This window comes from Chrysemys picta, chromosome 3 (assembly GCF_011386835.1).
Source record: "Chrysemys picta bellii isolate R12L10 chromosome 3, ASM1138683v2, whole genome shotgun sequence".
Classification (NCBI taxonomy): Eukaryota; Metazoa; Chordata; order Testudines; family Emydidae; genus Chrysemys; species Chrysemys picta.
The window spans coordinates 35,612,367-35,740,329 of NC_088793.1; the positions used below are offsets into that span (position 1 = coordinate 35,612,367).

At 42.9% G+C, this 127,963-nt stretch overlaps 2 protein-coding genes across 4 annotated transcripts; both read right to left on the bottom strand.

The window, feature by feature from the left end:
* Positions 1-4,327: 4,327 nt before the first annotated feature.
* RNF144A (ring finger protein 144A) lies at positions 4,328-107,291 on the bottom strand. Of its 3 annotated transcripts, none has more exons than XM_005287760.5 (8): positions 107,020-107,291; positions 37,619-37,764; positions 19,971-20,075; positions 19,718-19,778; positions 16,511-16,718; positions 13,510-13,657; positions 11,562-11,651; positions 4,328-7,214 (listed from the first exon to the last, which is right to left on the bottom strand). In XM_005287760.5, the coding sequence occupies exons 1-8, from the start codon at positions 107,147-107,149 to the stop codon at positions 7,083-7,085; spliced, it is 1,020 nt and encodes a 339-aa protein (XP_005287817.1). In that variant the 5' UTR covers positions 107,150-107,291; the 3' UTR covers positions 4,328-7,082. The 3 variants fall into 3 exon arrangements, with proteins under 3 accessions (XP_005287817.1, XP_005287818.1, XP_065443791.1); XM_005287761.5 differs by lacking the exon at positions 107,020-107,291 and adding an exon at positions 106,340-106,508; XM_065587719.1 differs by lacking the exon at positions 107,020-107,291 and adding an exon at positions 47,033-47,186.
* A 4,076-nt stretch (positions 107,292-111,367) lies between these two features.
* On the bottom strand, positions 111,368-120,812 carry RSAD2 (radical S-adenosyl methionine domain containing 2). The gene is made up of 6 exons (XM_005287762.5): positions 120,424-120,812; positions 119,118-119,279; positions 118,488-118,717; positions 116,760-116,909; positions 115,765-115,797; positions 111,368-115,107 (listed from the first exon to the last, which is right to left on the bottom strand). The coding sequence occupies exons 1-6, from the start codon at positions 120,752-120,754 to the stop codon at positions 114,943-114,945; spliced, it is 1,071 nt and encodes a 356-aa protein (XP_005287819.2). The 5' UTR covers positions 120,755-120,812; the 3' UTR covers positions 111,368-114,942.
* Positions 120,813-127,963: the final 7,151 nt, after the last annotated feature.

Genomic DNA, 127,963 nt, shown 5'->3' on the forward strand with positions numbered 1-127,963 from the left:
CAAGGAAGACAAGGCCATTGTGGAGAAGTGACATGAATTCTTTGCATTGGTCTTCACTGCAGAGGATGTGAGGGAGATTCCCTGAGCCATTCTTTTTAGATGATGTATCTGAGGAACTGTCCCAGATTGAGGTCTCAGCAGAGGAAGTGAATAATAAATTAAACAGTAATTGAAACTGCAAATTAAAATTAAATAGTTAATTGAACCTATTAACTGTAGTATATAACCTATCACTTAAATAAGCCTTTATATCAGATGACTGGAGGATAGCTAATATGATGCTGATTTTTTAAAAAAAAGGCTCTATAGGCAATTTTGGCAATTACAGGCCAGTAAGCCTAACTTCAGTACCAGGCAAATTGGTTGAAACTACAGTAAAGAACAGAACTATCAGACACAGATGAATATGCTATGTTGGGGAAGAATCAACCCAGCTTTTGTAAAGGGAAATCATGCCTCACCAATCTAATAGATTAGAATTCTTTGAGGGTGCCAACAAGGGTCAAGGGTGATCCAGTGGATATAGTGTACTTGGACTTTCAGAAAGCCTTTCACAAGGTTCCTCACCAAGGAAAGGAGTTACGGGATAAGATGGAAGGTCCTCTCAGGCATCAGTAACAGGTTAAAAGGTAGGAAAGGGTAGGAATAAATGGTTTTCACAGTGGAGAGAGATAAACAGCAGAGTTCCCCAAGGATCTGTACTGAGACCAGTACTGTTCAACATATTCATAATATGATCAGAAAAAGGGGTAAACAGTGAGGTGGCAAAGTTTGCAGATGATACAAAATTACTCAAGATACTGTTAAGTCCAAAACTGACTGCGAAGTTACAAAGGAATCTCACAAAAATGGCAAATTAAATGTAATGTTAATAAATGCAAATAATGCACATTGGAAAACATAATCCCAACTATACATACAAACGATGAGGTCTAAATTAGCGGTTACCACTCAAGAAAGATCTTGGAATCATTGTGGATTGTTCTCTGAAAACATCTGCCCAATGTGCAGCAGCAGTCAAAAAAACTAACAAAATGTTAGGAACTATTAGGAGAGAGAGATAAAAAGACAGAAAATATCATAACGCCACTCTGTAAATCCATTGTATGTCCACACCTTGGATACTTCCAGCAGTTCTGGTCACCCCATCTCAAGAAAGATATATTAGAATTGTAAAAAGTACACAAAAGTGCAACAAAGATGATGAGGGGTCTGGAACAGTTTCCATATTAGGAGAAATTAAAGAGACTGCAACTGTTCAGCTTGGAGGAGAGATGACTAAAGGGGGATATGATAGAGGTCCATGAAATCATGTGTGGTGTGAACAAAGTGAACAAGGATGTGTTGTGTATCCCTTCACATAACACATGATGCAGGGGTCACGGAATGATATGAATAGGCAGCAGGTTTAAAACAAACATAAGGAAGTACTTCACACAATGCACAGTCAACTTATGGAACTCAATGCCTGGGGATGTTTTGAAGGTCAAAAGTGTAACTGGGCCCATAAAATAATTAGATAAGTTCATGGAGGACATCAATGGCTATTAGCCAAGATGGTCAGGGATGCAACCCCATGCTCTGGGTGTCCCTAGACCTCTGACTGCTAGAGGCTGGGACTGGATGACAGGAGATGCAGCACTTGTTAAATTGCCCTGTTCTGTTCACTTCCTCTGAAGAATCTAGCACCAACCACTGTCAGAAGACAGGATATTGGGCTACATGGACCATTAGTCTGACCCAGTATGGCAATTTTTTGTTATTGCGTGAAACACCACAGGCACTGGATAGACAGGAACTCAAACTACCCACCGTGGGAAGGTGATGGGCAGAGCTGACTTTGTTGTGACCTGAACCTGTGGTGCTTTGAATAATAGGTATTCCAAACTGATGGTTGGAGCACCAAATTAACCGATTTAAGGCCTACTCCAATTGACTGAAATGATCACTGGATCGGACCCATAGTAAGTGCTTTCTCTCATCTTTGTTCTGATGGAAGGAGTAGATGATATAAATAACTATTGTAACAATATTTCAATTTTCTTTAATTGTATTAATTGTGTATTAATAATTACAAGCCACTATGAAGAATCACAGGAGACACATTCTTTTAAAATATCTATTGAAATTACAAATTAAACTTTCGGTATGATTCAAAGTACAAAACACAACATTAAAAGGCATTCAACAGCTCTTTTATACATCACAGTGTTAGTGGCACAAAAAGTACTTACATTTCAAATACATAAACAGAACTTATTTTTACACTGGTCAAATACATCATCATTTATACATATGCATGACTCCTTCATGCGTATCTCTATACAAGATTAAAATACATCCATATTTATCAAATAAAATAAGCAAGAAAGGTTCAGTTATGTAGCAGGTTCCTGTACCTAATGTTCCTGGAATTCTTTAAGAGAGATACACAAATCAAAGCAATTATGAAGATCACAGGGCTTTAAACAAAACAGCATGCTTTACTTAGCAAAGAAGCACTGATGCAGGCTTTCCTTGATATCTTTTATGTCACTGTGTGACAACTTCCATGTTCTGTCAATTTTTGTAAGATTTTAGAATATATATATATATATAGGAAACATATGGAGTTTGGTTTCAAAAAGCAAACTGGCATGAAGCTTTATGCATACTGTACATTATCAGGTATCAGAGGGGTAGCCGTGTTAGTCTGAATCTGTAAAAAGCAACAGAGGGTCCTGTGGCACCTTTGAGACTAACAGAAGTACTGGGAGCATAAGCTTTCGTGGGTAAGAACCTCACTTCTTCAGATGCATCTGAAGTACAAAACACAACATTAAAAGGCATTCAGATGCATCTGAAGAAGTGAGGTTCTTACCCACGAAAGCTTATGCTCCCAGTACTTCTGTTAGTCTCAAAGGTGCCACAGGACCCTCTGTTGCTTTGTACATTATCGGGATGAAGAATGCTTTTTATTAAATACATGTATATCCTTAATAGGAAAGGGAGAACCTAGAAATACACAAAACCCCACTTTTTCTTTCCTACTCACAAAATTTTAAAATCACAAAGTGTAATATCCTCTTCTGATCTAGGAATATTGTTCCCCTCGTCCTTCATCAGACAGAATATTTTAGGAATCTTAATTTTAAATATTTTCTGCAGGTCAGGTCATGAATTCTATGCTAAGAACTGGGCCATTCAGTTCTTCTTTGTGATCCATCATGATTTTAAAATAAATATTCTAGGAAAGATTATGATGCCTGAAAAAAAAAATAGAACTTTGCATGATACAATATGAGGATCCATGCTTAAGGTAGTTAGAAACAACTGAAATATTAACATAAAATAACACTGCTAAGTACTTATCTAATGTCCCCTGTCAGAGGATCTCAAAAAACTTTAAAAATAATTAAGCCCCACAACAACCCTGTGAGGTAGGTGAGCATTGTTCCACCTATTTTACAGATGGATAAACTGAGACAAAGGAAGGATAAGTGACTTGTCCAAGAACACTGTGAGGGCCCAATCCTGCACCCACTGAAGTCAAAGAGAATGCTTTGCTACTCTTTTCAGTAGGAACAGGCCTGAGCCCCAAGTCAGTGGTAGAGCTAGAGGGGAAAAATACAACCACCCTGGAGTTCTGACTCCACTCTGTCTTTTGCTCTAACCACTAGAAACTCATCCTTCCCAATAGAACATGCAAACCATATGCTCTGTTAAATTTCATTAAAAACAGCATTTAAGGCAATGCAAATGAAGTAAACAGTAGGATAGATATGAAACACAATAGAAACCATGCAGTTAATCTCAATTTTCAGATGAAGGTTTATAACAGATTGTCTGAAATCTGTTATAAATATTTTCCTTAGAAATGCAACAAAGGCATGAGGATATTTAAACCCACTATTATGGGGCAGTAATGTCAGAGTTTAAAACAATACATTCAGGATAGTAAATGCCATTGCATCAACAGAGCTTGTAAATCAGTGATTCCTGAAGACATCCACTCTTAGGAAACAAAACTGTAGTGGTAAAATTTAAAAATAAGATGTAAGGTTATGATATTCAGCATGCCTGAAAGTGATTACAGCATATTCTTTGTGAATATACACACATTATTACCCAAACATCAAGAAGATGTATCAGCTGACAGCTTGGAAATCTACTATAGTGAACCCAAGCATGCTGAGATCAGACACAGTCCTATATATGTTGGATATGATCAGATAAACCCAGGCATTGGTGTCTGTGTTAATGGTGATCCTCAATTGAAATCTAACCTTTTAAAAATGTTTACATCTATAATGCAGTGTAGGATTTTTTCCTTTAATTTTGAAGTAAATTTAGTGCCCTGCAAAGATGTCAGTGACAACTGTGGGGAGTGAAGTTCTCTATCAAGGGCATCACAGATTCTCAACACTGCCCTGCTTCACCCCTGATCTGAAAAGACTACTTCTAAGAAAGACAAAGTAGAGGTTAATCTTTATGCCACAATACCTCAGATACTATATTGATAGGCCCCTATAAACCAGTTTCTTGGCTGGAACTGCCAATTAGAACCATTTGTGATTTAAAGGAAAACTGTGTGTTGCTTAGTGCTCACATAAGTGGAATGCAGAACTGCTAGTCCAGGAAACCTGGGGTCTGTTTTGCCCACTGAACAATTAGTTCTCTGATGCTGCAACTGGATCAGTCCTGTGCAGATCAGGATTGGAGAATAAGGGCCAGAATTCAAGCCTTCCCACAGTACCTTGACAACATGCCTCAGATCTGGAGAAACTAGTTATTGATCCAGCGGTACATACCTATTAATCAAATACATCAAAACGATGATTCAGGACAATGTGAGTTAAGTACTATCCTGAATCAGGGTGCTTTTCTAATTCGGTCAGTCTTTTGCGATAAGGACATCATCCTCTAGGAGGAGCTGGACTGAGACTGCAACCTCATTAGCCACTGAAACCAGGGCTGACCAGTGGTGACTAGTTAAAGTATGCCTATCCCATTGTTAAGCTCTTGTGAGCCATCCAGCCATCCCATATTATTTCTGAATAGCTAAGCAAAAAAAAAAAAAAAGTCAATATCAGGAATTCACCACTAAAGTTCTGTAATACAAAGCTAATGACGTAACATACAACTAACACTGGCTTGCAATCAGATTGCCATCTTTAAAAGGTTGAACATCTTAAGACAAAAATAATTTCTGGATCTCCTGCAAGCATTTCTCATTTAGCCAGTTTAAAATACTAATATTTTTTAAAATCAAGAATATTGAGGTTGGACAGAGGAGAAAATCTTCAAAAGTACCTAGGTGATTTAGGAATCTATTTCCCATTTTCAAATGTGATTTATGCCCTTAGGAGTCTACGTCTCACTGAAAGTCAATGGGCTTTTAAAAATTTTACCCTGCAACATTTCTATTCAAATATGCAAACTAAAACTAAACATAAAACAAACAGAACAAACAGTTTTTTTGCTATGTCAGACTGCTGTTATGTTTTGTGGCCTTGATCCTGCCATGTCTTAGGTGGTGAGCCCCATTGACTTGCACATATACACATCACTGCATCATTTCCTACTCCATTATATCTTTATGTTCTCAAATACAGTTTAACTTCCACTAGCATGCTCTGCAGAATAGTGGGCTCCGCTTGGATACAGATCTGCCCATGTGTACCACATTCCATGATCAGGGCCATTACATTACATTTTTGTCAAATTCTTTTGCTGTTTTTGAAGCCTGCATTTACAAAGGGGTCTCTTACAGTTTTCCAAAAAATACAGCAGAAGAGTAATTTCTGTGTATTAATAATATGTTGATTTGGACATTTTACTACCCTGGAAAACTTACAACATTGTAAATTAAAAAAGAAAAAGAAAATAAAAATGATGCCACATAAGGTAATGTTGGAACAAAACAAACTAATCCTTAAAGAGAAATTTGTTTTGTTTTCTCACAGTATGATTACTAACAGCACATCTGATATGATATGAACTCTGGAAAATGGAGTATATATTGTAAATGGTAGATAGAACTTTCACAAACACCCCAGGTGCTTTTACTACTAACTATAAGGATGTCTAGTACTTTTCATATATTATAAAGACAGGAATCATTGCTGAGTCGAGAATCTGCTGATAAGCAGAATAAGTCCTGCAATTTTTTTCAATACCTGCCTTTAAGACAGAAGCGAGCTATCTTGAACTTCCAAATATTCAATAGCACAGATATTTACACATTTGGTTTAATCAGGATTTTTTAATATATAAATAAAAGATTGAGATACCTGGATTAGAAGTTATGTAGCCCTGTAAGTGTACCAGACCCCTTAATAACAGCAAAAATTAACCATTCAGAAAAAGACTATACCAACTATACATTTTTAAAAGAATCTTGATTAGGTAGCAGGTTTGTGACACCACTCAATCTTGCAGCTTTCATATATTTATTTTTAAAATGTAGTTTTTAATTGAACAAATAGCATGTAAAACTTCCTAAAATTCCTGGAAGGCAGCAATTCCAGCTGTACCCTTCCCAAAATTCAAGAAAGGCATATGATGGCCAATATGCACCTTATTGATTTCCATTATCCTTGGAAAAATAAGTACTAAAGAGGTTTTTGCCATTGCAATATTAATAAAAACACAGTTGTAATAAACAGATATATTAAAGCCACATTTAAATGATAGGTGACTCAAATAGGAATATGAATAAGACATCTCATTTTGATGCAAATGTATATGTGAAAAAATTAGATTTGATTCATTTTTAGGTTGTTTTGCTGATGTAACATAGCACCGTTCCTAGTCCACCAATATAGCCTTTGTGGGCAACATGAAACCATTACTTTTATCTAGAGTATCTTCATCTCTTAATTTCAGACACTTAGTTTGTTCCACAACATCCTCTAAACACCTGACTTGCCTTCTACTACTTTACCTGACTATTAGTACTTGGTCTATGTAACTGTACTAACAACAGTTCCTGAAATCATGGCACTGTCACAGAAAAGCAGGATGGGGGAAGTAAGGCTACAACAATGTAAGTGCAAGAAGGGGAAAAAATAGGTGTGTGAGGAGTCCCATCTTCTCATGATCTAGGTAGGTAGAGGGTCATCATCTCCTTTATTACATTTGCACTTGCAGCAAAGGACAAATGGGGTAGCAAGTAAAAGGAAAGGCGAGGCCACTAATAGCAGTAGACCAAATCCCGCAAAGATTCCCACCACCTGAAAAAACAATGGAAAAATGACATGTGTCAGTACTGCAATTGGCACTGCAGGGTTCAAATTCTGCTCCAACACAAAGTCAATGCACTAGGGGACAAGTCAATGGCAAGACTCCCACTGATTTCAATAGAGCCAGGATTTCACCATAGTTGTACATCACAGAAGATTTTTGTGTTTAATAAAATGTATATAACTACATTAAGTTAACTACATTATATAACTAAGTTAACAGGTGATTACTAATTTTCAGAATGGGAGAATGGTAGCAGGCTCTAATCTTGAGAAAATAGTTACTAGACTGCAATGGTCTTTTCCCCTGTATCAGTCTGAATTCACATCATGTCACCTACAAATTTCAATAGTGCACACATGCATGCGTTCACACACCCTAGATTAAGCAGATGTTAATTTGCACTGAACAAAAAAACAAGGATGGCTTTTCTATGTCTCCTGCACCTACCCACTCTTATTCAGTGCAAGTGGATAGTTTTACCTTTCTTTCTTGCTAGATAAAATGCGAATTTTGAGCCTCTAGCATCTGGTGTTTGAGGAATTCTGCTGCCGAGGGCAAACATGTTTATATTGGGGAAGTTCCACTGACAGATTCTTACAGGTATTCAAGAAAGGACACTGTTTTCCTTTCAGAGAGCAACTATTTGGACTCAAACAATTTAAAATTCAGCGTGAAGCCATCTTAGATATTTCTATAGTACCTATCAGTACACAAGTAGTTTTATGAAATGTTAACTGACATTTTAATGTAGTCACATGTTGTTTGCAAGCAGTAACCATGCATTTAAAGTTCCCTTGAAAGATTTAAATCTTTATACAGCTGAGGTTGCTAAGCACTACCTGTGCCAAAATATCTAGAGTTTGAGTTCCTTTATCTTTCCTCTGTCACTTAAATAACCCAATATAATCACCCACGCAGCTGATAGAAAAAGGGGAAGGTGTTGGTTTTCCTACCAAGGAGCAGTCTCTGGGACTTTGCTCTGAGGCGCCAAACTTTGCATCAGCTTCTGGCTAGCAGGTACATAATACATTTGATCCCCCATCTTTCCCTTCTGATTGCTGAAAGGGAGGAGTATTTTCTCTCCTCCTTTCTACTCTTTCCTCCAACCCCTGAGCTTCCTGGCTGCTACTAGAATGGTAGGGTGATCTCACCATAGTCTACTTCTCCCTCAGCTTCCTGGCTGCTGCAAGGTTGTGGGTGGTTCTTTTCCTCCCACAGCCTCCTTTTTATGAGCCCTTCTCCATAAACAGCTCTAGTGCCTGCTGTGGCACAGAGCATTCCCAAGCAGCAACAGAGACCGATTTCTCGTGAGTTTCACTGCTGCCTGCAACCTTCCCAACACCAGTAGTGGAAATCGACAGCTTAGGAGCTAGAGGGCTGCTCGAGCCTAATTTTTAAGCCCGACCTGGACGCAATCTCTCTGACCCGAGCCTGAGAAAGTTGAGTTGTTTTACAATCCAACCCCAACACTTCCCTCCCCCAACCCCGGAAATCTGTCACCGATGCGACTGCCTCCAGCTGGTTGGGTCAGTGTGGCCGTTGTGAGCCCCACTTCTGCCAGCCGCTGCTCCCTGATGCACCGGGAGCTCTGTGGAGCGAGAGGCACTGCATCTTACTGGTGCACTCATCCCGCAGCGCGCACACTGCAACAAGTTGGCGGTGGCCAGCAGGAGTGAGGCATGCTACTGCTGCACTGATCCCACGGGCAGGAGAAGGTAATCAGAGGTTACCTGACCCAACCTGAGCCTGAGAGGGTTGGGTTGGGTTGTTTTCTGACCCACCTAACCCCAATCCAACACTTGTAGTTGGATCCCATCAGGTTTGGGTTGGGTTGCTGGGCTCTTCTCTGAGCGGCAAAAACACTGCACACTTAAGTGAGGCAACTCTGCATTGGTTTCCATTCATTTCACATTTGGAAGGTTACAGGTTTTTCTTAAATTGATGCTAATTGCCTGAGAAAGCTTCCTACGTGCCCTAAGCAAATGAGAGAGTAGATTTTGGAAGGCCTGCTTGCAACAACCTGCCTGCAAGTCATTCAACAAACCCACCAACAATTATTCACAGAATAATTGTGAATAATGAATACCTGAGAAAAATCATCATCTGCTCATGAACAATTGCAATTTGAATACCAGGGCTCCCTAGGCACTACGGTAATACAAACTATAACACTACTATCGCATTCATTAGGCATTCTTCTCCCAGCTCTCGTCAGATACTAAACATTCTGATTAATTGGCAAATATTTCATTTGCCATAGTGTAAAAAATATACTCTAAACCTAAATTAACAGGCTTATTGATACCTTCTCTACCAGGGACTATTTTTCTTCCTGAACACTGTGGATTTCTTTTTGCAATTTCCTTTATCCAGCTATTTTTTATTCCAGGGCTGAAAATCAATACTGAATTCAGCAGGTGGCGCTGCTGAACAAAATTAAGTTTGAGGAGTGAAGTGCACACTGCTTTATTATGTAATATTAGACAAGACAAGGATTCTTATTTTAAAATAAAAAGCTTAGCTGCGGCTCTCCAGAGACACCAATCTCAAATTTCTTTGTCCTAATATTTTTATTTTTTGCCAAAGACAATTACTTTAAATTATCACATTATAAGTACCTTTTCCCACATATCCCTGTGTCAGACAGGCAGCTAATCTGATGCATCTGCGCGTAATGTCTTTGGGGCACCTGCTGACACTGAAGGGTGAAAGCAAAGCCTAGATTCTTCCCTGAGCTTCCTTTAAATGCTACTGAGGGGCAGCTGCGGCCCATACTGATCTTTGGCGATAGCACATACCCAAGTAGCCATGTGCAATCTTCTCAGTGTGCACTATGGGGCACCATTAGCTGAGCAGAGCCAAGGTAAAATTGAACAATATAGTAGACTGGCAAACAGTGCTCTTTACAATCAAACAGGAGGCCAGCTTACATTTTCCTCTCAGCTCAGATATGCCAGTCAGTGAATTTATCCAGGATTTTTAAGATCAGGTCAACAGGTTGTCTGGTGAGAATCAGTGATACATTTTCCACTGGGTGGACTCAGCTGCTATTGAACAGTAGGCTATTTCCTAGCATGTGTAATGTCTAGAAGTGATTTTTGCTCTGGGAAGTACACCATTTGCATTACAGCATCATGCCTTTCACTTTGATATTATGTTATGCTCCTCTTGGGTAATACTCCAAGAATGCTTAACATAAGGGCCCACATCCTGCAAACACTGGCAATCGCAGTGCTCACTAACCTGGCTTCAATGGGAATTCTCAGAATATCAAAATATCAAAAGTCCCCCAAATTTGGGATTGAGTGTAACAGCTCTTGTATGTCATCCAATTAACAGGTGCTCGTGCTACATTTCTTGACACCTCGGTTTTTCTAATTAGCAATGCTAGCAACATCAGTCATGTGACCAATTACACCATAGTGCAATGTAGCAATCATTACAATGATAGAAGAAATAGACATGGGCATTCTATTTGTAACAAGAGTTCTTTTCATTCAAAATCCACCTGTTTTAGAGTTCACTAAACTTCAGCAAATGTGGGGCAATTTTACAAATCCTTTTAATGCAATTTTGTCTCAAATATTTTCTATTCTATTTATACAAATAAAAAAGCTACTTTCACTGAAGCATTCCCCTAAGAAGAGAGAGGATAGTGCGCGGACAACAGCTGAGCTGCCTAGTGGATTACCACAGGGCTAGAAACACAGATGTTCCAAGTTCTAGTCCCACTGCTCACACCCAGCACCAGCATGACAACTGTGAAATGGCCTCTAACGGTCAAGGAACTGTCTCCACTTTTCCCCTGCAGGCTTGCCAGGCCCCCAAGTCACATGCTGCATCCTCCACATTTCTTGAAGCTGATGCAAAAAACAGAGGGCACCTCAGCGAGATACGCCTGTTGCCTGCTTCACTGTGAAACAGGGAGAGTCTGAAATCTGAAGCAGGTGAAGAAGTGGGGCAGGGTACAAAAATCCTTTGCTCGTGATTGGTTCTTTACTGCTTGACTGACACCAGAGGAGGGAATCAACCTAGTGTCCATGCAGACTCAGCAAACCAGGGACAACTTTACACTAATAAACTCAACCAGTCCTCAACCAGACATGTCAGTTAGGAGTCAAAATCCAGGATGGAGCCTGACTTCGTGTTATTCCCTTGTTAATGTCTATCCTTGTACCACAATGCCCTTCCCTCAACTACTGAATGGTTAAGACACTGACTCACATGCTTGATTTGATCTCTTTGTAGATACAACTGAGAGAGAAAGAGAGAGAGAGAGAAAGAAACCATTTTACTGTGAACATTTATGAAGTTTTAAAAAGCTCTGCACCTACTTGTGTTCTGTGCCAGATAACAGATGCCCTGGAGTGACCTAACTTGTTTCGACAAGGTCCTTTGTCATAATGTATAAGGAGAAAATCATCCTATGAAACATTAAACAGAAACATTAGCAATTAATAGAGAGTCTCTTTTCCTTCAAGATGGAGCAGACAGTGGTAGCAAAATAACAAAATATTACAGAGGGGAGCAAGTTTGAAGATCCCTGCAAAGCACTGAATATGAAGAGAAAAGTTTCAGAGTGAAAAACCAACTGAAATTGGATTTGTATTCTTGCATGGGTCAGCGCTGAACAGCCCTTCCCAGAGTTGCTCCCCACCGGGTTACTATGGAAGTGATTTCATAAGATGGAACATAATACAAATAAAGCACGTGTTGGTAATAAAGAGAATGAATTGTGCTATGCCTGGAGGAAAAGCCAATGCAGATCAGAGTAAAGCACTGTGGGAACCTTTCAGCAAGACGACAACAGTAATAAACAAAAAATGAAGAACTAATATCTCTATTTTCATGTCTTTTAGATTTCCATGCACATCAAGTTAATATTGTACTCCCCCTTCCTTTTCCCTATTTGATATCAGATCATGTGGATTTCCCTGTCTAGCAGAGCTACTGGGTCTCAAGTGCAGCTAAGAATCCTTTTTCTCAGGAAATAAAAAGTTCTATCTTCTAACCAGGGAATGAACTGAAAAGAAAAGTGAAATCATATGGATAAAAACATTTTCAAACCTGATTATTAAAGTGCTTGACTGTAAGCAAACAGACTGGTTTTCATAGGTGCTGTGCACCCACAATTGGAGTCAATAGAGTAGTTAGTGCTCATCACTTCTGAAAACGAACCTGCTTATTTAAATGCCTAAATAGGAGTTTAGGCAACAGAATTTGAAAATACTGGCCATGCTAGGTATAGAACATGGGAAGAGGAAAGCTACTTCTTGGATCCCAAGCCTCTCAAATGTGGCACTTATTTTACAGCTGGGAAAGCAAACCAAGGCAGATATCTACCCAGTTCTATAGATCTGGATTGGTCACACTTCAGTACAGCAACCAACGCAGGCACAGGGGACCTCTAATTTTAATTAAGTATGGGAGTACCCATGATTTAAAACTTAACCGTAAGGCACTCAAACATAACAATTGCAGGATTCGGAATAGTTAGGGAACATTTTTGGGACATGAAACACTTCCTCTGCCATTGTTAACTACACTTTGCAATAAAACGTTTCCTTGGCTAATATGTGGAAACAGATGTAGCATATTGTATATACTCCAGTGCTTGGGCACAATAAGATATTGGCTTGTTTGTTCTTCATACATCAATTCACTGGCTTTTTCTCTTACTTTGTCCTGAATAACCAAAACAAATTAACATCAAGAAACAACTCTCACTACTGAAGTTCAGCACTAAAATGAATACTGACACTCTACATGGGATTCTGTATTTAGGGCTACCTTACACTATCATGCAGAGCTGAAAGAAATACAAATATATTCATCCTGCAAACACTCTTTAGAATATAAATTCTTTAGGAAGGAGCTGTCTGATTTGTGTGTAAATGGTACAGTATTCAACACAAAGTGAGAAACAAACTACGTAGCTGCCACATGGAGATGGCAAAGGAAGAATAATTTTCATCCAATTTCAAATTACACTAACTTCTTTCCATCTCATTTATGCAAAGGGTGAACAGCAGAACAGCTCTTCAGGTGGGGCAAATAAGATCAAGTGCACAAGTAACATCAAGTAACCAGCTAAGGTCCAGCTCTGCCCTTGCCCATGCATTTTATCAGAGAAATAGGTGCTAACAGTAGTGTTACAAAAGGTTCAGAAGAAACACAGAATGTGAAAGAGCAGCTGGTGAAGATATCCATAGGACAGTCTTAAGTCAGCATAACAAACTTGTAAGCTTACAATGTCCACCGAAGCACGCAGTGTATACTCACATCAAGAGATTCCAGACAGTACCAGCAAAAGGCATGTTTGCAGTTTTTACACATCATTTGGGCACAACCCTCATCTCGCTCGATATAAACTTTGCACTTTGGACAGCGTTTGATGGGAGCATCATCATCTTCCATTTTATACATAGAACTGTGGGAAGACATCAGAAGTTTATAAGGTGTGTACCCGTGCATGTTTGAAACTAAAATAACATCCTAATTGAAAAAAATCTGGGTTTGCATTTTAGTTTTGTTATCCGTTTTTTTGTTTTGTTTTGTTGTTAAGTACCCGGAAAGCAGCTCTAGTACAACAATTAATTTTTATAGTGCCTATCGAACAGCTATGCACTTACCAGACAAAACACGTTTCTCTCATCTACCAATTGTTTTCTGTGACCTGGTGACATCAGTGTGTACAATGCTCTCAGCTGTCAGCAGAGCACGTGGGAACCAATCTGGAGTCAGGTTTTTACATGCCTAGTCCATCTGCCTTTCTCCTCCTCTTTTGTTTCTTATGGGAGAAGGAGAAAGGATCTCAATGTGGAGAACAGGGAGGCTGACAATGCCCAGCTGACCCAGGCTATGGCCCACGGGCCTAGGGATTCCCTGGATGAGAAGGCAAAGGGAGAGACTGAGCGTCTCTTGCTTCCATGAGGCTCCTCTCCTAGGACTCTCCCCTCCAACCCAAAGTCCACTGGGTTTACCTGGATACCCTGTTCCTCCAAGGCTTGCCTCCTCTGTCACAGTTCAGGGCAACTGCATCTGCAGTTCCCTTCTGTGATCCACTGAGAGCACCTACTTAAAAGCTCCCAGTTCCTCAGCTGTCACTCTCTTGGGTAGACTCCATCCTAACCAGGGTTTCTCCAGGCTGCACAGTTCCCTGCCTACACTGTGATTTCCCCAGCAAGCCAGACTGCCTAAACAGGCCAGCATCTGCTTTCTCTCCAAAGGACAGGAAAAGAGGAATTGCCCCCAGCTATAAGTTACCACACAGCTCTTTATAACAAACAAACACCTTTATTCTTACAGTGAAAGCATTATAGAGAAAATATATAAAACCAATAAAAGTTCCTGTATGCATGCTAAAAGCTTACCAGGGGTCACCCCTCAGTTTTGTGGGGCCTCAGTAGGCCAAAGTCCTTCCAAACCCTCCCAGGAAGGATTGGCCCCACCCCATTTCAACAGTAGATCCTGTCCATTTGCTGGATCAGAAAGAAGGTCCTGAGTCAGTTTAAACTCAGGGTATTTATCCCTTTCTTTGTCTCTTGATCTCTGGAGAATCCAGTCTGAACCATCAGATACGAGCCTCTGCAAGTGCTGGCCCCCTTCTGGAGGTGTTACAACCTGAGTGAACTTGCGTCATACCCCCTACTGTTCTTGGTTCCTGGAGGAGATGTGGTCACTCTCCCGCAGGGAATTACATGCAATCCCTGGCTCACAACGATACATAAACTTCATACAGTAAGATCTCCCCAGAGATATTGCAGGAAATTGCCTTATCTCTCATATTCCCTCTCTCCAGTGCTGGCAAGGAGCTGCTGAATCATAGTGCAAACACCTAGTTCACAGTGCTGCTTCTCAATCTCACTCCTGCCTGCAGTACCATCACACAAAAGTGGAGGTTCACACCACATGGAATGGGGGTCCATGTCAAGGAGCAGGAGTGAGAGGGCATCCAAGAAGCATTTTTTCTTCCTTGATTTCCTGGAAGAGTCTTCAAGCTCCACCTGCTCAGTGAAGGCTTTATGACTCTGTAAGGTCTGGAAAAAAGGATGGTGCCTCAGACAAAGGTGTTGACAGCACCTACTCCAATGGGAGGCAGGAGAACAACAGAGGAGGATTCCCAGCCTGTAGGATGATGAGAGGTGGGGAGGGGACTGAACAAAGTCCTGACTCCAGATTGGTTACTACTTCCTGATCGATAGATCAGAGGAGACACACACCCGTGAAAACCACACCATGGGGAAATGTTTTGAACACACAAATTACATTTGTCATTCCCAGCACGTGCTGGCACAAACTGCTGCTGGGACAATGGTCGCCAGCAAGTTGCAAGGACAACCGCCAAATGTTCTAAACCTACAGAAAAGAAACACAAATCAAGCAAAATGCTGAGCAAAACATACAAGTCCTGTATCATGCCATGAAGCTCACCACACTTGCGCCTTGGCCGAGCATGAGTGAGAGCGTGTACCAAATCTAGGGGTGCTGAGAGTCCCATTGCAGGCTCTGTAGGGTTTTACCCAGGAATTGAGAACAAGAGCAACCTAGCCAGTCAGCTGTCACTACAAGATAGCGAGGGAGAGGCAGGCTTGAGAATAGCCAAGTCCCAGACCATTCATGGCTTTAACGATCGTGACCAACATCTTGAATTGGTACAGGAAGTGAACAGGGAACCAGGGATGAAGCCTGAGCACAGGTGTTACGTACACACAGTGACCTGCCCTATTCAGGTGGGCAGCTGCATTCTCTACCTGTGGAAATTGCTAACTGGTCTTCTAATGCTGCCTTAAACAGGGCTCAAGAATCACTCCCTCGCTCCTGGAAGAGCAGCAGTCATGGTGCAACTGACAGAGGCCTCCTAAAATAGCCAACCAGAATCAACCAACCCTCAAGCCCCTGGAACAGCAGCAACAGTGGGGGTCAGGGGGACCTGAGGTGGCTGAATGTGTCATTGGCATCAATGGAACAACAGATGGAACAGATGGATGGGCAAGCAGAGCTGCAGATGATGCCAGGAGCCTGGTTGTCCCTCTGTGCTTGCTCCACCTGCTCCCTCATGGTGGTGGTGGGGCAGCCAAGCCACCAACGGAGCCACCACCATCCATCTCTGTATCAAGCACAGTGTCTTAAAAGAAAAGAATTGGAATGGCTGCTGAGGACAATCGCTTAAAAAAAACAAACAGGAGAAAATGGCCTCTTGACTGGAGATGAGGTTATATTCCTCTTGTTACGCATCAAGTAGCTGTGTGCTGCTGCCACTGGGCAAGTTACAGTACTGTACCTTGTTTCTCCTGGGAGGAAGGTGATTGGCATATTCTCTTGACAGCCTTGTCCTGGATGCCAATTGGATTTACAAGATGAGCAGAACTCTATGTCACAAGCTTTGCATTGGACCAGCTGGGGATTTTGAGGCCCTGATTCTTGTAGTTGGCAAACTGCCTGGCAGGCAGAAGATGGACACCAAGTCCGACATGGATCCAAAAGCACTTCTGCAAAAGAGTATAAAATAACCAGAATCAATGACAGCTACAGAATTGTCTTTTAATTATATACGGCTTAAGAATGCTCACATGCTCAGATTGCTCATCAGACCAGCTGTTTTCAAAAGAGGCCTCCAGTTTTGTTTGCCCAGTCTGGCACACTTATGGCCTGATTTGCAGATGTATTCAGCAGCAGATATCTAAAATTAGAGACCACTTTTGCAAATGTGGGCCTACCTTCCTAACACTGCACTTCTGGAGATTGCCCGAACTAATTGCTTTTACATTGTTCACAGAATCACAGAACCATAGAGAACACAAGGGTCATGTAGTCTAACCTCCGTGCCAAGATGCAGGATTTGTTGGGTCTAAACCATTCAATAAAATGGCTATCCAGCCTTGTGAAAACCTCCAGAGAAGGAGCTTCTACAACCTCCCAAGGCAGTCTGTTCCATTGTCCTACTGTTCTTACAGTTAGGAAGTTTTTCCTGAGATTTAATCTAAATCTGCTATGCTGTAGTTTAAATCCATTGCCTCAAAATAAATCAATTTTTCTCCAATCTTTTTTATGGCAGCCTTTCAAGTATTTGAAGACCGCTATCATGTCTCCACTTAATCTCTTATTTTCCAAACTAAACATACCCCCAGTTCATTCAGACTTTGCTTATATGGCTTGCATTCCATCCCTTTGATCATCTTTGTTGTTTGCCTCTGGATCCTTTCCAGTTTCTCTACATCCTTTCTATACAGTAGTGACCAAAACTGGACACAGTACTCCAGCTGAGGCCTAACCCGCGCTGGGTGGAATGGTGCTATCACCTCCCATGACTTACATGCTATGCCTCTGTTAATGCAACCAAAAATTGGATTTGCCTTTTTTGCCACAGCATCGCACTGACGACTCATGTTGAGGTTGTGATCCACCACAACTCCCAGATCCTTGTCAGAAGTGCGGCTGCCAAGCTAGTTATTTCCCATTCTGTATTTGTGCATTTGTTTTTCTTCTCTAAGTGTAGTACCTTACCTTTGTCTTTGTTGAATTTCATATATAGCCCAGTTCTCCAGTTTCTCAAGATCCCTTTGAATTTTAGCTCTACCCTTCAAAGTGTTTGCAAACGCTTTGTGTCATCTGCAAATTTGATCAGTATGCTCTCTATACCCATCTACAGGTAATTAATAAAGATGTGAAATAAGAGTGGCCCTGTAACCGATCCTTGTGAAACCCCACTTGAGACCTCTTCCAATCTGACATAATTCCATTAATAGTTATTATTTGTTTGCAGTTGTTTAACCAATTATGTATCCACTTAATGGCAGTTCTACCAAGCCTGCATTTCTCCAGCTTACTTATCAGAACGTCAGGTGGGACCATGTCAAAACCCTTGCTAAAGTCCAGGTACATTATATCCATTGCATGCCCCCTATCCACCAAACCAGATACCTTGTAAAAGAAGGAAATCAAGTTGGTTTGGCATGATTTGTTGTTATAAATCCATGCTGGCTGCTAGTGATTACTCCTTCATCCACCAGGTATTTGCAAATTGAATATTCTATACATTGTTCTAATACCTTCCCAGGTACCAAGGTCAGGCTGACTGGTCTATAGGTCCCCAATGCCTCCCTTTCCCCTTTTTTAAAGATGGGCACTACATTAGCCCTTCTCCAGGCTTCTGGAACTCTTCCTGTCATCCATGAGTTTGCAATTATTATTGCCAGTGGCTCGGAGATTTCTTCAGCTAATTCTGTCAGCACTCTGAGGTGAATAGCATCAGGCTCTGCTGATTTGAATTCTGACCAATCTGAATGATGATCTCTGACGTGTTCTTTACTTACCCTGATCTGCATCCCTTCCCGTTTATTGTCTGTAATAACTTTGTTAGTCAAAGTTAGTGTTCACTTTTAACATATGGATTAAAACGCTCTCTGAGAAGGGGAGGGGCTATTTTAAATTTTATTGAACAAAATTATACTTATACAGTTAACAGAGCTTATTTCAGATTTTGTAGGCATGTGAAGTTCTCACCCAGCTCAACAGAAGTGTTTGTACAGCGTCCAGCCCAAGGGGGCCCCATTTAAAGTTGATTGGTAGGCACTGCCATAATAAAGATGACAAATTAATAAAAAAATAAAAATAATACAAAAGAACATTATCTAGTTTTCCTGGAGGCTGGTTTACTGGTAATTCAGGGCCTGATCCAAAGCCCATTGAAGTCAGTGGAAATAGTCCCATTGAATTCAATGGGTTTTGGATCAGTCGCTAAAAGAACCATAACCAAACATAATCCTCATTCTAAGTTCTCTCCCCTAGTGTTAGCGGTTCTCAAGATATTCCACCCAGACTCAAGTTCCCTTTGCCTCCTAGAAAGCCACATAAATCCCTCATATTCAGATTAGAATCAACAAGATGCACCTATCACTATGCCTCACCAATAATTACCCCAGACCTGAAGAAAGTTCTGTGTAGCTTGAAAGCATCTCTCTTCCACCAACCGAATTTGGTCCAAAAAAAGATATTACCTCACCCACCCTGTCTCTCTGCTCCCCTGGGACTCAACACAGCTATAATACTGCAAACACTAATTATCTTGCAGGATTCCAGCATCCAAACTTAGACTGGCTCCATAGAGGACCCCAGCATTTCTATACAGAGTCCTAGGTACTGCCATCCTACCATTAGTGCTATATAAAGCATACAAGTGCATGATGCCCAGAGAATTCCCCCTTTCAGTAACATATTAATACAATATGCAGCAGTTTTCTGTCTGCAATTCAGTTTCCATCACATGGTACATGGCAACATGCACGCACTAGCAGGACCTGATAAAGGAAGAAACAATTTGAGCTTTCTTCCACTCACAAATCATATAAGGCTCCAACACTACTGTATAAACACACACAGGACCACAGTCTCATCTCTGTGACATGGATCAATCTGGGGGTAACACTATTCCCATAGATTTGGAAGCCAGCCATTGGTCTGGAGTAAAGGCTGATATTTCATACTGTACCTCTTTCAAACTGTAGCTTCTTGTACCTTTGCATGATTTCTGATGCAACCATACACTCAATCTGTTAAAATAAAAAAGGAGAAATTACAAATTAGAACAGCAATAATCCAAGGCATTCCAAATGAATGGAGACCCAGCATTTAACCTTTATAAATGATTAAATCATATGCTGACAATAAACAACAGCTATAATATGCCCTGAGCAAGACACGTCTGAATATACTGAAAGAACCAACGTGCAGTAAAAATATACCTCATTTTCTTGTAGATGACCTCGTTTTGGGCAGGAAGCATCAGGGCAACTAATTGCTGTTTCTAGACCTTCTTTGATCAAAAGTTCCACATACTGTTTCAGGCACTGTAAAAGAGGAGGGTGTAACTATTCTTCCAAATATAAATTATTCTGCATATCATTCATGCTTTGACTAGCTCATCTGAAGATTTAAAATCACTTTACAGAGGTGGGTAAATATTATCTCCTTTTCACAACTGGGGAAATAGACAAACACATTCAGAGACTTTCCAAAGTTATACACTAAACTAAATAAGTGGCAGGAACTAAATCTCCTGAAATACATTTCCATGCTCTATTCATTAGACAGCTCTGCCTCAATTACAAATTACACAGTAAATAAGAGGCAAGTAAAATGGAATGTTAGGAAAATAAAAGATAAAATTAGATTAACCAGTCTTCATAAATCCCTCAGATTTATATCACCGGAAACCATAACAGCTTACCAAGCAGTAGCTACCCATTAACAGTCATCTGTCAAGTACAACAGAATGGGAAAGGTTATTTGGCTTGTTTCCCATTACACAGAAAATAACTAACTGAACTTCTTGGTGAGGATATATTTCATTCTCAGTGTGAAGGAAGAATGCACAAATGAGGACTCAAAAAAGAATAGCTATTTCCATATGAATGTCCTGCACAATAAAACAATTATAAATTAATAAATAATAAAGCTGCATATATATAGTAATCTTCATCCCAAAGGATCCCACTGAGCTTTAGAGAAAGCAGAATTGAAATTATGGTCTCTAAAAGGGTGGTATATGGCAAAACACACAACTGGAGGGAGAAAGGGGTGGTTTGGGCAAAGGGCAAACCTCTTCGCTTATGAAAAGAGCCACACAGGGATCAGATTAAGCCAATACCATGTGATGTACTGGCTTCTCTTTTTGGCCCTTAGCCAGTCTTATTTCGCCTCAGCTGCCATCTTGCCCTGGCTCTCTCCTCAGTTCCCCTCTTACCAGCTGCCACCTTCTTGATTTATGATGTCAGAACCATAGGCCAGTGGTAGAAATTTTTGAAACCTGGCTGTGTTTAATTTTTGAGTTAAAGGCTTGATCCAGATCCAGCCCCCTCCCCAACCTCACCCTCACACTGTGCCATGTGGAAGAGAGGGCTACCACCACATCAATCTTCCCACAATCTGCCTTGGAACAGGGAACGGCCGAGTCAACCCTGCTGGAATATAAACCACTGATTCCAGAGAGCCTAGGTAAAGCTCAAACTACTAAAACCCCCCCCCCCCAGTTCTAGGCAATGGAAACAAAATACCAACATTACAATTAGCACTTTAGTCCTGCCATCTTCCAACTGATAGAAGCACCCTAAGCATCAACATATGACATCTCACTTTTACTTATTTACTTCACCTCAAATCAGGGAGTATTTTCAGTGCAGTGGTAAGTATCTGAGAAGCTGGAGGTAATCAGCTAAACCAACCAACCTAGTGCCAGAAATAACATGAGTCATGTAGACTCGTGTTATGCTTAGAAATACATTACCAACTCAAACCTCCCTCTCTGCTCTACAGGGGAGAATCACAAGTAAATAAATAAATAAAACTTTAAAGAACTCTCAATTGGCTTTCAACTGAAATAATGAGTGTGAACAATTTCTCCAGTCTTAATCAGACCATCATATGTAATGCACCCAGTAACTGCAGAGATCCACATTTATATTCTGCTCCTTCAGTCTTCCCTATGTACACTGTGCATTCTTTAAGCCTGCCTGCATGGCTCCTTTGTGAGGATTTGTTCTTAATCCCACACTGATATTTTGACTTCCTCCTCTTGCATCTTGACTGTGGCAAAATCCTCGCTTTCTCCCAACATCATCATTTCAACTACTGCAGAGTGTTACTCCATTGGTGGCAATATAGCTCTTTATATCCCAACAAAGTCTTCTGTCAGATTCCCCATTATGAGGTGTGTTGTGTTTTTTTTTTTCCCAGAAGAAACAATATCTCAGCTTCTTGGAGAAAAATAGAAAGAAACTGAATAGCTGATACTTTTAAAAGTTACTGTTTCCACAGCAACGGTAACTCTGCATCTTTGCAGACAGTTTATTAAGGCCCATCTCCTTGCCTTTGTCAGAACAAAAGCAACAAAGAGAGGGATTCACCTCAGGAGATGCTTGGCTCCTGGAATGTTTCTACAGTCTCCTGCTCTGCTGGGGTTGGGGCTGCTGGGAGCACGGCTGGCAACTACCACAGACAGCTGAAATCTGTGAGACCAGGGCCCTGGGCTGTGGATCTCAGCACCACCAGTGGCAGGGGCATCAGTCCTACCACGGTGCCATTGCTGGCTCTTCCCATCCCCCCCATCTGTAAATGGCGAGCGTAGACTCCGATGAAACAGCATATATATTTAATGACAACACTTAGCACTTAAAAGAACACTTTTCGAGCTCAGTGCGCTTTACCATCATTAATGATTAATTTGGCAATTCTCTTCACCACCCTGTTTGGGACCTTTGCCAAAGCCAGTCAAACATAGTTTCCCTTTTCTAACATCTTCTAGGGAAGGGAGTAGCTCATCCGTGCCTTGTCCAATACTCAGGGCCTTCTCTATCCACTAACTGATCATTGAGCTTCCCATACGCTTAATACCAGCCAAGCCAAAATGTGCTTCTCCTGCTACATCTGCTTAGGAATCCAGCTGCTGCCTTGAAGCCAGTAAGTGTCAGGCAGAATCTGTCCCAGGTCCTGTCCCATAGGGGTTTTATTTCAGGCGAGGCTCTTGCTGTCTGTTCAAAATTCCCTTTCCCATAAAACAGGGGCTCCTGGGGCTGAAGAAGAAGCAGTGTGAGCTCCCTCCTCTTGGGTGGATCTCTCCTCCCCCCACTGCCTGGAAGTGAATGCATGAGGTGCCACCAGCATTAGAAAACCAAAACTGGTAACACGGTTAGAAATTCCCCATTGCATCAGCACATCACTATGTCCACACAGGGAATGAAACACAAAACAGATTATGTGCCCAGTTCACAATCCAGAGCTCAGTAATTAACGTTGATGTTATCCCTTTTAAACCATCCCAGTAAAATTATTGTAGGATTTTCCTCCTGTTATACCTTTTGTAAGATTGCCCCTTTGTTCTTCTAGGAATAAAGTGATTAAAAAAACAAACCCATCCATGAATTGCTATTTGAGTGCAATCACTGAAAATGACCTGTAAAATGATCAGTGTAACAAATCTCCTAGGAGGGAAGGGGAATTGAGATTAGCTGCCTACTGGCTGGAATGGGTGAGAGAAAGTAACAAAGGCATCAGCCTGCTATATGCAGGCTCTTGTGAATAACCAATATGTTAAGCAGCATTTTTATTTCCCTTGTAACTGGACTAAGAAGAATCATCTGTATCTAAAAAAAAAAAACCAATTTCCACTGAATTTACTTGGTCATGTGTCCTTATTAACAATACTTAAAACTTGTAAATAAACAAACAAAATTTAAACATGTCATTGAGGCTGCGTTAAACTTGGCAACTGTGAATTGATTATACAAACATTAATTCTTTAGTCTCCATTGATCAGTATCTGAGGAGATGGAAGTCCTGCTCAGAGAAGTTCTTCATAATTCAAGATACCTTTGTTTCTCAGCAAGGGAGAGTAAAGCAGCCAGAGTGTACTGGCCAGTTTCCCCCAGCTCCTGACCTCCACATTCCCCTGCACATGTGCACACACTACCATTTTCCCTGCCTTTTCCACTCCCTTCTGTCCTCACTTTCCTCCTCCCAACACAATTTTCCAATCCACCCATACGAGCGAGACATTGAAGGCTGTTCAAGTAATGACAAATAATAAATCCTCTGGTCCCAATCCCTTTCCAACCTAGGTTTTCCAACATGGAGGAAATCTCATTCACAGGTTCTTTGAATTTTTCTCACATATCTGGCTTCAAGTCATCAAAAAACTTCTGAGTCACAATGTCGCTGTTGTGCTTGGTGGAGCACTGCTGACATGATTTTTTTTTGAAGAAGCTCCCTTAGTTCAGCCATTCACATGGTTGCAGGATGCAGAGGGAGCGGTCTCCTCTGTTTTCACAGTTGCTGGGGGCACTGCTCTCATCACTGCCCGGTGTCTGCTGGCCACCTGGATGGTCTACCTGATTCTGGGGATAAACTGAGGGGCTTTTCAGAATGGCGGGGGGGCGGGCAGTTTTATCCTCAAGGGCAGCTGAGCTGCACATTTGCAAACCAACTTGTCCTAACGTTACTTAAAAGCAGCTTTCAGCATATTAATAGAATGCATGCCCTTCAAAAGGTGCTTCACATTGGCCTCCAGCTCCAGTGAAGTGCACTGTAAAACTGTCAGACATGCCCTGGTAGCTCCCAAATAGTTGAAACAAAAGGATCACTGCATTCTTAGGTCAGTTTGGACAGATTTAGTACAATATGGTACAGTGCAATGTACACAAAGAAATTAACATAAAAATAGCCCGAGTGAGTTTTGAAAGACTGACTCTTACCAGAGCCTTATTGAAGTGGGGTGATCTTTGGGGTAAACTTATGTGTATAGGTTCTTTTATTGTTTTAATATGTTTTCTCGGTAATGCATTCAGCATACAAATAAATGTGCTTGCTTAAGAAAAACTGTGTAACCTTATAACCGTGGGCAATTAAACTGTTTATAACCTCTGAGGAGAAAACAAAGCAGAGCTATTTAGACAGTCTGACTTGCTGGGGAACTCACAATGTGGCCAGGGAACTATGCAGCCCGGAAAAACGCTGGTTGCATGTCTCTGCCCAAGAGAGGTGATGGCTGAGGAGCCCGGAGCCTAGAATGGGTGCCCTGGCTGGACCACAGGGGAGAAATACAAGCACAGTTGCCCTTAACTTTGATAGCAAGTAAATAATTTAATTTATTTTCCACAATTTTAAATATATATGTGATGGGGTGTGTACTCCCACACAGGCCTGAAGAGGTCAGTGTGGGCCTGAGGGGCCAGTTAGGGAACCTGGCTGCACTTGGATGGAAAGCCAGGCCTAACTGAACAAGAAGCCCAGATGGGCAGGAGTAGGCTGGATTATAAAGCCAGGAAGTTTGCAGCAGAAAGAGGCTGCAGGGAGAGAGTCTGGGAGCAGAGAGAAGGGGAGGAGAAAGCCCAAGCGGGAGAATAAGCCCTGGGGTTCTAGCCCTGGAAGAATGGTCAACCACAGAGGAGTTGTTGGAGAAAGGAAGCTGAAGAAGCCCAGGAAAACACCAGCAAGGGATAGGACGGTGCAGACCTGGGCTGCTTTTTATAGGATCCCTGCTGGGCTGGAACCCAGCGTAGAGGATGGGTCTGGGGTTCCCCTACCAGCCACTGGAAGTGGCACAGGCTCACTGAAGATGCTAACCAGATAGCTGGTCTGGAAAGACTTGGTTACCCCAGAAGGGGACAACTATACAGTGACCTGGCTGGAGGGCCAAGTCACGAAGAGGAAGGCCTCAGTTGAGAAGAAAGAGATGGGTCACAGCTCAAGTAATTGAGGGAGGAGAGCACCAGATAAGGCAAGAGCTGATCCCCACAGCAGCCACAAGAAGGCACCACCTGCTGAGTGAACGCTGTCACACATATACTTAAAGTTACAGAGATACTTAACTGCTTTCCTGAATCAGGGCCTATGCAAAGTAGAAATTAGTGAGCCTATACTAACATGGACAAGGTAAGAAGAACCAAAGCCGAAACAGGAAGGAAAGTTCAGACAAGACACTGAGAAATGTTTTAAGTAAAGGTGATTAATCACTCAAACTGATTGTCAAGTGATGCACATTCTTTATTATCTGGAGTCTTTAAATCAAGATTGGATATCTTTCTAAAAATATATATGCTCTAATTCAATCAGAGCTTGTTGGGCTAGATGCAGGAATTACTAGTTGACATTTTAAGTTCTATGTTAGGAAGGAGGTCAAACCAGATAACCATAATAGTCCCTTTTGGCCTTAAACTTTGTAAAAGAATGAAATTTGTGAGGTCCTGCGTCTCAGAGCAGTTTACATTTGGTTTGTTATAGCTCCCAATCTACATTCTGAGCCATGTGTAACTCTTCTGGTAAAAGGATACTAGACAGCTGCTCAAATGCTACAGTGATGGGTTTAGACAGACAGAGATGAGAAATGGAAGTAACAGATACACAATGTTATTTTTTTTTTTGCAATAGTTACATTTTACAAAATTGTGTGGTTTTACTATGAAAGATGATCTTCTGCTTTACAAAACTATCATTCTATGTATTTTTGTTGCATATCCTCACATGTAAAATAAGAGAAAAATAATTTGGGGAGAAGAAATTCCTTTCTAAGGAATACTCAGCAATGCTGTAGTTATGCCCTTGCTGCTACACATAGTGAGATATCCTATGCAACATTAATCATCATATCAGACTGACAATTTCAATTTCGCAGCCAGTTTAGCAGATGAAGTGGTTAAACTGGTAGACAGTTTTACCTACCTCCCAGTGTCTGGCTTTTGACTATACAGCAGAGCTGGGACATGGTATGCAATGTATTCCTAAAGCAAAATACAAGGAAAATACAAAAAGGTAGCTTTGTTTGCTGTTTTTAAGCTTCTTTCCTGTCTAATAGCCTGTGTGGCTCTACTGTGTAAAAGGCTGGCAGCAAAGCTACCAGCATGACCGCTGCTCTGTAATCCCTGAAAGAGAAGGTGCTTAATAACCTTGAGAAACTCCAGTATACACCCTTCCCCCATCACTGCTTCTCCAGTGTGCAAGATGCTCTGTGGCATCTACAAATCTAGTTACATTTCTTCTTAGCACCACACTATTCCTACTTGGCTGACAAGCAATTTACTATGCACATTTAATCATGGAGAGATTTGTAAAAGGCAACTGAAGTGACTGTGGGAGGGATTCTGCCTTAAAACAGCAGTGATTGACCATATGTCTACTAACAAGTCAAGTAATATATTACTGCATCCATTCCCATAGATCACCTAGATACTATGGTGACAGATGTGTGCTAGACAGATCTTTATCCCAGTTATTCCTTTTTTTAAATGATCATTTTTATAGACCTGTTCTTTGAGACAGAACTCTATATTAAGGCTAAAGTGGGCGAGGTCGGAAACCATGACACCCCTCTAGTGTGCATGTGGCTGTCTGCAAGGTCTTCTCCATCCATCTTTTGTTGGATCCAACACAAAGCTGGTGGGATGGTACGGACTCCAGCATATGGCGCAAATGGCAAAGCTACCTGAGCTGACGTTGAGTCACTTGGGAAGACATTGGAGGCTAGTTGTTCCAGTGCCTGACATCCTCATTTATAACATGATGACACCACCATTTGCCTTCAATATATCATTTCTGTTTCACATTGAAAGCATCCAGCACTGTCTCTCTGTGGAGGCCCTGGTTTCAGAGCAACACAAAAGGACAGAAGCCACTGCTGTTTGATAGGTACACATCTTAGTCTGAGTTGATATGTGGCATTGAGATCACAGAAGACACCATCAAGGAACATGCATAACACCCATAGGTCTTCCTGATTCCATGTTTCATGTCAGCAAGGCAACCTCCCTCCTGGGTGACAATGGAGCCACAATATGCAAATGAGTGGACAAATTATGCTGGCTGGCATAAACCAGCACTACAGGTCCCTCAGTACTGAGTGGTCTGCTTAGAGGAGGGGCTCCAGTGGAGGAAGATACCCACAATTCCAACATCAAAAACCCAATATGGTCCAAAAAGTAGGCGGCACCAACCAGGGAGCAGATGTGGTCACAGCTCTTCGGGACACATTGATTCAGTGGATCCACTGCGCAGCTTTAGCCAGCAGGACTTGTATGAAACCTTGGCTATAACTTAACACTACTCCTCAACTAGTGGAATCAAGGGAAGGGAAGTAGCAACCAGACCTCCAGTTGTGCAAATTCACTAATTAAAAAAAAAAAAAAAAAAAAAAAAAAACAGTGTAGGGGCAGAGCTACCAATATAGTCCATGGACTGTACTAAAGTACTGCCCAAGCTCTTCCATTATCCAGGGGTTTTTCGAAATAGTCATAAACCCCACTAGTCATGTGTAAAGCACTTCCAAATTCACAGCCATGAAAAACGCATCATGGACCACGAAATCTGGTCTCCCCCCAGTGAAATCTGATCTTTTGTGTGCTTTTACCCTACACCATACAGATTTCACAGTGGAGACCAGTGTTTTTCAAATTGGGGGTACTGACCCAAAAGGGAGTTGCAGGGGGGTCGCGGTATTGCCACCCTTCTGCGCTGCCTTCAGAGCTGGGTGGCTGGAGAATGGCGGCTGCTGGCCAGGTGCCCAGGTCTGAAGGCAGTGTCCCACCAGCAACAGTGCAGAAGTAAGGGTGGCAATACCATACCATGCCACCCTTACTTTTGCGCTGCTGCCTTCAGAGCTGGGCGGCCGGAGAATGGTGACTGCTGACTGAGGGCCCAGCTCTGCAGGCAGCAGCACAGAAGTAAAGGTAGCAATACCATACCATGCCTTGCTTCCTTACTGCTGCTGGCGGCGGCTCTGCCTTTAGAGCTGGGCTTTTGGCCAGTAGCCGCCACTCTCCAGCTGCCCAGCTCTGAAGACAGCACTGCTGCCAGCTGCAGCGCAGAAGTAAGGGTAGCAGTACCGCAACCCCCCCTACAATAACGTTGCAACCCCCCCCCAACTCCTTTTTGGTTGAGGACCCCTACAATTACAATACTGTGACATTTCAGATTTCAGTAGCTGAAATCATGAAATTTACTATTTTTAAAATCCTATGACTGTGAAATTGACCAAAATGGACCGTGAATTTGGTGGGGCCCTAGTCATGTGCCTGTTCCTTTTCCCACTGATGCAGCAAACACCCCCAGGGAATATCTGTGCGCGCTATCCAGAGAATAACAGTGTTCCTCTGTGCTGTGCCTTGCTGCAACCTATTACCCTGAGCAGAACAACTGCATTAAGGGATTTCTGCACTAGTTTGGGCAGAGGGAGGTGGCCCTAAAACCATGGCTGTCAAAGTCATGTACAATCCTTCTTGCTCCATCATCAAGGATGGGGTTGTGCAGAGACAGATTTCTCTAAAGAGAAGCCCTGTTGGCTTCTACAGCATTAGACATGTACTAGAGCTGAAGCTAAAAATCCTTTGAGACATTATAACTGATTGCTGTGGAAATCATTAGCATGCCAGTTTAGGACCAACAAGCAGGAAATAAATGAGCTCAAAAACAAAAGCCTGTTTCCAGTCAAATATCTCAAGTAAGAAGAGGAAGGGAAACACCGCCCTTGGAAGGTCTAACTGATCTATATGTAAGACTACCACTCTCAGGATTCACCTTTATTGTAATGCTTGTAAGAAATCAGCCAGTTTATAATGGCTGGAGGAGCAGATGGGGATATTTGGCATTTTATGTACTTATAATTATCAGGACAGAAGTTGCAAGTGAATCTACATATACAAAAATTCTACATATTTGATTTTCACCCATCACCCCCACCCTCGTAAATCACTTGTTTTCTCAGAAGATGAGCACAGAGACCATATTTCTTTGGGTGTCTGCACTGTGCACAGTACCATGGGGCCAAGGGCCTAACCATAATAATGGAAAATAGATAATATTCCGGCACATACTCTGAAGCAGTTCTAAATAGAGTGCTCTACAGCATTCCCCATAAGGTATTATTGGGACACCGTGGATAGTCCGTCCACACAGTCAGTGGTGCATTACAACCTACCTGACCAGGTTCCACCAACATTTTGGGCCTTGGTATCTAGGCACCTTGTCTTTGTACAGAAGGACAACATACAACAGCTGGGAGCTGTGTGATGTGTTTCTTTCTGGTCACACTATGTGTGATTGGAGAGAAAGTACTATGAACCAGGGTGCCTATCCTCTATGCTCATGCTCTGGCAACAAATAACTGAACTGGGCCCTGTGCTGTCATGCTCTCATTGCTGTGTCCCATTTCCAAATGCGAATTCCAGACATATTCACCTACATTTTCAAATTAATTTCAGGAACCCTCCCCACTCCCAACCCCAATTTCCACCCAGCCCTTCCCCCACCCCCATTGTTAACCCTACTGCTCCCTCCACCCCACCAACAACTCCACTACAAGTCCCACTAACACCGCCACTGACAGCCCCTTTCCCCCCACACTGATACCCCATTCAGTCTCCCCCCACCCAGTGCCTTGTACTCCAAAGGACACACAGCGAGGTGAGCAGAATTGCAACTCACTCCTCCCCGCCAAGGCTATAATAAGCTCAGCCATAGGTGGTGTTTGGGGCGGTAGGGCCGCAATTATACCCAAGGAAAGGGGAAAAGATGTGCGCTCTCAGTACGGTGTTTGAGGTAGAATAGAAAAGCATGGGCCCACTCCCTCCCCAATCCCTCTGCTGCTGCATCCAAAAGCCTGGGGAGAACAGGGCATGGACTCCCCGTCCTCCCATACAACTGATACTCAACCCCTTCCCCCCGCTGCACTGAGTCCCAGGGTGAGTCAGACTTTTTACCCTCCCTGCTACAGCCAAGGCCTTGGGGAGAATGACCCCCATCCCTGACTTACTGACCAGCCCCAGTTCACTCACCTTGTGCTGCCTAGGCTCTCACACACCACTGCATCCCCACACTTCAAATCTATCCCCCCACCCTGCCATTGGCCGGCAAGCCCCACACTCCCACTGGCAAAAGCAAAAGCTGAGCAGAAGTCAACTACATTACTCACAATCTTGTGTGTCGCACAAACACGCCTCAGTCTCTCTCACTGGCTTGCATGTGTGGATGACACGTATGGTTTTGGGTAGTGTAGTTTTTATGTGGGAGATAGCATTATTAAATCAGGAGTCAGGAAACTGAAGTCTCCCTGACATTCTGGGAGACTTGGTCAGGCTGGTCCCAGGTCCCCATGAATCGTGCTCTAGCCCTCTTCTGAAAATTGTTGTCAGTCAGAATTATGACATGAGACTGCCACAAACTCATTAACAACACTGCTCAGTACTGTGAATCACCAGCAACAGTATTTCAAAGCCAGAATCCAAGGCCACTGTAGCAATTCATCAGCTGCTCTTATATTTACTTTTTCAGCACTTCTATTTTAAAAGAAGGGAAGAAAACTGCAACTTTTCCAAAGCAATAGTAAATAAAAGGGTTTGAGGCTTTTGTTGAAGAAAATATATATAATAGTTCAAGATGATGGCTAACAATTTATTTTGATTCATATAAACTACATTTAAAAACTTTAAAATAAACGTTTTAGTCTGTTTTCAACAACCCCATATGTAGGAAGGAATTCTAAAACCCTTGTTATACAAACAGAATACATATTCCCTTATGATGCAGTTTGAGGAAGATTTCTTGAGACAGAATAGGATGAATGCTCTAGGTGTTGGAGAAATGTATAGCTGCAGGAAATGACTGGCCTTCACTTTACATATTCCAACCCACTAGTTTTCATGACATCCAAATGATGAAGATAAGTATTAACCTCATTTTGCAACATGATAGCAAAGAATGAGGTGAACTGACTGGACCAAGGCCTGACAGCAAGTCAGGAGTCCACGATTCCCAGCTGCAAATTCATTCCTCTAGGATTAGGCTACTTCATTATTTTTTATTAATTATTATTATTATTATTGTGGTAGCACCTCAGAGCCCCCGTCATGGATCAGGAACTGATTGTGCTAGACACTATACAAACATAACTCCACTGCTACAAGTCTGCTTTATTCACCTTGCCTAAAGAGTGTTCGTATTTGTTTAGTGAAAGGGCTCGATGCATTACAATGGAATGGTGAAGAGCAATTCTGAGTTAATACAAACAAAAGGTTTGTTCAAAAAGGTCCAATGACTGTGAGTAGCAAGTTCTGGTATTTTGCCAAGAGCTAGTGGGGATGGGGAAACAACATGCCTGTTAAAAAGTTACTAATTCTTGTGAATATTCACAAGGAAAAATCTTTTAAAAAACCCCATACTTTAAAATGATCAGGATAGCTCCTTTCTGTGGAGGGGACGAAGAGCCCTGCTTTAGAACAGTGCTGTCTCACAGCAGGGAGATGTCTCCCGAAGGCAGGTTTCCCCCGGCAACCAGAGATAAACCAGTGCCTAACTGGGAAGGAAGCCAACCTTACCTGGTCACTCCACACTGTTCTTTGTTCAGTCTGCATTGGGGGGGGGGGGGGGGAAGAGAGGAGGAGAGCTGTAGCCTTGGAATGAGGGAGAACAAGATAATTAAGTCTCTCTTGCTTGTCTCCCAACTCAAGACCTAAGCAGTTCTGAGTGCTCTGTTCCAATCATGATGGTAGAGGAAAGTGACCACTGACAGCTAACAGAAGATCAAGAAAGCTAGGTATAGGAAGGAAAGGGAGACCCTACCGTTACAAGGTAAGTATCTTAAGTTGCAACAACAAAAAGGAGCCTAAATAAAGCAATGACCTGAATTACTCAGGCTGCTGGTGGAATCAGGAAAGCCAAAAGGGAGGCAGATTGTACTCTTGGTGAAAGGGGCTCAGTAATAGCTGGTGGAGACTATCCACACGTAGGCCAGAGCGAAAGACTGTTTCATATGGTTCTATCTAATCGACTGAGAAATCAACAAAGAAAGAAAGAGTCTAAGATTCCTAAAAGATTAGTGAGATCTGCAGGATGAGGGCTGTGGTCGGCATCTGCATTCCTCAGGCCCAAAGGAGCTGTCCACAAGGGTGAAGCTCAGTGCAGAAGGCAGAACTTTCTGGGATGTTGTCCAAGGCTGTAGAACAAACTCTTGCAGGGTCTAAGCACCCCCTCAAACCTCACCATTTTCTGTTGCAAATGCCACACATGCTTCTTTGACCTCGTCTGTGCAGCTATAAAAAGATAGCACAGTGTACAAAAGATGGATTTCATTTAAAAAAAAGTTCCCCAAACATTTGCCCCATGGGGAGACAAAGGAAGAAAACTAACATCTGTGACTTGTGGTTCTATGTCACAAAAGACTCCTCTAGAAGACACACAGGGGGAGGGGGAGAGAGATGGCTCAGTGGTTTGAGCATTGGCCTCCTAAACCCAGGGGGTTGTGAGTTCAAACCTTGAGGGGGGCATTTAGGGATTTGGGGCAAAAATCTGTCTGGGGATTGGTCCTGCTTTGAGCAGGGGGTTGGACTAGATGGCCTCCTGAGGTCCCTTCCAATCCTGACATTCTATGATTCTAAGAACAGAAAAGTTTTAAACAATGAGAAAACCAATGTGAGCTTTGCCCAAGGGTTTGTCTTGAGTATGAAAGGTGTTATTCAGAACACACTAGCTAGCACATTCTAAACCTTGAGCATAGAGGAGGCAATTGTATCTTAGCATGTGCTAAGCTGGTTGAGTTGAAGCCTAGCCCCCCCCAGGGATGTTAGCTTTACCAGTTGATAGGTTCTAAAATTACAACTGGCCTTGGCTACATTATGGGTGAATCCTGGACCCACTGAAGTCTATGGGAGTTTTGCCTTTTACTTCAATGGGGCCAATATTTCAGTCCTGAGGTTTAGAACCTGCTAGCCAACCCATTCTGTTATCCAGTCAAGCCAAAGCCTGACGAAGGACTAAGTAATGACTGAAGGGTTTTGGCCCAACAATCAAATCAAACAAAAGATTTGCATGCAAATATTCTTAGAGCAAAAATTTGAGGCCCTTGACGCACTTTGATCCCAAACAAAGTAGGATTATGGTGCTCATAAGAACAGTGTTTAGGTGCTAGTTTTAAAAGAAAAATGTATGGATTTATTCTCCCAGTGATAGGTGACTATTAATTGAGCCACCACACCCCCAAAAATAGGATTGTACATTGCAGTGAAGACTTAGCACTGTATGAGTGATCTGCTGTTCGCTAACTTTCACTGGTGAAAGTGATTAATAAAAAAAAGACAGTACAATGACTTTAAAAATCTGCAGTTTGAATACAGATGCCAACATAAATGCAATTTAACTTTAAAAGTGATAATAGCTTAGACATAGTTTGGCTTCCAGGAGGACAAAGATAATAGCTTTTCTTGTGATCAACACTCAAAAAGGATATTAACAGCAGGTACTGTAGTTTATTTTCCTCACGTTCCCTAGATTTTTGCAACTGTAGCACACAACACAGCAGCTGAAATATTCCCAATGGATTTCACTGTGTACACAACATTTAGAGAGAGAGCTCACAGTCATTGTATGTGCATTAACAATCACACTGATAAAACCCATAATGGAATACTGTAAAAGCAATCACAATTGGCTAAATATACTATGATGGGAAATTGTAGTGTCTTTGCCACTCCTCTGCTGATAAGGCATAATTGGCTCCATTCAATTCATTGGCAAGTCAGCCAGTATGCAAAAGGAAACAATACCCGCATTCTATCTTTCCAAATAGCAATGTTGTGGTATTGTGTTAATGTGGGGAGGAGATAATCCTTCATGAGATTCTGACACTAGCACTTCTGGGGTCATACAGAGGGCAAAGATTCCTCAACGCTATAATATTTCTGTCTGTGCAAATCTGTACATTGATCCAAGTTCTGCATCCATTCTGATGGTACCGCACTGAAAGACTGCTTTCAGAGTAAAATATTCTTGCTCTCTCTCTATATATATATAGTAGGCTAGAAAGTGACTCTAGAACTAACACAGAGAAAATCATCACAAAAATACCATTCACATTTTTAACCAATGTGCTATAATATTTTTTTCATTCTTATTCTGTATTTCCGTCATAGCACTTGAACAAAAACTTTGCATGCACTGGTCTGTCAAGAGCTTAAACACATATTGAGTTAAACATTTTGCTGGTGTATTTTAACTGACACTGGAGGATTTGTACAATGGATTAGCTGGTCCACTGTATTTAGGGCCTAATCCAAAGACCGATGAAGTCAATGGAAGCCTTTCCACTGATTTCAATAGGTTTAGGATTTGGCCCTTGGTAAAATCAATTGCAGTCTTCAATGTAATTTATTAAACTGTAAACACTTCAAGGCAGGGACTGAGGCTTTGTGTTTCAGGCATTCATGAATTCTCGGTTGAATTCCCAGCTTTGCCCCAGACTTCCTGTCTAACCCTCGGGGAAGTCAGGCTACCTCAATTCCCCATCACTACAAGGGGGATAATATTATTTCCCTATATCACAGGGAGATTGCAAGAATAAATGCATTCATGTTTCTGAGGTCCTCAAACACTACTGCTTTGAGGGCCATGTAAGTATCGAGAAAGATAGACTGTTTAGGTTTTTCTGTAATGCACCGTGTTGAGCAGACTATTGAGGAAAAACAAATACTAATTCTAAAAACTGATTAATGTACCTGATTGAATTGGAGACACTAAGTTAATGTCTCCATGTTAAGTTTACTTAAACTGTTCCTAGGGCACAGTTTATCAACACTTCCTAATGATTCATCTAGAAATAGAAAGCAATAATGATATTCTACCAGGAAGAATGGAAAAAGTGAGCAACGCTAGGGATCGTGTCAGGGAAACATACCTGGTGTGGCAGTTCTCCTCTGGGCTACCATTTGGAAGTTACAGTGAAATGAAACTAAAATATCCAACAGCTGATTTAGGGAATAAAGATGTGCAAAACCTAGCTGTGAATATAAAAACTATGCTATGGGCAACACAGACTGGTTTTGCATGAAATTATTTCATACCCTTTTGCCTGCTTGACCAATCACTCCCTAAACAAAGGCATAATGAAGCAATTCTTATTTTTAACTGAATGGGCATGGTATCTGTCCCAGGTGTCTCACTCTTTTTTTTTCCCCAATTCGAAATCATGGAATTATGATATTAAGGAGGACTTGAAGAAGTGACATCAAGGATAGAAAATGCATCCACAGCATTCACTAAACTCAACATCATATGGAAATAAAAGATTCACAGCACCAGAACAAAACTGAAATTTTTCAGCTCAAACATAATCTCAGTGCTAGTATACAACTACAAGAGCTACCAAAATGGTAGACAGAAAACTGGAAGCGTTTGAAAATAAGTGCCTATTAAAGATTTTAGGCATTGGCTAGAAAGACCTCATCATCAACGAAGAGATCCAAGAATCACCAAGCAGCGGCTCGTCTCCACCAGAATCACAAGGAAGCGCTGGACATGTTTGGGGCATGTACTCCACATGCCAACGCACAGACACTCACATGAAGTCATCAAATGGAAACGAACTAGTGTGAAGAAACGAGGGCACCCAAGAGGAAACTTCAAGAAGAACCCTTAATAGGGACAGCAGAAACAGTTGATCTTAACAAAATAGAGCATGTAGAAGCAGCAGCAAATGAGAGGAATGGAAGAGACTAGTTTCCACTCCTTGAGCCAACACTGGAGCAGGAAGGCTGTAATAATAAATAGTAAGTGACTTTAATGAACAGGGTGTTTTGATGATATGTTATTTTTAGAATGTTCAATGTAAAAAAAAAAAAATCAATGCGGCTGTTTATAGGGTGCTCTGATATCTGTTTGAAACACTGCTGCTAAACAACAGACACCTCCAAGTTCTTTCCCTTTCCCTCTCCGCTCCCTTAGCCCTTCTGCTTCAGCTTCTCCATCTATAAAATGGGGATGTCAACTAACCTGCTTCACAGCAGCTCTGAGAGCATTAATCAGTTGATTTCTGTATAGAGTTTGGATGACGGTGCTTGCTAAGTATCACATTTAAATGCTCATGACAACTACAAACATACAATATCCTGTATTTAACTGTCACTATGCTCTTTCCCCTCTCTCATCCAAGGCACCTACTCATGCAATAAGGCAGTGCTGATACAGAGCTGTTACAAAACTGGAGTTATTTATTATTTGTTGACATAAGCACCTATAACGTGCCACGTACTTTCCAAACACAAACGAGTGCCTGGCCTCTGATCCAAACAACAGACAAAAGGAAAGAGGATAGTTTATAATGTCTGAGTAAAGTGGTCAAGGAGGTAAACATCCACAGTGAAATACTGCTTGATTATCCCAATTGCTTCCCCCCCTTTTTAGGTGGGGCATAAAATTAGTTGCTAGCTCTAGGTTAAAACGTGCAGCACAGATCTTAATTCTCAGTTCAAAGGCTCTAACTGCTGCTCACACAAATTAAGAAAAACAAAACAAACATGTTTGACAGATAACCTGTAACTCCTTGATTTTTCACTTTTTACATATAAAAGAAGATGAAAGTCACACAAAGCCTGAAAAAACAGGATGAGAGAAACCAGAATGTCCTCCCTCCCAATCACAAACAGGGCATGGGGCAGCTCTGTAGCCTTTCCACAGACAGAATTCCAGCTCCTTGGCTATAATAGGGTATATAATCCTGACACACCTATTACACAAGGATTTGTGACCACTGAACCTGTGTGTGACTGCAGATGTACCAGATAATTCCTCTCCTGTCACTGGCCACCCTGTAAGCCACATTCATCCTCCACACTGGGATACGTGAGCCTGGCTCTGGGAGATTTTCAGAGTGGGAGTTGCACAGGACCCTGTGTGCCTACCCAGAGTGCAGGGGTGCCATGGCATTGTTGCGCTTCCAATGCTTTGGGGACCTTCTGCAGTTCCAACACTTTTGAGTGAATTGTACTCTACTAAAGTCAACATAAAAAACAATGCCTCATCCTGACCCTGAGATATAATCAGGCTATATTTTTTATACACACATATAATAAAAAAGCAAACCAACCAGAGTACAGAAGATGCATTGGCATTGTGCTATTGTTGTCATCTGTTCCACGGGATATTCCCCAAGACAGAGTTTACAGGACACCAAAGGGTCAAGTACCAAGTCCCAGGTAGGCCTGTATCTTGCTGTAGTCATTGCAGAGCAGTCTGAAAAAAACAACAACAAACGTGAAAAAATAAAACACTTCCATCACAACCTTACTACATTCCTGGGCAGTGCAAGGCCTTATTTTCCATATCCACTGCTGTCTATTAACTGTTAGGAAATTAAACACAGTAAATTATTATTATTATGATGTGTACTGCGGTAATGTACAACGTACTGTATTATGTGCATCTCAAAGATACAGCCCCACACCTGAGAGAACATAGGATCTAGATAGACAAAGGATAGGTGACAAGTGCGGAAAAGGGATGTAACATACAAGCAAAGTGATCATGGGGATAGTAGGCAAGGAAACATCCCATTAGTTGCAGATTTCTCTTTGCTGGAAGTTACACACTAAACTCCAACCACCCCCCTTCCAGCCCACAATTCTGCCCTCATCTTTCTTCCACACGGTATATCAGCTTCCTTTCACCCTCATTTGATCCTCCATCCCACATAAGGGCCTGATACAAAGCTCACTGAAGTCACTGGGGGCCAGATTTACAAAGGCATTTAAGTGCCTAATGGGATTTACAAGAGAACCTAAGAAAGTTAGGTGCCTAAGCCCCATTGAAGTCAGTGGGAGTTCGATGCCTAACTTGTTTAACGCAATCTCACTAGGTGGCTAACTATATCTTTAGGCGCCTACATACTTAAATTTTAAATCTGGCCCTGGAATCTTTCCACAAGCTTCAAGGGGATTCAGCTCTGGCCTTCCATGAATGAACAAGCATAGCACCACAGTGCAACAGTGCCAGAATTTCAATTAACTGCATGAGTTTATAACTCAGTCATAAAAGTTCACTTGTAGGTCATTCATTTAATTCTGATCCATTTGGGCAGTGACCAAAAATCTGGAGCAATTAGCTCTGGTGGCATGTATTAAACGAATGTGTGGCTCTATCCAATTCTCAGTGAGCAGTTAACCAAAAAAACCCACAAATAATTGCTTCTCACTGGCACCTCTATCAAATACCTCGAAAGACCAAGGACTAAATAACCCTCTTCGTCCTTAGAGGAGATCTTCCAGGCCAGTGTTCAAGCACAGTGGTGAGGTAGCACAGGATAGGCTTTCATGGCTTTATCTATTTTCTGGCTAAAGAACTTGGAAATTCCAGGAAGTGTTAATGTACTTACTTTGGAAAAGGCTTTGCTCATGGCAGAAACGATCAGAGGCAAACAAACAATATTTCAGTTCAGCCATTGTTAAGTCACAGAAAAGTAGTAATTAACTGCAAATTCCACAAGGCTTTTGTGTATAGCTGTGATGTGCTGCTTATGCTGTTCAGCTGCAGACCCTGATCCATAAAGCGACACTCATATGGTTGAAAAATTAACAAAGTGAGGGCTATCAAATGCACATGAGCATTATTTTTCACAACAGTACTGCCCCGGACACCCTCATTTTTCCTCTTTAATTCATGCTTCAAAAGGCACCAAGTTGCATTCACCTGTTCTCCTGGCTGAGGTAAATCCCTCTCTGAAAGTGCTTATTTAAAAAGAAAAGCCTGGTTCTCCCCTCTCGGGATACGTGCACTGCCTCTGCGCTGCATTATTAGAGCTGAATATGATGCAAATTATGATCTATCCAAAGAGACAGGCAGAGAAACCATTTGAAGTTGGGTGTTGTTTCCATTAAGAGCATCTGGTCATCGTTACAGTAGAGGTTCTGTAGCAGAGGCTGAGGCACAGGGATGCCTGAAGAACAGACATTCCTGATAGGAATCACCTTTGTGAATTGCTCAATATTCACTATGCCCACTCCTAAAGATGCACTGCATTGCAAGAACCAATATTTGCAGATATTTTTGTTCCTAGTACCAGCAGCAGGCTGATCACTTCACTGGTTTAATTTTAGAGTGATTTTAGAGAGAGAATCAGAATGGGCTAGTCCTCATCCATGCCCCAGTCTCCATTAGATACTGGGTACGGTCACTTCGCACTCACTTAGATGAGACTGGAATGTAAAGCTAGATGTCATCAGGATACTGACCACACTGAGACCCACACTGCCTCACTAATTCCCCCTGCATGCAGGTTGGACAAATAAGACCCTGTGGAACCCCACAGGACACAGAGCTTAGGTCAGACAAACAGTTGCCTATTATTATCCAGAAAGAAAACATACCTGCTCAGAGTATACACTCAACAAAAGTACCTCAGCTCAAAGACCTGAGGACTCCAGATACTGCTGAGAGTGTTTCACCATATCAAGGAAGTTAGTTAACCTTCCAAAAAATGAGAGCTCCATAGAAGGCTGACAGAACTGGAGAGATTATCTACATTAGAAAATGGTTTCTTGAGCAAGTATCTACATTACTTTTTGCAAGAAATGCCAGTACTTTGTCTTCCCTCAGGGAAGCACTGACTGCTCCAAAAATGACCATAACTCTTCTACACTGGCTTTAACCAGGCAGGAGGCACATGGATGTATCTTACTCTGTATCTGTGGATTTCCCAACACCTCCAGAGCTTCAATAAGTATCAGAAGCTGAAACTCGGATTTTAGCACTCTGCAAAACTTGGTATAAAGGCTTAGATAGAAACTCAAGCAGGAGGTGTCTTTTTTGTCCCAAAACAACCTACATACAGCGTTCAAAGAAATGTTTACAGTTGATACAAGTCTGTTCATATTTGCTACACTGCAGATACGATTCCCCGAAAGTTTACAAACTCACTGAAGAGAGCAGAACTTTTGATGTTAGCCCTCCGTCTGTTAGGGAAGCTTACTTAGGCTCTGTCTACACTGCAGCTGGGAGCGAGTCTCCCAGCCCAGCTACCACACTAAAAATAGCAGTGTGGATGTTGCGGCTAGTCACCTGAGCGAGACCCTGGTCAGCCTGAGCTGCCACCTGAGCTGCAATGTCCACCCTGCTATTTTTAGTGTGCTAGCTCAAGTGGCGCTAGAACAAGTCTGTCTACCCGGGCTGGGAGGCTTGCTCCCAGCAGTCACACAGACATAACCTTACAATCTCTAACCCACTAGAAAATGCCCTTTTAAAGTGGAGAGAAGGGCACAAAAAGCAGTATCCCATCATATTTATTTTTAGTGAAAACTGATGTAGCCAATGGGGGGAGAAAAAACAATCTGGATTGCTACCTCTGAGCACTGACATGCTGTTTCAAAGAAGATACAAAAGTACTGGAGGACTGCATGACATAATGGCTCAAAGTCACAATGCATGAGGTGTGCTGTGCAATCTGACTTGACACACTTTCTCTTTGAGTTTGGACATTTCCAGGTGCCTCAAACCAAAGTTTCGAATAATTTTAGCCAGTTTCCTTATTGTTTATCCCCACTTATGCATTAGAGAAAAATAAACATCAGCAAAAGTGATTTCTCCACACCAAACCCTAATTTACCTGGTATTGTTTACATTTACACACCGTTCCACGAAGCACTTGAGCTTGAATGATCACATACATATTTCTGTGTTTGTATTGGCACCACTTAAGAATGCACTTCACTAGGCAAATTTAGGCTCTTGTTCACTGGCATATGTTGCTTATGGTAACAGATAGAAGGAAGTATGAGACAGCAGGCAGTGGGGAAAAGAGATGTACGTGAGTTAGGATGGACTTTCATGGCTCAGGAAGACCAAAATGCCATAGATTGTTGTGACATTTCCAGCCCACGCAGAAGGGATGGGTGTTTATACAATTCAAACTAAAACCTCAAATAAATACACCAATCCATGCAAAATCTATGTTATGCAAATCTGAGGTTAGTCACTAGGGTGCATGGGCCTGGGGACAATTCCACCCCCCACACTTGTCTGTCCATTGTGTCCTTCCACACAGTCTTACTGTGATAGCAGCTATAACTGGATTGAATGGTCTTCCTTTGTATTGTCATCTCATGTGGGGACATCTCTTCTCCCTCAGCTATTCCTCTGTGACACTATGACAGCTGTCTCAAGCAAGCACCCTAGGGGTCCAGCAGAAATGGGTTACTTAATACAATTGTTATTTAACTGATGGCCTCTTCAATTCAGTGGGACTCTAAAGATAAAAGTAAGCAGAATTTGACAAGGTTCAGATGGCAGGCAGAGGGTGCCACTATAGGCTTGCTTAGAGCACCTTTGACATACCAGCCTTCAGCCCGAGACAACAGGACCCACAACAATTGATGATAAACATCAAGTGCATTTATAAACCAGTTAGTTGTTCTCATAGTCATTTCAAGAATCACTACTACTTAATGGCATTTTTTAACCAAGTATTAATTTCAGTTTCTCAATATATTACAGCATTTCACACTTGACTTCTCATCATTTTACAAACAGACATATGAGAGTATTTGTCTTTACATCTTTCTCTTGGTCTTCTACAATCTTAATCCAAAGCTTCCAAAATGATTACCCATTGCAACTTGAATCTCTGCCAAGTTCTTACTATCATATTCTTAGTAAGGAAATCTGGCACCCACTGGTAAGAAAATATCCACATTTATCTGTGGTGTAAAACCACGAGCAAAGAAACCTGTCTACTTGTTAGTGGAAATTTTTTTTCCAATCCAGCGTTGTCTTTTTTTTCTGTTGGGAAGTACAGGATATTAAGCTCTTCAGGGTACAAGCTGCGGCCTTCTTTGTGCTTGCTTGGCACATTTGGGAAAATACCACAATATAAATAACAAATCACCACAGCAAAATATCCCTACACGTAATAAGATAATTCAGCTACCAAAAACAACAGAAGCAGAGACAAAAGCATGTTCTGTCAAGATCCATTCACCAAAGTAATTCTTCAAGGGGATCCTAGCTACAGACAATTTAAGATTTCAGAGTGTGTTCCTATGTCTTTTAGTGACACAGAATGTTGCTTACAGTAAGGACAAGAAAAGTCTAAGCAGTTGGTCATCTGTTGCTGGGTGCCTAAATACCTGCTGGTTGAGTTGGGATTCCTAGAAAATGACCCTGTAAATATATTTCAAATGCACAGGAGTAATGCCTTTTACCCAGTGTAGTATGCTCCACCCACTGAATAGATTTTATCCCATTGCAAATTTAGACCATTATACATGTACTGTGAATTGTCAATTCAGTATGTGGTGCATGAGAGCTTCTCAGGTATTAACAGTAGTTTGCATAATTAAACCCTCATAAGGTGGGTTGAAAACAAGAGTACACCTTGATCTTAAAATTCACCTCCAGATTTCTACTGCAGTTGATGGCAGTTTCATGCACACATCTGAGCAAAATTTGGTCCACATCATTGGGCAGTGAATTTGTAAGACATGCCAGCATGACATTTCCTCTTCTGGAATAGCCTTATATTGAATGCTGGGAAAAGAGATCATCATGAGCAGTGATGTATTCACTTTACTGAGTGATCCAGAAGCTATTCAGAGCTATCCCCTCACATATAATCAGTAAGCTGCCTCACAGCTATCTGATTGTGTAAATTACCAACCATGCTCTGCACATCGCTACCTGGAAATGAAATCAGTCCCAAGAGTGACTCACTGACTCTTTAGAGTTCTGTTCATGTAGCATGACTATTTAAACACCAATGTATTTACATTCAGAAGGGAGAAAAACACCCTCTCATCCAACCTAATATTTACTTTCATTATTTCTATGCAACACCCAATGACCCAAAGCAACATAATGAAGATAAAATGGCTTTCTGTAGCACTCCTTGCCTTTGGGCAATTCTTTCTACTTGTTATGTGAAGATAAATGGCAATATTAATTTACTGATAAAATAAGCCATAATGTTTCAAGATCTCTAAAAAGCAGAGGGGATTGTGTATGGAATGAGGGAGGAATGAAGCGGATGCCCACCTGCATAAATCTCAAATAATTAATGAAATAAGAATTTCTAAAGTACATCGTCACTGTAGTGAAGGATGAAAACATTATCTACTATCTACATAGCACTGCATTGACAGCAATTGTAATGTTCCATATGACTAACTGGAAAAAAAATATGATTTCAGGGTAGTATAATGGATTATATTGAACTACAGGTGTATTTATATTGGTGGGCCAACTCACCAGCCAGTGCTACAAATAAAGCTCCCACAGCAGCAAAATTTCAGGCTCTTTTTATAGGGGTGGGTTTATTTCTCAAAACAGTCCAACACAAATCAAACAGATAAATTGGGTTCTGTTGCCTGGCCTTTTTCCAGCTCCTTTACCTTGACCCAGGGTCTTCTACAGGATCTCTCTCACAGCTGAGCAGCTTAATGGCCTTTTGTCTAAGGACCAGGTAACCTGCCAGCCTGAACCCTGGTCTCAGACCCATTACCTGGGAGGCAGCTAGTCAGTCACAAGTAGGGCTAAGCCCTCTGCCTTTAATGAGTCATCCCACACTGTGACTGTGCTTGACACTACTTATTAACACAAAAAGAAGAACAGGAGGACTTGTGGCACCTTAGAGACTAACAAATTTATTAGAGCATAAGCTTAGTCTCTAAGGTGCCACAAGTCCTCCTGTTCTTCTTTTTGCGGATACAGACTAACACGGCTGCTACTCTGAAACCTTATTAACACAGGATCTCATCCAGCTCCCATTGAAGTCAATGGAAATAACCCCATTGATTTAAATAGGATATGAATCAGGCCCTTAAAGTGTGGTTCTTATCACTGATGTCCTTTTTCATTAAAGTGGCCCTTGCTATTATTCTCTCTCTGTCAGACTGCTGTAATGCACATTAAACTGTTCCAAATATCACTTCTAGGTGCAGAAAAAAAGATGCCGTTTATAAAGCAGGATTTTCTGTATGGAGAACATTACGCCTGTGCTGTGTGATCTGCACTCACTGACAACTGACTTCTGGGTGAAGTTTTAGTTAATGGCTTTGACTTACAAAGGCCTAAATTGTTTCGATCCTCCCTATATTTGAAACTGCTTCATTCCTCACATGATTCTATGCCCGTCCGTAACTGCCAGCCAAGGTGTTTAAGTTAGACGGACACTGGTTTACAACAGGGAGGGTGGTTGTAGCGTTGTCATCAGTGAGGGCTCCTGGACTCTGAATTTTACTTCCCTCTTTGGTCCACCATAACCTGGATGTAATGCTCCCTTCATCTGTTTCACCAGGCTGTTCCAGGGATTTGAAGTAGAGTTGTACTGCTGACACCTGGAAGAACTCTTCAAAGCACAGAGGTAATCTGTAAATTTATTTGTTTAAAATTATTGATTTTAATTGTGTGTGTGTGTGTGTGTGTGTGTGTGTGTGTGTGTGTGTGTGTGTGTGTGTGTGCGCGTGCGCCCGCGCCAGGAGACTTCTGACTGGGTTATTTAAAAACTCTAAATAAAATAAAGAATTATACCATCTTTGCATCCATCTGCTGTGGACTGTAAGCCTATAAAAGCAGACATGCGACTCAGGAATGATAGCTATCCTAGAAACTTACATGCCTTCCTCACCCCCATCACAGTAGTATCTGGCCTCCTCAGAATCTTTATCACCCCAAGACCCCTGCAAGGCAGGAAGTACTATTATCCCCATTCTATCATTGGGGTACTGAGGCAGATGGCCAGATTTGATTTCAATGGGACTTAGGTACTTACCCTGCTCAGGTTACTGGGGTTTCCAAACCTGACACCTATCTGCATCAGCAGCATTTAAGTACCTTTGTAAAAAACTTGCTGGGATGGTTCTCAGGGCACCCAGGACCAGGAGTCACCTTGTTACTCCCTGTCCCCAGTGTGAGGGAGTCTTGCCTGTGGTAACTGGGTGTCAGCTCCCTAACCCCACCAGACTTCGGCCACTCAAGCACTCTCCTCTGGGCTATGCCAGCCCTATCTTTGCCATGCAGATTAACAATAGGTGAACCCTAGTCCTCGACTCCTTTTGAATCATTCCCCTAGGACAGTGGTTCCCAAACTGGGGTTCGTGAACGCTGGAGGTTCACAAAATGTTACTGGGGTTCTTGGGGAAAAATTCCCTAATGGCGGACAGAGCTGTCCCTACGGACCCCAGGCAGCACTGGGCCAGCAGCCCGGAGCCCCTGGACTTCTAAGAGCTAAGCAGATCAAAGCAAGCATATCTATCACACTCAGGAGATTTAAACTTCAAGACTCCTTATAAGAAATGGAAAGGGAGGTGGATATTTTTTTGCTATTTTTAAAATTAAATAGGCAGCTAGTATTGTTTTAAAAATTATTATGAAGAACAAGTTTAAGCTTTGTTGTAACATGCATTGTTTGCCTGGACTGCTCAAGACCTGAATGCTTGTGTAGGAAGAACTCTTTGAGTTGGCTTCTTAAATACCTTCATGCTGTTTCACATCTGATACTCCTTGATGAAACATAGGAGCCTGGTTGTATAACAGGCTTATTCAAAGTGATACAAGCTACAAAAGTGAGATCTTGGAAGAGTGTTGCTGTTTTCATAATGTCATAAAAATACTGTAATGATAAATAATAATTAATAATAAATAGTGTGTAATAAGCATGTCATAAAAACAAATTTCATATTTCCAAGATCACTGCTTTTACAGTTTATACTCAGGTAAAGGAGAAAATCCCTGGAAATATTCATTTTTAGGAGGGGGTTCGCAAGACTAGCCATTTTAGTGAAAGGGGTTCACAGGTTGTTAAAGTTTGGGAAGCAGTGCCCTAGGATATGCAGTGCCTAACACTGGCTAATCACGGAAACACCAGATCCTCTGTTCGCAAAGGAGCAATATACCCCAATTTACTAGTTTTATCTTAACACACACACACACACACACACACCCCTCTCCCATATAACACACAGGACTTGTGAGTTATTATAATAAAACAAACATAGGTTTATTTAAGAAAGAATAGAGAGCTAAATAGAAACAAAACAGAGTGATGAAAACAAATGATTAAAATACAAAACAAACCATAAAACATTAACTTGGTTCTTCATAGTTACTTTTCCTGTTTAATCAAATAGGTTCTCTCTCCGCCCCACGCCCTCCAAAATTCAGTCTGTTACATAGCTGACTGGCTCCACAGGAACCAGGATCCAATTTTTCCATGAGAACATTCTGTGACGTTGTGCAGTCTATATGGTTTTATAAAAACATAAGAAGTGAATATAATGTAACTGGAATATGCTTCATGCAAAAGGTCTCTTGTAAGGTATCATTACAAAGCTTATAATCTACTGAGTGTGATCATCCTATTTGTATAAATGTATAACTCTTGTATCTAAAACTAGAAATATTAAATATAACTCTGAGGGCCTATTGTAATTATGCAAAGTGTGGGCCATTAATGGTGGTTTGGAACCTTGATGACTCACATTAACCAGGACCATTGTCTGCAGATGGCTGTGTTTACCTGTTAGTCTTCCTGTATATATGTGTGCTGGCAAGTGGGTAATGAAGTCTTGCAGTGACATGTGATCATGTCACCTGAACTGGAATCCATCTTTAACCTGGTGCTTTTCCAGTGGTGGTGTGGTGGGAACCCAGAGGGATAAAGGGTTCCCGCCTTATGCAAAAGATATATAAAGGGGTGGAAGAGAACAAAGTGAGGAGAGACGCCATCATGAAGAATCCCCTAGCTACCACCTAAGCTGGAACAAGAGCTGTACCAGGGGAAAGAATTGTGCCCAGGCCTGGAAGGTGTCCAGTCTGAGAAAAAAAAAAAAAAAAAAAAAAAAAACTTACTGAAGCATCTCTGAGGGTGAGATTATCTGTATTCAGTTTGATTAGACATAGATTTGTGCATTTTATTTTATTTTACTTTGTGACTTTCTTTGTTCTGTCTGTTACTACTTGGAACCACTTAAATCCTACTTTCTGTATTTAATAAAATCACTTTCTACTTAGTAATTAACTCAGAGTATGTATTAATACCTGGGGGAGCAAACAACTGTGCATATCTCTCTACCAGTGTTATAGAGGGCGAACAATTTATGAGTTTACTCTGCATAAGCTTTATACAGGGTAAAACGGATTTATTTGGGTTTAGACCCCACTGGGAGTTGGGCATCTGAGTGCCAAAGACAAGCACACTTCTGTGAGCTGTTTTCAAGTAAACTTGCAGCTTTGGGGCAAGTTATTCAGACCCAGGGTCTCTGTTGGAGCAAACGGGAGTGTCTGGCTCAGCAAGACAGGGTGCTGGAGTCCTGAGCTGGCAGGGAAAACAGGAATAGAAGTAGTCTTGGTACATTAGGTGGCAGCTCCCAAGGGGGTTTCTGTGATCCATTCCTGCTCCCCAAGATGTGAAAGGATTTAGATGGTCTTTCCCCCTCCTCTGTTATTATGAATAAAGACAAAGGGCTTTTTCAGTGACAGGGTGAACCTCTGTCTAATGCAATGATTCCTTTTCACCTCCAAGTGGTTTCAATTTTTTGCATTTCTCTCTGATGGTTTTCCATTGATAGTCTTAGGATGGAGCAAGGCTAGACAATTGAGCCTTGTATTACATCACCGGCTAAATAGGGAGGGGTGACAATTCCCTCCTGCATGAATGGGCCATCACCAAAACATCAAGTTACAAGCTTTCTGTAGACATCTTAGGTTACAATGATGGATATATACCCTGCAAGACATGTTTGGGGTCGTAAGTTTGTCTGGTGTGAGATGAGAGTTGTTTACAAAAGAACAGGGAACCTTTGATCAAGGAGTTTCTGTGGATATCTCTACACGGGGATGAAAGACCCTCAGCACAGCCACCGCTGGCCTGGGTCAGCTGACTTGGGTTCGGGCTGTGAGGCTGAAAAAAATCACAACATAGATGCTTGGGCTCCATCTGGAGCCCGAATTCTGGGATGCTCCACCCTTGCAGGGTCCCAGAGCTCGGGCTCCAACACAAGCATCTACACTGCAATTTTTTTCAGCCCTGGAGACTGAGTCCTGCGAGCCCAAGTTAGCTGCTCCATGCCAGGTGTGGGGTTTTTTAATCCCTGTGTAGACATAGCCTGTGTCACACTTGCCCAAGGTGACCAGGCATTCTTCCTATTTTGAGCACCTAATGTGCACATAAATTGCTTCCAAAAAGTGAAAGCCTGATTCTTTCACCATTACCCATATAGATTCCAAGGCCAGAAGGGACCACTGTTATCTATTCTGACCTCCTGTATAGCCCAGGCCATAGAACTTCCCCAAAATAGTTCCTAGAGCCAATGTTTTAGAAAAAAACATCCCATCTTGATTTAAAAATTGTCAGTGATGGAAAATCCACCATAATCCTTGGTAAATTGTTCCAATGGTTAATTACTCTCACTGTTAATAACTTACACTTTAATTCCAGTCCGAATTTGTCTAGCTTCAACTTCCAGCCATTGGATCATGTCATATCTTTGCTAGACTGAAGAGTCAATTATTAAATATTTGTTCCCTATGTAGACACTTATAGACTGTAATCAAGTCACACCTTACCCTTCTCTTTGTTAAACTATATAGACTCAAGGAGCTCAATCTATCATAAGGCATGTTTTCTAATTCTTCAATCATTCCCGTTGCACTTCTCTGAACCCTCTCCAATTTATCAAAATCCTTCTTGAATTGTGGATATCAGAACTGGACAGAGTATTCCAGCAGTGGTCAAATACTAATCCATAAGCATTCAAGATAATTTTCTTCTGAGTTACGAGCAACTCAGAAAGAGGTAATGCCATTTTTGACGGAGTGTCACTCCCCATCCCATTTTGCCCATTCGATCCTTTGTAAATAGGTTTTAACCACTGATTTTAACATTCTAACAACAGTGCAAATCATACCACCAGGTTTCAGTAATACCACCTATATCAAATGTATGCTCATAAATGAGCAATTCCAATAATTCCAATTCCTCGTTAGTTCTGCCAATTCTATACTTAACTCAGCAGAGGCTTGGGATTGCTACCTGAGCTTGGAGCCAAGGGAGAGAGTGGGTCGAAGGTTTGGTGACTAACCCATCTCTGCCAGTGCCAGAACGACTACATAGCTATTTTTAGTGTATTAGTGAAAGCGTTTCTAGCACAAGTCTATCTACTTGGATGAGAGACTCGCTCTCACCTGTAATGCACTGGACCGACCCTTTGAGCCTAACAAAACAAAAGTGTGAAGCTTCGAGTATAAACTATATTGGAGATACAACAAGCCAAAGAGAGAGTTAGGAAAACATTCAAGAAGTGAAGATCTAATTTTTTGAGTGCTTGATTCTCACATGCCATTTGTCTAATTTTTTTTCTGAGACATTTGAGGTTAATATTATCCTAGCACAAATTGAGACATGCAAGATTTCATGCACATTGGTTTAGTTATGGCACGGCTGGGGAAAAGATTTAAAAATTGGGATTATAATGGAAAGCACCTACTAACTATGAAACTATAAAAGTCCCCTCCCTCAAACACATCAGAACAAAAAAGAAGAGACATTATGTAGACAAATATAAAAAATAAAATAAATGCAGACTTAAAATTTCTGCAATACTGCCCTCCAGTTTTGATTGACATGTGTACAAATAAATGTGCCAAAGAAGTCTTTAGAAAGACTATCCCAAAAGCTTGATGCATGTGGCCTACTACCCCAGTGTGTAGGAAGCAAGCCCTGGTAAGTGAAAGATCCTGTGATTTATTGTACACCACCCATTTATGCAAATAAAGAAATAAATAAAAAGTCATTAGGGAAACAACACACTTTTTCTGGCCTTTATGCATCTTCCTGAGTCTACATACAGCTCCAGGCCTGTGCTGCTTCTTATAGCTCTGCCATGCAACAGCAGTATGCAAGAAACAAGGTTCTGGCTTGTTTCACAGCTGTTATTCAGAGTGAGTGAGTGAGTGAGTGTGAGAGAGTGAGTGAGTGAGTGTGTAATGGGCAGAAAGGGAGGGAGAAGAATGCAGTGGCCTGGGATAGCTCCCTGATAAAAATCCCTGCACCATCCCCAGCAACCACCAGCTGAGTGTGGGTCCTGGGCTGAACACCAGGGCACTGTCCAAAAAGTTCATTGGTGCTCCCCCCACTCCTCCATTTTTTCAAATAAACCTACGGCTAGAAAGGTTATCAGAGAGAGAGATAATGGGGAACTGCTCCTTCTCTGTGAAAACCCTAACCCAGACAATCACCCTTCTCACTGGGAGAGATAGTGAGACTCCCTGGGCTCAGCTGCCAACAATATGCAAGAGGCCCCCAACCAGCTACCTTATTCACAGATTGAGATCAGAAGGGACCCTGCGTAACACAGGCAACAGAACCCCACCCAGTAATTTCTCTATCAAGCTCATCATTCAGTTGGAGCTACTGCATGACGCATTCTCTACTAATGAAAGGACGGCCACCACTAAGAAATCCACGTGCCTATGAGAGATCAGCCTTGGGATGAAGAATAGCTGGCTCAAGCTGAACCCAGGCAAGATTGAAGTGATACTGGTCAGGAGGGACATACTGCTTTGAAGAACTTAGACACTATCCTCCACCTCCAACTGGAGACACACAGTACCCCCTTTATCAAAGAGGTGTGGTGTGGAGCCTCAGAGCCTGGTTTCATTTTCTCTAAGCTTGGACAACCAGGTACCACTGTTTAAAAATACCTTCCTTCTCCTCCAACTCACTAAGAAACGTTCTCTCTTTCTCCTGGACGAGGACCTGGCCAGTGATCCATGCATGGGCCACCTCCAGGTGGATTACTATAACTTACTGTATTTGAAGCTAAGGGAAGAGATGATGCATAGGCTCCAGCTGATACAGAATGCAGTTGGCCCCTTCTCCCTGGCTCAGGCTGCTGTAAGCTCATCAGACCTGTGCTCAAATCCCCGGCTCCCAGCCAGCTATTGATAGCCATTTAAGGTCTTGGCCCTATTCATCACAACAATGAATAGCTCAAACCCTAGCTACACTAAAAACTGAATTTCAATCTACAAACCACTGTGGCAGCTGCATTCCTCTGGGACAACGTGCAGTTCAAAAAAGCCCAGGACAAAAGGCAGGAGAGCTGCAGACACTGCCTTCTCTGTTGAGGGGATCTGGCTATGGAACAGTCTTCCAGAAGACAGACTTCAGGAAACACCACAAAACCTTTTACAAAAAGGCCTTTTCACCATAGAAAGAATGGCACAACACGGACATTCCCTCTACCCAAATGTCCTCCCCTCTCTTCCCCAAGCAACCCATACCTGAGAAACCCTACCCTAAAACACAGCTTTTCACCTCAAAAAGGGAGAAGTGCCAGAGACTCCTTGAAGTCCAATAGGGACTTCACAATTATGATTATTGGGTCACAGTATAAAATACTAGCAAGAGGGTCTAAGTTTATTTGCAAAGAGCTCTCACCTCAGCCCTGACAAACTCACTGCATGAAACACACCTTACAGGATATTTATCCAGGAATAATAACATCTACAGAAAGCTCATGGCTTGTCAAGATTGAAAATCATTGTAAGATGTATATGCAGGTAATATTTATGGAGTAATGTATTTATACTGAAAGTATGCTTTATAAATTGGAGTACAAATTAGTCACCGGGAGAATATGTCTTGGAGACGACCCATTCAACCAAGAGGGAGTGGTCATCCAACCCTAGTTAGAGGGCAAGGTATCACAAGGTTCTATTGTCTACCCTGGCCACATCCTAGAACAGTAAATAGAAAACTGTCAGAGATGACGACAAAAAAAAAAAAATCAAACCCACTTTAAAGTAGAAAAGAAACTCTGGAACAAGGCAGGGGTGCTCCTTGCCTGTGAGTAGAAACAAAAGACAGTTTTCAGTATAAACACAGATTAGGGAAAGGCTGTGTATCCATCCATTCAAGGAGGAATACCACAGGCGGGAGAGGGAATGCTTTCATGAACATTTGGATCCTGGTTGTTGTGAAACCAGACAGCTCTGTAATGGACTGAACGTTGGTGGGGGTGGGGGTGGGTGTAGCCTACTTTATTAGATAGGAAAGGCAACCAGTGATAAGAGTAGACCCAAGTTTACATTTTATTATTTTGTTTTGGGCTGTAACCACCAGTTGTTTCCACCACTTTCTCTCACTTCTAGGTAAATCTTTATTCTTTCTTAAATAAACCTACTTTTGTCTTATAAGAAGTGCTCACAAGTGCTGTGTGGTTTATAGGGGCAGTGGTTTAAGGCAAAACTGGTAAACTCGGGTACACTGCCCCTTGGGGGCAGAGGCACTGGAATTTCTGTGAGTAGCCAGTGTCAGGGGCTGGATCTCACAAGGGAGCAATTCAAGGGGACTGAGGTGCACCTGTTGTTAACCTGCAAGGGGAAAGAAGAGCTGGCATAAGTGCTTGACTGGCTGAAGGACTGGCAACATGAGGGAGCTGACACCCAGCTACCACAAGCAAGACTCCCCTGGCTAGTGGAAGGGGGTAACAAGTTGACTCACAGTCCTGAGTACCACAAGAACTGTCTCAGTGCCTCAGAAGCTTTCCAAGCTCTGTGATGCATATCAAACAGCAGCCATGACCTATTAGATTTTACATTTAATAATGCTATAATTAGCTAACCAATAATCTATAAACAAATGGCTCCACCATAGAGACAGCAACCTGCAGTAATAAACCTTTCAGATCAGGAGCAGAAATTCAAAATTAATGGAGCCAGTGTAATGACCACAGAAACAAGGAGGCTTGGCCCAACTATTAGTAGCATGAGACTGAACTCTGCTGAGAGTCGAATATAAATCAAAGCAGAATGATGTAATTTTTCCTGAAGGGAGTTAAGATATGAATAAACATCTCAGCAGATGCTCAAGAAATCATCGGCAACAATCTGGAAACATTCTTCCAAGTAAAAGAGAAACATCTTGCTTCCTTTTTTTTTAATATATTATATATATATATTTAAAACACAAGTTCTGATTGTTGTTTCTGAACTATTTTCCCAGCTGAGTGTGGTAGGATTATGTTTCTATCACATAAAAGGAGGCAATTACACTAAGCTTTCATATTTATAAAGGTTTTCTACTGTTTATAGCCACCAGCCTTGAAAACATGATTCACATTCAAAGTCGTGACAAAAAAGGCACACAGTTATAGCTCATTGGTTTACAAAGAAAGCTCAAGTTGTACTTAAAAAACCAAGTTCCAATTGAGTAGAAATAGCCAGCAGATATTATTTATTATCTGTACTGATGTAGCACCTTACCTCTCTCAAATTATAGACCAGAACCCCACTGAACTAGACACTGATCCAATACATAATAAAAAGCCAGTTCCTGGCCTGAGGCATTTACAATCTAAGTTAAATAAGAGAGACATAGTAAAGGACTCAAAATTGCACCAAAATCAAAACTCTGTGAGACAACGTACTGACACAGAGGACATTACATATCCTGATTTTTGGGTGTGCTTGTGGTGGTGGCAGTCACAGGGATGGGGACATGGACAAGTCCCCCATGCTCTTTGAGATACAAGGGCTCCAGTTTTAGTTGTCATTTTGGGTTCAGGAATTTTCTACTAAGCATGCCCTGTTGAAAATCTGCCTCTCTATTCCCTCTCCCGTCTTTCCTGGAGTATATTTTCCTCCCCTCTTTTCTGCTTCCTCCTATTTCCTCTTGGCCCCTGGATTTACAAGGAGCAGCGTTCCTGTATTATAACAATAACCTACCAAGCAACAGTTTCAAACTGTAACATATGACAAGGACTTTCTTCTTGTCAATTTCAGGCTCTTAGGAAGTAACTGCCATGCATACACAATGCCCAAATAGCTCTAAATCTGAGTTCTGTGTTTTTCCTCAGTTGGCAAGAAGAGGAAAACCTGGGAAGCTTGAAGCTAGGCAATATATTTAAAGACATGACAGACCCTTATTCAAAAAACACAAAAGTGTGCAAAGGAAAGGGTTTGGAGTCCTGAGATGTAGTCTTGGCTCAGATTTCCTCTGTCACCTTGGAAAAGTAATTTAACCCTTTTTGCTCAGTTTCCCGATGTCTAAAACAGAATGAAAATACTTAACTACCAGAGGTATAGTGAAACTTACTCAATGTGTGTAAAGGGACTTTAAAAACCTCAGCTGAAAGATTCAAAGTACATTTTTAAAAAATCTTCATTTTCTGCTACTTGAGTTCTAGCAATGAAGCCCACATAATAGTTGCATGGAGATATTAATAATGTGGGTGACAACTTAAACAGCTTCAGATGCTTCATATTCTCTTAAAGTGGATACTTCTGCAGCAGAAAATAACCTTAACCACAGCAAGCAGAAACCCTATTAATTTGGCTGTAACCTGTGGTCTCCAATTCCTGCCACTCCTGTGGGTACCCAGACTTTCTCAATTCCCCTTGCTAACTGCAGCCAAAATCCTTGCAGCACCTTATCGGAAGGAGCATCTTTCTGAACCACTATCTTTGACTAAGCACGCCAAGGACAGGCAGGGCAGAAAAGGTGGGGGAGTTGTGTTGTATGTAAGAGAGGAGTATGACTGCTCAGAGCTCCGGTATGAAACTGCAGAAAAACCTGAGAGTCTCTGGATAAAGTTGAGAAGTGTGAGCAACAAGGGTGATGTCGTGGTTGGAGTCTGCTATAGACCACTAGACCAGGGGGATGAGGTGGACGAGGCTTTCTTCTGACAACTAGCAGAAGTTGCTAGATCGCAGGCCCTGGTTCTCATGGGAGACTTTAATCACCTTGATATCTGCTGGGAGAGCAATACAGAGGTGCACAGACAATCCAGGAAGTTTTTGGAAAGTGTAGGGGACAATTTCCTGGTGCAAGTGCTGGAGGAACCAACGAGGGGCAGAGCTTTTCTTGACCTGCTGCTCACAAACAGGGAAGAATTAGTAGGGGAAGCAAAAGTGGACGGGAACCTGGGAGGCAGTGACCATGAGATGGTCAAGTTCAGGATCCTGACACAAGGAAGAAAGGAGAACAGCAGAATACGGACCCTGGTCTTCAGAAAAGCAGACTTTGACTCCCTCAGGGAACAGATAGGCAGGATCCCGTGGGAGAATAACATGAAGGGCAAAGGGGTCCAGGAGAGCTGGCTGTATTTTAAAGAATCCTTATTGCAGTTGCAGGAACAAACCATCCCGATGTGTAGAAAGAATAGTAAATATGGCAGGCGACCAGCTTGGCTAAACAGTGAAATCCTTGCTGATCTTAAACGCAAAAAAGAAGCTTACAAGAAGTGGAAGATTGGACAAATGACCAGGGAGGAGTATAAAAATATTGCTCAGGCGTGCAGGAGTGAAATCAGGAAGGCCAAATCACACTTGGAGTAGCAGCTAGCAAGAGATGTTAAGAGTAACAAGAAGGGTTTCTTCAGGTATGTTAGCAACAAGAAGAAAGTCAAGGAAAGTGTGGGCCCCTTACTGAATGAGGGATCCTGCCCAGACATGCTCCCTGTGGGGCAGCTAGCATTGTCAGTGACATCAGCTGCTCCTTCAGTTTCAGTTACTCTCTTTAGGCTGAAGATTGCCAAATTTACCACCTCATCCATTGCTTATTTCCCCCTCTCCAAATGTCTCTTTCACATCTCTTGCTAGATGATATCAGGGATTATTCCATGTATAACATGGCCAAACCACTGCTTCTGCCTCTCATCTCCATCACCTACGGTAACTTCACTGTTCTTCCAGCAACCCAAGCTTGCAGACTCCGAGAGAAACCAAACATGGAACTCACGTTCTTGTCCCCACCCCATCCTGTGACTTATTTTTCTATATACCCTCTCTAAAGTTGATCCATTTCTCTTCCTTATCATCTTCCCTGCACAAAGTGCTGCTGCTAAAATTCTTTCCCACGCTGATCATGTCATCCTCCAATTCCTCTTACTTCATTAGTCATCTTTCTCCTTTTCTGAGTCCAGTTCCAGTTTCTCAGCCTCACATTCAAAGACTTGCACAACAATGGCATTCAAAATCGCTGGGTGTATCAGTCAATTATGTGTCGCAGGTTATGTCGTCCTGCCTTCGCCATATGGGGAAAGTCAGACTGTCCCACCAGAAGACTGCTCTGGAAGGAATCTTCCCTTCAGGGAATAGTCCTGAGAATTTTGTTTTCCCTTTGTTAGTCCACTAGTGTGAATTTGAATTCTATTATGGCACTGTTAATGACTCAGCCACACTGGCCCCCAGAACAGACTGGCGTTTGGTCCCAAATCTCCTTTTGCATGTTTCAGAATTACATGTTCCAAGGAGAAATTGCTTTTGGTAGAGTATCAAGAAACTTCCTCTCTAAACCATGAGACATTCAACCAGTCTATACTTGGACAACTGAAATTACACATTATTACTGGCAGAAAGGCCTTAAATAGTTGTCTTGCTAAAATGCTGTCACCGTATGACAGAACAGCCAGACAGATTACAGATATTGTAGTCAAACCACTATTATCTGTCGCTCTCCTATAGTTGAGGTTAAAACCAGCTTTCCGTTTAAAGCTTGGCTCTTCTAAGTGCTCTAAAAGCCACACGGTTATCTGGACTGCTTCGAAATTTGGTGTGTCTCATAGGGGCACAGGGCAGTTAGGATCCACATTCAGGGCTATTTGATCAATGGGTTCTCCAGACACAGTCTCTCTCAAAAAAACAGCTTTTTTGAAGTTGATAGATTCTGGCAACCTATTTTTGCTCACAGATAGAGATCAAGCCAGGGCCCAGGGTTACCCTAAGAGAGTGCATGGCACCCACCAGACCTTTGGGAAAAATCAAATTAAAGCCTTCTTTGAAACAGATTTTGCTTCTCCACTTAGGCACGCTAAGACTCATGAGCCTAATGGGTACCTAACTGATTATATTTAGCATGTCCACACAGAGGAGTTAACAGGACTGCTAGCCTTCAAAGTTCCACACCAGATGGATAGTTCAAGGGGATAAGCATTAGTCCCTTGAACTTGACAGTGTCAGGCGTTGTCTACACTGGCACTTTGTCAGCAAAACTTTTGTTGTTCAGGGGCATTAAAAAAAAAACTCCCCCCTGAACGACAAAAGTTTTACTGATGAAAAGCACCAGTGTGGACAGCGCTTTGTCAGCAGGAGCGCTCTCCTGCCGACAAAGCCGTTGCCACTCGTAGGGGGTGGAAGCTTTTTGTTGGCAGGAGAGCTCTCTCCTGCCAACAAACAGCAGCTACATTGCGTGCCTTTTAGCGGCGCAGCTGTAACAGCAGAAGCCATGTCGCTAAAAGCCTTGTAGTGTAGCCATAGCTTCAGTTAAAGAGAGTCCCAGAAATTTGGGAAAGGGTGGATGGCATAATGCAAAAACCTGTCTCTGTAAGGGGGATTTATTTTGGGGGAATGTATTTGTAAAAGATAACTGAATGCTTGCTGGCAGGGGAGGGGCATTTTAGGGGTAGAGAAGTGGGGAAATAAGTGTGAGGAGTTTGAGGCTGCATGGAAGGTAGGAGGATAAATGGGACTGGGTGATAGGGGTGGTGAGAATGGTTCGGGGTCTCAGGTAAGGGACACATGGGGTTGAGTGGCAGTGGAACTGGGGGAGAATAGGGGCAGAGGTACCTGTCAGATCCACATTTTCCCCTTCAGTGTGTGCGCCAGGATCTTAGGGATATGAGCCCCTGTCCCCATCCCACTTGTGAGCTGGGATCTTGGGGTGCTGCCTCCAGGGGTTTCTGAGCCCCACTCCCTGCCCCTGTGCGTGTCAGGATCTGGGTCCTAATGCTCAAGGGGGGAATGCATGAGCTTTGTTCCCTGTCCCACTTCATGCGAGCTGAGATAAGGAGGGGATTTGCCTCTCTGGAGATGTCTGAACCCCATTCCCTACCCCCTCATCTGTGTTTCAGGATCTGGGGGACCCCTGCCCATCAGTGGAGATCTGACCCCCCCGCTCTATGTCCCCCCCTTATGTGAGCCAGGTTCTGGAGAGGACATGCCTTGCCTCTCTGGACATCTGATCTCCACTCTCTGCCCCCATGTGTATGCCATGATCTGGGGTCCCTGCCTCCCATGTTCCCCTCATGAGAGCCCATTCTCAGCTTGTCTTTCTGGGGAGGTCTGAGCCCCAGGGCTTGTCTACACTGGCACTTTACAGCACTGCAACTTTCTCACTCAGGGGTATTAACCCCCCCGCCAAGTGCAGCAAGTTTCAGCGCTGTAAAGCGCCAGTGTAGACAGGGCTGGCCCTGGACGCCGACCTCCAGTCCTGGTCGCACAGCATTAGGCTCCGGTGGGTGCTGGCCCAGGACGCAGACTCCTAGCCCTGGCTGTGCAGCAGTAGGCGCGGACCCCGATCCCTGGCCCTGGTCACAACGCAGCAGGTGCCGGCTCCAGGTGCCAACCCCCAGCTGCATGGCAGCTGGTCCTAATCCTTGGCCCTGAGTGCCAATTCCCAGCACTGGCCATGCAGCTGCAGGCACCGACCCTGGGCTCCAGTGGGTGCTGGCCCAAGGCACTGACCCCCAGCTCTAGGCACCAATCCACAGACCCAACCACACGATGGCAGGGCCATCATCCATCCATCATCCCTGGCCTCTGCTGCTTCACCCCCCAACCACCTCTCCATCCAGATCTTAACTTGCCAGAACTTGCGGTGAAAAGTGATATTAAACATACAAATATCACTTTTCACAGCATTTTTTTATTATTGAGTACGCAAAAAAAACCCTACATAAATAAATTACAATGAACTGGGCGTGTATACATGCATATTTATTTGTTTTTCCTAAAGTTAACTGAGTATTTTAGGAAAAAGTGTCAGTGCGGCCACCAGCAGGAGTTGGTGGCGCACTCTGAGGCCACACTTGTAAAATCTAACAGCCGCTTCACTCTCTACCCCCAGGATACCATGTAAACTATACATTCCCTTATCCATCAACAAACCCACAGACTCCTCTCATATGCCACCTCGCTACTGAGAATTCCTAATATAAGGACCCCCCCCCAAAAAAGTGCCTTAGGACAACCTGTACAACTTTGCAATAAAATTATGTAAACTAGCTCCTCAGGGAACACATGGTCCCCTTTCCTTTCCTTACACACATGGCGTGGGCACAAACCCTGATCTCCTCATACCATAATCCCAGTTGTGATGCTCCTCAAAGTAATCCCCATCTCTTCAACTCACAAACACACCTCTAACCAACCTGCCGCATCTACTGTGTCCACCAATTAAATCATTCAATACAGCTACAACTCCTACACTGAATGCAGTCACAATGCAGGTAGATAATTTGCAGTAGCCATTGCCAGCTCCAGGACACAGTTGTCTCTGGGAAAAACTTTAACTAGGCATGTCAAGGCTGATTCCCCACTCTGGCACTTCGAGTGCAGAAGGTGGGGGCCCGCAATAATTTTAAAAATTAGTACTGGCCACTTCAGGCTTGTCTTAAACTCCCAAGGTTACAGCTTCTCTCTGACCTTGGCTTGATAAATGCTGCCACCACCCAAATGCAAAACCCGTTTTGAAGCCCAGGAAGGCGCACTTGGGAATTCCTTCCTGTGGGGTACCCTCAAGCCCTTACACACACACACACACACACACACACACACACACACACACACACACACACACGAGAAAGAAAACAACAGAAATTAGCTGTTGCCACCAGCTAATTAAACAACATATGCACAAACCTCTTAGGATACCAAAAATCCAATCCTGGTCTTAAAAAAGAAAGGAAATACATCTGGAACTTAGATTTTTGCTAAATTTTAAAAGAGCAATTCCAAAAATTAAGCACCCAAAATAGCTTTCTTGGGGGTTCAGCTTAAAGGTTACAAGCAAACAAAAGCATCTGGGGTTAGCGCAGAGGAGTCCACTAGCCATAAGAAATAAACAGAAATAAACCTAATTGCGTCTTTCTAAACATTCCTGATCTACTTACACATCTGGGGGTTCCAAATAAGTATTCTAGGTATAACCTGATGATTTATGATCATACCTGGCTTAAAGCTTCTCATAGCATAACTGCCCCATGTTCCCCTCTTTCCCGGAGAACAACCACAGAGACAAAGGGGAAGTTTTTTTCCCCATTTTAAAAAGTTCTAGCCTTCCCACTGGCTCTTTTGGTCAGGTGCCACTCCCTTTCCTTCACCTGGGGGACTTTTTTTAACCCTTTACAGGTAAAGCAAGCAGAGAACAGCCACCAAGAGGGACTTTATAGCTAACTGGCTGTCTGGGTGTCCATAAAAGGGAGCAACCCCCCCCCTTTAATTTATCACAGGGCATTAAATTCCTTTGCCCTTTGATAGTTAAAAGTTTGGTTTATCTGGCATCCTCCCTCATCTTTAGCTGGCTGGTCTTGGACAAGCTGTTTAGCCCTCAGCAATAAGCCTTGAAAAAGATATCTGACTTTCAGGAAACACTGTCAGCTGAAAGTTTTGTACCTACCCTGGTACAAGTAACCACTAACATTAGAGAGGAAGGGTCCAGTGGTTAGAGTGCTAACCTGAGCTGTGGGGGACAGGGTTCAATTCCTGATCCACCAGACACAGCGTGTGACCTCCGGGCCAGTGACCTAGTCTTTCAGTATCACAGTTACCCTCTGTAAAACAGAGAACACCTCTTCCCCTGCTTCACAGGGAGTTGTGAGGATAAATACATCAAAGGTTGTGAGATGTTCCAGGTACTACAGTGATGGGGACTGTGACGTTGCACTCCATATGTTTATGGAAATATGCTTCTGAGTGTGAATATAATGTAACTGGAATATGCTTTATGCAAAAGGTCTCTTGTAAGGTATCGTAACAAAGATTATAACCTACTGAATATATTCCTCCTATTTGTACGTATGTATCATTCTTGTATCTAAAACTAGAAATATGAAGTATTACTCTGAGGTCCTACTGTAATTATGCAAAGTGTGGGCCATTGATGGTAGCTTAGGATCTTGATAGCTCCCATTAACTAGAACAATTGCTTGTAAATGGCTTTATTTACTTGTAAGCCTTCCTGTGTTCCTGTGAGTCAGGCCAGAAAGAATGTAGGCTGGGGTCTCACAGGAGATATGACCATGTCACCTGGTACAGGAATCCATCTTAAACCTGGTGCCTTTCCATTTAGAAGGACAGGTGGGGACCCAGAGAGACAAAAGATTCCCGCCTTGTGCCAAAGCTACAAAAGGGGGTGGAACAGAACAAAGGGGGCTGCCAGTTATAAGAAATCCCCTAGTTACCACCTGAGCTGGAACTAATAAGAACTGTACCAGGGGAAAGGATTGGGCCCAGACTAAGGAGGAGTCTAGCCTGTGAAAGAAGCTTATTGGAACATCTCTGAGGGTGAGATTTACCTGTATTCAGTTTCTTAAATGTATTAGGCTTAGATTTGCATGTTTTGTTTTATTTTGCTTGGTAACTTACTTTGTTCTGTCTGTTATTACTTGAAACCACTTAAATCCTACTTTTTTATACTTAACATCACTTTTGTTTATTAATTAACCCAGAGTAAGTGATTAATACCTGGGGGAGCAAACAGCTGTGCATATCTTTCTATCGGTATTATAGGGGGTGGACAATTTATGAGTTTACCATATATACGTTTTATGCAGAGTAAAACGGATTTATTTGAGGTTTGGATCCCATTGGGAGCTGGGTGTCTGGGTGCTGGAGATAGGAAACCTGCTGAGCAGTTTTGGTTGAAGTCTGCAGCTTTGGTGGGGCGTGGTTCAGACCTTGGGTCTGTGTTGCAGCGGAGTAGCGTGTCTAGCTCAACAAGACAGGATTCTGGAGTCCCAAGCTGGCAGGGAAAATGGGCTCAGAGGTAAACCCAGCACATCAGGTGACAGTCCCAAGGGGGTCTCTGTGACTGAACCTGTCACAGGGGCCATATAAGTAGATACGGTACTGTAACTAATCTTAATATAATAGGTTAGATAAAATACTTTTCTCTACTTCTTCCATTTGTGCATGTGACAACTCTAAGTATAGTCAGCTTCACTATTTCATTGCTGAGACAGGAAGCACCGTCAGAAGCCACGCATGACAGTATCCTGCAATATCCTGGGCAAACCTTGTGAATTTAAGTTAAACCTTATTGAATTACATTCAATACTTTAGGGGTCAATTTTATTGAAAATGTAAATTTTGTGTACTATTCTCACCATGTATGGTGGGTTGGGTTTGTGTGGAACTTCTTTAGGAGGCCGAAGGGTTAATGCAATCTCTGGGAGATAATGTGACTTTCAAAAAACTATGCTGAACAACACAGCAGACATGACTGATCTTTTGGGACAAAGCCTGTGAAGTGCAATTCCTAGGAAGTACTGGGGACGTGGGCATTGCAAACCTCCACTTAGGGACTCAGCCTTTGAAGCTTTTCCTGAGGGCGGACACCTTTTGTCTGATCACCTGTTACAGGAGGGCAGTTCAAAGACTTAGGCTGTGTCTACCCTATAGACCTTACAGTAGCACAGCTGTGCCGCTGCAGCTGCGCCGCTGTAAGGTCTCCCACGTAGCCGCTCTATGCCAACGGGAGAGAGCTCTCCCATTGGCATAATTAAACCACCCCCAACAAGCACTGGCAGTGACTCCTGCCGACATAGCGCTGTCCACACCGGCGCTTCTGTCGGTGAAACTCATGTCAGTCAGGGGGTATATTTTTCACACCCCTGACCGAAAAAAGTTTTACTAACAAAAGTGCTAGTGTAGACATAGCCCCAGTTTGGATTCTCCAGGGACCAACAGACCAAGACCTTGTCTATGCTACAACTTACTTCATTACAATTTACATCACTCAAAGGTGTGAATAATCCACACCCCTGAGCAACATAAATTATACCAACCTAAGCGCCAGCGTAGACAGTTATGCCGGAGGAAGAGCTGCTACCGCCTCTCATGGGAAGTGAAGTAATTAAGCCGACAGGAGAGACTTAGAGCATCTCCACCACAAACGCTACAGCAGCGCAGCTGCATCAGCACCCTGCTGTAAGTGCTGTAGTGTACATGTGGCCAAAGAAAGCATTTTTGAATAAATAGCCTGGTTTTAAACGGGTTCAGAGGGGAGAAGTGAAGTAAGCCTGCTTAGGCAGACTGTCTTTTGCTGGGAATAACACAGTCAAGACAGGGAACTTCAGCCTGGAAATACACTGGTCACAAAGGAGAGGGATGCAGCTCTCCTCCCAAGAAAGGCAACAGCTAGGAGGCTGGAAGGCTGAGAGTGAGTGCTCCTGCTGGATCACTAAAGGGGAAATACAGGTGCAGTTGCCCTGAACTGTGACACCATGCAAGAGGTATCTATGTAGAGCAGTGGTAGCAAGACTGAAACTGAAAAGGCAACAATCAAACATGGGCATGCGCACTGAGGAGAAAGCAAGGGGAAGGAAAAGAATGAGCCCAAGCACATTTGGTGACATTGTTCTTTTGTCTTCCTAATCTCCCCTGCTCAAAAGATCCTTATAAACATCAACAAGGGAAAAGACAGACACTTTATAAAAAGATTACTTTGCACACATTCACCAAATTGAAAGCCTAGTTATATGGGAATCTTCACTACACTGCTTTGCAATTAGGATCCCAATTCTATTAAAATCAGTAGGAGTTGGGTCTGGCCATTAGTGTTCCTCCTTTCAGTTTCATTTTGGTTTTCCCTACCCAATTATTAAGCATAATAAAAGCAGATGTTCTTGTGGTTAAAGTACAGCTTGGTTTCCCTCACTGACAAAAATCACAACTGCATCTACAATTGGCTGTTGTGCATTTATATGTGGTCTGTCCTGCCTGTGTCTCTTTTTTGGTAAGCAGGGGCAGATAAGTTTGTTCCTTTTCGGAGATGAAAGAGGTTATTTTCTTTGTTTTGCTATTATTATTTTGGAATATTTGACTTTTGAGTTATATGAACAAAATAAAAATATTGAATCAGCTATTAATGAAAATATATAAACAGTACAGAATAAGATTTTTAAGTACATCAGAAGCAAGAAGCCTGCTAAACAACCAGTGGGGCCCTGAATGATCGAGATATAAAAGGAGCGCTTAAAGACAATAAAGTCATTGTGGAGAAACTAAATGAATTCTTTGCTTCAGTCTTCATGGCTGAGGATGTTAGGGAGATTCCCAAACCTGAACAGGCTTTTATAGGTCACAAATCTGAGGAATTGTCACAGATTGAGGTGTCACTAGAGGAGGTTTTGGAATTAATTGATAAACTTAACACTAACAAGTCACCAGGACCAGATGGCATTCACCCAAGAGTTCTGAAAGAACTCAAATGTGAAATTGCAGAACTACTAACCATGGTTTGTAACCTGTCCTTTAAATCAGCTTCTGTACCCAATGATTGGAAGATAGCTAATGTAACCCCAATATTTAAAAAGGGCTCTAGAGGTGATCCCAGCAATTACTGACTGGTAAGTCTAACGTCAGTATCAGGCAAATTGGTTGAAACAATCGTAAAGAATAAAATTGTCAGGCACATAGAAGAACATAAATTGTTGGGCAAAAGTCAACATGGTTTCTGTAAGGGGAAAGCATGTCTTACTAATCTATTAGAGTTCTTTGAAGGAGCCAACAAACATGTGGACAAGGGGGATCCAGTGGACATAGTGTACTTAGATTTCCAGAAAGCCTTTGATAAGGTCCCTCACCAAAGGATCTTGCGTAAATTAAGTTGTCATGGGATAAGAGGGAAGATCCTTTCATGGACTGAGAACTGGTTAAAAGACAGGGAAGAAAGTGTAGGAATAAATTGTAAATTTTCAGAATGGAGAGGGGTAACTAGTGGAGTTCCCCAAGGGTCAGTCCTCGGACCAATCCTATTCAACTTATTTATAAATGACCTGGACAAAGGGGTAAAGAGTGAGGTGGCAAAGTTTGCAGATGATACTAAACTGCTCAAGATAGTTAAGACCAAAGCAGACTGTGAAGAACTTCAAAAAGATCTCACAAAACTAAGAGATTGGGCAACAAAATGGCAAATGAAATTTAATGTGGATAAATGTAAAGTAATGTACATTGGAAAAAATAACCCCAACTATACATACAATATGATGGGGGCTAATTTAGCTACAACTAATCAGGAAAAAGATCTTGGAGTCATCGTGACTAGTTCTTTGAAAACGTCCACACACAGTGCAGCAGCAGTCAAAAAAGCAAACAGGATGTTAGGAATCATTAAAAAGGGGATAGAGAAAAAGACGGAGAATATCTTATTGCTCTTATACAAATCCATGGTACGCCCACATCTTGAATACTGCATACAGATGTGGGTCTCCTCATCTCAAAAAAGATATACTGGCATTAGAAAAGGTTCAGAGAAGGGCAACTAAAATGATTAAGGGTTTGGAACGGGTCCCATATGAGAAGAGATTAAAGAGGCTAGGACTTTTCAGCTTGGAAAAGAGGAGACTAAGGGGGATATGATAGAGGTATATAAAATCATGAGTGATGTGGAGAAAGGGAATAAGAAAAAGTTATTTACGTGTTCCCATAATATAAGAACTAGGGGCCACCAAATGAAATTAATGGGCAGCAGGTTTAAAACAAATAAAAGGAAGTTCTTCTTCACGGAGTGCACAGTCAACTTGTGGAACTCCTTGCCTGAGGAGTTTGTGAAGGGTACAATTATAACAGGGTTTAAAAGAGAACTGGATAAATTCATGGAGGTTAAGTCCATTAATGGCTATTAGCTAGGATGGGTACGGAATGGTGTCCCTAGCCTCTGTTTGTCAGAGGGTGGCGATGGACAGTAGGAGAGAGATCATTTGATCATTACCTGCTAGGTTCACTCCCTCTAGGGCACCTGGCATTGGCCACTGTCGGTAGACAAGATACTGGGCTGGACTGACCTTTGGTCTGACCCAGTACAGCCATTCTTATGTTCTTATGAAGCTGAAAGTTTGTCAATTTAAGAAATGTGAAAGTGTATTATCTTGCATAGCATATTCTCCTACAACATGTCATAGGTTATTAGAAAGACTAGAGGTCAACAGAAGACAGTCAGGTTTCAGAATGGTAGCCATATTAGTCTGTATCCGTTATTTTAGAAGACAGTCAACTACTTACACGCGCGCATACACACGGTACATCTACACTGCACACCCTTTACAGAGACACGGAGAGTACATATATTGTACGCAACTCTAGCATGGGTATAAACAGTAGTGTAGACGGTGAGACACTGCTTAGACAAGTAACACCACCCTGAACCCCTAGGGTATGCACCCTACATGCCCAAGTTGTACCTCCGCCACCTACACTGCTATTTTTAGCAGTGCAGTGTCCCATTGCCAGGGTATTTCTCTGCTGCAGGGAAAGACTCTGACAGGGGGGAGATGCAATGCGGAAAGGCTCTGGCAGCTCCTGCTGCCTCCCCCTGCCAGAGCCTTTCCCCACTGCATCCTCCTTGCCCTGTCAGAGCCTTTCACTGCGGCATGCAGCTATGTCAAGGTTCCTTCCCCACTCCGAACTTTAGGGGACAGATGTGGGGGACCTGCATGAGAACCTCTAAACTGAATTACCAGCTTAGATCTGGTTTTGCTGCCACCACTCCCAAGTGCTAACTCCCTTCCCTGGGTAGCCTTGAGAGACTTCTTCACCAATTGCCTAGTGAACACCGATCCAAACCCTTGGATCTTAAAACAAGGAGAAATTAACCATTCCCCCTACCAATTCCTGGTGAGTCCAGATCCAACCCCCTTGGATCTTAAAACAAGGAAAAATCAATCAGGTCCTTAAAAAGAAGGCTTTTAATTAAAGAAAGAAAGGTAAAAATCATCTCTGTAAAATCAGGATGGAAAATAACTTTACAGGGTAATCAGATTCAAAGAGCCCAGAGGAACCCCCTTCTAGCCTTAAGTTCAAAGTTACAGCAAACAGAGATAAACACTCTAGCAAAAGGTACATTTACAAGTTGAGAAAACAAAGATAAACCTAACATGCCTTGCCTGGCTGTTACTTACAAGTTTGAAATATGAGAGATTTGTTCAGAAGATTTGGAGAGCATGGATTGATGTCTGGTCCCTCTTAGTCCCAAGAGCGAACAACCCCCAAAACAAAGATTTGAAAGTATCTTGTCCCCTGATTGGTCCTTTGGGTCAGGTGTCAGCCAGGTTACCTGAGCTTCTTAACCCTTTACAGGTAAAAGGATTTTGGAGTCTCTGGCCAGGAGGGATTTTATGGTATTGTACACAGGAGGGCTGTTACCCTTCCCTTTATAGTAATGACAAGCTACATACAGCATGTGGATGCAGCCTGCTTTTCAATGAGGCGTGTAGCTACATGTACTCTCCACACCACCACCAGTGTGTGCAATGTAGATATAGCCTCCTCCCCCTCACACCGCCTCCACACACACACACACACACACACACACACACACACACACACACACACACACACAATTCATCCTAAAGGGCAGGCTGTTTAAAAGATGGGAATCAACTGCAGCTGATAATTGTTGAATCTAAGCACTGAGAACATGCAGTTTAAAAAGCAGGCTTTCAAAGTCCTGGCATGATAATCATGCTACATGAGGTGTACTAGCGCAGGTAGCTAGACTAGCCTTGTGTTGGTTTGTGGTCCTACACACAAGTGCACTTTGCTAAGTCCATACACTCGACCTGCCTGCTCTGTAATTCTAAGTAGACATGGTTTAGAACTGGAATCCTCAGCAGATTTCAATGCTCTACCTACTTTTTGATATGGAGCATGCAGAGCAGAGAGAGGGTGCGCATGTGTTTACTCATGACTCATTGTTAGTTTCCCAGCAAGGAAGCTAAAAGTTCAGCTGTGCTGCAGTTAATTGCAGGTCTGATGAGACTTATTTAAGCATTAGGAGGAAAAATATTTTTAGGCGAGTTTAAGTCTCATGCCCATCATCTTTGAAAGGATTTAGTTAAATAAAGTACTTTTACAAAGTTCACAATGGTAAGGACCCACCATGCTTGTTTGGGTCATCAACATCCAATTTTAAAGGGAGTTTTGATTTGAGATCAGGGAACTGTCATTGCCAGATTTAGCCATTTTATTGGTTACAAAAAAATTAATACCCAAATTTAAAGCACTGAGAAGTACCATTGTGCATCCTCCCATACCACCCCACATGCATGGAAGATGCTCCCCATAAAGGTCCATAAGGCCACTACATTATCCTTTAAACCTCTTCTTAAAGCTCACTCTGCTACAATGCCCAACACTTGACAATTATGAAGCTAATTTACTGTGGCTGATTCTTATTCCACTGTTCATGACTGTCACTATTCCCTTGTTCTCTCCCATGCACCTCCACCTCCACCCCCAATCTTTTTCTCATATCCACCTATTTCCTCTGGTCTTAGACTTAGATTGGAAGCGCTTCTGGACAGGGACTGTCTTTCTGTTATATGTTTCTACAGCACCTAACACAATGGGTCCCCAGCCTCTTGGCATGACTGCAATACAAATAAAATTATAAAACAGTAAAACTAATTTAACAGCATCACTGCAAACTGAATTCTCTACTACAGAGAATGCGCCAATCTTGATCTTTATTTGGTTAAACTAGCAGACAGTCTTTTACTCTAAGGTTAGTTGGAAAGGAAGATCTCTGAAATAGTACTTGTTTGAACAATTTTGAGTCCTGGATTTTGTAAGACATAAATAGGAGTGATCATGCCCACTCAGCATTATTTCAATAATTAAATAAATAATAAACAATAACAATAAAAAGTAGTTCAACAAAAACTTATTATTCAAGTCTCTATTCAAAAATTGCTGTTTAAGATATTGTACATGTTCAAGAGACTGTTTGCTGAATATTTTAGATAATAGGAATCTTTCCAAGTTCAACTCATGATTTCCCAAATCAAACCAAAACCTAAACCACAGAGTTCTGCCCTCTCTTCAACTTTTGGAGAGATCACAGATGAGGCCATCCTCTGGAGCCTGACCTGAGTCATGTGGTAAAACAAAACCAGCTCTTGGGACAGGGACTTCTATTTAAAGAATATCCACTGTACCGAGAAATGAAACTTTTTTTGGTAAACTCTAATTATTGCTCTCTACTATTTACTTTAATGACCACCGTTTTCTTAATATAAACATGGCAGTGAAACAGTTGTCATGCTGGTCTGACTTACCATCTGAAAGTTAAACTTAGGACCTGATTTTCAAGAGCACTCACTCTAGAGTTTGTACATTAAACAACCTGAATTACATTCTGTTACTTAAATTAGCGTTTGTGGGTTGTTTTTGGTCATTTCTAGCAACAAACTCAATCTGACTGCTGTCTTTTGGTTGATTTTATTCCACCTAGCAATCTAGGAGACTATTAATAGAAACTGCATTTAAAATACTGCTATTATAGTCTATAAAGAGGATCTATACCATGAATACCATACTTCTGAATTGATCCCAGAACTCAACTTGTCTGCCCCAACCAGAGGTGGAGGAAGTAGGTGTTCAGACAGAAGGAAGATAGGAGCCTTCCAAGTACTTTGGTAAAAATCAAGTCTGATTTTAGTATTTACATACGTGCAAAATTCTCACAAAGAAAGAACCCCTGAGATTTTCCTAAACTGCTGTTTTATTAGTGAAACGAAAGTGCTGGAGAGGAAATATCTCACTGCTAAAGGTTCCCCAATTTCTTCTTTGTTCTCCCCACAAAGGGAAGCCAGAAATAATCGATACAACCCAGTCATCTGCTCACACCGTGAGAAAAAAACGTGCCTGAGTGAACAGACTGAGTAGTCACTGGCTTCTTCCCTGGAGGGGATGGGGAAATTCAAAGGCAGAGAGATGCAAATGCCTCTGCTACTTTAACAGGAAGGGACGAAAGGGCAAAATGGCTGCTGATTTTCCAGAAGTGGAGCAAACAGCAGAGCTCCCCATTAGGGAGGAGGAGGCGGCGGCGCCAGGAGGAGAAAGACCTCCTAGTGCCTGGGACAGTGGCAGTGGAAGCAGCAGTGGCAAGAGCATTAAAGCTCTGAAATGATGTGTTCTGGGGATTGACTTATTGGATGTGGGTGGAGTCCAGAATTCATGTGTTTCTGGGAAGGGCTCAGAATTTATTAAGGGTGGGGAGAACTGAGGGTTCATTCGTTAAAGAGGGAAGAGGGTCTATTCTAGTCTATATAAGCTGTTATACCAAACTCATCACCATAATACCTGTAGGCATGTAGGCCCATATTACATTTTGATAAACGGTGGTTTTAAATGGAGCTGAGATATTTGCATGTGCAATAGGCCCAAAGTATGTGACCGAAAAGAATGAGATAATGAGAAAGAAGAGGAGTTGTGTTAAATTTGTACTTACCCTTTGAAATATCAGTGTTCTCTTATTTAAGGTTTGGGCTGAAGTGATAGAAATAAAACATGGTTAATTGGGTACCAGGTGCAGTAAATAATTGGCTATATAAGAAACTTCCTCATCTGGCCTTAGCTAAGGTCCGATAATTGGCAATGACATCACTTGTTTGTTAAAGGATATAAAAAAGTAAACTCGTAAAGGCTTCATTGCTAATACCCGCCTGACAAAGTTGGAGCCAACCAATATGGGTCTAAGCACCCTTGGGTTTGTCAGTATCTTGATCAAAAGCTTATAAATATTTTGTTATTGTTTAGATGTGGTAAATTGCTTATTATTTAGGCTCTTTAGGCATGTTTAGAGCAACTGTATAAATACCATTCAACCTCTGGATTTAACAAAGGAATTCATGGTCAAGTTAGCATCATGGTAATACCCTGTGTAAATAATAATAATTCCAACAGTATCTGAGCACCTTCCAGCAGTGCACTAAACAACATGACTACACATCTATCACATGTGGTTTGCTGTCTCATCCTCTCCTCAGGAGAGCTGTGTGCGCAGTGGAATGTTTTGTTTTGGTAGGATTGTGTTTGGAGTGTTTTGTTTTTCTTAATATGCATGCTGCTCTGTGTTTACATTAAAGAAGACAAGGTCAAGATACGTGTTTTGCATTTGTTGCAGAAGGTGATTAGGTTTGTGATGTTTCATAGTTTCTGGGCAGTTCATCCCACACCGTGACCGGCACCCTAGTAAGCTCAGCCCCCGCAGAGATGAACTTTACTCTTGTGGTAGAAAGTTCCACTGTGCCCGAAAGTGCCGAGTTTATAGCCCACTGTCTTCCTCCCAGAACTTTAAATAACATTTAAGATATCATGGGCCCAGGCTAAGGAGTGCCTTGACGATAAGGACTCAGTAAAGGGTCAAGTTCAAGTTCTATGTGTGAGTAACAGCTATAAAGTAACCTCCTGACCAGAAGATGGTGGCTAAGGCTGGAGGAGCAGGGCTGAGGCTTGGGGCTCCTTTCCTGAACAAGATGCAGAACACTTGGGCAGCCAGTTCCTAGGGGTGATTCCTGTGCTGGAGGGGAAGCCATACTCCCCACTGCTTCCGGTGAGGCTGGAATGAGACATGCAAGATGAAAAGCCAGAATTCATGAGTGGGGGAGGTTGGAGGAGGAGGAGCCCAATATATATGCATCATCTGGGGATGGGAGGCGAATCTAGGATATAGTAACTAGGGTGTGCGCATGTGAGGAGGGCATCAGAATGGATTTTGCTTGGGAGAGGGGGAGTTGATTTACTGATGGAGGAGTTCAGATGTGATAAAGGAAATTAAATGAGCACGGCTTGTAAACTTAATCCTCAGGCTAGAAGGTGGAAAGGAAGTTTCATAAGATCCACGGAAACAAGTTAGTTTGTGTTACCATGAATATGGTTCTCTATCTATGTGTACAGATTCTCCACACACACGAGGTCAAGAACCGGATTGGTTATATAAATGCATCCTGATGCATCAGCATATAAGGAGACCAACCAATGGAGGGATTGGTAAGCATGTGGGAGCATCTAGGAGCATCTAACCCTTCTCTATGCACATCAGAAGCCACACCTCAGATATACAATAGCTTCCCTGGCATCTCTTCTTCCCATTTCTTACACTGCCCCCATTCCAGCACCAGGGTGCTGCTGTTTCTGCTCCCCCAATGGAGAGGCTTGTGCCAACAATGGTCGCTTCCCTATGCTCCCTCTTCCCACCTCACATGTAGAGAAGCAGGCAATGAAACTGGATTATACAACATCTTTCCCATTAACTCTTCATAGTCCCCTCAGAATAGAATAAAAATGCCCTCTCACACACACCCTAGACCACACTATTCAGACACCTAGCATCATACATGACACCCTCTCACAAATCAGACATTTACCTGGCCTGAATGAGAGGTTTTGATTCTGGAGAATATAAACCAGGGGTCGGCAACGTTTGGCACGCGGCTCACCAGGGTAAGCACCCTGGTGGGCTGGGCCAATTTATTTACCTGCTGATGCGGCAGGTTCGGCCGATCGCGGCCCCCACTGGCCGTGGTTCGCCATCCCGGGCCAATGGGGGCGGCGGGAAGCAGCACGGGATGTGCTTACCCTGGCGAGCCGCGTGCCAAACGTTGCCGACCCCTGATATAAACTTTCATTAAAAGAAAACAAACAAGTAAATTGATAGCCCTACGATTCTGAGAAAAACTTAATCTGAACTAACAGTAAACCAATGCTGTTTTTCCTTCATTTGTCTGGAGACAGGCTGAAACAAAACCCCAGAGATGCAATCTGCCCCTATTCATCTCAATATTTGTGCCTGTTTTTGTAATTTCCACTCCATGCATCTGAAGAAGTGGGGTTTTTTACCCATGAAAGCTTATGCCCAAATAAATCTGTTAGTCTTTAAGGTGCCAATGGACTCCTCGTCGTTTTTGTGGATACAGACTAACATGGCTACCCCTCTGATACTTTCAGAGCTAGAATTTTAAATAATTTAGGTGCACTACTGTGCATCTAATGCTTGGTCTACACTACAGAGTTAGGTCAACATAAGGCAGCTTATATCAACCTAACTACATCAATGTCTACACTACAGCCTTGCTCCTGCCAATGCAAGTGCCCTACTACACCGATATAACAACTCCTGCTCCACAAGAGGCATAGGGCTTATGCGGTGTAGTTAGGTCGACAGTGTCTGTGTAGACATTGCATCCCTTACATTGGCTGTTGGCTGCCTTGTCTCCAGCTGGGTTGCTGCTGGTCTCTGCTCCAAGCGGGGCTGCCACCCAGGCTCTTGGTTCTCTGCCAGAAGCACGGAAGCTGACTGGACTCTGCGCTCGCATCTCCCTGCTGGAAGTGAGAAGCCCCAGGTGCCTGCCCTGCCCCCACTCCCAGCTGGGAGCAGGGAGGCAAGAAACCCAGGGGCTAGCTGGGCTCCTGGCAGGGAGCTGCGCAGAGCTGAGAGCCTTGGCTCTCAGCCCCCCACGCTGCCCCTCTTCAGTTGGTGGAAGCACTACTGGTGAGGACACACACTACTGACAGGAGGAGGATAGTGTGGACATCAGCCACCGCAGTAATTACTGTGTGGCTGTAAGTCGACCTAACATATGTCGACTTAAGACTGTAGTGTAGACACATCCTAAGTAGTGCAATGCCACAATTGTTTGCACAAATGTGCAAAAAGCCAAGTAAGAAAAAATGAGATGGAGTGGTGGTTCTAAAGGGGCCTAGTATAATTTTATTAATGAAAAGTTTAGCTACTATATAAAGGCCATATCTGTGACGGGTTAGATCACAGAAACCCCCTTGGGAGCTGCCACCCGATGTGCAAAGACTACCCCTGCTCCTGTTTTCCCTGCCAGCTCAGGACTCCAGCACCCTGTCTTGCTGAGCCAGACACTCCTGTTTGGCTCCACACACAGATCCAGGGTCTGAATCTCCTGTCCCAAAGCTGCAAGTTTACCTGAAAACAGCTCGCAGTAGTGCGCTTGTCTTTAGCACTCAAATGCCCAACTCCCAATGGGGTCTAAACCCAGATAAATCCGTTTTGCCCTGTATAAAGCTTATGCAGGGCAAACTCATAAATTGTTCGCCCTCTATAACACTGATAGAGAGTTATGCACAGTTGTTTGCTCCCCCAGGTATTAATACAAACTCTGAGTGAATTACTAAATAGAAAGTGATTTTATTAAATACAGACAGTAGGATTTAAGTGGTTCAAAGTAGTAACAGACAGAACAAAGTAAGTCACCAAGCAAAATAAAATAAAATGCGCAAATCTATGCCTAATCAAACTGAATACAGATAATTTCCTCACCAGTTCCAGAGTGCTCCCTTTTACAGGCTAATCTCCTTTTAGCCTGGGTCCAGCAATCACTCACACCCCCTGCAGTTACTGTCCTTTGTTTCAGTCTCCTTCAAGTATCCTGGGGGGGGTGGAGAGGCTCCTTCTTTAGCTAGCTGAAGACAAAATGTAGGGGTCTCCCACAGGTTTAAGTAGACTCTCTCTTGTGGGTGGAGACCTCCCTCCTCTCCAAAGCCCAGCTCCAAGATGGAGTTTTGGAGTCACCTGGGCAAGTCACATGCCCCTGCACGACTCAGTCTTTGCATTGTCCACATGGCATCTTGCATGTCTCCAGGAAGACTTCTCATGTGGATTGGAGCATTCCAAGATGCATTGTTCCCTAAGTGTCTCCTGATCAGGTACTTAACCTGGCAAATTCCTTCCTAAAGAAGCTGACCAAATGCCTCACAAAGCTTACTTAGAAATCAGGCAAGCATACAGCCCATATTCTTAAGCTCGAGTAGAAAATGATATATACGCACAAATAGGATGAATAGATATAGTAGATCACAACCCTTACGGAGATATGTTACATGGCACAGGCAGCATAAAACATATTCCAGTTATGTCATACATACATTTATAAGCACCCCCTCCCCATAAAGCCTTATGGGGTACACTGTCACACCCTCCCCCTGAACTTACTGCCAGAGACTTGGACACTGTCCATGGCGGAGGCAGTACCTGTAAAATTTCTGTTTGTTTCTGGTCACACTTCCTTTCAGTACCTTGAAACCATATGGTGTCACTCCTGGGGGTTCTAGCCCGTTTTGCGGTTCCTGGTCCCCAGATGCTTGCAAACAGGTAGGGATGTAGTATTGCTAACAGAATGCAGGCAGCAATACTCGTTAACGTGGAGGTATCTTGGCATTTAGCCACCAAAGCCATGAGGCGGTGTGCCTCAGTTTCCCCTTCTACACAGCAGCATAGGCCTGTTATGCTTTTGCTGCTTTTTACGGGTATGGGCTGTAAAGTAACATGCTGGTGGGGCTCTCCTGTCACCATCCCCAGCATGTATAACAGCTTATTCCATAAATCAGATATGTTCCACATCTTTAAAGGGTTTACCACTAGTGTGAATTCTTTTGTTTTATCCCATAGGTGAATTAGCAAAAGACACAAGGTTAACAGCAAATCTACAGTGGACAGGCTTCGTTCACTCAATTTGACTTGTTTAGCACCCATTGCATTTTCCCAGTTCTCTGTGCCCTCTGGTAGACCCTCTGATGCAGATTCCTCTGCCTCTTTGGGGAAGACTTCTAGTTCGGGCATGTGCTTGGGTCTTTGGCCAGGAAAGGGTGTACTACAACCATACTTGTCCTCGGCCCCTCCCTCTGGAGTTTCTCTGGGCTGGGCCCCACTCCCTTGTGACGTTCCTCCCATGAAGAGATTTCCCCTCCCCTGTCTTGGAGAGAGAGTTTTATCTCTTGCAAGTGTAGCAAGAACAGCAGCTTTCCCTGGGGTGCTCTGGACCCCTTTGGGCACCCCACTTTCTGTTTCCAATGGGTCAGCTGGATAGACCCCCTCATCCTGGAGGCCTGACCCCCAGGTTTCCCTTAAAACCTGATCCACAGGAGAGGGGGCTGGCATTTCGAATGCAGACTTTTCACCCTCCTCCTGGGAAAGCCCCTCCCCACAGAAGGTGGGTGGACTCTCTGGCCCCCCCTGACCTTCCATCTGGGCTTCCCTCTTTGATCTCCCCTCTGGGTCCGACACTCTTGTGTCCCCTGAAAGGGAAGGTGATCCTGCCCCAGCTGTGGACTCACAGCTACCAGCTACGACAGACCTCTCGCTGGCCAGCAAAATCCCTCCCCTTCCACTCGGGTTGGGCTGGCACTCAGCTATAGAGTCCTTGGGGCCTGTTCCCACCACAGCGGTCCCCAGGACCCCAACTTCCACCTTTGGGACACACGCCTCTGTGCACCCCAGGGCAGGCCCAGCCCCCTGCTGACCTGCAACTTCCTGGCAGTCAGCAGCTGTGGTGGCCTCCTTGCTACAAGGTGGTACATCCCCCTCCCCAGGGGAGATGATTAGGGGACAGGAGCTGGCTTCATCCAGCTCCTCCCTCTGGAACTTCCCTTGAGCCCCAGGGCTACAGGAACTGGCCACAACCAGCCCTGCCCCCGAAGCTGCATCCTTTACTGCTGCAGAGGAACCTAAGAGACACTCTCCTATTCCCCCAGCAGTCCGTGTGACTTCACCCCCCTCTCTGGGGCTTTTAGCACAAGATTCCTTCTCACTGCTAACCAACCCTGGGACAGATTCTGCCACACTAAAGAAATCATTCCCCAGTAGAAACGGTGCAAAATTGTGTGCCACCGTTGCAACAGTCAGCTCAGCCTGCAAATCCCGAGTTTGCATGTGTACTTTAGCTAAAGGTGCAAGGACTTTGTAACCCCCGACCAGCTCTAATTCTGCCATTTTACCTGGCAACAGATCCTTCTCCTGGATTAGGTCCCTCCTGACCACAGAAATCTCAGCACCCGTGTCCCTTAATCCAAGAAGCATTTGACCATTCAATTTAACAGCATGCATATGCTCATTGCTGGGTTGTGTGGAAGCAAGCTTTACAAATCCTGTGTGGAAAGAGGCCACAGCCTGGCTCTGAGAAGCCGCAGCTTCACTCAGTAAGGGACACTTATTCCTCAGGTGCTCAGTGGACTTACAATGATAGCACCTCTTGGGCTCCTCTGCTTGCACAGGGAATTTGGGTCGAGTACCAGGGGAATGGGGAGGTGACCGCCCAGCCTCTTTTTTCCCAGACCCAGGGGTAAAACGGTGATTCTGCTTTCCCCCAACCTTATACCCTTCTGCCAGTGGTTTGTGTTTGATTGCAGCTTGGGCTTGTTCATAAGAGTCAGCATACTCAGCTAATTCACCCACTGCATTTACCTTTTTGTCCCACAAATACTGTTTTACCTCATCACTGCACATATTCAGGAAATGTTCCTGAGTAACTAGATCACACATCCCTTCAAAGCTGGTAATGCCTCTCCCCCGCACCCATTTATCTACCAAATCTCTCATTTCATTGGCATAAGCCACATTACTTAATCCAGATCCCCTCTTAAGGCTCCTGAATTTAACCCTGTAGGTTTCAGGTGTAACCTGAAACTGTTTCAAAACCAGTTCTTTAAATTTACCATAGTTTGAAGCATCATCAATAGGCATCTTATTGAATATGTCCAGAGCTCTGCCAGTCAATTTTGCTATCAATGTGGTCATCTTCTGATCTTCAGGGATGGCATGGAGGGTGCACAGTCTCTCAAAGGTGATGAAATATTCGGCAATATCGCTGGACTCATCATACTGTGGACATAGCCGCTCCCATTTATGGATTTTCGGGGAAGTGGAGCCAGCAGGGGGAGGGTTTCGTCTCTTTGACTCCATAACAGCCAGTTCATGCTTCCGGGCCTCCCTCTGGGCCTCCATAGCCCTCTCGTGGGCAGCTGCCTCTGCCTCCGCCCTCGCTGCCTCTCTCGCTGCCTCTGCCTCCACTCTCGCTGCCGCCCTCACTGCCTCCCTCGCTGCCTCTGCCTCCACTCTCGCTGCCTCTGCCTCCGCCCTCGCTGCCTCGACCTCCATAGCTCTCTTGTGGGCAGCCTCTTCCCTTGCATGTTCTGCCTCCATGGCACTAATTTCTAATTGTCTTAGTTCCAGCCGTCTCTTATGTTCACTTTCTCTCTCTTTTGCTTCCAACCTGGCCAGCTTTAGTTTAATAGCAGCGTCACTGGTACTCATTGTCCTGCTTTCTTGTGCTGGGCTACAACCACTCTGCAGTTCACTGGAATTGAGATCACTGGTACTCATTGTCTTGCTTTCTTGTGCTGGGCCACAACCCCTCTGCAGTTCACTGAAACTGAGATGCACTCAGCTCAGGGGATTCTTAGTTACCAGAGAGCTTCCTTTTCTGTCCCTACTTCCCTTGCCCGAAATAAGCAAACAGAAAATAACAAACCAGTAACCACTTTGTCTGTTCTCCAGCCACCACACTTAAAACTCACTTAAAATCACTACCAGTATCTCAAAGCAATCAACTGTGCACAGATCCTGCTAGACTACGCCACTGTGACGGGTTAGATCACAGAAACCCCCTTGGGAGCTGCCACCCGATGTGCAAAGACTACCCCTGCTCCTGTTTTCCCTGCCAGCTCAGGACTCCAGCACCCTGTCTTGCTGAGCCAGACACTCCTGTTTGGCTCCACACACAGATCCAGGGTCTGAATCTCCTGTCCCAAAGCTGCAAGTTTACCTGAAAACAGCTCGCAGTAGTGCGCTTGTCTTTAGCACTCAAATGCCCAACTCCCAATGGGGTCTAAACCCAGATAAATCCGTTTTGCCCTGTATAAAGCTTATGCAGGGCAAACTCATAAATTGTTCGCCCTCTATAACACTGATAGAGAGATATGCACAGTTGTTTGCTCCCCCAGGTATTAATACAAACTCTGAGTGAATTACTAAATAGAAAGTGATTTTATTAAATACAGACAGTAGGATTTAAGTGGTTCAAAGTAGTAACAGACAGAACAAAGTAAGTCACCAAGCAAAATAAAATAAAATGCGCAAATCTATGCCTAATCAAACTGAATACAGATAATTTCCTCACCAGTTCCAGAGTGCTCCCTTTTACAGGCTAATCTCCTTTTAGCCTGGGTCCAGCAATCACTCACACCCCCTGCAGTTACTGTCCTTTGTTTCAGTCTCCTTCAAGTATCCTGGGGGGGGTGGAGAGGCTCCTTCTTTAGCTAGCTGAAGACAAAATGGAGGGGTCTCCCACAGGTTTAAGTAGACTCTCTCTTGTGGGTGGAGACCTCCCTCCTCTCCAAAGCCCAGCTCCAAGATGGAGTTTTGGAGTCACCTGGGCAAGTCACATGCCCCTGCACGACTCAGTCTTTGCATTGTCCACATGGCATCTTGCATGTCTCCAGGAAGACTTCTCATGTGGATTGGAGCATTCCAAGATGCATTGTTCCCTAAGTGTCTCCTGATCAGGTACTTAACCTGGCAAATTCCTTCCTAAAGAAGCTGACCAAATGCCTCACAAAGCTTACTTAGAAATCAGGCAAGCATACAGCCCATATTCTTAAGCTCGAGTAGAAAATGATATATACGCACAAATAGGATGAATAGATATAGTAGATCACAACCCTTACGGAGATATGTTACATGGCACAGGCAGCATAAAACATATTCCAGTTATGTCATACATACATTTATAAGCACCCCCTCCCCATAAAGCCTTATGGGGTACACTGTCACAATATCCTACCCTCAATTTTTGTACAAACTTTCCTTCATTATCTGAGGGGCAGCTGCTGTGGACTATGGGTAGCACATAGCTCTATTTTTGTAGTTCTGGCCCACAGACTATAAATTTAAAAAAGGTACTTTGGCCCTCACCACAGAACGAGTTCTAACACCCCTGCAAGATGGTTCTTCCTTCCTTTTAGAGACCATAAATAAGCCATTTGACCTGTGTAGGCAGGTTATACTTACACGCTTCAGAATCCCAATTTACCCATCAATTATCAAAGTTTCCATATCAGAATACAGGAAACTAAAACAAAGGAACTTTTCTGTACTCTTCATACTCTTCACTACATTACCCAAGGTTTAAGTAATTTTTAATAAAAAGAGGAAAAATCAAACAACAAATGTGTGTATGTGTTTGTTACTGGAACTAAACTATTAATACTGTACAATTTATCAATAATTGCCATTATGCTACACTGCCCCAGCTATCACTAAGGCTTTCTTAAAAGAAGTGACCTTCGCGGCAGTATCTGAAGCAAAGCCAAAGCACAGTAGTGGAGGTTTTGATTCCCTCTGCTACAGCAAAGTGCATCGCTGCAGCTATTTAAAAAGCTTTAATGGTTACATCTGTCGTCTACATTCTAATGTCAACTGCAGTACAGTAGAACCTTAGAGTTATGGACACCTCACAAATGGAGGTTGTTTGTAACTCTGAAATATTCGTAACTCTGCATAAGACATTATGGACTTCAGCCACATGGGTGGGTAGGTTGGGGCTGCAGCTCTGAGCAGGAGGGGTGTGGTCAGGGCTTCTGACTCTCAGGGCCCCAGGGCTCCGAGCAGGGGGGTTCGGGGTTTCTGACCCTCAGGAGCACCGGCACCCAGGGCTTTTAGACTCAGGGGGAGTGCTGTGGCTCGGGGCTTCAGCTCTGCAGCTCCGCAGGGGGCTTCGGGGCTCCCCACAGCTCTGCTCTTGGTTTCAGCCAGGGGTGGGGGTGCACCAGGGCTGAAACCAGGAGCAGAACCACAAGAAGCCTTGGTGCTCCCCCCATAGCTAAAGGCCTGAGCCCTGCCCCTCTTCCCCCCTCCCCACCCCGCGCAGGGCTGATGTCAGGAACGGAGCTATAGGCCCCAGGTCTAAAGTCCTAAGCCCCAGTGCTCCCGAGGGTCAGAAGCCCCAAGCCCCTACGCCTGGACCCCTCCCACTCTGTGGCTGCAGCCCCAACACCCCCATGGCTGAAGCCCGGAGCCTCCTCCTTGTGGCTGAAGCCACAAGCCCATCCCCTGCTAGCCCTGGAGTTTTTATAGTATATTGGAGGAGGGCTTCAGAAAGAAAAAGGTTGAGAACCCCTGCAGTATTGTATTTGCTGGATTGTTTGTCTCTGCTGCTGCCTGATTGATTACTTCTGGTTCCACATGGTGTCAGTTCACTGGTCAGTCCATATCTTTGAGGTTCTGCTGTATATATAGTAATTCAACTGACTTCCAAGCTTTCATTCATAGTTAATGGCTTTATTGTCCATTATAGACTCATATTTTGTGGACAAGAAGAGAGATATTAACTAGCTCTGAGCTGTATGACTCCATCCGTCCCCTAATGTAGGAGGTTATATAGAGAGAGAGCTATGTTTGGAATACCCACATTGTTCAGGAAAAGGAGTACTTGTGGCACCTTAGAGACTAACAAATTTATTAGAGCATAAGCTTTCGTGGACTACAACCCACTTCTTCGGATGCATACAGAGTGGAATAAATATTGAGGAGATATATATACACACATACAGAGAGCATAAACAGGTGGGAGTTGTCTTACCAACTCTGAGAGGCCAATTAAGTAAGAGAAAAAAAAAAAAACTTTTGAAGTGATAATCAAGATAGCCCAGTACAGACAGTTTGATAAGAAGTGTGAGAATACTTACAAGGGGAGATAGATTCAATGTTTGTAATGGCTCAGCCATTCCCAGTCCTTATTCAATCCTGAGTTGATTGTGTGTAGTTTGCATATCAATTCCAGCTCAGCAGTCTCTCCTTGGAGTCTGTTTTTGAAGTTTTTCTGTTGTAATATAGCCACCCGCAGGTCTGTCATTGAATGACCAGACAGGTTAAAGTGTTCTCCCACTAGTTTTTGAGTATTATGATTCCTGATGTCAGATTTGTGTCCATTAATTCTTTTGCGTAGAGACTGTCCGGTTTGGCCAATGTACATGGCAGAGGGGCATTGCTGGCACATGATGGCATATATCACATTGGTAGATGTGCAGGTGAACGAGCCCCTACCAATGTGATATATGCCATCTGAATGAGCAAAATTTCAGTAATACCATGTTCTGACAACATTTCACATGAGCAGCTTTGACCAGTGTTTATAGACTCATAAGGTCAGAAGGGACCATAGTGATAATCTAATCTCCCCTCCTGCACATTACAGCCAACAGAACCTCACCCATCCCATCCTTTAATAGACCCCCTAATCTCTGGTTAAGTCACTGAAGTCCTCAAATCATGGTTTAAAGACTTCAAGTTACAGAAAATTCACCATTTACACTAGTTTAAACTTGCAAGTGACCCATACCCATGCTGCAGAGGAAGGCAAAAAAAAAACCAACCCAAATCTGACCTGGGGAAAATTCCTTCCCAATCCCAAATATGGCGATCAGTTAGACCCTGAGCAGGTGGGCAAGACCCACCAGGCAGATACATGGGAAAGAATTCTCTGTAGTAACTCAGAGCCCTCCCCATCTAGTGTCCCGTCTCCAGCAGTTGGGGATTTTAGCTACTGGCAGTCACCAATGGGCCACATGCCATTGTAGGCAGCCCCATCAAATCATCCCCTCCATAAATTTACCAAACTCAGTTTCTATAGGGCAGGATCAGCCCTTAAACAAAGAGTGAACCAGTCTTTCAACATCCTACAGGCTCTGCAGTCAGCCCACTTGTATGCCCAAGCTGCTGCAATAGCATGGAAGCATCTTGTCAAATTCAAGAATACCATCTGGCAGTATATGTATGTCAGTTTTTCTCCAAAGGCTTTTCTCTACTGTGTAAAGTACAATCAAGATACAGAGCAAAACAATCTCCATGAAGAATATGGTATCATCACAGTACAGTCATTAGAATAAGTGAATATAAATTGTGAATAAAACGAGTGCAGCAAAGAGTCACACTTTGCTGTATGAGGCCATCATCAGAGCATCATAGGAGGGATTCCTTCCTTTTAGTAAACTGATGTGTGGGTTTTTCTTACTTGGAGGAAGGACTAAGCTACCTCTCCGATGGTTTCTCTGAAGCAGCCGCTCCAAAGAACTGTTCAGGATGAGGAGAGGTCAGGAGCACGCAGATGCTCTCTGAGATATCAGGAAGGTCTGTGAACATCTAAATATCATATTGATAGAATGGAGGGTTCTTGTTTGCTGCTGGCAGCCAGGTAGGGAAACTAGATGTTAACACATATCTTCTTTCCATCCAATGACTATTTAGTGCTTTCCATATTAAAGGCTAAACTGTGCATGCTACATTTCAATCTGGTACGCAACTCTCTCAAGATAACCCTTTGATCATCCACATACCATGAATATTTCCAATACAGACCCTTGCCAACATATCCTAGATCTCAGTAGCCCTTCAGGAGAATCCCAATGGAACAAACAGTTATAGTGACAATGAATAAAGTAGGCAGGTAGTAGGAAAAGATTTAGTATCAAGCCACAACTTGCAAACTCATCCTGACAGCTGTACAAAGAGTATGTCTACACTGTAATTAGACACCCACGGCTGGTCTGTGCCAACTGACTCAGACTAAGGGGCTGTTTAATTGCAGTGTAGACATTCAGGCTAGGGCTGCACCCCAAGCTCTAGGATCCCCCTACCTTGCAGGGTCCTAGAGCCTGTGCTTCAGCCCAAGCATCTATCTACACCACAATTAAACAGCCCCTTAGGTCAAGCCCCACAAGCCTGAATCAGCTGGCATGGGCCAGTCATGAGGTTTTAATTGCAGTATACGCATATCCACACAGACCAATATCTGATGTCTTTTCTTCACCACTAAAAAGGTTCTTTAAAAAAAAAAAAAAAAAAAAAACACAACCAACTCAGGGCTATTCCAAGGTAAGAACACAGTGAAGACGGGGCACTTCCGTTATACCAGGATATAAACTTCCAGCATCAGCCCTATACCTTCAGCTGGTGTTAACCTCAGTGACTTTACCTCATGGTTAAACTAAAGTGTTTTGTCTTCACTAAGCTTTTACCTCGGGGTATTTACCTCATGGTTAAACTAAAGTGTTTTGTCTTCACTAAGCTTTTACCTCAGGATACCCCATGCACTTTAGTTACCCTAAGAAAAAACTCATGTGATAGAGGAATTCTTCTGTCAACCTAGCTACCACCTCTCCAAGAGGTGAATTTATAACAGTGACAGAAAAATCCCTCTGTTGCTATAGCAAATGTCTTCACTGCACCGCTACAGCTGTAGTGCAGCTTTAGTTAACGAATATATTTGCTGCAAATCAGATCAATAACTAGGATGTATAAGATGAGCTAGATGACAAGTGAGAAGAATTAAGTTTAAATTGGTTGGCTGACAGTGGAACTTCCATGGGAAATTTCACAAACTAATGATTTTTTTGTTTGTTTTGCATTAAATTTCTCCTTTAGTTAACAAAAACATTGAAAACAAAAATGAAAACTTTCATTTTTTAAATTCAAAACTTTAATTTCATTGTTTTATTTCCCCCCCCTCCTTTTCTTTTCTCCTTCCCTTTTCCCCATTAGAAAAGTAAAAAAAAAACCCACCTTTTTAAAATGAAAATTTTCATTGCTGAAAAACAATGCCGTGATCAAAAAGAAAACTGCTGATGAAAACATTTCAAAGAGCACTGCAACCAAACAATATTTTTAAAATTCACCCGAAAGAAGTGTTTCCTCACTAAACCCCCAACTTGTTATGTAAAACCCACAAACTCCACAAAATGAAGAAACTGTTACAACATTTTGATTGCACAAGATTATTTAACTTGCTTAAATACAGCAAAATAGAACATGATTTCACTCTCTGGGGCTAAGTCGATATCAGGACTTGGAAGGGGAAGTGTATATTTTGAGCAACTAGAATTACCAAAAAGCTACCACTCTACAACTATTATAGGAAAAGAACACATATAAACATAAAGCCTTTTCAAATATTATTGCTAGAAGATGTGTGAACACAGAGATGCCACAGACTGCAGAGTGGGAAGGAGCCAAAAACATTAATTGCAAGGCTGGGGGGTGAAGAACTCAGCAATTTTATCTACTTTCTGCATATAGGTGTGTGTGAGGCTAACAATAATGTAGCATTTTTTTAATTCTAATCTCAATTATAAACTACAATTGTTGATAAACAGTACATTTCATTACTTATACTAGAAGGCACTAAAAGTATCAGGGTACACTGAGATGACCACGTGCAACCTATAGCTTTTAGTCAACAGTGTACACAACTGTTGTGTGTATCAACAGCAGCAACTTCATAATATGTACAGATGTGTGTCTACCATTAAAAGGAAATTAACTTTTGTAACTTTCCTAATTTCTTATTTGGAGTATAGCTTTAGTGCTACTTAAAAATGAGAATGCATTTATTATGTAACATTATTTTTAAACTGAGCAGCACATATAAAATCAGGCAGGTTGCTCTGAAGATGTGAAAAACTTAAGCTAAAACGACTCACTTTAGATACCAACATGCAACTGTACTTTGCAGCTAGCCAAATGACACCACCAAATCAAATCTCTCTTCATAGTGGAGTCCAGAGCACATGATTAACTGGAATGCACATTTTGTTATCTTCTGCTCATTTTGGTAGAGACAGAGCCTTTAATTTTAAAGCACCTTAATTAAAACACAGATTCTGTCAGATTTTCTTCTCCAATGTAACTTGGCATATATGTTTTTGATTTTTATAAAGAAGTCTAACACACCAGCATTTCCAAACAGTCAGTAAAACCCACCACTAAAAACCTCCTTCTAAATCCTATTGGCATAAAATTCTTACAAAAGAATGGTTGCATTAGAAACTGAGTCTGTCTGTGCACAGGCCAAATGTTTTCAAGACAGATAATGCAATTTCCTAGCACAACACTCTCGCCTTTGTCAGTCACGGGGAACCTATGAGAAAGAGCCAACCAGTCTAGGAATTTGGATCAACAGAGTATGAAAGGCTGGAAAATAAGGGTCAAACTTTATTGAGATTACAAGTACAAAACTAGAACTAGCTGTTCCCTGTGGTCAAAGAGCCTTTAAATTATGACATTGTGGCACTGTTGCTCTCAGCAAAATAATCTAAAATTAACACCATTAACCCTTTTTCCATGTCTTCACTTTTTAGTACAGGCTGTATTAATATCTGTGTGGAAAGGGCAAGTGTCCTCACACAGAACATACTTTTGGGGTTGCAGTGTGCTTATAATTCCAAAGAGAGGGTGGGGGGAATACCTCTTACTGGTATACTATAGCTCCAGTACTGGTGACTGTGATTTATAGGATATTGTATAGGATCCAAAGTAGCATCTCCATACAGAATACAGAGACGCTTCGTGTACAAAAGCTACAATGAACAGAAACAAACTTTCCATTCATTTATCAACGCGATTGCAGTAGCCATTACATGACAACTGAATAACTTTGCTCAGTATTGAGCAAAATTAATCTATTTCCTGAGCATTTTACTGAATAAAACGAGATGGCAGGGTGGAGGAAAGAGTGAATTCGGGGCAGATCAGTTGCCAGCAGCTCTAGTTTCATTTCCAATACAAGCTACTTACCACGTACAGAGTTATCCAGCAGCATTATTTTTAAAAGACATCATTGGATTTGTAGTAAGTGAAGGCAACATAGTAAAGGCCTAATGAAGGCCCAGTATGAGGCCTGAACCAAACTAAAGTAATGGTCAAGGCTTTGCTAGCATAGAAAGCAAAGTTAAGCTGTGAGCAAAAGGCAGGCCCTGCTCACAGAAGTTGGCAAGGAAAGGGCTGATGTTGCAGAAATACATATTCATTTAGCATAGTTATAGTATAAACATGGTACCAAGACATACCATACGGGAACATTCCACAGATAACATGGAACAGACCGACCCATCCCAATGACAGGGGCAAAAGGGTAAAATGATGGATAGAGATGTTTTGATCGAACCAACAGGTACAGGGTGCGAGGCGGCCCCTTACTGCATAGAGGGGTTGTACCTTGCTACGTAGAGGGGTTGCACCTCAATACGTCAGGAGTGATGTGTAATTTGTTTGTACTTGTGTATAAGAATGTGTCCCTGGGGTGGTGTCTTTGTCCGGCCACGGGGGCAGTGGAAAGTCCCGCCACTGAGCCGGGTCCTTGCCAAGAGGCACTTTTCTCGTAGTATGCCCTGATTGAGGCTCAGAAACCTACAGGGAACTGCAATTGTGTCCGAGATCGCAATAAACCTGGCCGAGGTGCCTTTGTATCTTAGTAGACTCTGTGGTTATTGGGGATTCTCGTCGGGTCTGCTGTGTCAGCTATCTGCGCAGAGCTGGGGCAGCACACAGAGGGAACACACGCACGCAGCCGAGTGATATCAACAGGAGAAAGCAGAAGCACCACACCGGTAGCCTCTCACAACAGGATTGATTGCTTTGCAGTGAGTACTTGCATTCAGTTTGAGAAGAGAGGTTTCATACGCAAACTGCAACCATAAAAGTCATCCCTTGGTGGTGACGCTCGAAAATCTGTCCTTGAAGTAAATTTATATCCAGACACAAGAAAATGTTGGGTTTCCTTAATTTAATGACATGGCTTATGAAACAAGATGACCATTTAAAAGTATTAAAATTTTGGAACTTGTTCTAAAGATGACTGCTTTGCATCCACAACATGCTCGTATAGCTGGAAACTTCCTCCTCCCCAGTCCTCAGTACGGAGATACAGAATAGTTAACTACCGTTGTAAAGGCTCCTTCCCCACTCTGAACTTTAGGGTAGCCTTGAGAGACTTTCCACCAATTCGCTGGTGAACACTGATCCAAAAACCCCTTGGAACTTAAAACAAGGAGGAATTAATCATTCCCCCCACCCCCTTTCACCAATTCCTGGTGAGTCCAGATCAATCTCTTTGGGTCTTAAAACAAGGAAAAATCAATCAGGTTCTTAAAAAGAAGGCTTTTAATTAAAGAAAGAAAGGTAAAAATCATCTCTGTAAAATCAGGATGGAAAATAACTTTACAGGGTAAACAGATTCAAAGAGCCCAGAGGATCCACCTCTAGCCTTAAGTTCAAAGCTACAGCAAACAGAGATAAACACTCTAGCAAAAGGTACATTTACAAGTTGAGAAAACAAAGATAAAACTAACACGCCTTGCCTGGCTGTACTTACAAGTTTGAAATATGAGAGACTTGTTCAGAAAGATTTGGAGAGCATGGATTGATGTCTGGTCCCTCTTAGTCCCAAGAGCGAACACTCACCAAACCAAAGAGCACAAACAAAAGCCTTCCCCCCCAGGATTTAAAAGTATCTTGTCCCCTTATTGGTCCTTTGGGTCAGGTGTCAGACAGGTTACCTGAGCATCTTAACCCTTTACAGGTAAAAGGATTTTGGTGTCTCTGGCCAGGAGGGATTATAGTATGGTACACAGGAGGGCTGTTACTCTTCCCTTTATAGTTATGGCAACCGTTTATACTCATTCATTAGCCTGTTCGTTTATAAGCCAAGCCCTCAAGATGGTTAGGTAAAAATGGCAAAAAACTGTATGAGCCTTTCATAAGCCGACCCTATATTTCAGGGGTTGGTAAACTTTGGCTCCCGGCTGTCAGGATAAGCCACTAGCAGGTCGGGATGTTTTGTTTACCTGGAGCGTGTGCAGGCATGGAGCCCCTCAGCTCCAAGTGGCCGCGGTTCGCCGTCCCCAGTCAATGGGAGCTGCAGGAAGTGGCACCACTTCCCGCAGCTCCCATTGGCTGGGAACGGCAAACCGCGGCCACTTGGAGCTGAGGGGCTCCATGCCTGCACACGCTCCAGGTAAACAAAACAACATTGTATTAGATATTCAATTCAATTAATCCATAGAGTTAAAAATCATCAGATTTTGGTGTAGACCCGTTTAGAAGCCGACCCCCACTCTTTGATGCGTCACTTTTTTACCAAATATATTCGGCTTACGAACGAGTATATACTGTACTTTTCCATCGCGACTCTTAAAAACAAAACAAAACAAAATCCCATTACGTGTAGGGACTGTATATGGCTTGACTGTCCTCCTGATACCTAAAGCATGTTTTACAAGCTCGCATATATGCACGGACACAAGGGACGGGGGGAGGATAGCTCAGTGGTTTGAGCATTGGCCTGCTAAACCCAAGGTTGTGAGTTCAATCCTTGAGGGGGCCGTTTAGGGATCTGGGGCAAAAATCTGGCTGGGGATTAGTCCTTCTTTGAGTAGGGGGTTGGACTAGATGACCTCCTGAGGTCCTTCCAACCCTGATATTCTATGATTGATGAGGTATCAAATACAATATTAGGGTGGGACATTCAAACCTCTGCTCCCATTCAAATCAAAGGTAAGACTCCAGTTGACTTGAATGGTACCTGATTTAAGCTGACAAGGAGCATTTTTGAAAATTCCACCCACCCTCTGCCTCTCTAAATCCTTGCTCAATATCTCCCAGCATTAACTGAATAATGTTTACTCTGACAGCGAGTACAACAGCAAGTACAAGTACAGCACGGTTACTCATCTCGCTGATTAATGACAATAAGGTGCTTTTTGTCAGATCAGAAGGGGGGGTGCTTTATGTTTATAAAAACCACAAGGACAGAAAAGCTCAAAGATCGTTTAATGGATCCATTTACATTAATATCTCAAAATAGGTGTACCTGAGCTTGTGCATATTGGGAGTAGAGAAATACACTACTGCCACAACATGATATGTCAGGAGGTATAATTAATAGCTTTTCCTTGAATGTAGCAACAGTTAGAACTCCCTACATTCTCATGGGTGCAGACAGAAGAAAAATGCTTTTCTTCTAGACTCCTGAAAATGGCTGGTTGCATTTAGAACTGGTTTTACTCTACTATGCACAATAGCAAAGCACAGACAATTAAGCACTTCGTAGCAAATGATTTTTCCCCTTAATCTGTGACACACCTAGCACTAAGAAGTTTGAATGAACAGTGGCTTTCCTGTCTTTGTTTTTTGCTTGCAAAGAATAAATGTTTGAGCACCATCCTTAAAATAATGAAATCAGCCCTTGACATTTTCCTGCGTAAGAAGGCTTTGAATATGCTTCTGATTTTGTCATTCCTTTTCCTGACTGCCGCAGAGTTGAGCAAATATCAGCTGCTTTGCAAGGAAACATGCAGAATGCCCATCTCAGGTTTGTTAAGAGCCCAACGCTAAACAGAAAACTGATTTTCTCAGATGGTTTGGTAACTAAGTGCTTGAAGGCAAAACATTAAAAGAATTTAACTAATATTTGAAGGAAAATGCCAAGTGGTACAGCATGGGCAACACAATAGAAATTGTATGAGCTGTTTTACATCAAGTCTCTCTTTCACCATTTAGAAATGCAGCTAAAAGCAGCTCTCCATTTAAAACACTAAACGTGTGTTTAAGAGGCTGTCAGCCTAATCTATAATTCTACATTGTTATTAATACAGCCTCTTTCTAATAGTCATTAATAAGGGAAAATCAGAGGTTGAAGACTAGGAGATGTACATACAGCACAGTTATTATTAAACATATGAAGGGGGGAAAAATTGAAAAGAAGAATCTTCATGGTCTCCTTTTAAATATTCGGGGCCCACGCTCCTGCAGTCCTTAAACAGAAAGAACAATAAGGGCTTCAACATATTGGGAGCTTAACTCACACAAAATGCTGGCTGGGTTGCTGGGAGATACAAGGGTAACTCCTGTTCAACCAGAGACCATTTATGCGGAAGAGTTTTTAGCACTGGCATTGTTAGAGGAGCAGATCCGTGACTATATCCAAATCAGACACGGGCAGTGCATAAGCTAGTCGGTGGGAATGGTGAGGCAGTGCTGGTATGGAAGAAGAGCATTCATAATTTTGTTGATGTCAGTGGGACTTTTGCCTGTTTAAAGATTGGGAGACTTAGACCCAAACTACTTCTTTTTCCATGTCTGCACTTCCTTCATGTCCTAAATTGGCCTTTTTGCACTGTTTATGGGAGTGGTTCTCAACCAGGGGTACGTGCACCACTGGGGGTACACAGAGGTCTTCCAGGGGGTACATCAACTCAGTTAGATATTTGCCTAGTTTTACAACAGTCTACAGAAAAAGCACTAGCAAAGTCAGTACAAACTAAAATTTTATACAATGACGTGTTTATACTGCTATACACTGAAGTGTAAATACACTGTTTATATTCCAATTGATTTATATTATAATTATATGGTAAAAATGAGAAAATAAGCAATTTTTCAGTAGTAGTGTACTCTGACACTTCTGTATTTTTCTGTCTGATTTTGTAAGCAAGTAGTTTTTAAGTGAGGTGAAACTTGCGGGTACACAAGACAAATCAGACGCTTGAAAGGGGTACAGTGTCTGGAAAGGCTGAGAGCCACTGATTTATGGTGAAAGTTTTGGATAAGTGACCATATGCTGTCACCTTACAAGGTTTTTTAAGGTCCCAATTGCAGCTGTTGAGAAAAAAACAAAAACACACAAGAACAGTGTTCCCTCTAATTTTTTACATCCATATGCAGAATGAATTTTGTTATGTGCACCAATATGGAGGTGATGTGTGGTGGGGGTGGAGCCAAGGGGTTTGGACTGTGGGAGGGGGCTCATGGCTGGGGAAGAGGGTTGAGGTGCAGGGGGATGAGGGGCTTGGGGTATGGGAGGGGGCTCAGGGCTAGGGCAGAGGGTTGGGGGGGGATGAGGGCTCTGGCTGGGGTGAAGGCTCTGGGCTGGGGCCGGGGATGAGGGGTTCGGGAGGGGACTCAGGGATGGGGTAGAGGGTTGGGGTGCAAGGTGCCCCAGGGCTGCGGCAGGGAGAGAGGACTCCCCCCAGCCCTCTCTTGCCACAGCAGTCGGGGCCAGCAAGAGGTGCTTCTCCCTGGCCACAACAGTTCTGGCAGAGCTGGGCCGGGGCAGAGGCGCCTCTCCCCACCTGTGCGACCCTTGACAGCCTGCTGCATGGCTGCACAGCTTACAGGGAACTTAAGACAAGAAACGTGGCTCAGTTACTTGCAGAGTGCCATTGGATCATGTGGTCAAGCAAGAGGCAGCACATGGTGGAACATGGTCTCCCTTTGAAATATACTCACCCCTTGCAGCTTCAGTATTTAGATTGGTCGGCCCCTGAATGCAACTGCAGAACTAATGCATTCTAAACACTTGGTGCTCCCTTCCCCCCCCCTCCTTTTTATACTAAATAACTGTCTTCAGCAAAGACATTGCATTCATCAGCAGAGGACAGTGTATTTATGACAGAGGTGGGAGTTGAATAATGTAGGTTTTATTTCCTATTCTGCTACAGACTTCCTGTGTGCCATTCAGCAATACACTTAGGTCTACGGTTTTAAGTTTCAATTAATTTTGGGTGACCAAACAGACACGCCTCAGGCCTGATTTTCAAAACGTGTTGAGCACATGAAGCGACTGCTTATTTTACTTGGAGTTGTGGGTGCTGATAATCAAGCCCTAGATGTCGCAAGTGAAACACCAACATTTACATTCTGGCCTTAACCTCTGTGCCTTGGTTTCCTCATCTGTAAGAGAGGATAACTGCCCATCTCCAATGGGCATCAGAAAGATTCAATCAATTACATTTACAAAATGCTCTGAGATCCTCAAGTGGAAGTTTCTGTACAATAGCAAAATATCATTGTTGCTTGGTGGGCTGATTTCAGATTCGGAGTGACCTCTGCCTCACACACCTTTTCAGAACAAGGAGTAATGGTCTCAAGTTGCAGTGGGGGAGGTTTAGGTTGGATATTAGAAAAAACTTTTTCACTAGGAGGGTGGTGAAGCACTGGAATGGGTTACCTAGGGAGGTGGAATCTCCTTCCTTAGAGGTTTTTAAAGTCAGGCTTGACAAAGCCCTGGCTGGGATGATTTAGTTGGGGATTAGGTCCTGCTTTGACCAGGGGGTTGGACTAGATGACATCTTGAGGTCCCTTCCAATCCTGATATTCTATGATTCTATGAATGTTACAGAAAAAAAGTCTCTCTCAGCCACCCTTTGCAATCTGACACAATATCTCCCATAATGTACGCACACCTCCACTAACTACATGCATAACTCATTTATATGAGCCACTTCAACAGCAAGGGCTGGTCTACACTACCGCGGTAAATCGATCTAAATTACGCAACTTCAGTTACGTGAATAACTTAAGTCGAATTAACTGAAGTCGAAATAGTTAGACCCACTTACCATGGTGACTACACTGCGCTGTGTCGACGGGAGAGCGTCTCCCGTTTACTTCCCTTACACTTCTTGGGGAGGTGGAGTACACAAATTGATGGGAGAGTGCTCTCCCATTGATTTAGCGTGTCTTTACCAAACCCTAAATCGATTGCAGCAGTGCCGATCTACTAGTAAGTTTAGACATGCCCTAAGTTAACCATCAAAACACTTCAACATGGCCCAAGTGATGGGTTCCTCAAGTTAAGGATGGGGGGGTGAGAGCTGTGGATGGTGGCAGGAGGTAACTGAGGTTGAGTAATAAAAGGGATGGGTAAGTAGTGATGGAATATTGGAAAGCTTAATTGCTAATTTCCTTCGTTGTGTAGTTGGATATGGCAAAATATGCAGTTTAACAATATTAACTCTAAATTAATGATTGTTTGGGTATTTTTGGAAGGTAGAGGATATATTCAAAGCTTAAATTAGCATGATGGCCAGTTAAGAATGAAGACATACTACAGGTACTAAGTACTGGTGATGATCCTGGTTCCTTGTTCCCTAGGCTATTTGGACAAGGAACAATTGGATGGCAGAGTGCCTAACCTGGAGCCGACTGTGGGAAGCAGAAAAGGAGAATATTTCCAATTGCCAAAACAATGAACTCGTTTATTAGGCAATTAAGGTGCGATATTAGTGAGTTCTGAAAACAGTGCTTTCCAGTCCTATATAGCCAAAGAAAGGACTGGGACAGGGAAAGGCAAAAGGAGGAGGCAGAAAAGTGGAGGGAAGTAATCAGAGTTCTGAGGCATCCTGCCCCTCCAGTCCATAATCATCAGATCAGACAGTTACAAATGGGGTAATTTTAAATCAGTTTTGACCCTGCTCTGCATAGTCTGCTGTTATATATCTATACCATGATAGCAACCAAAGGCCCCAATTAACCTTGGATCAACCATTGTGAGGAACACTGGACAGCCCCAGATGAAGAAAAGATCCCTATCTCTCTATCATTCCATCATATGCCCCTGGGAGGATATGCTGTTTACACATGTGTATAAAGTCCTTGTATCTTAGATAATACAGTGTGAATTTTTAACATGCATCAGATGTCCAGTGTTCTTGTTCCTATTCAGACAGATTGCCTTGCAGCCATTCCTTTTGTATTTACAGTATGTGCTTTGCTTATGTAGTATATACCCAGAATAGAAGACATCTGTCAAAACACATTGTGTTAGGGGAAAACACACTACACACACATCATTCTTTGATTGCTGAGGAATTTGTAATGAAGCTAAGAAAATAGCATAGCTTAGTTAACATTCCCAAGCGTCAAGAATAGCAGATAAAGTACCTTATTGAAATAATCTAATTAAATAACCCTTCATCTTCAAACAGTCCCACTCTCCTTATTTCAATGTCCAGGACTGATGAATGAAAATACAAGAAAGGGAAGGGGGGGGGAGGGAGAGAGCTTTTTTGTTTGTTTTTGTTGGAGATGCAGCTACTTTAAAGAACATATGGGAACACAATATTTGGAAGAGTTCTCAGGCAACTCAGGAAACATTTTCTGATCCCTACACAGAGTTCCACCACTGAAGCCATATTAAAATTAAATGACTGGAACACTCTTTGTGATTAAAGGGACAGTTAATTCTCCATTTTTGTTTGGAACCCTTAAGTATTCATTGGTGCTACAGCAGCAGATACAGTTATTGTGATCATCTCTTCCACAACTACTTATACATATGTACATTGAGCATCCTGATCTTGGTATTCAAGGAGTTCCATCTTAAATATAAATAAATTAAATAGAAGCCACGTATTTTCTTAACTCATTTATACCCTTTACTGTTTTTAGCAGGAAACAAGCAAAGCCTAGTTCTTAACATCACAAATATACTGTATATACTCGTTAATAAGCTGAATATTTTTGGTAAAAAAGTGACACATCAAAGAGCGGGGGGTCGGCTTATAAAACGGGTATACACCAAAATTCGATGATTTTAAACTCTATGGAATCATTGAATTGAATATCTAATACATTGTCGTTTTGTTTACCTGGAACATCTGCAGGCATGGAGCCCCTCAGCTCCCTATGGCCGCGGTTCGCCGTTCCCAGCCAATGGGAGCTGCAGGAAGTGGCACCACTTCCCGCAGCTCCCATTGGCTGGGAACGACGAACTGCAGCCATAGGGAGCTGAGGGGCTCCATGCCTGCAGACGCTCCAAGTAAACAAAACGTCCCAACCCCCCAGCGGTTTATCCTTACAGCCTGGAGCCAAAGTTTGCCAATCCCTGAAATATAGGGTCAGCTTATGAAAGTCATACAGTTTTTGCTACTTTTACCTAACCATCTGGGGGGGGGGGGTCGGCTTATAAATGAACAGGCTAATGAACGAGTTTATACGGTACCTTTTGTAAATAAAACATTACGTTCAAAAGGGGGGCTCACCCACTAATGGGAAATAAGAGCTGAGATATATTTTAGCAAGGGAAACTGAAAGGCAATTTTCTACCATACAAACAGTGGGATAGTTTTAGAAGGAAGGTGAAAGTGGGAGAGAAAAGCGTGGATAATTCAAATGGGCCCATAGGTCCAGGTCTTCATTGGTGTGAATCAGAGTAGCTCCACTGAAGTGAATGAAGCAACCTGGAGGAGGATCCTCTCCTAATTGAAAACACTAAGGAGAAAGCTGTCCTTCATGGAGGACAGTGGCTTTCACACACACACACACACACACACACACACACACACACACACACACACACACACACACACACACACACACACACACACACACACACACACACACACACACACACACCTCTTCCCCACCACGATTCTGCTGTCTCCAAGCATATGAGGGGAGAAGTAGCTCTCTCCCCCTTCAATCACCACCCCAAAAACACTGCTACAGTAGAGCTTGGAGGCAGACATCACCTCTGGCACCTTCCTCTCTCCCCCCTCCGCCCCCCGTAGTTATTGTTTTCTAGCTTTTAAAAGGGTACAAGATACCTTTCTTTATGTGGCCCTTTTGCATTGGATAAACTTTGGGCCCCAATTTTCCACTTTCTTACACCATGTGTGTCATCCACATTTGTGCAAAGTGGGTGTAAAGCTACTGCTGGTGTGAGTGAGTGGACTATTCTCATTTGCTAGTGGTCTACACACATCTTGCATTGGTGCAGATGACTACACAATACACAAGACATAAGACAGTGAAAAATACAGGATCATTGTTCCTGGAGCAGTTCGGGACTATATAGTTTTTACAGATATGTCCATGATTTGTATGTGTCAATAAAGAACTGGGATTAGTGTTTGCTAGTTATGCTACAAAGCCAGTGAGGGGACCACAAAAATTAGAGCCCAAAGGATATTTCCTATCAGAAATCTTTAAATGAGATGTATCTAAGGTACGTACATATATGGCCTCCACCACCCTAGTATCTGAGCACCTCATAAACTTTAATGGATTTATACTCTCAACCCCTTATATGACAGGGAAGTGCTATTATCCCCATTTTTACAGATGGATACAGTCTCCTCCAAGCCCTAGGATAGTGTCTCAACCACTGGACCATCCTTCCTTTAAAGCTTGGGACTGTAAGTGACTTGACAGAGGTCTACTGAACAGATGTTTCCTCTAAATGTACCTCCTTAAACCAGTTTTGACCATAAAGATAAATGAATGTTTGTTGGAAAAGAACAAGAATTTACTCAGTCACCAAAAAAATAGTGCATATCGAACTCAGCTAAAAAACACATTAACATGTGTCATAAATATTAGTAAGGCTATGGTGACTGGATGCTTCCCATGTTACTGCTGCCTGACAGGTGTATCATACATGAACAAATGAATCAATTCCCTAACATTCAGGAGAGCATCGGGACTTAAATGTTAACTATAGCTAGCTCCATCTGCGATAAGTACAGATGCATATTCTCTAATTACGCCTTTTCTTCCACAAGTCCACTCCGTCATCTCATTAATGAATTTTTAAATGGTACTGCCATTCTCTCAGCGGCAGCACAATACAAAACTCTCTCTCTCCTCTTTAATAGGTCAAGACTGGAATCAACTGAATTCAGACAGACACACTCAGCCCTCCTCAGCCGGAAGAATGGGTCAGCCCAACATGGGAATTCAAAGGAGGAAATAAAAATAAATTCAGAGAAAGAGAGAAAAGCAGAGATCCTGAATGACCCTCCTACTCCTTCATCCTCCCAAACGGCTACCAGTGCCAGCTTTGCCTGTCAGGGAAACGGGGCACTGCTATTATTAATGTCCGCTGGTTGCACTGTCCCTGACCCAACGATTTGCCTCTTCCTCTTACTGGCTGACAAGAACTGTTGTCTTTGGCTCAGACAATTCGACACAATGCTGACCACGCAGGACAAAGGCAAAGAAAGCAGATCAGTGTTGGCTTGGAGGCCAACACTGTGGCAGCCTGCAAAAGAGACTAAGCAAAAACAATACTTTCTGGGTAACAAGATCCACCCTGGAGAATCCATTTACTATTAACAAGAAGAACTGTCAGGAAATAAAATAATGTTTAATAGTAGCTAGCCTAAATCAAAAGAAGGGAACACCAACCAGATGTGTTAAGCTTCATTCAAATCTTTGAGCTTCAACTGTTTGAGGAGTTAATGGAAATGTTAAATGACTGGGGAAAATATTTAGCACTAACTGACAATTTGCTAAGAAGATCGCACTCTTTAGACTTACATGTCTTCTAAGGATTTGTCATAGCTTAATTTTAACCTAAAACATTTAACGTGCACTCCAGTTACACTGCATTGCTCCCTATGAAACTAGTCTTCCAACAAGTTTGTTTTAAATAGAATGCCATCCTGAAACAAAAGAGAACGACTCAGAAGTGGGTTGTTATTGTGCTAAAAGTGTCTTTTCAGAGATGCAAGGAGAGTGCGTAACAAGCAAGAGCAACTAGAATTTTTCTCCTAAATGACGATTAAGAGCTTAGAGAATTTTACTGAAACCTGGAGGGAGGATTCTCAGCCACTTAATCCTGTGCAAGTGGGTGTCACATGTGTGCTCTGGCTTGGTAGAGTCTTACTCTCACTTTGCACATGTTTAAATGATTTCATAAGATGCATGGTAGTGGAGAATCAAGTCCATAAAAAGGGAAGAAGAGGTGGATATCGGTTGCTATACCTAACACTTGTAATGGTAACAAGATAATGAGGAGTGGGATAGCAAAATTATTTGGGCCACATTTTGGCAGCTCTTGCCCAGGTCAAAAGGAATGCCCACCTCCCTTGAGCACCCGAGTGCGAGCACCCAGAAACTTGCTCTCCCCAAGAGGAAAAAGATGGATCCATAGCACTTCCACTAGTACTAGACAGCAAAAGGAGCACGGATGGGTGGAACACTACTCATGACCCTTCCACCACATTGACTGTACTGGGCAACACATGCCACTCTCTTAAGGGAGAAGAAGTTGACACATGCCTTCATTAATGTAATATCTCAGTGCCTTACAGCTTTTAATGCATTTATCCTCACAACAGCCCGATGATCTAGGGAAGTATTATTATCCCAATTTACAGATGGGGAAAATGAGATAGAGAGAGACTAAGTGATATGCTCAAGGTCACACAGGCAGCCTGTGGCAAAGTATGGAATCCAACCCAGGTGTCTCAAGGGACAGGCTAATGCCCTACCCACTTGACCACATTTCCTCTCCTGTGTTTGTCCACCATGCCTCAGTACCCACAGAGGCATTCTCACTCTCTAAGTCCCCCCAAAGGCAGAATGCTTTTCCAGTCACTGCCTAACCATGGCTAGTACAACCATAAATAAGGTTGAGATTCTGTCACAGGTATTTTTAGTAAAAGTCAGGGACAGGTCACGGGCAATAAACAAAAATTCATGGAAGCCTGCGACCTGTCCCTGATTTTTACTAAAAATACAGGGGGGGGAGGGGGGACAAATAGAGCACAGCCAGGGGCTTGCAGCTGTTCCTGCAGCAGGGGCTGACCACTGCTACCCCCACCCGAGAGGGGCTGACCCAACCCCAGCTGCTGCTTCAGTCCTGGGGCCGCTGCTCCGAGAGTCCCAGGGCTAACAACTGCTCCAGCCCTGCCCCAGAAGAAGTCACAAAGGTCCCAAAAAGTCATGGAATCCGTGACTTCCATGACAGAATCGTATCCTTAACCATAACCTAATACTTCGAGTTAGAATATGATTGCTCTTGGAATTCCTGGGCATCTTAGGAGGAGATATTAACAAATGTTAAGGAGATCAGAGAAGAGGAAAAAACTAGTAAGCAAGTTGGAGAGACTGATTTACAAGGAAAGATTAAGAACAGTTAAATATGGATCACTTGCCCTCCCTCTAATTAAAGAAGATATCCAGTATGACATTACTCAAGTTTGTGCTACACCCTTCCTCATCTACACCAATTAATCAGTGGGGTTATGCAGATTAAGTCCAGACAAGATTTGGCCCTACATTAGCAATCCGAACAAGTCCAGATGAAATGGGGCAGGGAAGTTTACCCTGAATGCTGTGGATACACGACTGGAAATGCATGAATGCTTTACCAGCTTCTTCCTTCATTTGTTACCAAATTAATGTTAAAAAATAATGAAAGCAAAAAAAAAAAAAATTAGTATTCAATAGATGCCAGTGTGTGAGACTGAGCTGTGGAAATGACAGGGCCATAGACCAATCATCTTGTTTGTGCAAATGAGCGCATAGAGTTTAAAAGAGGGAAATACAACAAACTGAATTCAGGAGTAGAGAAAGAACACTAAGCAGAACCATGTTCCAGATTCAGGGACTAACCTTCAAGTGAGAAAGCTACAAAGAGAATTCTGTCTGGGTTTCAGAAAAACAATATTACAAATGCCCACATCAGCAAAGGCAAGAGGTGTGGGGTGGGGGAGGGGTAAATACTGTACCCTCTATTATAATATACCTAGGTGGGAAAACAGCCACTTTTTTCTCCTCTGTTATTTTATAAAGTGTTTTTGGATCATCACTCTGACTCGGAATGATACAATGTTCAGATTAAAGCTTAGTTAGCAGTTAAATAATTAGCTTCTTTTTCAACACTCGGAATAGTCACAAAAAGGTGAAAAATAAAAGGAAATTACCATATCATTCTAATTTATTTGAGAAAAGTTTTTTGCATTGTTCCTTAAACTGTATGGACTGAATGTAAACCCTTTGATGTTGGTAATGACAAAAGTTCAAACTGCGTTAGATAGTTGGATTGTCTCAAGTCATATGGCATTGATTCAGACTTCTGACTAGAGGAGTGAACTCTTAATGTCAGGTGGAAGACTTGGAGAAAAACAAAACAAGAATTGCCAGGGCATTGACTCTCTCAGGAAAAGGTAACAGGAAACATAGTATTAAAAGAATGTTAGAAAACAACCCTTTTCCTTTTGGGGCCATGCAAGCCTTATTTGAAGGCATCATGTCTTGAAAAACTAGACTATAGTACTTCATGGGAATAAGCTATACTGACATAAGCATCCTTATACCTGCAAAACTGAGCTCACACTAAAGGACTGCACTGTGTTAACAGCATCAGTTTCTAAACTGTCATAGTTACAGTGCTATAAAATTTGTAGACAAGACCTAGGATTTATTTGCTAGATGCAGAGTTTAATTCTCTCAGCATATGCAAAGTAACTTACACACCTGGTTGTAGCTGCAGAGCGTTTGAACTGATTCTTGTTCAGCTCCTGTAATTGCCTCTGTGGCAAGGCTCTGGCAACAGGCCTCTCCACTGCATTAAGCAGCAGCCGCACATAAAAAATGTATTAACTATCTTCACCAGTCATATGTATGTGGTATTGGGAAGTAGTTACACTCAGGGAGGATGGAGAATTTGGTCTGCCAAAAAGCTACATTTAGACACCAGGCAAGATTCAAGACGATATCCCTAACATCAGCACTAGCATAGATAGCTTCATCAGCACATCTTGGCACTTCTGCTAGTCTCAAAGGACAGTAGACTGCCATAGAGAAATAACATCTGTTTGCACTGTTTGACTGGGTTGTATTGACAGTCTGGAATCAGGGGCACCCAGAGGATGTGGTGCAGGTTGTCCAATAATACTGATTTCATCTGCATCGCTTGTATCTGGAGACAACACATTTCCAGGGTATTCTGTTCAGAAGGATAATGCCACACAACTCCTTACTCAGGATGATGTGGAGTGTCATTAGGAAAGGCGCTACTGGGCAGGATGGAATTGCTTACAGGGGTGTGCTGCTAACTCCACCAATGCCAACAGCGCATCTAGTAGGAAGGGAGCTGACAGAGGGCCAATAAAAGTGGACTACAAGACTAGTAACTGGGGATGACGGAGATTCCCATGGTATTCTCTCTACTGCTCCTCACTGCCAACTGGCAGCTGCAGCATGGATGACAGTGTCTGGTAAACAGCAAAGGCAGAAATCATGAGTGGGAGCATCCTAATGTTGTGACAGCTACTGGTGGACCCACAGTGGATTTGTGCCAGGCTACATGCTCCCCTGCTTAATTCATCCTCACGTACCTCTCCTGCTCAATGAGTATTTAAGGCCATCATGAGTTTAGGGAAGAGACAGATTAGGAAGTCTTCAGCATACAGACAACAAACTGTTTTTTTGTCTCTAACTCAACCAATCCTGCTCATGCAAATTACTTAGTGTCTGATAGAGACAGAGGCGTGGATGAAATCTGAGAGCTGAGCTCCACCTAGATCAGATGGTGACAGTCTTCACGGGGTACAGGACACGGACCTTGCTATACGTTATCCATGCCCTTATCACTTCAAGATCAGAGGACTGTGTGTGATGTACTCTACCAGGGTTACTTTTTGAGACCACAGGAACTGAAGATGTTACTGAATGCATTGGCTAATTTTCTGAGTAGAGTTTTGTGCTGGCAGCACATAACCCCAGTGCTTCAGGTGTGAATTGGCTGCCAGCAAGTTTCCATAGGAACTCAACGTGTTGATTTAACCTTTAAAGACTGAAGTGGTTTGGGACCTAGTAGCCTAAGAGTCTGTTTCTCTCCATGTGCAGTACAGCCAGAACACTGTGGTCAGGGGAGGCTCTCAAACTGGAGCTCCCCTCAGTACAGAAGAGAGAGACCTGCACTTGCTTCCCCCTTGGTCTACCAGAGTTCAGATCGGATCATCTTCCAGACACACTGAAAGGCCCCATCTTTTCTCCCTGGCACTTGGGTAGGGGACTACTGGAGGGAAGTTCCTTTATGTGGTACATAGAAAACTGGAGGGGAGGAAATAGTTATTTAGTAACTTATGATGGAGTATTTAGTACATGTTTCTATTGGATGATGGAGATGGTCACATTTAACTGCTGCGGTGGTGCCCACAGGACAGCATAACTAAAGAGCTCAATGAATAAGATTCCCAGCAAGTGACTATCCCTCATATATCATGGATCCCATTTTCTAGTAACAATATAGAAGTGATGTCATAGAAGGGATGCGGCAATTGCGGCTGCCTCTCTAGAGCCCAGGACCAACCTGGTCCTCGGATGCCTTCCTCTCTTCATGGCTACACATTATTTTATTTTTCTCACTACCTCTCTCTTTTCCTTCCTGATTTCCCAGCAGATCTTTAAAACATGACCCCTCAGGCAACTCTGATGTGATTAGAAAGTTCACTATCTGCAAACACTTAAAGCGGCTAGCTGAAAGTCTGCATTCTGCAAGAATTCTCTGACTGCTCCAGCATTCACAGACAGTGTATGCTGAAGGGTTGTGGCATAGTTAACATGAATTCATGTAAATGGCTTCCAGAAGCAGGGAACCACTCCCATTACTGGTGCAATGTGAATGCAGCATGGCTACCATGTATCCAAAAGCTGTACCAAGGTCATAGCTTTTAAGGATGTTTAAGGGATCATCTAGTTATGATCATCTAGTCTGTCCTCCTTCAGAAAGGATCTCACCAGCTCTCAGGGAGATGAACACCACACCACTGACTCACTTCTGCACAGCTAGTTAGAGACACAGCCTGTTTATAAAAACAGCAATTGACAATAGGCCAAGTAGTATACAGAATTATTAAACCACTGAAACTGAGTAAGTGTTGTGCTAGGTGATAACTGGTTTGTGCAGTTTGAGAGTTATAAAAGGAAACTGAAAACAATGTGGGCAAGAAACCACACATACACTATTAATACTGCATCCTAATTTACATGATGGTAAGAAATTTAATAGCTTATGGAACACACTTAGGCCCTAAATTTGCAATCAGATCCATGAGGGCGGAAGGGTCTGCTTGTGGGGATCCATTTGTAGGATCAAGGTTAGTTTTTGCAATGGATCAGCACTGAGAAGTCCAAAGGAGAAGGCCTCTCCCAGGCCAAGAAAGGTCTGTGGGCCTTTTCTAGATAACGCCAGGTACACTAGCACCATTCTTACCAACATATGTTTTGTGCAGCCAAAACTGATGCTTAAGTCAACAGTACAAGGCTGAGAGTTTAGTTGGGGGGATAGATGTCAAATCTTGTATTACATTATGAACACTTCTTACAACCACAGAATCTGATACAGGAAAAGATTTTAGAAAAAGTAGTAATAAAAGCCAATTCTCCAGATGGCTCCCTTACAATATATGTTTTGTATATTTTAAGCTTAAAAGTGGACATAATTAACAGTATTAATAGGGTGCCTCATACCCAAAAGTCTATGGGTACCTAACAATACAAAACATGGAGACAATCTACCCCAATAACTACCAGCGTTGGTGTGGGGAAAAGATCATCTACTACCAAACTGTCCGAACACAATGAAAACATCTTTTATTAGCTTCAAATCAAAGTTTATCAGCCTCACACTTATTGTGGCAGTAACTACAACTAATGTACAATCTGGCAGTGTGTGTGTGTATATATAAAGAGACACACACACATGTACGCACGTGGTATGTTTTGTTACTGTAAATATATTCATCGTGACCTGTAGTTTAGACTAGTGAATATGTCAAATTACACATTAACATTGGCATAATAGAATACAAAGATACATATGTAAGAAAGTGTCACCAATGTCCTGGAAGTAACCTAAAGGTGAAATAAAGCATGAACCAGACATACACTTCTGGCCTAATTTTTTTCCCATTGAAATCAGTAGCAAAACTCATTGTCCTCAAAGAAAGAAAGATTTGTCCCTTTCTTTATCTCATCTCCAAAGCACTACTGCTAGCCAGTCTGGGAACATAAGAATCGCCATACTGGGTCAGACCAAAGGTCCATCCAGCCCAGTATCCTGTCTGCCAACAGTAGCCAATGCCAGGTGCCCCAGAGGGAGTGAACCTAACAGGTAATGATCAAGGGATCTCTCTCCTGCCATCAAATGAAGCCATAACTCTTACAAACAAATCATTTCACCATGTAAACAAACCAAAAATAAGTCCATCATTCATAAATTATCATTGTAAAGCTCAAACAATTTGTTTCACAAAAGGAAGTGACTGATCATCTAGGGATATGGTGGAAATTAAAATGTCTAATGTCTGTTTTCATCCCTCATCATCTCTCCTCAATTCAATGGTCCATAGGCAAGTACTACATATACTGATATAGTGCCAGCCTTTTTCAAAGGAATTTGAGGGTGCTAAGCCTTTCAGAAAAATCAGGGTATTTACGATCTGGTTACTTATTATTCCTGTGTTGATAAGATCAATGACAGTTTCACTTTTGTACCAGTGGGGGGGAAAATTCAGAAACCGCTTTTTTCCACTTTTATAACCCAAAACCAGCCAAACCTTTTCCCCCCTAAAATGTTGGCTAAAAAGAGACTGCTGTCCATATCTCAGGAGGATTCATGCTTATTCATTCTCCATAAGAGACTTGTTCCAATCACTATTCAGTAATAGGTGTCTCTCCTTACTTCAAGATTCAGAATTGTTCTGAAATGGTTTAGTTCCTCTCTAAGCATCATATCACAGAAGATATACGAGTGTTAATAAGTACGGAGTATGATCAGCGTTTTTTTAGTTACAGTTCCTGTAAATAGCCTCTGTGAGCTATACCATCAGTAGCAATATTTCCTCATTTATTATGGTATATCTTTCATAATAGCTGTTATAGTTTGGTAATGTCTCTAGAATTGAACAGCCATTGCCAGAGGTTCTTTAAACTGAAATAATACCATTTCTAGCAAAGAAAAGTCAAAAGCCCTTCATAGTTCTTTGAGACTTGTTGTACAAAAGGAGAAACATTTATTTTGAATTACTCGTTAAAAAAAAAAAAAAAAAAAACCAAACCAGTAACAGGAGCTCATACTTGTATCGAGGGTGTGTAGACTAAAATAGAGCCCTTTATGTAAGTGGATTTGAAACACCCTATGGTAACCTACAACATTAACTAACGGTGTCCTGGGTACCGTCCAGCACAGAAAGAAAGCATAGTTGAACAGCCACGGACAAAAGGGGAGCAGAGGAGCACGGCACAATACACTAGGCAGCCTCATTTCTTCCCTCCCCCACTCAACCTACAACCAGCTCTCCCTAATGCAATCACTAACTGCCCTGGTGACACAGGATGGGTTTCCTGCGGGCCCTTTCACAAGGCTTTGTTTAAAACATAGACACCAAGAATAGCAGCAGCCAAGTTCACAGTGAGTGGAGCTGTCATGGCTTGGATTAGAGAGCCGGGGCTGGAGTGTGCCCTCTGCCAGTTTTTTGTTCCCTTGAGGAGGTGGCCACACAGACACACAGGAACTCTGTTTCTTCTTTCCACCATAATTTGAGGCTCTCTGCCCATTCTGGGGTTGTTAAGCTTCGGCACCAGCTCCCTACAAGAAACCTGCACCCCCACTTTGCAGCACAAAGGCAAATTGTTCAGATGATCACAACCCACCTGCACTAGACACAGGTGGAGAAGGCTGGGGAAGCAAAAGAAAACCTCCTCCCTGTATAAGAGAAAGCTGGACACAACACAAAGGGATCAGAGGGGTGGAGGGGTCACCACCCAGCCCCCTACCCACACCAAAAAAAAAAAAAGCCCCTAGCCCCCCCCCCACCCTCCCGACAGCCACCCCGCCTCCACCACCACACTTCACAACTCCAGGCCGGGCCAAGAGTCGACAGCTCTTGCCTTTTTTTCCTGCAGAAAATCTGTCGCTCGAAAGGATTAGCCTGAGAGATTGTCTCGCTGCTGCTTCCTCGCTAACAAGCCGTGTGGAATCGGGATAGCAAAGTGACAGAGGCGGCAGCGCCCGACTGCATCTTCCCCCTGCTGCTGGGCTTGTGCAAACCCCAGCCTCCGCCCCACACCTGCCTGCTTCTAGGGCAAGAGATGCAGGGGGTGGGGTAGGGGGCTGGACAAATAGGACCGCAGGCAGTAGCAGCAATTCAGCTCAGTCACAAGAAGGGTGGGCGCCAGTGCTGCTGGGACAGGAGGCTGCAGTGGGGAAGTCACACACACACAGTGCACTCTTGCCGCTCTCCTGCGCGATTGCTGCTGGGGCACGAAATAGCCCGAAGACGCCGTGGCTTGCTGCCATTCATTCACCGCGGGTGTGGAGCAAAAGAGGGCAGGAGAGACCCAGATCCCCCACGTATCCTCTGGGTGCTGGGCCCTGACATCACACAGTGGCCTAATCTACAACCCCACCTGGGGCGGCCCTAGAGCTCTGACACCCCTCACCCCCGTAACACACCCCGCGCGGCTGGGTCCGAACCTGGTCCCACTGGCCTAAGTACCACCGCCACGTTCACGCCACCTCCCCGCCTTTGGAGCGATAGCGGGATACCCAGGATGCTGCCGCCCCTTACCCGTCTGCCGCTGCAGCCTCGGCGGGGAAGAAGAGATGCTGCTGTCGCCTCCGTGCCTGCGCCGGCTGCCTCCCCAAAGCGGGCGCCTCCTGCGCCCTGCAGCCTGCGCGGCTCCTGCGGCCGCTTGCATGGACCATGCACCGCACGCTTAGCAGCCTGGGCAGGGCGGCGGCCGCGCGTCGGGCATTGCTCCGAGCCCAGTCCCCTGCCCCGTGAGCCGCGCAGCCAAGTGTGCGCCGCTCGGGGCTTTCCAGGTGCGGAGGGGGGAGGGAGCAGCTAATCTAAGCACAAAGACGCCATTAAGCTTCAGTGGTTTTGCAGCCGCTGACTGGCTGCCTGGAAGCGGCCGCTAGGTTTCCAGCACGCGCACGTGGGCGCCCTCTGCAGACCCCACGCTCCCACTACAACTAGCGAGATGCATCCTCCCCCACAAGTCTCCCTCCTGTGGAGGCAGCCTCCCTGCTGCGGGGCTTGTTTGGAGGCCGTTTGGGACGTGTTTCCCTTTTGCCAGCAAGGCTGGTGAGGCATACCCTGTCTCCCACTTTTAAAACTGCCCTAATTCAAAGTGACCTACGTTACCATTCCCTGGGTCTCTGAACAGTGGTGCTGCTGAACAGTGGTCATAGAATCATAGAATATCAGAGTTGGAAGGGACCTCAAGAGGTCATCTAGTCCAACCCCCTGCTCAAAGCAGGACCAATTCCCAGCTAAATCATCCCAGCCAGGGCTTTGTCAAGCCGGGCCTTAAAAACCTCCAAGGAAGGAGACTCCACCACCTCCCTAGGTAACGCATTCCAGTGCTTCACCACCCTCCTAGTGAAATAGTTTTTCCTGATATCCAACCTGGACCTCCCCCACTGCAACTTGAGACCATTGCTCCTTGTTCTGTCATCTGCCACCACTGAGAACAGCCGAGCTCCATCCTCTTTGGAACCCCCCTTCAGGTAGTTGAAGGCTGCTATCAAATCCCCCCCTCATTCTTCTCTTCTGGAGACTAAACAATCCCAGTTCCCTCAGCCTCTCCTCATAAGTCATGTGCTCCAGACCCCTAATCATTTTTGTTGCCCTCCGCTGGACTCTTTCCAATTTTTCCACATCCTTCTTGTAGTGTGGGGCCCAAAACTGGACACAGTATTCCAGATGAGGCCTCACCAATGTCGAATAAAGGGGAACGATCACGTCCCTCGATCTGCTGGCAATGCCCCTACTTATACAGCCCAAAATGCTGTTAGCCTTCTTGGCAACAAGAGCACACTGTTGACTCATATCCAGCTTCTCGTCCACTGTGACCCCTAGGTCCTTTTCTGCAGAACTGCTACCTAGCCATTCGGTCCCTAGTCTGTAGCAGTGCATGGGATTCTTCCGTCCTAAGTGCAGGACTCTGCACTTGTCCTTGTTGAACCTCATCAGGTTTTTTTCGGCCCAATCCTCTAATTTGTCTAGGTCCCTCTGTATCCGATCCCTACCCTCTAGTGTATCTACCACGCCTCCTAGTTTAGTGTCATCTGCAAACTTGCTGAGAGTGCAGTCCACACCATCCTCCAGATCATTAATAAAGATATTAAACAAAACCGGCCCCAGGACCGACCCTTGGGGCACTCCGCTTGAAACCGGCTGCCAACTAGACATGGAGCCATTGATCACTACCCGTTGAACCCGACGATCTAGCCAGCTTTCTATCCACCTTACAGTCCATTCATCCAGCCCATACTTCTTTAACTTGGCGGCAAGAATATTGTGGGAGACTGTATCAAAAGCTTTGCTAAAGTCAAGGAATAACACATCCACTGCTTTCCCCTCATCCACAGAGCCAGTTATCTCATCATAGAAGGCAATTAGGTTAGTCAGGCATGACTTCCCCTTCGTGAATCCATGCTGACTGTTCCTGATCACTTTCCTCTCCTCTAAATGTTTCATAATTGATTCCTTGAGGACCTGCTCCATGATTTTTCCAGGGACTGAGGTGAGGCTGACTGGCCTGTAGTTCCCCGGATCTTCTTTCTTCCCTTTTTTAAAGATGGGCACTACATTAGCCTTTTTCCAGTCATCTGGGACCTCCCCCGATCGCCATGAGTTTTCAAAAATAATGGCTAATGGTTCTGCAATAATCTCACCCGCCAACTCCTTTAGCACCCTCGGATGCAGCGCATCCGGCCCCATGGACTTGTGCACGTCCAGTTTTTCTAAATAGTCCCGAACCACTTCTTTCTCCACAGAGGGTTGGTCACCTTCTCCCCATGCTGTACTGCCCAGTGCAGCAATCTGGGAGCTGACCTTGTGCGTGAAGACAGAGGCAAAAAAATCATTGAGTACATTAGCTTTTTCCACATCCTCGGTCACTAGGTTGCCTCCCTCACTATGGTGCTGAACAATGGGTGCTGCTGGTTTGGAGTGGTAATAACAAACACCAAATACATGATTTCTGTCATCAGCACCCCCTCTATAAAATATTATGCCAGCACCCCGTATCTGAATGCTTGGTTCCTGCACCATTTTTTCTCTTCCTGGTTCATCAAATCATTCAACAGCTGAACAGAGACTATTAGAATTAGAAAAAACAGATGTACGATAAGGACTAGATTTGCCTGCTAGAGAAGCAGGAGGAAAAGTTTATTGAGGAACCTTGATGATTTTAGAATAGGGTGACCAGATGTCCCAATTTTATAGGGACAGTCTCGATTTTTGGGTCTTTTTCTTATATAGGCTCCTATTACCCCCACCCCCGTCCGGATTTTTCACATTTGCTGTCTGGTCACCCTATTTTAGAAGGGACATCAAATAATAGCCAGTTTCTCTCTCTCTCTCTCCACAAGTCAAGAGAGGAACAGTGGCAGGAACAGATAATCATAGACATTAGAAATGGGAAATATTTCATTCAATCAACTAGACTACATCCCTGCCACTGGGAGGGAAAATGTTAGTATTGCAAAATATAGTAAGGCCAGCCATACAAGCCTACCCTAAGAACTATGAAGTCTCAATCTTTTGGACCGCCAGTCCAGGAGCTTACACTGTATCCCAAAGATGGGTGGATGATGCTGTATAGCAGTGGTTCCCAAACTTTAACAACCTGTGAACCCCTTTCACTAAAATGTCTAGTCTCGTGAACCCCCTCCTAAAAATGAATATTTCCAGGGATTTTCTCCTTTACCTGAATATAAACTGTAAAAGCAGTGATCTGGGAAATATGAAATTTGTTTTTATGACATGCTTATTACACACTATTTATTATTAATTATTATTTATCATTACAGTATTTTTATTACATTATGAAAACGGCAACACTCTTCCAAGATCTCACTTTACTAGCTTGTATCACTTTGAATAAGCCTGTTATACAACAAGGCTCCTATGTTTCCTCAAGGAGTATCAGATGTGAAACAGCATGAAGGTATTTAAGAAGCCAACTCAAAGAGTTCCTCCTACACAAGCATTCAGGTCTTGAGCAGTCCAGGCAAACAATGCATGTTACAACAAAGCTTAAACTTGTTCTTCATAATATTTTTTATAACAATACTAGCTGCCTATTTAATTTTAAAAATAGCAAAAAATATCCACCTCCCTTTCCATTTCTTATAAGGAGTCTTGAAGTTTAAATCTCCTGAGTGTGATAGATATGCTTGCTTTGATCTGCTTAGCTCTTAGAAGTCTAGGGGCTCTGGGCTGCTGGCCCGGTGCTGCCTGTGGTCCCTAAGGACAGCTCTGTCTGTCATTAGGGAATTTTTCCCCAAGAACCCCCTGTAACATTTCGTGAACCCCCAGGGTTCACAAACCCCAGTTTGGGAACCACTGCTGTATAGGTGTCACTTTCAACTACTCCCACCTAGGAGCCACCAGGTTTTGTCACTTCTATCTATTTGTGCCTTTCAAATACGTGTAGCTAGTTGTGTTCCCCACATAGCCTGTCAGGTTGACAATACAATGTAACATAATTGTGTTCATACAACATGGAGTGATCAACTCAGCCATATAATACTGATATCTAGCTCTTACATGGCACTTTTGGTCAGTAAATCTCAAAAGACTTACAAAGGTGGTTGGTATCATTATTCCCATTTCATAGATGGGGAAACTGAGACACAGAGACAGGATATGACTTGCCCAAGGTGGCAAAACTGGGAATATAACCCAAATCTTTGGTGTCCCAGCCCCACATAACAAATGCACTGCAGTAAGAAAAGAATCTACATTTAGCCCCAGATCCTGCAATCAGCTCTGTATGGTCAAGGCAGTCTTACAGAGTCTGTTGCTGGACTAGGATCTTAGATTCCAAAATTGAACACTCCTTGTGAATATGATAGATTATATGGTTCTGTGTTATATGTTACAAAAATAAACTATAGGTACATTTAAGAAAATTAAAAGACTTTATTACAATGCACAATATATTAATATCAACTTTTTACAAAACATTTTAAAAAATTCAGTAGTAATAATAAATAAATGCAACATCATATTTCTGCAACACACTAAAATATTACAGTTACACTTTATAATGAAAGCTAAGCACATCAGATAGGGCATATCCTACATTACTTACTCAGAAAAAATTCTTACTGACTTCAAGTGCATTGAGTTCTTTCTACCTGTCACTTTTCCTAATATAAAAAGCAATAAAAGTGCTAAAAAATTACTGTGCAAGCTAATGCCTGATCCTGCAAACACATATGCCTGTTCTTAACTACCATGAGACTACTCATGTTAGTAAAGTTAAGCACATATATGTTTCCAGGATTGAGACCTAAAGTCACATATTTAAAGTCAAGTGCGTGTCTAAATGATCAGGGCCTAAAATATACAATTTGTTCTAATAGGAACCACATCTATATACTGTATCTATGTAAAAATAGCACACATCAGTCTAGATTAATACTGAAACTTATAGCTATGGATAAAACCCCTTCATTTTATTACAGTCAAAAACCTAAAACTTTAAACGACAAGGATTTTTTCATTCAGAAGCACCTTAAATTGTAAAATGTATAAAGTGTCTATTCACTGCTAAGGTTTGGCCTTCAAAGTATCTTAAAAACTAAAGCAAGTTCTCATTGTGATGTATCTTGGTGCAGACAATTTTCATCTCCTTTGAAGCAATACCACATACAGTGGGTTTGGGTTTATTTTATTTAATATTGTAGTAAAGACAATGAAAATCCCACAGGACTGAATGTGAAAAGTAAGAACACAAATCAGAACTCTCTTCACAGCACTCTGAAAATTTTGGTTCTTTATCATTCTTTTCAAATGTTTCTAAATGTATGAATTTTTTTAGTTGCTTTTCTATTCACTTTTTAGCTTCTGCTCTCTAACTCTTTTATTCCTGTAGCAAAACTGTTGCATTTCTCTTGTGAAAATCACAGAGGGGCAGGAAGGGTGGCAAGATTAAAAGGGTCTGCATAGGGGTTGTATACTTCTGTGTGTGTGGCTCATACCTGAGGAGGCTCCCTGCATGCTGCTACGCAGCAGGCATTTTGGGTTAGCAGTAGGCTGATGGATTTAATGATACAAGGAGACACTAGCGCTAGCCATTCCTCAAGCTGGGGCTGGACCAGAAATCACAGAGAATTCCAACTCCTCAGCTCACAGCCTGGCTGCAAAGGATATATGTTGGATCCAAGATTTTAGCCATAAGAAAAAATCATATTCAAGGACACAAGTATATACTTTGGGTGTTGTCCCACAGTCTTTACTTAGGGAAAACTCCAACTGAGGTCATGGGGAATTTTATTTAAAGATTGTGGGATCAAGCCTTTTAATTCTATCTGGAGAAGTTAAAATGCCTTGAGAAAAAAAAATTAATAAAAATCTATGTATAGACAATGTAATGATTGTAGAATTCTCTCGGCACTCTTTTGTTCTTTAAGGGCTCTACATCATTATGGTTAGGACAATAAAATACAGACCTAAATTTACGATTTAAAAATATTCTCCCATTTTTTCAGCAGGGTGTAATACCATAAAACTCTATCTAGAAGCTGTGGCTTCTATTACATTTAATTACTTCTCCCTTTCATAGATTCCAAGGCCAGAGGGACCATTGTAATCATCTAATGCTGCAGCTTTAAAGAGTCAAATTAAAAGTTTAATTTCTCTCCGAAAATACTTTACCTATTATTGTTAAAACAAGAAGTAAAATTACTATAATTGAAAGAAATTAGAGAAAACATGTATATTTCTCTATTATTTATTTACACTAGCATTTGACACATGCTGTGGCCCGATGCTGCAAACTCTTATGCACGTAAGTAACTATAAGCATTGAGGCCCATATCCTCAAAGATAGTTAGGCACCTAACTCTCACTGATTTCAATGGAAGTTAGGAGCCAAAATATCTTTGAGGATCCAGGCCTAAGTTCAATGGGACTATCTGAATAAGTAAACTTACTCACACATAAGTGTCTGCAGGATCGGGTCCTCAGTGAGTTGCCTGTTTGTAGGGTTTTTCACACAAAAAATTAGGAAGAGAAAAAAACATTTTTAAAAGTAGAAAAACATAACTGTAAAACCATCACAATTGGCGGCGGGGGGGGGGGGGGGCGAGGGGGACGGCTCAGGCACAAGTGTAATAACTGAAATTACTTCTAACTCGTGTTTTTGAGTTTACTATATTTCAAGTTGATGCTACCCCTTGAAATCAAAGGTGGCTGTTATTAAATTTTATTGGTTTCACTTACAGCTTGTATGTTATTGGTGCAGCTACTAAATAAGGGTGATTACTAAGCCAAGCTGGCTTCTAAATGAAGACATATGGTTTGTGAACTTTGTGGTTTCTGACTTCCTGGCTTAGCAAAATATACAGCAAATAACTCTAGCATTTCTTTAACACAAGGCAGGCATTACAGAATTCTGTCCACTCTCTCTAATAGAGCTCCCCACGAGAGCAGGATGTGGGGAAAAAATCATTTAAAAAGTAAGATTTGAGTGGATTCACGTACAAAGCAAAATATTTGGTTTTCACCTTGAATACTTTTTATTAAAACAAAAGATTGTTTCCCATGAGAAACACTGTCAGTTTCCAGTGAAATAATGTTTACCATCAAGGGTAAAAACATGATTATGTTTTGGGAAAAATTTCATATTCTCCCCTAACAAAAGTAGCATTCTCTAGTGAACACGAGAAAATTGCACCCTGCATCACATTTACAAATACTGGAGGAAATATGCACTTTCACAAATAAATGCTTGCAAAGTGACAATTGGATGTTTCACTTGGCACTGGTTTCCATTTAACTTAATTTAGCTTATGCCTCAGTCATATATTATGGTAGCTAGCCCGATTCAACAGTTCTTACTCAAGAAAATGTCAGCATTGTCTTCAAAGCACTACTGATTTGCCCCCTAGTGACCTAGCCTGGAATTGTAACTTATTATTTCTTAAGAACTAGGCAGAACAAGCTTCATGATAAGAAATCTACCTGTCTAACTTGTCATTAAAGAAATATATTATGATGTTGCATTTGTTGTTTTTGTTTTTCTGGGTCACTGATTTATTATTTTAAAACTATTTCCTATATGACTTTTTCTAATTTAATGCAATACTCTTTATGCCTAGAACTACATATATTTTTAAAATATATTTTACCATAGTGGAAGGTGTAGTTTAAGAATTTTAAGAGACTAGGTAAGTACTAGATTTGGGAGATCATCTTATATCTAAATTCAATCATTATTTAGCAATCCCTGAGTACACAGTAGATAAAAACAATCTAAATTTCAAAAAGATTAGTTTTAAGCAAGCTAAAATTTAAAGTTACACACACTATTTTCTCTGCAATTAACATTACTCTACTTTTAATTAAAAATGGTCTTTGGCATATATATAAAGCATAAAAATAAGAAACAAACATACAATACTTATGTCAAAAATAATTATTATTATTATAGTACTACAAAGCACATGTGCAATAAAAAAATACTTGGAGTCACCATTCTAGCTTCATATCTGCTTTACTCCACACATATTTTCCTCCTCGATTCAGAAACATCTTCTCATCAAATCCACTGAATTTTATAGCATGTTCTACGCCTACATCCAGGATAGATTTGGAAGGCTCTTTCCGTCCATTTCTACAGTTCAGAAAACGCATCTAGAAAATTCATAGATTAAGAAAATTAGAAAGTAGCTAAAAGTGGAGTATTTCTACAAAATTAAATAACTTAAACCCCAATCCTGCGAAGGCTCATACACATGGTTAGCTCTATGCATGTGAGTAATAATTCCACTGAAGCCAATGAAACTACTCGCAAGTGTAAAGTTAAGCACATGAGTAAATCTTTGCAGGACCAGGGTCTTTTTTTTCTCCTAAAAGATGGTACAAAGAGAGTTAGAAAATATCCTGCTTAGTTTACATATAGGTAAAGAATACACATTCCCATACAAATTAGTTCTGCAAATTGAACTTCACAGTGAGGATCAAATATAACAGATGTGTAAACTATGTTCTTGATCCTGCAATTGGTTGCATGCAGATGGACCCCTATGCACTTGTGAAGCTGCTCACTCAGGTCCATTTGCAGGATCAGATCCTGTGTCTGAGTTGTCTAAATGTTTATGATGATGAATACAATTTCCTTGCATCCACAGGTAGCAGGCCATTCTTTCAGAAACATGTGGAAAGTGCTGTATAGGGGTAAACATTAAACTGAAATAATTGTAATTTAGCCTGCTAAACCATGAATAATAGCATAGCCCATATTAACTGATAGACAAATATTAACTCATTAAGTAGCAAACAAAAACTTACATATTCATCCAGAATGAGGTATGAGTCTCTCATCTGTAAAAGTATAGAAAAAACTATAAATTACTAGACAAACTAAAATCTATGTTTTTAGTGAAAGTTAGGGGAGAAGTAAGGTATAGGCATAATAAGTATCCATTCCCTTAGGGCCTGATCCAGAGTCCTTTGGAATCAGTTGGAGTCTTTCCATTCACTTCGATGAACTTTGAATCATGCTCTTAGTGAGTAGCAGATAGAGAACCATGAAGGTGGCTTTTTATGAAAGAACGAATTGTTGCTTGACTACCATTTTTTGTGTGGTTGAAGCATCAGATTGAAATATGGGTGCTTAAATGGATTCAGGTGCTTTTAAAAAATATCCAATCACTTACTTGGATGTTCACATCAGCACTTAGATATGTACAGTGAATACCCATTTTACATGTTTAAATGATTATATGAAATTCAAAAGGAAGGATGTGGCCTATTGAAGCATCCACATTTGAAAACTGGGATCCGAATTTTAAAAAACTTATCAATTAAAATGTGACCATCCTTAAATGTTGTGATCTGGCACTAAATTCCTCTGGATTCTTTTTTGTTTTGTTTTGTTTTAAATTCACTATGCAGGTTTTCGCTTAGAAAACCTAACCTATTACTGTTACTCTGTTGGTATTTTTAATGCCCCCATCTACCTTAGTACCACCAACATTGCCTGGTCCAGCTACCATAGAAATCAATTGTAAAATTCCCACTGATTTCAATGGGGGTGGAATTGGGCTCCATAACTGTAAGTATCCCAGTGTTATGTGCTTTTCACTCCATACGGAATAGATATTTTTTAAAATTCTCCAAATATAAAAAAAACCAGCTGCTAAAGGAATTATATTGTCTAACTTCTGCTAAAGGAATTATATTGTCTAACTTCTAAGCAAAGTATTAGTAAGCAAAGCATTAGCTACCATGCTATTTTCTAGTTTCTGATCATAAAGAATTATCAAAGAATAGCTTCATTTTACCTTCTGATTAGATTCTGGTACTAAACATGAGATCTCTCTATGGCGATCTAGGAATCGTTCAAAATCTTCATCACTGATCATAAATTTCTCTGCTTCTCTCAGTGCATCTTCACCTGTATTCTCTCCTTCAATGAGCAGGCATTGGAATACCTGAAAGACAGAAAGTACATGATGAAGGTTGTATATCTGTCATAATTACCATGGGAAAAAACAAAACATAAACCCCACTATGACTGAGAGGGCCTGGGTCTCTCTTTTCACAGTGGTTTCAACTGGCTGAATCTTCAGTGAAGTCCATGGAGTGACACCAGCATACCACTGAGTGTAAAACCAGCCTAAATGAGAGACGCCAATAGGATGAAATCCTGGCCCCATTAAAGTCAATGAGAGTTTTGCCATTGACTTCAGTGGGGCCAAGATTTCTCTCATCGTTTTTTTCCTAGAGATCAAACTGCTTGATGCCCCACTCTGTTATACCAGTTTTATTCCAATTCAATTACATTTATTTCAATTGAATTAAAATGCTGCAAACTAGTGTAATAGAGTGGAGGATCAGGCTCTAACAATTGAGAAAGACTCTTCCATGTGTCTTTGCACATTTAAAAGCATGCTAGCCTTACAAGATTTTAAACTAATGAGGATAGCTATTTAACACTTTTCTAATGAAAAATATACTTAATAATAATTAATATTGTGTATTCAGACTTCTTCCTTTTTTCAAAATAATATGACATTTTCAATTTTTTTTCCTATAAAAAAACATGACGTTCCCTATATGTCCCAAAATCACCAGCCTTCTGTATGGTGAAAAAATATTTCCTTGTAAATAACACGAAAGGGCAAATTCTCGACAGTATCTGAGTGTCACTCAAATGCAGTGAGGCAGGTGGCCTGTCTGGGAATCGGTTACAGATCCCTGATACTAAGTGCCATCAGCAATTAGAACCACAGCTCTATCTCACCCAATTGGAAGATCAGGCATAGCAGAGCTCTGCTCCACCATGCCCCCTTCCTGGAGGGTTGCCAACTTTCTAATTGCACAAAACCAAACACCTTTGTCCCGCCCTTCTCTGAGGCCCCGCCCCTTTTCTGAGGCCCCGACCCCACTCCCTCCAACCCCCCTCCCCCCATCGCTTGCTCTTCCCCACCCTCACTCATTTTCACTGGGCTGGGGCAGAGGTTTGTGGTGCAGGAATGAGTGAGGGCTTGACCTGGGGGTGCGGGTTCTGGGATGGGGACAGAAATGAGGGGCTCAGGGTGTGAGAGGGGACTCTGGGCTTGGGCAGGGGATTGGGGCATGGGCGGGGGTGAGGGCTCCGGCTGGGGGTGTGGGCTCTGGGGTGGGGCCAGGGATGAGGGGTTTGGTGTGCAGGAGGGGGCTCCAGGCTGGGGCTAAGGCGTTCATAGTATGGGAGAAGGCTTGGGGCTGGGGGAGAGGTTCTGGGTGCGGGGGTATAGGCTCTGGGGTGGGGCTGGGGATGAAGGGTTTGGGCTGCAGGAGGGGGCTCCAGGCTGGGGCCGAGGGGTTTGTAGTATGGGAGGCCTGCTTTAGCCCTGCTGCGCCACTGACCAGACTCTTATAGGCCCAGTCAGCAGTGCTGACTGGAGCCGCCAGGGTCCCTTTTCAACCAGGCATTCCAGTCAAAAACCAGATGCCTGGCAACCCTACCTTCCTGCTTCTCCCCTTTCCCTGAGAAGAGAACATGTGGCCTTGTATTTCTTACTTACCTTCCATCGGATAGGATTTAGTGCCTCAATCTGTTCGTTCATATCTTCGTCAACATTAAATCTATTAATTACTGAATTTAATTTAAAAGCCACAGCATAATCTCGGCACCACTTTCTCAGTCTTTGGAGATTCTCAATGTGGTTCTTGTTTCCTTGTCCACGGCCAATTAAAACATTGACTTCCTCATCAAAACTATCACAGGAAACTGCAAGAATATCTAGATATTCACCTGAAATAGACAAAACATTACATTATATTCAATGTCTGTAGTAAAGAGTCATTAAGTGCCCAGCTCTGCCACTTTCCACCGTCAAGTACACCCTCAAAACCCATCATGAGGAACCCTATCAAAGAGGATTCCACATGGTCATGGGAGGACTGGAGAGCATCTCAAAGGTGACACACCCCTCTTCTACACAGACATGGGACACCTGGGGCTAATGTATTTAAAGTCAGTCTAAATACCTCCGATTTAAAAGTACACGTAAGTTTATTTGGTTTTGTTTGAATTTACTGTAAATGTATTATTAACAACAATATTCACAGTCAGACACCTTACTATAAAGTTGAATTGAGAAGACTCCTGAAACCCATGCATCTTTTTAAACATATACATCATTTTTTCTTACCGTAGCGCTTGAACCATCGTTCTCTAATCATGCTGCCATTGCTCACAATGCTGACACTTTGCAGTTTTAGTTCCTGCTTGCAAAACTGGACCAATTTGCCCACAAATTCTCCTCTCTCTTGCAGAAATGGCTCTCCTCCTGAAAAGTTTATTTTTTCCATACCTAGTATTTGACAAAAAAAGAGAAATACTATTTAAATTGGCTCAATTTAAGTTTTGGGAACTTTTTCTCACAACATATGCACAGAAGAATGCAGATGATTTGCACAGATATACTAATGGTGAACCACAGTCCATAGAGCTCCCATTGAGTTCAATAAACTGTTTCAAATATGTATGAAGAGGGGAAACCCCTTTTTCTGCTAAAGTTTTGCTATGATTTTCATAAACATATGAAATTCCCATTGACTTCAATGGAGCCAAGATTTCACCCCTCGTCTCTATTCAGGATGTAAAGTACCATGCACATTATTGTATAGAAGATTATTTACAAATCATTAAAATTATAAGGCCAATATTTTCAAACCTGGGTATCTGAAAAGGTACTCCTAAATCCACATTTAGATACTTTATTTTTGGATTTAGCAGGCTATCTTCAGGCACTCAAGCTTTGAAAATGTGGGCTAATAATATAATCAGTCCTCTTTACTTGTAAACCAGACCTTTACAAGTCAGATTTGCCTCCCCACTTTTAGATGATATCAGCCTCTACTGCAGTTTTTGTATCTTTTCACATTTAAGGCAGCAACTAGATTGTAACTTTCAGGTGCAGTTTGAGCTCCCTCCTAGTTGAACCAAAACTAAACCTATTCGTCTGAAATGGCAAAGGAGGTTTATTTTTTTTACGGGGGAGAAATTTTGGCTACATTTTATGAAGATGCCACATAGCAGCACTGCTCCAAATTTGTCCCCCCCCCCCCATACTGTACTTTCAATATTTTTTCAGCACATGACTGAATAAGGAGAGAATTGGAGACTGAACCTACTCTGCTGGGTCACAGCTTTAATTCAGGGCTAGCAGAGAAAGGTGCGGAGGGAGAGAGAATTGGGGAAAATTTTGATCAAAAGGGGGGATTTTGTCAATTCCGCTCCCCATAAAATTCAACATTTGGATAATAAATTTAAAATAATCCTAATCATTAATAATAATAATAGCAATCAATCACAATTTGGACCATGTCAGAGTATTTGCTGCACTAATTGGATGACCTCGCCAGGCGGGAGGCGGATACCCTCAGCCTACAGCCTTGGTCCCAGCAGCGGAGTTCACCCCGGAGGTTCCAGGACCAGCGATGGGGCAGACTCACCCGCCTCCTTGAGCATGGCCAGCCCCCTCCTGGCCTCCTCGAGGGGCAGCACGAAGGAGGTCTTGGCCGTGTGGAAGCAGAAGCCGCAGCGGTAGTTGCACTGGCGGGTGAAGTGATAGTTGACGCTGGTGGGGACCGTGGGCACCTCGGCGCCATCCGGCGCCCCAGCGCCCTCCTCCAGCAGCGGGGGGCTCCTCCCCGGCAGCAGCGCCCCCCGGAGCCGGCAGGAGAAGGGCGCTAGGCAGAGCCACAGGGCGCTCAGCTGCGCCTGGAGGACCCGGAATAACATCGCCAGCGCCTGGGGCAAGCTGCGCATCTCGGCCAGGTGCATCGCGGTGCTGGGCTGCAGCGCTCTGGAGCGCCGGGCAGGGGCGCGGGCTCCATTTAATAGCGGGGAGCATGTGACAGACGCCGCTGGCTGGGGAAGGCAAGGGGGCAGTTTCGGTTTCCTTTACGGAGAAGCGAAACTTGGCTCCGGGTGGCTGCAGCAGGCGAGGGGTGTGTGGAGACCGCGGCGAGCCCGTTTACACCGGGCCACTCCCACTCCCTGCCTGGCTCCAGCTGCCTGCTGTGCATCCCCCTCCCCACTCTGGGCCCCTGCCCCGCACAGGTTTGCGCCAGGCTCCGAAACCAGCGCTTGGGAAATATGCCCGACTCCTGGTTTCAGCTGGTCATAGCCCTGCTTCCCATCCACACGAACGGAGCGGTTCCCGCAGAGCTACCCTACACGCGCTCTGATTGCATCGGACATAAGCCCCCAGGGCATCCCCTACGACACATGGCGTGTCTGCAAACCGCATTCCAGCCAGCAGGTGTGATCGAGCTGTGTGTATCTTCACAACTAGCCATAAGGGGAGGGATGCCCTCGGGCTGTAAAGCAGCTGGGCGCTGTGCTGCAGGGTCATTCCAGCCTGGGCTCCTACCTCTCCTGCTCTCCCCCGTGCCTGGGGATTTTCTGTCTGTTACAAAGGCCCTCTCTGGGTGTGCTCAGAGCTGGCACAAGTTAATACAGCCTCAGAGGACCAGCCCAAGACAGGGCAGCCTCAGGCTTGGAGAAGTGGCACAAAATTTCCAGTCACCCCACCTCCCAACCTGTGTGCCAGTCTCGAGCTGATGCTTGGGGTTAGGGTGACCGGATGTCCAGATCTTAGGATCTTTGTCTTATATATGCAAATACGTGCCCCCCCCCCCCAAAAAAAAAAAAAAAGTGTTCCAATTTTTCACACTTGCTATCTGGTCACCCTGCTTGGGGCCAGATTGTTTAATTTCCCACACCACTAGAGCTCCCAGACCATTAATTTTTTCTCTCAGCTAACATTTTCACAGAGAAGTTGGACCATTACTTACCTCACCCACCTTGTTTGGCTAATGTCCTGGGACTGAGATAGCTACAATACTGCAAACAATTTTCAGGGGGATACATAAGTTTAGGAGTAAGCTGGATGAATTTTGTTCAGACGGTGAATAATTCCAGAGCCGTATTATCTACTAGCACTTAATGTTTATTTGAAACAAAGGCTCACTGACTTCTGGGGGCGGGGGTTTAAAAGTGTAAATGTCCTATAAGAAGACTATCAGAGTTAGCCAAAAAATTATCATTTTCTAAAATCTTCTCTACACTCTGCTTGTAAAATGAAAATTGCAAAAGATTTTTTCATTTTTAGCACCAATACATTTTCTGAATATGGGTTTGGACCATATACCCAGAATTACCTACTAGGGCTATACTTCACAGCTCTAGCATAGCAAAACACACATCCAAGTTTGCATATCTGACCTCAGCAAATCCTACTTCAAATGTATGTTACATGTAGGAGCAGTAACAGTATTGGATATTGGATCTGGTAAACAAAACAAGGTATTTGATGTACCTGTTTGCATGTTGGTTACCAAAACATTCTTCCAGCTCAAACATTCACCGATGCATGAGCAATTCAGGAAAAATGCAAGTGTACTTTTGTGAATAGTGTACTTCTCTACAATGTGTTTTGCAAGTAACGACTGTAATAGTCTTTTCCTGCATATAAGGCTAAAAAAAAAAAAGGCATAAAACTACCTGGACTTTTGACAATGTTAAACATCAGGGGCCTGATTCTCTCCCTATTGACTTCAGTGCAAGTTACTTATATCCTGCAGGGGAAGAATCACACCCTTGCACACAAAGTGTCTCAGATCAAGTCTGGCTATGTTCAAGCTGGCGGGTGAGTGTACAAAAAGAGTTGCAAAGTAAATATATGTTCCAGAAAAGGTACTTGAATAATGCATGTATTGTGTACCCAGTGATCTGCCTTACAGCCTCAGCAAAGGTGGTTTGGGAGATGTCTCCTGATGAACAACACTATGTGAATGCTGTTTACTACCAAGTGCTCCAAAAGAGAAAAACACCAGTTCCAGATAGGTATTTCACGGACCATGTCTCATCCCATTCCTGACCACGTGGCTTACCACTAGTTCCAGATAACATCCCTATGAGAAAAACAGAAATTACTGATATGAACAAGTAATATTAGAAAAGGATTTAATGTAGTTTTAGCTTCTTTTAATGCAATTTACCCCCTGGAAATAAAGAAGAGCCAGCAACATATGACCAGACAGCTCTCCTGAGCCACCAGCAACTGCTATATGGTTCATCAGCAGTCTACAGACAACAATTCAAGAACTGCTTGCATAAGTGGTCCAGGAGCAAGCAGGCAACTCATATGATGGCATCCATGGTTATCAGCCCTATTTGAAAGTGTAACATACTAGTCTATTCCTCAATGGGAAAGTGTCTTACATAAGAACATAAGAACAGCCGTACTGGGTCAGACCAAAGGTCCATCTAGCCCAGTATCCTGTCTACTGACAGTGGCCAATGCCAGGTGCCCCAGAGGGAGTGAACCTAACAGGTAATGATCAAGTGATCTCTCCCTGCCATCCATCTCCACCCTCTGACAAACAGAGGCTAGGGACACCATTCCTTACCCATCCTGGCTAATAGCCATTAACGGACTTAACCTCCATGAATTTATCCAGTTCTCTTTTAAACACTGTTATAGTCCTAGCCTTCACAACCTCCTCAGGCAAGGAGTTCCACAAGTTGACTGGGTGCTGTGTGAAGAAGAACTTCCTTTTATTTGTTTTAAACCTGCTGCCTATTAATTTCATTTGGTGGCCCCTAGTTCTTGTATTATGGGAGCAAGCAAATAACTTTTCCTTATTTACTTTCTCCATATCACTCATGATTTTATATACTTCTATCATATCCCCCCTTAGTCTCCTCTTTTCCAAGCTGAAAAGTCCTAGCCTCTTTAATCTCTCCTCATATGGGACCCGTTCCAAACCCCTAATAATTTTAGTTGCCCTTCTCTGAACCTTTTCTAATGCACGTATATCTTTTTTGAGATGAGGAGACCACATCCGTATGCAGTATTCAAGATATGGGCGTACCAGGGATTTATATAAGGGCAATAAGATACTCTTCCTCTTATTCTCTATCCCCTTTTTAATGATTCCTAACATCCTGTTTGCTTTTTTGACTGTCGCCAAGATCTTTTTCCTGATTTGTTGTAGCTAAATTAGCCCCCATCATATTGTATGTATAGTTGGGGTTATTTTTCCCAATGTGCATTACTTTACATTTATCCACATTAAATTTCATTTGCCATTTTGTTACCCAATCACTTAGTTTTGTGAATCTTTTTGAAGTTCTTCACAGTCTTGTCTTCATTTGTCTACGCACACAAACAGCAGCTTGTCCAGGTATCCCTCTGGAAAGTATTCTCATGGTAATATTCTTCTGCAATCCCCTTGCTTCTCTTTGTCAACCTTCACCTTTTCTGGATCCTTTTGTAAATTTCTCCTGCATAAGAAAAGCTACATCTTACTCAATTCCCTGACTTCTCTGTGGTGTGTGCATTCAACTGAAATTACACTCCTGGTTGGTTTCTTAGTGATTCAGTGGGGCTCTTCTACTCATGACCAAAGGGGCTGTGCACCTACACCCACATATTTTTAACCAGACAGAGCCCACCTTGCTTTTCCTTCCTTCCAGGCATGTACTTTCAGTAGATCATAGTTACCTAGTCATGTCTTCTTTGTTGTGGCCATGCCTTCTTATGGCTACATGTCCAAAGCTACATGGCCTATGCTGGGCCCTTAAAACTATGTGTGGTTCACAGCAGAACAGTGTTTCCCAGATAGCTAGCATGTTTGCTCCTCAGTAAGCATGTAGGGTGGAAAGAGGTATTTCAAATTGTTGAGAAGCCCCAGTGGGAAGCTGACATGTCTGCTATAGCTCAGAAGTATTCTGGAGCATTTGCCAGCAACAAACTCCAGAGTGGCAGAATCAACGCTGAGGTCCGGGTGGACGGCCCGGATCCAAGGCCATTAAAGCAATATTGATACCCTGCCGCAGCTGCAGAAGGCCTGAAGCCAACCATCAAGGCCCTTTTGCAGCAAGGGGCGCTCATAGAATCGGAGAGTCTGTGCAATTCTCCTATTTGGCCCATCTGAAGGTGGACCAGAAGACTTAGGGCTTGACTGTCGACTATCGGGAACTCAACCGAATTACACCCAGGCTGGCCCCAGTAGTGGCAAAATACAAGGAGATCATGGTAGCGATCTCAGCAGGCGCCAAGTGCTTCTTGGTCCTGGACTTATCCAACACCTTATTTAGCATCCCTCTACACCAGTCATCAATGCACAAGTTTGCCTTCATGTATAAAGGCAGACCACTAACTTTTACCAGGGCTCCACAGGGGCTACACAACACTCCTTCCATCTGCCATCATTTTGTGTCAGCCATGTGGAAGTCCCCGAGGAATTGGTACAGTACTCTGAGCTGTGTGGACGACATACTGATCACCACCCCAACCAGGGAAGAGAACCTGGATGCATTGGAAGAGGTCCTGGGGAAGATCCAGGAGACGGGCTTTATTATAAACCCAGCAAAACCCCAGATAGCCCTGGACACTGTAATTTACCTGGGAATCCATCTGGGTCCAGAGAGATGGAGGCCAGATCAGCAGCGCATGGAGCTGATCTGTAAGCTCCCAGCCCCGTGTGATGTATTGGCCCTCCGGTCCAGCCTAGGGCTCACTGGTTTCTCCAGGGAGTTTATTGACAAGTACGCAGAGATCGCTAAGCCACTATACTAGTTATTTTGGAAGGGGCAGGAGTGGCAATGGGAGGAAAGCCATCAGCAGGCTTTCACCATGCTGAAGCAGGCTCTGGCCAAAGCACCGGCCTTAGCCTACCCTAAACCCAACTGTCCATACTATTTGCAACTGGGAACATCTGATAGTGGCATCAGCGCAGTCCTCCTGCAGGATCAGGGGACTGGGCTGCAGCTGGTGGCTTATGGCTCCAGAGTCGTGAGTGAAGTCAAGAGGTAGTTCAGTGCCTGCGAAAGGGAGGTACTCCATAGTTTGGGCACTGGGAGCACCTGGTAGGGATGTCTCCTGTCATCCTCAGAACTTCCCACACCCCAGTAAGGTACGTCCTCTCTGGTCATGTGAACGAGGGCAGGGTGTCATCCCCTCGTTTGGCCAACTGGACCCGCAACCTCCTGAATAGAGACATCGCAGTGCAGAGATCATCCTATTTGAGCATACTACTATATGCATTGCTGACCAAATGCCAGAAACTTGAGTGCCCACTTCCAGCAACGGACCTAGTCATCGTGTCACCTTTCTGGATCAAACCCAGCTTCAGTAAAGCAAAGGAGCAGGGGTTAACCATCTGGGCTGCCAATGGAAGTCGCTATTACCAGGATGGCAACCCAAAGACTGGGTACGCTGCTTTTCAGCCCTTTTCCCAGCAAGTGCTGCAAGGAACTGTCAATCCCTATTCGGCACAAACTGCAGAAGCGGTGGCAATAGTAGCAGTATTGTATGAGGAGGACAGGAGCAAGCACCTGTGCATCTGTTCCAACTCAGAATGGGTGGTGTGAGCACTTACATCCTGGATGCCCATCTGGATGCAGCGGAGCATGAGATCTGCCGATGAAAAGCCAATCAAGTATGCAGCGTACCTGAGACATACATGGGAGCTGGTTCCAGTTTGAATTTGTCTTTCTTAAACATAGGAGATGAGAACTGCACACAGTATTCCAGTTGAGGTCTCACCAGTGCTTTGTATAATGGTACTAACACTTCCCTATCTCTACTGGAAATACCTCTTTTTGCCTTTTTCACGGCTGCATCACATTGGCAGCTCATAGTTAGTTATCCTGTGATCAACCAATACTCACAGGTCTTTCTCCTCTTCTGTCACTTCCAACTGGTAAGTCCCCAGTATATAGCAAAAATTCTTGTTGTTAGTCTCTAAGTTCATAACCTTGCACTCTGCACTATTAAATTTCATCCCATTTCTATTACTCCAGTTTTCAAGGTCATCCAGATCTTCTTGTATGATATTCTGGTCCTCCTCTGTATTGGCAGTACCTCTCAATTTTGTGCCATCTGCAGATTTTATTAGCACACTCCCACTTTTTGTGCCAAGGTCAGTAATAAAAGTGTTAAATGAGATTGTCCCAAGACTGAACCTTAAGGAACTCCTCTGGTAAGCTCACCTTTCAGCATGACCCATTGTGGTCTCCCCTTTAACCAGTTTCCTATCCACCTTTCAATTCTCAAATTAATCCCCATCTTCTCCAATTTAACTAATAATTTCCCATATGGAGCTGTATCAAATGCCTTACTGAAATCCAGGTAGATTAGATCTACTGCATTTCCTTTGTCTAAAAAATCAGTTCTCATTTCAAAGGAAGAGATCAGGTTAGTCTGGCATGATCTACCTTTTGTAAAACCGTGTTGTATTTTATCCCAATTACCGTTTATCTCTATGTCCTTAACTACTTTCTCTTTTAAAATTTGTTCCAAAACCTTGCATATAATTGAGGTCAAACTAACTGGCCTGTAATTTCTCTGATCACTCTCCCCCACCCCTTCTTAAATATAGGAACTATATTAGCAATCCTCCAGTCATAGGGTACGACCCCTGAGTTTACAGATTCATTAAAAATCCTTGCCATTGGGCTTGCAAATTCATGTGGCAGTTCCTTTAATATTCTTGGGTGGAGATTATCTGGGCCCTCCAATTTAGTTCCATTGAGCTGTTTGAGTTTGGTTTCCACCTTGGATGTGATAATTTCTACTTCCATATCCTCATTTCCATTAGCCATCCTGTGACTACCCCTAAGCTTCTCATTATCCTTATTAAAAACTGAGGTAAAGTATTCATTTAGATGCTGGGCCATGCCTAGATTATCTTTAATCTCCAAGAGTCCACCTCATCTTAAATTCTTAGCAGTCCCACTTCTTTTTTCCTTGTTTTCTTCTTATGTATATGACTATAGAACTTTTTAGTATTGTACTGCCAGTATTGCCTACCTGACTATTAGTGTCATTGGTATTGTCACTGTTTCTTCTTAATGTCCATTCTCCTATCCACTGCTGTTTCTTTTTCCATTGCTGTATTCTCTGTTTCTTTATTTGCCTCCCTATCAATATTAGACTCAGGCGTGGAGATTACATGAGCATCTCCCAACCATTTCCCC

What these genes read in the sequence shown, in the direction of transcription:
- RSAD2 (XM_005287762.5), bottom strand. Translation starts at nt 120,754, where the DNA reads ATGCACCTGGCCGAGATGCGCAGCTTGCCCCAGGCGCTGGCGATGTTA. An exon ending in ACGATGGTTCAAGCGCTACG is followed by an intron (nt 118,718 to 119,117) that starts GTAAGAAAAAAT and finishes TGTCTATTTCAG; the next exon opens with GTGAATATCTAGATATTCTT. An exon ending in TACCAGAATCTAATCAGAAG is followed by an intron (nt 115,798 to 116,759) that starts GTAAAATGAAGC and finishes ATACTTTTACAG; the next exon opens with ATGAGAGACTCATACCTCAT.
- RNF144A (XM_005287760.5), bottom strand. Translation starts at nt 107,149, where the DNA reads ATGCAAGCGGCCGCAGGAGCCGCGCAGGCTGCAGGGCGCAGGAGGCGC. An exon ending in GAAGCTACAGTTTGAAAGAG is followed by an intron (nt 16,719 to 19,717) that starts GTACAGTATGAA and finishes ACTCTTTTGCAG; the next exon opens with AAGTGCTTTTGGATCCATGT. An exon ending in TTATCTGGCACAGAACACAA is followed by an intron (nt 7,215 to 11,561) that starts GTAGGTGCAGAG and finishes TTGTTTTTTCAG; the next exon opens with GTGGTGGGAATCTTTGCGGG.